Here is a 144,179-nt window from a genome sequence, read left to right as displayed (position 1 = left end):
GTTAAGCAATGACATACATTCTCATATCAACTGTTTGGTTCTGTACACACTGGTGGCAAGAATGGGGATCAGAGGCCTTTCATTACTAGAAGGCTAAACCCTGTAACCCTTAGTCATATAAGATAATTCCGTTGTCTGCAGTGTAAAAATTCATATGAGTAAGAATGATTTGAGTAAGTGTTTGCAAGATCAGGATCTTGGCCAGTAAACACAATCAATAAAAATGGCACATTTGTATTAGAATATCTATATGAGGTCTTGACCCATTACTTGTTCAGTCTAAGATTTTTGTCTCTGCAGACAGAATGGAAAGCACTAACCAGAGTTAGTGACAAAGCAGTGTCGGATGTTACTGTACAGCAGGACTTGGTTTGCAAAATAAAGACATGAAAATCAATTAACTTCTAGATCTTAGTTCAGTGTTTACACGGAGAGGATGTTGTCTCCCACTATCCTTCCTCATCTAGTGAAACTCCATTCTCCCATCACATCTACAAGCTGTGTCAGAAAATTCCTCAGTTCCTGAGCAGAAGCACCAGGCAGTTACAGGGCTATACAATTATAGAACTGAAAGAACAGATCATGCTTTCTAGACCTTTATTAAATTTGGCTGCGCTACTTTGGACTTTTTCCAATTTGTTCACATCTTTCTTCAAGTACACACTTTAGGATCCAGCCAGGGATCTGGGGCTGCTGCATAATAAAATATGCTAGATATTCAAGAAGCTGGGGTTAGCCACCAGACCTGCTCTGTCCCAAACTCCCCTCAGCCAGGCAGTGAGCATCTGGACCCATTCCAACAGGCCAGGCTGGGTCACCAGACCTGCAGCAGCTATGGCAGCCACAGCAGCCGGCCCTGGTCAGGCAGCCACCCTGCACCAACTGGCTCCAGCCAGGTAATTGGCCCTGTGGAAGTCATGGCAACCAGATCCGGCCAAGTAACCGATATCTCGGCAACTGTGGCAGCCAGCCCCTGCTGGGCAACCAGTCTGCAGTATGCAGGTTAACCAAATGTGTCAGTAATTCAGATGCCACCTAACAGAACCTTTACTGTACTCCACTTGAGGCCTAATCAATACAGAGTAAGGCAGAAGAATTATTTTTATGTCTCACTTGCAATACTCTTGCTAATCCATCCAAGAATGATGTTTGCATTTTTTTTGTAAAAGTGTTTAAGCAGTTGACTCATAATTAGCTTGTAATCCACTATAACCCCTAGATCTCTTTTTACAGTACTTCTTCTAGGCAGTTATTTCCCATTTTATAGCTGTGCAGCTGATTGGTCTGTCCTAAGTGGAGCACTTCAATTTGTCCACTTTGAATTTCATCCTATTTACTTCAGACCATTTCACCAGTTTGTCGAGATCATTTTGAATTATAATCCAATCCTTCAAAGCACTTGCAAGCCCTCTCAGCTGGGTAATACGCACAAATTTCATTAGTTTGTCCTCTATGCCATTATCTAAATTGTTGATGAAGGTATTGAACAGAACTTAACTTAGAATGGATCCCGACAGAACCCCACACATTATGCCTGTCCAGTTTGACTGTGATCCTCTGATAACTATTCTCTGGGAATGTTTTTTTAGCCAATTATACACTCATCTTATAGCAGCTCCATCCAAGTTGCATTTCCCTTGCTTATGAGTAAGACAATATCAAAAGCTTTGCTAAAGTCAAGGTAAACCATGTCTTTCAGCCCCCCTCCACTGCCATCAATAAGGCTTGTTTGGTCTGATGATTTGCTCTTGGCAAACCCATGATGACTGTTACTGATCACCTTATTTATCTTCTAGATGCTTAAAACTGATTGCTTAATTATTTGCTCCATGATTTTTCCAGGTACAGAAGTTAAGCTGATTGGCCTGTAATTCCCTGGGTTGTCCTTATTGCCCTTTTTTGTAGATGGGCACTATATTTGCCCTTTTCCAGTCTTCTGGAATCCCACCCTTATTCCATGACTTTTCAAAGATAAATCCTTGAGCTTGCATTTTGTCAGCCTTCTCTGACTTGAAGACATATAACTTGTCTAATTTTTAACTTGTTCTTTTCCTATTTTAGCCGTTGATGCTACCTCATCTTCCCTGGCATTCGCTGTGTTAGGCATTCAATCGCTACCAATCTTTTTGTTAAAAACTAATATAAGAAGTCATTAAGCACCACTGCCATTTCCACATTTCTGCTGTTATTCTTCCTCCTAACTGAGTAAAGGTCCCACCCTCTCCTTGGTCTTCCTCTTGCTTCTAATGTATGTATAGAATGGTTTCTTGTTACCATTTATGTCTTAGCTAGTCTGATATCATTTTGTATCCAATGTTCCTTCTATCATTTTCCATCCATGAACAGAATAAATTTTCTTATGTGCACCAAGGCATATGTGGATGTGAACCACCAGTAGAAACACATTCTGCTGGCTGTGGGTGCCCTGCTAATCGTTGGGTAGGCCCTGAATCTCTGGCCTCCAAGCGCACACCTTAGAAGGGCCACTGTTTGTTTCCCACCATAATTAAAGATTACCCTTATTAACCTGTTTAGTTTTACTGGCATACACCACAGATTGAAATCATTACACGGGTATGAATTCTCTGATAGTCTACCTCATCAAAATACACCCAGTCTTTTAATGAAGGGATGTATTGGTATTCACAAGGTCACCACAAGACAATTCATTTGATAATCATTCTTTTCAGTTTGCAGGAGGAGGCCTGGACTGTGCTTCAGTTAAAAAAAAAATTCAGAGACTGGGTTTATTAATGCAACACGTAGTGTGTTCAAGATGGAGCCACAGTTATAGATATCAGTTGTTCTGGGACAACAGCTACTCCAGGAGGAACTGATGAGCTATAAGCATTATTTTAGAGCCTCCCAGACTCTTGGTTTTATAATCACAAATGTCTGGAGAATGAGCCCTCCATTCACTATTTACTAAAACTTAAATTTTAGGGAGGTAGAACATAACTGAATCAGTGCTGATCCCAAATCCTCCAAAAAGTATCATGGGATTCACTATAAAACTCATGCTTATATTTCATTCAAAGCTCTTTCATTAAGACCATCTTTTTATTCTGTTTGCATATCAGCAATCATGATGGAGTCCTGCTCCATGAGTGGGATTTCTAGATGTCTGCATTACAAATTAAATATACTAATATTCACAGTAGCATAGGGCGGGACAAGGCAGGACAATTGTTCATTCTTGAGAAACTTGTCTTCTAGCAAATCACTAATTCAGCAACCTGTAAGTAAAATATTTTGAAATGCTCATATGGAAAGCTGATATTTAATAGCAATATAGCATGTCTCAAAGAGCAATAATTCTATAATACTGTGAAAATGGAGTTATCAAAGCAGGCTTAATGAAAGCCTGGGATGCTATATAATGTGATTGGTACCTAAATGGTGAGTCATACCTATAATTTCTCTCTTTCCCTTAAAGAATTTAATTACGGAACAAAGAGACTCACTTAAGAAGCCTTTTATTTCACTATTAATAACAGATATTTTGATAATCTACAAGAACAAAATTAGCTTTCACAGCTTGGGTGAAATCTCCTCTGTCAAATATTCCTGCTAGGCTATTTCTGTGAACATCTATATTGTGGTAATTCTTTATCCTCTCACTCTTACCTCTTTCCCACTTAATAAAAGAATATTCTGTTAACATTGCCACCACAAGTTCTTTACAGAAAGTGGGTGTTATAGAAATGCAGCAAACTCACCGTGAGATTTCTAGGGCTGATTGGCTGCAGCTTCCAGCAGGGTCCAGACTTGAAGAGAGATTTGCTTAAAATAAAGAATAATAAAAAAGCCTGGAAATTCTAGATGAGCATTTCATAAATATTGACTCGATATTAACAGTAGGGGAAATTACTGTATCTGGTTTATCCTAGGAGGAGTGAGAAATTTAGAGTAGCCTATGAAAAATATAACTGTGTGCTAGGCTTTCTGTGTTTGAAAAAAAAAGCACAAAGGCATCGTCTTGTTAAAAAACAACAACAAAAACTACAGGGAATCAATTGAACAGAATCAATGACAGCTAATCAGCTTGACAAGCATTTCTCTTTCATTATACAGCAACACTATGTAAAGTGTTCAGACTACAGTATATTAAATTGTTACTTAATTAAAGCCAAAAATAAATTTTCCTTTCCCAACTGATTCTTATTCAGCTTCTGCAGCTATAAAACACCTATTAAAGAAAGTTTAGCTACTGTACTGCTCTCTGAGGCATGAAGAACTGAGATATGAGTCTCCTCATCCCCAGGTCAGTGAAGCACAGACAGTGATATCCTGGGGTTCAGGGAAGAGAGGACCTAGTTTCCTACTCCACAAGTCTTTCCTGCTGACCCATCAACTGAAAGACATTTGTTTGGAGCTCCAGAAGACAGCTTGCTGGGCTTCCTCCTGTCTCTAAGATAAGCATTATACTATTTGTGGTCATCTACCAGGGAGGGAGGTGAAGACATGCAAGGGAAAGGAGGCGAGGACAAAATAAATAAATAAATAAAGTGTGTGTGGGGGGAGGGGTTAGGATATTTGCAGTATCCTCTTCCTAGGCAGAGGGTTTTTTTCAAACCAAGGTAAACCAATGGAAGTATGGTCCTGAGGCAAGAGTAAGGTTACCATATTTCACCTTTGAAAAAAGAGGACGCACCTGAGAGGGAGTGTATCTGAATCAGTATCTACCAACACACATTGTATTAATGCACTATAACACATTAATACAATGTGGTTGTTTCTACATGTGCCACTTCTTCCGGAAGCGGCACGGTAATGAGCCATCCGAAAGATGCTAATGAGGCAGGGATGTAAATTTCCCGCACCTCATTAGTATATGAGCATGTGGTTCAGAGTCCGGAAGAAGCTCTTCCAGACTCCAGAATACATGTGCAAACATGTGGCCTGTGGGGATCTTCTGGAAGGAAACCCTCCTTCTGGAAGCTCCCTCGTCCTCAAAATTTACACCTCTGCCTCATTAGCATCTTCCAGATGGCTCATTACCATGTTGCTTCTGGAAGAAGTGGCACATGTAGACACAGCCTGTGAGTGGTAGATACTGATACAGATACACTCCCTCTCAGGGGTGTCATCTTCTTACATGGCAATCCTAGGCAAAAGCTCCCTGAAATCTTGAACATCATTTTTGCCAATTTTTTCTAGTCTTCAAATGTTGGTTTTGAGACCTAAAGTTTCAATTGTCTGCTGTGTTGCCTGGCTCTTATTTCTGTAGGTCTGTAGGTCCTGCTTAAGACCTGTTGGCAGTAAAGGCAGGCTAGTGCAATTATTTCAATTTACCAAGTACACGATACCTAAATATTTCCTCTCCCTACTCTTTCCCCACTTCTTTCCTTCACTTAAGGGACCTAAGTCCATTAACGTAAGATTATAAATGCCAGCCATCGCTTGGCTATTTTCTTAAAAAAAAAAACTCAATAAATCAACAAACTGTTCCCAATATCTGTGAGTCATATTCTGCCAAAAGCCAGCTGCCTTTTCAGAGAGATATCCACTGACTTGGTTATGTTGGATGTTAACTATTGATGATTTATTGCCACTAAATTGTTTTCTGTCTGGCAGCGTCTGCAAAAGCAAGTTGTTTTGGCAAATCAGGCCCTTTTTTGAAAGAACATACGGAGCGTCCACACACAAAATGCACTCTTTTGATCTGAAATCAAAAGAATGTGGCTTTTCTTCTGAAAGCCCTCTACTGCTCCTGGATCAGGATGAGTGCCTCCTTTCAAAAGATGTTTTGAAGAAAAGCCTGCGTAGATGCTCTGTAGGCCCTTCTTTTCAAAAGAGTCATCCTCATGGTGCCAGATTTTTTTATCTCTGGCCCGTTTTGAAAGAGTGGGGCTCTTTCCCCCTTTTTTATGGGAAGAAGGGGTATTTTGAAGATGGGGTTTAGTTTCGAAAAAGCCATGTCCACACTGCTTTTCTTCTTTTGAAGGGGCTTCTTTTGAAAGAATATGCAAATTAGGTGACGATATGTAAATCTGTACCTCATTCGCATTTCATTTTCCTTCATTTGTGTGAAAGAGGAAGAGGAATGCAAGTGTAGACACAGCCAGATAGAATGAGGTTTTCCAATTCTGAAATAAGCCAACTGCTGTTTTGAAATTAATTTGAAATAGCCATTGTGTTATGTAGGTGCTAGGATAGTTCTTTTGAAATAACTGTTCAATAACACTGGAAGAAAGCTAATGTAATCACTCCAGATAATTATAGTTCTATCAGTCAATGTTAGTTCTGGACAAAATAAAGGAATAGCTCATGTGGGATTCAATCAATAAATGATTGAAGAAGAACAACATAATTATTGCCTGTAAATATAGGTTTATGGAAAACGGATCCAGACAAACTAATTTGAAAACCTTTTTGAGGGGATTACACCTTTAGTAGTGTTGAAGTCTATACTTAGACTTCTGTGAGGCATTTGACATTGCAATGTGCAACAGTAGTAGGCATCCTTCAGTCTGCGTAGACTATGGATCGCGCCCTTTAAAGTTTCAATTGAGGACTTCATTTACAGCGTCTATTGTGACTATGAAGACCCACATGAGAGTGACAGTCCTTGCTGCATCTCTTGCAGATGTAGTCTGGCAAGTCCTTATTGTGCTTTCTGTGCGCTTGCTTCTCCTCTGCTAGCTGTCTGATCTTCATCTCGCCCTTCTGAAGGCCCTTGTGTAACCCCTGCCTCCATCTGCTGCGGTCGTCTGCTAGTTCTTCCCAGTTGTCCAGCTCGATGTCTACCTCTCTGAGGTCTCTCTTGCAGACATATTTGTAGCGCAACTGGGGGTGTCCGGGAGGTCTTTTGCCAGAGGCTAGCTCACCATACAGGATGTCTTTTGGAATCCTTCCATCACTCATCCTGTGGACGTGGCCAAGCCAGCGGAGTTGACGCTGCCTGAGGAGGGTGTGCATGGTTGGGATTCCAGCTTGCTCGAGGACAGCGGTGGTGGTCACTCTGTCCTTCCATGATATTCCAAGGATGAGCCTGAGGCAGCGCCAGTGGAAGATGTTCAGCCTCTTTTCCTGGCGGGCATACAGGGTCCAAGTCTCGCTGCCATAAAGGAGGGTGCTGAGGATGCAGGCTCTGTAGACTTGCATTTTGGTGTGAGTGTACAGCTTGTTGTTATTCCACACTCTCTTGCTGAGTCTGGACAGAGTTGTGGCCGCTTTTCTGATCCTCCTGTTTAGCTCAGTGTCCAACGACAGGGTGTGCAACATTTGGATTAAAAACTAGAATGTCACAAAATTAACATGGCACATATTAAATTAAACCCAACTAAGGTGTTCATTCTCAGAATGCTGAGTAACCTGCTGGTTAACCTGCTGGGTAACTGGTCCACAGCATGCAGGTTAACCAAATGTGCCAGTAATTCAGATGCCACCTAACAGAACTTTTACTGTACGCTAGTTGAGACCTAACCAATACAGAGTAAGGCAGAAGACTTATTTTTATGTCTCACAACACTACTGTTAATCCATCCCAGAATGATGTTTGCATTTTGTTTTTGTAAGAGCATTTAAGCTGTTGACTCATAATTAGCTTGTAATCCACTATAACCCCAGATCCCTTTTTGTAGTACTTCTTCTAGGCAGTTATTTCCCATTTATAGCAGTGCAGCTGATTGGTCCATCTTAAGCGGAGTAATTTAATTTGTCCACATTGAATTTCATCCTATTTATTTCAGACCAGTTAAACCCCAACTAACGTAATCAGTCTCAGAATATAATTGCAAATTATACAGCAAATTTATTTCTAATGGGATCCCAAAAAAGATTTGTACTCGGTACTTCTGATTTAAGATTTTTGTCGGTCACCTCAAAGACAATATAAAATCATTACTAATGAAATCTACAGATGACACAAAGATGTGGGGACTGGGGTTGGTAAATAACAGAAACAATAGGTTACTGAAACAGAGGACTATAGAGCACTTTGTAAGCAGTGTGCAAGCAAATAATATGCATTTAAATATGGCCAAATGTAGATGTACACATCCAGAAACAAAGAATTTATGCCATACTTAGAAAATGGAGGACTTCATCATAGTTAGTGGACTCTGGAATCATGATGGATGATCATCTGAAGATGATTTCCTGGCATGATATTGTGGCCAAATTAGCAAATGTGATCCCCTCAGGTTCATGAACAGGCAAATATCGAATAGGTGTGTGGAGGTTATATTACCTCAATATATGCTACGCGTCTGACCTTCCTAGTATCCTGTTTTCAGTTCTAGTGTTCGTGATTGAAGAATGTTGATAAACTAGACAGGGTTCAGAGAAGAACTAAGAAAATGATTAAAGGCAAAGAAAAAAATCCATATATAAATAGACTCTGTGGTGACTTGATCAGAGCTGGCATATCTACCGGGGGATCAAAAATATGATGATGATCTCTTCAGTCTAGCAGAAAATGATATTATGAAAGAGCTCCAAGGGCTGGGAGTTGAAGCAAGAGAGGTTCAGTCTGAAAACAAGGTATAAATTTGTAACACAGAGGCTGTGACTACATGTGCCACTCCCTTTTGGGAGTGGCATGTTAATGAGGTACTTTGGAACAGGTTAATGAGGCGCTGACATGCATATTCAGCACCTCATTAGCATAATGGCAGCCAGTCATGCTCCAAAAGTGCTGCTTTCAAAATGCATACTGGCTGTATAGATGCAGGTGCTTCAAATTAAATCCTACACTTCGAAATTCTCTTATTCCCAAATACTTATCAGCGATGGCCTAAGAATATTTGGTCTTGCCTCCATGCCAGAAGTCGGACTACATGACCTTTTGAGATCCTTTTCAGCTCTATATTTTTTTATCACTCTGTGACATGAGCAACATGCAAAGAAAAAAACAAAAATCAAGGGCAACAAAAAGCCCAGAAGCAGCTGGCAGTTGCCTTGTGTGAATCTAAGGTCCCTCCAGTTCTATGAGATGTGTATCGCCATGTGTTATGAAGAGGGGGGAGGGATAGCTTAGTGGTTTGACCATTAGCCTGCTGAACCTGCAGTTGAGAGTTCAATCCTTATGGAAGCCATTTAGGGATGGGGGCAAATAGATGTCAGGGCTGGTGCTTGGCCCTGCCAAGAGGGCAGGCAACTGGACCAGGTGACCTCCTAAGGTCCCTTCCAGCTTTAGGAGATGTGTATCTCCAATTACCCTTATCTAAGGCATTAAATACTCTGCAGTGGAGCCACAGTAGAGCATAAGTGTGGGAAGTAGGGTACCAGGAGTGCTGCAGCTCCACTCACTTTTCTACCTAGAGTCCCCTGGCACAGGGTTTGGCCCCACTACCAGCTCCACCAGCCCTGTGTTCCAACCTCTGGGTGGTCCTGCTAGGATTCTGCCAGCCCTATGTCCCCCCAGGGTCCCATCACCTGTCATCCCCATGGCATCTGAAGCCCATCATCCACAGAATCCAGGCCACTGGCCCTGTAGGCTGTGCTACAGCTCTGGGTCTTGCCAATGGCCCAGGGCTCCATAGCTACCTTCATCTCTGGCTAGGTGGCAACTGTCCCAGACCCAACAGAGTGGACAACATTTGTGGCAATATCATCATATTTGGAAAAGTTGGCAACTCTATGTGGGACCCAGCCTAGATTTGTGAGGGGTGCAAAGGGATTTGGGGGTAGGGGCACAGCTCATCTGTCCCATCCTAATCATATTTCCAGTGCTAGTGCATGAAAGCTAACATCTTGACAGATACCATGCCATCATGCTGAACAGTCTATGGAAATTGGTGCTCCTCAGGACCCTTCAGAATGGCTCATAACCTGCCCATTAGACCATCTGGCACATATCAATACTGTGGACTGACATTATGGGAGAAAACAGTACCATGTACCTACACTATCTATGGAATTAAGAATGCCAATTTAAAAAATAGCAATACCCTATATGTTCTTGCATTAAGAATAGTAACAGAGAGAAAGCCATGCTAGTCTATATATTATCAAAACAAAAAAGCAGTCCAGTAGCATTTTAAAGACTAACAGAATAATTTATTAGGTGATGAACTTTCGTGGGACAGACCCACTTCATCAGATCATAGCCCTACCAGAACAGACTCAATATTTAAAGGCATAGAGAACCAAAACCAGTAATCAAGGTTGACAAATCAGAAAAATATTATCTAGGTGAGCAAATCAGAGAGTAGAGGGGTAGAATGGGGGCAGGGAGTCAAGAATTAGATTAAGCCAAATATGCAAAAAAGCCCCTAAAATGATCTAAAAAATTCCCATTCTGGTGCAAACCACATGTTAATGTGTCGAATTTGAATATAAAAGAGAGTTCAGCAGCCTCACTTTCCAAAGTAGTGTGAAAATTCCTCTTCAGTAAGATGCAAACTTTCAGGTCATTAACAGAATGGCCCACTCCATTAAAATGCTGGCTGACCGGTTTGTGAATCAGGAGTGTTTTTATGTCTGTTTTATGCCCATTAATTCTTGAGAGTTTGAAGTCTGTCCAATATACAAAGCATCTGGGCTTTGTTGGCACATGATGGCATATATGATGTTAGTTGAGGAACATGAGAATGTGCCTTGATTCTGTGAATAACCTGGTTAGGTCCAGTGATAGTATCTTCAGAATAGGTATGTAGACGAAGTTGGCAATGGGCTTTGTTGTCAAGGAAAAGTTCCAGGACTGGTGTTCCTGTGGTATAAACTGTGGTTGTGGGTGAGAATCGTCATAAGGTTGGGAGGTTGTCTGTAGGAGAGAACAGGCCTGTCACCTAGGGCCTTCTGGAGTATGGCATCCTGATTAAGAATAGGTTGTAGGTCTTTAATAATGTGTTGCAGTGGTTAGAGTTGGGGACCATAGGTAATGACAAGTGGTGTTCTGTTCTTGGCTTTTTTGGGCATATGTTGGAATAGCTGGTCTCTGCGTATTCATCTGGCCCTGTCAATTTTGTTTTTTTATTTCTCCTAGTGGGTAATGCAGGTTTATGAATATTTGGTAAAGATCTTTTAGTTTTCGGTCTCTGTCAGTAGGATCGGAGCAAATGCGATTGTACCTAAGGGCTTGACTGTAAGCAATGGATCTAGTTGTTTTGGAAGGTCTCACCTCCACAGGCAACATGCGATTCGAAAAACCACACTTTCAAATCTCTGTGGCTGCCATTATGCTAATGAGGCACTGCGTATTCATTGCAGCGCCGCATTAGCATCTTCCGAACCTGCTCATTAACATGCCCCTTTTAAAAGGAAGGGGCACATGTAGACCCAGCCATACTGAAATGACAGTTTAGTAAAGAAAAGAAAAGTTATCAGGAGAAAAAAAGGACAAATTTTTCCAATTTACATGGCTTTGCATCTGAAACAACTCTAGCTTCTCCGAACCTTCACCCAGATATGTTCTCATGTGCACATTACAGCCTATAGGTACATATGGATCAGAAGCACAAGACAATTGTTCTGAAGAAAAGAAAGAAAGAAAGAAAGAAAAAGAAAGAAGCTTGTAAAATGCATTAGTGATTTTTAGTAAGTCAGACAAATCTATGCAAATAAAAAACAATAGTTTTATGGCTTCAGTAAACGAATTTACTTCCTAAGTAACTATAATGCAGAGGCATGAACCCTTTTTTGTCAGTTATTCATTAACATATCTGCCATTAATCATACAGAACTTTCATTTCCATGACTCCCTAATTTATACACCACTATCTCGCAATCCATTTTTGGTCAAATGACTTTGCTGCCCCTATCTATCTTTTTTGCCACTTTCTGTTGCTAGATTTTTGTCAGATGCAGCTGGGGACTGAAGTTACTACTTGTGCAGCAGTTAAGAGTTATTGTTTAATCAGGATTTTTCAGGTGTAAAACAAATCTTGCATATGACAGTCAGAGAGAGGGGAGCTTGCGTTGCTAAAGAAAAAATGTCAGGGCAACCTACTGATTAGGCATCAGTAACACTAGGGAAGTTGAAGAAGACTGTAAGTCAGGGTTTTTGAACTCTTGAATGCAAGTTATCCAGGTGTGCTAATTTACAGATGTTTAACTTTACCATGTCTAACAATAAAAGCAGCCCTTTGAGAACATGACCTTTAATATTAGTTAAACTTACTTCTTGGTGTTTTCATATCCACTTCATCACCGATTAGTGGAATTAGTGTAGTTTACTTTTATTTATAACAAATAATGTCGTAATTGTTATCTTCTGACCATGTGAATAGAAAATCTGTGGTCCTATATCAGTCATGAAAGACAAAATTCTAAATAAATACTTAGTTTCTCTAGGAAAAAAATTATACAGATATAAAATATACAATATTTTCAGCTTCGTCAGAAAGGAAATTATTTCATCAGCATCAAATAGGACAGAATATACGTTATCACTATGAAGGAACTTATTTACTACACTGGTAGCAGCTAACCCCAAACAATTCAGTTTCAGTAAAAATGAAGCAAAGTAGCTTTACACTTTGCAAAGCATTTTTTATCATAGCCTATTCTCCCCTTTTTGGTCATGAAGACTATACAAAGTGAAAAGAGAGACCAAATACTTCATCATTTGTATTCATCTGGTGGACTGCATGTGCAATCATATGGGATTTGCAAACCATTCATGTAGAAAGAGAATAAAATGAAATCATGCCAGTTTGCCAGCAGGTGCAGCTGTCACTCTCTTATAACTTAATAAATAACGTACACAATAAACTTACTCCTAGGCTGAACTTACAAGGCAGAGGGAAGCCAAAATATAAAGTAGAGAACAAATGAATAATGTATATACTGCACACAGATTCATGTTTACACCAGTCAGAACTGACTCCTTGTTAGAAAAAAAAAAAACTGATTTATGGAAGAGAAACTAATACCCAGTGGACAGGTTTTAACGTAACTGCCAAGTAAGCACAGTTAATAAACGTCTGCATTTCCTATAAACTAAGAAATATGTTGTACCATGCCTCTTAATGTGGCCAAATTGTCTGAAATAGGACTCTTAAGCTTGTAATCAATCAGTTTAGATGCAATGAAAACAAATTCATAGAGAAAATAATATGTGTTTGGAACAATCACCAAAAAGAATTCAAAGATTGTCTGTCAACCCAAACTGTTGTGTGTAATTGCATTTAAGATGTGAGCAAGCAAAGAAAAGCTTTGAACGAAAATGGCCGTGTCTACACTAGCCCCAAACTTCGAAATGGCCACGCAAATGGCCATTTCGAAGTTTACTAATGAAGCGCTCAAATGCATATTCAGAGCTTCATTAGCATGCGGGTGGCTGCGGCACTTCGAAATTGATGCGCCTCGCCGCCACGCAGCTCCTCCCGCCCGCGTCTACACGTGCACGCTACTTCGAAGTAGCGGCACCAACTTTGAAATAGTGCCCGTCACGGCTACACGTGTTGGGCGCTATTTCGAAGTTGAAATCGACGTTAGGTTGCGAGACGTCGAAGTCGCTAACCCCATGAGGGGATGGGAATAGAGCCCTACTTCGAAGTTGAACGTCGAAGTAGGGCACGTGTAGACGATCTGCATCCCGCAACATCGAAATAGTGGGGTCCGCCATGGCAGCCATCAGCTGAGAGGTTGAAAGACGCTGTCTCTCCAGCCCCTGCGGGGGCTCTATGGTCATCGTGTGCAGCAGCCCTTAGCCCAGGGCTTCTGGCTGCTGCTGCGGCAGCTGGGGATCCATGCTGTATGCACAGGTCTGCAACCAGTTGTCGGCTCTGTGGATCTTGTGTTGTTTAGTGCAACTGTGTCTGGGAGGGGCCCTTTAAGGGAGCGGCTTGCTGTTGAGTCCGCCCTGTGACCCTGTCGGCAGCTGTTCCTGGCACCCTTATTTCGATGTGTGCTACTTTGGCGTGTAGACATTCCCTCGCAGCGCCTATTTCGATGTGGTGCTGCCCAACGTCGAAGATGAACGTCAACGTTGCCAGCCCTGGAGGATGTGTAGACATTATTCATCAAAATAGACTATTTCGATGTAGCGTGCACGTGTAGACGTAGCCCCCGACGGGGCTCCTTTTTGAAAGGACCCTGCCTACTTCGAAGTCCCCTTATTCCCATGAGCTCATGGGAATAAGGGGACTTCGAAGTAGGCGGGGTCCTTTCGAAAAGGAGCGCTGCCGGGACGAGCCGTGTGGTGGCGAGGCACGTCAATTTCGAAGTGCCGCGGCCGCCCGCATGCTAATGAAGCGCTGAATATGCATTTCAGCGCTTCATTAGTAAACTTTGAAACGGCCATTTGCATGGCCATTTCGAAGTTTGGGGCTAGTGTAGATGTAGCCAATGAGGTATATAGGTTAAATATTCTGTTCCAAAAGGAGTATGGAAAAATTACTTTGTATAGTAAGTTTAGAATTAGTATTTAGTTTTCTACAGAAATTAATGAAGACAAAAGCATAAATGTGACTGTCTTAGGGTAGGTTTACACAGCAAAGTTATTTCAAAATAGCAACTGTTATTCTAGCTCTACATAATGCGACCGGTATTTTGAAATAATTTTAAAATAGCGGTTGGTTTATTTCAAAATTGGCAAATCTAATTCTAAAGCTGTGGATACACTACTCCTCCCTTTGGGAAGGGACATGTAAATTATAGCTATTTGAAAATACAAATAAGAAGCTGATAGGAATATTCAATACCTCATTTGCATAATGGCAGCCACCCAACCCACCAAAATTGCTGATTTTGAGCTAAAAATAGCCATGTAGCCGGGGTTACTTTGAAAGGGTGCCTTGATTTTGAAGAACCCTTCTTCCTAGTGTTTGGGAGATGTTCAGTGGATATTTGGATACTATAGAAAGTAAATATCCAGGAGCAATGAGGCCCTAATTTAAAAAAAACAACAAGAATAATACAGAGTGGCTAGAGACCCATGTGCATTTTCACAAGACCACCACAGCTTCTTGTGCAGAAATGCTACAGGTATGTATATTAAGTGTGTGTATGTAACTGCCAACAGACAAGAGTCAAAGCTGGGATGTCTGGAGCTTAGTGCAGGCATTGCTACAGCTTGAGCTAAAAGCCAGCTGCCTTTTAGCTCAGGCTGTAGAGGATGCTTATAATTGCTCTGTGATGTGGTCTAGGTACCACTACATGGGACAGTTAACCACATATAGTTGTGCGGGTTACACATACATGGGTCTCAAATAGTCTCAGATCTGTAGTTTTCTCCATTTTTGTCCTCAGTGCTACTTAATGGGATCCCAGTTTAGCAAAGCACACAGCATGTACAGTCCTAGACTGGATTTAAGTACCCGCATGGTAAGACTGTGGTTCCCAATGTTAGGTCACAGACCATTGAGGGGTTTGTGAGGGCATTGTAGGGGGTCCGTGAAAAATATAAAGGATAAATAAAAATGATCATAGAAAATAAGTTTTAAATAAATTGCCGTTACAATTATTATTTTTAAGTTAAATATCTTCCAATAATGTTACCAATTGCTGTCCAAAAATCTATGTTGTGGTTTCCTTTTTCATTTAATGAAGTGTATGTAGCAGCTAGAATTGACTTTGATGGGGGTCCACGAATGGTTAGGGGGGTAATTCGGGGTCAGCAAATGGTTTGGGGGTGACGGGGGGTACACAAATGGATTAGGGCAGTGATTGGTGATTCACACTAGTGAAAAGGTTGGGAATCACTGCGCTAGGAGTTAGACCAAATTCTGCAAACTCATTTGACAAAGGGACCATCATCACATGTGAGTGATTTGTGGTGCTTATTGTCTTAATGTGGATTCTGAATCACAGGCAAAACCAGGAATTGCATATCCCACTGTGACTCCTCAGAAGGACAGCAGTTTCCCATCAGGTCTTTATCAGGGGCTTGGAATCATGAGCCATGGTAAGAAAAGCAACAGGTTGTACTTAGGGGAAGTACTGAAGTGGCCATGGATCCAGAAATAATGTCTTCCCTCAGTGCTGATGGTGCTCAATAAAGATTTAGCATCTGCTGCTGGTTTTCATTAACAAATAAATGAACAACAAAAGCACGCGTGGTAGACAGCATGCTTAGGGATGGCTTAAACAGGATTGATCTGCTTTAGATTTCAGCTAATATTTTTTCAGGACAACAGTGTGGAGCACTTTCTTGTTTATAGGATAAACATAAGGGATGATGAAGGCAATCTGTGTCGCACACAGGAGTGGCTGCCAACCCATAACATTGTGCAGAATGCCAAAACTCCATGGCCCTTCCAAACTCTTCATTGAAATCTTCCTGCATATTGGCTTCAGTGTAAATAATAGTTAACTCTTGAGAGCACACAAGCTTGCAGTAAAATGCTGAACAGAGTATTCATTAATTTTCCTGCTTTCGCAACAAATACTACGCTAACCAGAGGGCCAGTTTCAATGCCATTTCAGCATTGGAAGTGAATTATACATGATAAAGAACTGAAAATGTATTGGCTGTTATGGAAAGGCACTGGCCCCTGCATGGTTAAGGTTGAAACTGCTTCTGACGAGCCTGATTCTTCAGCTGCACAAAACTCAGTCTGTCCTGAATTGTCATGTGCCAGACCTCAACCCAGGTTAGATTCTTCTTTTCTGGGTGAGTCTGGATAAAAGCCTTACAATGAGTTTTAAAGATATGAGATTAGATACTTGAGGTGGATTGCTGCTGCTCCACTGAAGTCCATTGGGCTGCACCAATTGACAGTAGCTGAGAATATGGCTGATTTTAACATTCATCCTTTTACATATTCTCTGACTCTTTCAAGGCATCCTTGTATCACAATTCTGTTCTTTAAAACGGATGCGGGAGGGTGTTTTTATGTTTTAAATATTACAGACAAACAATGTTCCCTCTAATATACACGCGTGGGCAGCCACCCAGAAGAGATTCAGGTGCTGCCCAGCTGATTAGCAAAGCAGTGGGCAACATGTGTTTCTATGGTGGTGCACATTCACACATGCCTTGGTGAACATAACAAAATTTATTCTGCCCCGGATGGAAAAAATAAGAAGGAACACTGCAAACAAGCATGTGTCAGTAAAAAGGAAGCTCTAAACAGACGTACATGTAAATATCTCTAGAGTCCTCAACACTGAAAAAAATCCAGGGGTGAGCATTGCAACATATCCACCATTAAGATGATATCGCTCTGTTACTATAAATAAGAATGCTAATTCATTGCAATGCTAATAAAAGAAAGGCCCAAGCCTTGAGTATCATAGAGCAAGGGAGGTACTGAAACAGTAATAACCAGACAGAGAATCCATGAATTGTCCTAGAGTCACAGAGTGGCATGGCTTTGGAGAATTGAGCAAGTTTGTTTAGCATAACTCCTGACTGCTGCTCTTAAGGAGCAGTATGCCCCTTCTCCTCCTGCCTGATAGTGATGGGAGCATATACCTTAGGCAATGCACCTTTGGGTATCCCATTAGTTTCACAGGCACTGATCTCACTTTTGCTACCAACAGGCTAGAACATAAGACCAATAAGCAAGTGCCAAGGATTATGTGCTGAAGAGCAGATTACCCTGTATGCTCGTAACAGCACCACGTGTTCAGGTTTTGCTTTTCTGCCAGGGTATCTCTGCTCCCTCTTCTCCCTGTATGAGGCAGTGGAGCTCATGTGCATGTGTACAGAACACTGTGCTGAGTGGGGCACTGAGCAGGTGTAACAAAGGCCGTGCAGTTCAGCTAAAAGGAAACTGAAAAAAAAATAATAAAGGGAGAGTTCAAATCCCTACTTGTTTGGTTTCCAGGGTGGTGATGATTAATTACAATTGGTGTTAGATAACAGCATATAGGACAAGATCTACAGCCTTTTATTACCTAGTGTGCAGGATCCACCTCTGGTTTAAGCTGGCTTCTGGCAGTATGAGCCAGGGAACAGGGCCTGTAGCAGTGGAGCGAACACAAGACAAAAAGTACTGGTGCTGGTCACAGTGCTACTGTGTTTTACAGGGTTGCCATACTGATTCATGTCAGTCTTCACAGGCTGGGCCTTTGTGCAGCTGTAACCCACATGCCTACTGTGTGTGTGCTTCACTGTCCCATGTAGTTGCACTTTAGACTGCTCACACAGAGAAAGAATGAGGTGCCTCTACAGCCTTAAGAGACCAGTAGCTGGCTTTTAGTTGAAAGTGTAGAGACTGATGCACTAAGCTCCAAAGGTTTCAGGTTCAATTTGCCTGGTGGGTTTAAGCGGTCATCAGAAATGCCAGGTGAATGGGTCAGTGAAAACACTCCATGCCCTCCTCCAGGTATGAAATATGCCCCATGAAGTGAGGGGCCTTGGTTTAAGAAGATACAATTTGCCATTGCATATGCCAGGCAATGTGTCTAGCCCTGAAGGAGCATTCTGCACATGCCCTTGTGTTCAGACCCTGCATATTAGGTGCAGAGATCAAACCCTGGACCACCTGTTTCAGGTACCAAGGAGATGCAGTGTGTCAGTCAGTATATGTCATCCAACTTAAAACCACAATTAGATCAAAGAGTGAAGGTAAGTTTTTGGTGCTTTCATATTTGTATCTCTATTTACAAAGCCACCAAGCACTTGGTACAGCTGGCAGCCCTTTAAAAGCTGTTGTGTTCCAGCTCATAAATTGGGGTGAGATGGTAGCACTGGGTGATGAGGCTTGCACCATGCCTGCCTGGACTACGCCTAGCTCAAGACATTCATCCTTCACTTTTCTGAACTCTAAATTCATCAAGCTGCTCCTTTCCTGGTCTTTATTATGCAAAGGAAACCAGTGATTTCATGCTGCAGAGTCATAAATGCATAACCAGATAATCCCTGTTCCTGAAGCTGTATTACTCTGAATCAAAATCCTCTCTGAGCTGAGGGTCACATTTCCCCATTTACAAGATTCCTCACACCATTGAGAACCAAATGAGCTTCTGACCTACGCATTCCTGCTGTATCTCACTCTGCCTACCGTTCACGTAAATTATTAACATCAGCCATGATAGAATCTTCGCTCATGTTAAATAAGAGAATGTCCACATCATTTCAATGCATCTGTATAATTTTGTCCTGTGACCCACAACAGCTACCCAAGCCCCTCTGAGACTCCTCCCAGGGCTGGCCTATACTGGACTAGAATGGTGCCACCTCCTGGTGAGCAGAGAGGACACAGGCTCTCCAGCACCTTGGCTCTATTCAGGATCTCTCTCTACTCCAGGCAGGAGAACAGTGGACCAAACTACAGCACAGAAGTTTTAGATTAAAATCTCAGGAAAAAACAAACAAACAAACCTTCCTTCCTGTATGACCAATAGGACAATCTAACAGACTTCCTGCGGGGTAGGGGCTGCAGAGGCGCCTTCGCTGGATGTTTTCAAAAAGAGATTGGATTGCAATCTGTCTTGGACAGCAGGGCCAACAGCCACCATGGACCCTGGGGCAAGATGGGAGTGGGGCCCAGCTCCCTGCCCCCAGAAGGGGGGGGGCCTAAGGGCAGAAGGGGCGGGACCTAGGGTAGTTAGCACTAAGCTCTGTTCAGCTGTGACACTGCCCCTGCCCCCGGTCATAGCCATGCACAGCAGAGGAGCAGCACTGCTGGGGAGTTTAAAAAGGGCCCCTGTGAAACTGTCCCTTTTGCCCCCAATGGCAGCAGGCCCAGTCTTGGATGATTTGGACACACAAATACTGCCCCTCAACAGAGGGTTAGCCTAGATGGTCCTTGAGTCTACAATGGAGGCAACCTTGTCTGGAGCCTCTGACCATGGGTCAATTTTACCTTAAAAGAACATTAAGGCCGAGGGAGAAGCCAGCAGGAATCTAGAAGCTGATAAGCTGACACCCACTCCACCCTGCCAGGTTGGGCCTCATTTGGGCACATTAAGGAATTAGTCAAGAATTGACTAAATGTGAATTTCTTTGTGATGCTTGGGTTGCTCACTGACTTAACGTTCTTCAGTTAATTTTGGGGCTGGTGATGCTCCTTTGCTGTTCCTCAAAGTAATAGACAATCTAATGTTTAAAACATGCTAACAATCTGAACTTTGTAGTTATATAGCTCACTGTGCGCCTTCTTCACTCTGAGCTGGGAGTGAAAACAAGGGGCCTAATTCCCTGGCAAGCTGTACTCCCATGTCAGGTAGTCCAAAGTGGTCAGTTACTCTGCATCTGGAGACAAGCCACACCATGGATGAGGCCTCAGCAAACACAAAGCTAATACAGCTCACCCTCCTGAAGAACTCAACGTAGCAGCAGAGAAGGGTCTGGAGCTCAGTGTGCTACAGTTATCATCGGGGCTATCGGCAGGGAGTAGGGGGAGGGCCATTTGGCCTTGGCCTCTAGCTTACTGGGGGCCTCAAATTTAGACACTTATTCATTTTTTGGCATTTGATCAGATAAAAAGCTTACAAAGAAGCTTTTGTTAAATTAAAAATACTGAATTCTCTCTCCCCCTTTTTTGCTGCTTTATCTTGTTTTCATGGTCATCATTTTTTTTATTTTTATTATGGCCAGGAGCCTCAAAAGCTGGAAATGTCCCAGGCCCCCTGGAGCCCTGAGAAGGCCTAGCTTATTACCCTTTACTGGATATGCCATTAAGTTCTGTCCACCAGCTTGCAAATGTCCGAGAAGCCTTCAGTCTGCTTAAACCTCTACTAGGGCTAGCACCGAGACAGATATTCAGGGAATTATAACCAGTTACTTGACAGTCTCTGCTTAAACTGTGCTCAACAGAAACTTTGCGCCACATTGAATCTGTCCCAAAGCAGGACTGAAGTGTCCCAGTCAGACAAAACTGGACCCCGGATTAGTAGGGTTTTCAGCAAGCAAACCATTGAAATGACCCAGTATTGGCTAATTTTGTGTGGTATGTTTCGCTGGTGTAACGTTATTGCATATGTTTGTTAATATGTCACCATGGGTGTTTTCAGTTTGTGTAAGTGACCAACACAAACCATCTAGAATATGGAACTCTCCAAGAATAAAGTATAATGAAACCTCACAAACAACTTCTCTAACTGCACTATCTCAGCCATTTCACAGTTTGGTGTTTATTTCTAACCTTTCAAACATGATGACCATTTATTCTGGAACATCGGGCCTGTCAGGTTAAGGAGATTTTCTCCTCCTCCTCCTCTTGTTCCTATTGAAATTGAAACGGAGATATATTTAGGGGACCAAGAATCCTTTGAGGTGAACATACTTCAGCTTGCTCTGTAAGAAGAGCCTGTAGGAGCATGCTGTAACTCAGATCTGAGCTAGACTTCCCAGAGGAGACAAGCTTCTAGATGTCAGTGACTGGCTTTAGACTGCAACGGTACAAGCTATATATTACAACAAGGACCAGCAGAGCTGAAATCACTGGAGTTAAAAACGACCCATTGTGTCTGCTGTCTTTAATCTCACAGGAAGTAAACAGAGGATGGAAGCCAGCAGGGCAAAAGAACAATGTGTGCCATTTACAGTGTTCCCTCTATTTTTTTTCCATCCATGGGCAGAATAAATTTTGTTATGTGCACCAAGGCATGTGTGCATTTGTACTACTAATAAAACACAGGCTGCACCCTGTCCTAACCAGCTGGGCGGAACCCACATCTCTACTGGGTGGCTGCCCAAGCACTGGGCTTACAGGCAACACAGATCAGCTGGTAAATCTACCTATCTCACGTACTGCCATGAACCTAACCCTCCTTTTATTCTTTTGCAACCTTGTTTAAGTTTCTTTGGCATCACATCTGAAGATTAAACTACCTCATAAGAGAGATCCTTTGACAGCAGCAAAGGCTGGTCTGGATCATTGTGTTACATGTGGAAATATTGGAGCGCAATCCCAAACAAACTAAATAAAAAGGGATTTATTGTAACCAGATCAACAAAAAAGGAAGCCGCCACAACAGACGTTATGAAAGGCAAAAGGTGTTTGCAGCCCAGCTGAACAGGGCTTATCCTATTCAAGAAAAATCCCTGTGAGCAATTTAAACTTTTACTTATTTGTTTTTGTGTTAATTGGCGTGCTCCCAGGAACGAATGTGATCAAAACCCCAGTTTTGTATTCTGTGCCTTGAGGAACTCTCTCCACAGTGAATTTTAATCAGCATTGTTATCCTAATGCACCAAGCTAGTGGGTCACATACTGAATCAGTCCTATTGTTTCAGGGTGCACAGCAATTTTGGCAGCATTAGTTGTTAAACCACAGTGAGTCTGACAAGACTGCAATAAAAAACCCACAGAACCTCTGTCTACTGAACACGTCCACACCTAACATAGGCGCCCTCTGTCAACTTCCTCTGTCGATAGAGAGCAGCCAGACTGCCCAGCTCTCCCTAGACAGAACAACCAACTGGAAGCTCTGCAAACAGGGCAGCCTGGTGAACTGGAAACCCTCTCTGTTGACAGAGGGCCCCCCAGAGTATCTACACTAGTTTTTTGTCTACAGAATTTGTCAACAGAGGCGCTGTGCCTCATGCTGTCAAGACAACTCTGTGGGGAAAACTGCTGCGTTCTGTCAACAGATTTCCGACAGAATGCATTTGTAGTGTGGACGCTCACTAGCTTTGTTGAGAGGAGGCCTCTTCTGTCAACAGAGCTCTGTAGTGTAGACTCACCTTTAAAATGTAGACATTCATGCTTGAACTGGAGCTCTGAGCTCTGGGAACCTGAACAAATGCAGTATAATTTTATAGCTTTACAGACCTAGCCCTGTGACCACAAGTCAGCTGACATCTGTCACTCATGGGTATCTTTACTGCAGTGTGGATGTGCGCAGTTTGATTGGGTGTTGTTCCTTGCACACATGCAGAAGGTTGAATTAATTGCCAGATTTGGATCAAGAAATAATTTCAAGCCATGGTATGTTGGCAGTGACTGTTGGTGTTTTTCTCCTTCCTGTGGATAATGAGCATATCACACATAGTTCTCTACTCCAGAATAAAATACAGGTCCATAGGGCTTAGTATGACACACATCAGCATCCATTGGTCCTGGATCTGAATTTCTAAAGATTACTTTCACTAGCCCTCTTTGGATGGGGGCAGTACCAACCCCAAGGTAGTGTCTTTCCAACTGCATAGAAGAGGAACACAGTAACACAGAAGAAATTTGACTCATCAGTGCAAATTCTTGCAACTCTGATGTTGTCTCCTATTCAAATATTTGCACAACCTGACCCTAACGAACTAGGATGGCAGCCCAAGACAGAAAGCTGTACAAGTTCTGATAGAACGAATATGGTTGCAGATTTATACCAAATAAATCAAAAGGGCTTATGGAAGGAAATGTTTATCAGATATACAGGTATAGTTATGCAGGCATAACCCTCTAGCTGGATAGAGGAAATTAGTCATGGTATTATTGACTGACTCAAATGAGGGGTGAGTGCATCTACATTGCAAAGCAATAGGGCTTGGATCCTGCAGCCTGGTTTGATTCAGGCTTAAACCCTCCACCCCGTCGGGTTGTAGAACTTTGATTTTGCGACATTTCTGTGCTGGTTTGGGCTAAAGCCTGAGTCTTAGTTTGGGCTTACACCGCAGTAGAGACATATCCTCTTTGTCTCCTGAGCCTGAATGTTGGATCTTATGTCAGGGAAGGGTTATGTATATCTTGGCCAAGTTGCCTCTTGCACCTGTTCCAAGCAGACTGTTGGTGTATTATGTGTTAGAGGGTTTGCCCTATCGATTTCTAGTTTGGCCAGTGCCATCCACCTCCACAAACACAGCACATTAGAAAAGACATCAAGATAAAGGTACTTTTATTTGAAAAGAATATTGACACCCGTAACTGGTGTTTACATCACAACACAGCAGGCTTGTAAGAGATGTAGAGGGCCAGCAGGCTGAAGCTTGGGTTGATAAACTGGTCTGTGTGGAAGGAAAGGTTGCTGTTATTGATGTTACAGCTGGAACTTTCCTTTCCAAATCCCAATCTACAAATCTAACATTTCTCTTTTGGTGGAGCTGTTTCTTGTGTCTCAGTCACTCTAGCAAAATGCCATTACTAAACTGCTTCTGTCTTTCAGCCTCTGTCCTATGCAGGCTTGAACTTGCAATGTTCATAAAGAGACCTTTCCTGTGTCCTTAATCTTATTGGGAAATTTGCTATTTACTTAAGTAAAAACAGGATTAGGACCAAAGTAGGAGACTCTAGGAGGAATTATCATGTGTTGTAAGTAGCACATGGAAAGAAATAGAGCAGGAAACAAACAGTTTTTTAACTGCGCAGTGAGTACGCTCTACCCCCGTACATGAATTGGTAGAAGTTGGATTTTCAGACTATTTATAGTTTTTCTACCTAGAACAATAAGAACATAATGTCAGACACTGCATTCACATCTGTGAAAAAATAACATAACATTGACATAAGAATAAGCATACTGGGTCGGACAAAAGACCTATCTAGCCTCGCATTCTGTCTCTGACAGAAGGGCTAATTTAGACTCTGTCATTTCCCAGGTATAGTAGAGGTTTTGTTTTCCGATATACATTATTTTGCTTTTATCAACAATGAATTTCATCTGCTTTGGACTTAACTATCTTGAATGGTTTTGTATTATCTGCAGACTTTGCCATCCCAGTTTTACCCCCTTTTCCAAATAATTTACGAATATGTTGAACATCATTGGTCCCAAAACAGCTCCTTGGGGGACACTGCTATTTTCCTCTCTCCACCATGAAAATTGACCTAATAATCTTACCCTTTTATCTCTATCTTTTAAGCAGTTACTGATCTATGAGAGGTCCTTCCCCTCTTATCACATGACCACCGACTTTATTTAAGAATCTTTTGTGAGTGATCATGGCAAATGGTCCCTGAAAGTCAAGCTACACTGTATCCAGCGATCCTGCTTATCTGTGTATTTATTGGTCTCCTCAAAGAACTCTAATGGATTGGTGAGGGATGAGTTCCCTTTACAAAAGCCTTGGTGACGGTTCACCAACATGTGGTGTCATCTAAGAGTCTCCACTGAGGCCTTTTCTTCCTTTATTGCTCCCCCAGCTGCTCAGCCATCCACAGGCTCCACTAATTGGCAGGCTTCCTGCTTCTGATTTACTTTTAAAAAATTGCTCTTAGTTTTGGTGTCTTTTGCTAGCTGCCTTTAATGATCTTTCTTGGCCTCCTTAATTATACTTTCACTCATGACTTACCAGAGTGTGTTCCGTTCTGCTTTTCTCAGTAGCATTTGGCTTCCGACTTTTAAAAATACATCATTTTTGTCTGACTGCCCTGTTTAGCCATGGTAGTCCTCTTATTTTTTATATGTAGAATATTTTATTTTTTAGAATTTTTATCCATAGCAATTCTGTGGTTCTATTTGATTCATTTAATGCTTATGGTATTTGACTGTATGCTTTCTTTCACATATCGTGAAATTCCCCAGCCAGAATAACCTACTCTGTCATTCCTTTTTGTACACTGGTGTACTGTGTCCCATTGCTTATCATCCTTTCACCTAGGCATTGTGAGGTCTATTACATCAATATCCTCATTTAGTAGTAGGCACTCTAGTTCACCCAATTCAGTATTTAGGCTTGTAGCATTTGTATACAAGGATTTATAAACTTTTTCAATATTTAGTTTCTTGCAATCATGGGTGCGTCTACACTAGCCGGCTACTTCGAAGTAGCCAGCACAATGTCGAAATAGCACCCGTCACGTCTAAGCGTGCCATGTGCTATTTTGACATGGAAATCCACATTAGGCGGTGAGACATTGAAGTCGCTATTCCCGTCCAAAGATGGGAATAGCGCCCTACTTCGACGTTGAACGTCGAAGTAGGGTGTGTGTAGACGATCCGCGTCCCGCTACTTCGAAATAGCGGGGTCCTCCATGGTGGCCATCAGCTGAGGGGTTGAAATGCTCTGTCCAGCCCCTGCGGGGCTCCATGGTCCCCGCGCGCAGCAGCCTTTAAAGCACCACGGACCTGGATTTCCTGTGGAAGGAAGCTGATAGCATGCAGGCAGCAGCACACGCACGTGCTAGCCCTGCACACCCTCTCCAGACCCCGACCCGAGCACCCAGCACCATGGCATCCAGCCAGCCCCCAGAGCGCCCCCAGGGCTCCCCTCCTCAGGGGACCCAGGCACCACCAGCAGCCAAGCGGGGGGCCAAAAAGAGGCGGGGCCCCTCCTGGTCGGAGGCTGAGCTTCAAGACTTGCTGGGGCTCCTGGGTGAAGAGGAGGTGCTCCACGTGATGGGGAACAAGCGGTGGAACACAGAAGTGTTTGCTCGACTGGCTGAGGGCCTGGCCACCAGGGGTCACCCTGCCCGTGCTCCGGATCATGTCCGGAGTAAGGTGAAGGAGTTGTAGCAGGGGTACGCCCGGGCCCGGGACTTGGCCAGCCAGTCTGGGGCAGCCCCCGCTGCTTGCCCCTATTACAGGGAGCTCAGGGCCATCCTGGGCCCCCGGGACACCTCCTACCCCCCGGCCACCCTTGTCACCACAGCCGATGAGCCCCAGCAGGCCTCGGAGCCGGAATGCGGCCCAGAGGCCAGCCCTGCACCCTGGGGCCCACCCGAGGAGCGCCCCCCTTGGGACAGCGGAGGAGGGATCCAGCAGCGAGGAGGGGGTGCTCCTCATCAATCTCCCCTCCCAGCGCACCAACCGGGCGTCCGCCCACCGGGCTTCCCCTGACCTCAGAAATGGACAGCCAGGTACGTACCCCACAGGGCACACACCCATGGGCCACAGGGCGGGGGCACCAGCCACGACCAGGAGCCTCACACACCCCCAGCAGACCCCAACCCACAAACGCCCAGCCACAGTATGGTCCCAGGATGGCGGCACGGCCATCAGTGTCTGTCAGCACCCACACCCACGGACAGCACTCAGCCTTAACCCGGGGGCCGGGGGACAATGCCATGCCGACAGCCAACAGGGACATCAAACCCACCAATGGAGACGGAGACCCAGCACCCAAGAGGAGAGTGGGGGAATGGGCCACGGGCCAGGACACGGTACTAACAGCCTTCCCCTTCCTCTCTCCCTCTCTCCAGCTGCAGCATCCGACGCCTCAGGCAGCCAGGCACCATCCATCGTCCCCGCCAGCCCGCCAGAGGTCAGCCACCGCCAGTGGCCAGAGACACCCACAAGGGCAGCGGGACGGTCCTGCCACCACCGGACTCTGGGGATGGCCCCTGTGGACCCACAGCTCCTGGCAGCTCTCCGGCGGCAGACGGAGGTGGCGGAGGAAAGACTGCGGTTTAAGTGGGAGGAGTCCACCTGGCGGTGGGCGGCATGGGACGACTTTATGGGGTCTTTTGGGACATAGCCAGGTTGATCCAGGAGGCTGTTGCCTGGCTCCCACCCCCCGCTACCCCCCAGGCCGCCCTCCCCGCTGCTCCACCCGAGGCCCCCCGCTGCACCACCTGCCGCCCCACCCACCTCACTGCCTGCCGCCCCACCTGCCGCCCCACTCACCTCACCGCCTGCCGCCCCACCTGCCACCCCACCCGCCTTGCCACCTGCTGCCCCGCCTGCCACCCCACCCACCTCGCCACCTGCAAGCTCCACAGAGCCCACTGGGGCTGAAGACCGGCCAGTAGAGGCATCCTGGCCATACTTGCTGGTCCTCCCAGCCCCCAGCTGGGCACGCTGGGGACCGCAGACATGGTGGGGGTTGTGAGCCGTACCCGGCGGGGGTCGCGCCCCTCTACCCCCACCCCAGACTGATGGGCCAATGGCCAAGCCATCCACCGGGCCCCCACGTACTTAGTTGTCCCCCACGTATGTAGTTGTCCCCCTTTTTGTATATTCATTGCAGTTTCTGTTTTGAACAAAACAAGTTTTGAGGTTTCAGAAAAAAAAAAGGTTTTATTTTTCAAAAAGCTGGAGGCGTGTGCTTGTTGGGGCGGGTGGCGTGCGAGTGTTGGGTGGACTGTGTGTGTGTGGGGGGTCTTCTGGGGAAGGCCAGGGAGGTGCTCAAGGGTCTCCCTGATCGAAGTGGGCACGCAGGGCCTTGCGGACCCGTACCCCCTCATGGTGGGCCTGGCGGCTGGGTGCGGCGGCCGGCTGGGTGAAGCCCGTGCCAGCATCCACCGCCCACCCCTGGACGAAAGCCTCCCCCTTGCTCTCAACGATGTTGTGGAGCGTGCAGCACGCGCCCACAACCTGGGGGATGTTTTGGAGGCTGACGTCCAGTCGGGCAAGGAGGCACCGCCAGGGCCCTTCAGACGGGCGAATGTCCTCTCCACCACCTGGTGGGCGTGGTTCAGGCAGGCATTGAACCACTCCTGGCTGGTGTTGAGGTGGCCAGTGTACGGGCGCATGAGCCAGGGCTGGAGGGGGTAGGCTGCATCCGCCACGAGGCAGAGATCCCTCTGGGGGATGTAGGTCCCCACATCCAGCCGGTGGCACAGGCCCGAGTTCCTAAAAACATGGGCATCGTGTGTGCAGCCGGGCCAGCCCACGTACACGTCCTGGAAGTGGCCCCGACTGTCCACCATGGCCTGCAGGACCACGGAGTGGTAGCCCCTGCGGTTTATGTATCTTCCTCCGCTGTGGTCCGGGGTGCAGATGGGGATGTGGGTCCCATCCAGGGCCCTGAAGCAGTTCGGGAACCCCATGGAGGCGAATCTTGCGACAGCTGCATCCAGGTCCCCAAGTTGGACAACCCTCTGGAGCAACATGGCGTTAAGCGCACAGACCACCTGTCGGGAGGGAACACAGGTGTCCAGGAGGCTGTACAGGGTGCCCAGGGCCCTTTCCCCAGGCCCCCCTCCCAGGCACCTCCCCGGGTACCCCACCCACCTAGCCCCTCGCTCCCAGTGCCTCTACCTCCCCAGCCCCACACCCGGCCCCTCCCTCTCTCCCACCCCAACCCCACACCCAGCTCCCCCCAGCCCCCAGTGGGTGTGGGCCTGGGCCTCCTTACTTCCATGACCACAGCCCCGACTGTGGCCTTTCCCACTCCAAACTAGTGTCCCATGGAGCGATAGATGTCTGGAGTGGCCAGCTTCCAGGCGGCTATTGCGATCCTCCTCTCGACGGGAAGGGCGCGCCGCATCTGGGTGTCGTGGTGCCTCAGTGCTGGGGTGAGCCACTGGCAGAGCTTGAGAAAGGTCTGCTGGTGCATGCAGAAGTTCCGGTGCCACATATCGTCATCCCACTCCCGCATGACGAGCTGCTCCCACCACTCAGAGCTGGTGCGGTAGCTCCAGAGGCAGGGGAGCAGCTGGTGAGGGAGGAAGATGGTAGCCCGGTGGTCAGGGGCATCCCCGTCTGCCTCCGGGGAGGGCTCCTCTGGCAGGAAAGACTGGGTGGCCTCCCGGGCAGCACCTAGCAGGGCTCTTGCCCCCTGAATGACTACCTGGAGCGCCTCCTCTTCCTGCTGCTGCTGCTGCTGCTGCTGCTGCTGCTGCTGCTGCTGGGTGTCCATATCTGCTGTGACTTGGTCTGCGAGAGAGTGGCTACTGCTCTGCAGACCTCGTGCTGGGCAGGCTGAGTGTGTCTGGGAGGGGCACTTTAAAGGAGCAGCTTGCTGTTGACCAGGAAGTGCTAGTCCAGCCTGTGACCCGGTCCGCGGGCTTTCCTGGCCCCTTATTTCAAAAGAGGGTTCTTGTGCGTGTGGACGCTCTGCATTTCCTTCCGGGGCGGCTCCTTTCAATGTTCCCCATCGCTACTTCGACAGTGAACATCGACGGCACCAGCCCTGGAGGACGTGTAGACAATACGCGTCGAGGTAGCCTATTTTGATGTTCTTACTTCGAAATAGGCTACTTTGACGTAGTTTGCTAGTGTAGATGTAGCCCATGTGAAGTAATTGACTGAGACTTCTTTTGCTTAACATCTGTCTGTACATTGTAATCTCCTGTTCTCCCCTCTTTACTTGAATGTACCCTGTACTAAACAATTCGCTAAGCTACATGTCTGTCCAAACCATGTGCTCCTTTGCCTGGGTGGCTGTCCCACAGCCCTTAGCTTAAAAACTCCTGTATGACTTTTAAGTTTTCATGCCCAGAAGTTATGTTCCATTTGCTTTAGATGGAGCCCATCTATCCTGAATAGGTTCCTCCTTCCCAATTGATTCCCAAGTTCTTAATAAATGCACATCCCTCCTTTGAATACCATCATCTCACCCATCCATTGAGACTCTTTACTTCTGCCTATCTAACTGGCCCATCAAGCAAGAACACATGGAGGTTCTATTCTCTTACCTCGTAACTAAATTTGGCTTCTAAGACCTTTCACCTATCTTTTCCTTTGTCACTGTGACCCCTAGATGTACGACAATCAGTCACTCCTCCCCAGCGCTGCACATGATTCTGTGTGCATATATCTTAAGATCCTTCAACCTTTGCACCTGGCAGGTAATCCATTTGCAAGTATCCTAGACATCACAACCCCAACTATCTATATTTCTAAGTGAATCCCACATTACTTTTGCCTATTATTACTATTGCTAGTAACTGGAGTCCTCTGTCCCAGTGAGGTATACTGGATGGGAGGAGAAACCACAACCTCCTCTGGAAGGAAGGTCCTAAATATGGGATTGTTTCCCTCCACTCCAGCTTGATGTTCTCTTTCCCCAAAATTTTCATTCTCCTTAATGGCAGAGGTTGTCAGATTGGGACCACTGTCCTGTAGTGCACAAAGTCTTTGCTGTGTACCTCTCCATCTCCCTTACCTCCAGTTCAGCCATGCTGGTCTCAGATTACCATTCTGCTGTGTACCAGATGTGTGGAGGCACATTGCAACAAGACAGGTAAGCTCAGAAAACTCTGATAGATGGCCCCCAAATGTTTTTCTTCTACTTGTTTTATATCTCAGTCTCAATGGTACATTACCGCTAAGATCTGCTGTTAGAGTGAAGTTCCTTGCTAATTTTTGTCTAGGTTGTTTCCTAAAATACTGTGCTGCCCTCTAGAGTTTGAATAATATGGTATGTCTTTTACAGTAGCTCCCCTTAAAAGCATAGAGAGGAGGGGGTCACTGTTTGAGGAGATCTATATTGGAATTATGTGAGCAGCCTAAAGGTGAGATTTTTCAATTCTACCAATGGAATTTGGCTGCCAAAAGAAGGGGTATTATGGTTTTGTGCTTCCATCTAAAAGAAGCTTTATAATGGGAATGGGAGTGGAGTGTTATATATCTCTGCTATTGCATCTTGCCATGCCTAAGGCTGTGATAGGAATCAGAGATGCTGAGATGCATCCTCTGCTGCCCGGATGTTGCTAGCAAATAGTCTCTTCTAACCATGTTGTCTCCTGGGGCAGGAAGAATTGATTTACAGGGGAAAGTTAAAAGAATTAAACATGTCCAGTTAGGCTAAATGATGACTAAATAGGATAAAATAACTGTCTGCAAGTGTTTGAAGGGGATAAACACAGAGGAAAGAGAGAAATTGCTTTTGGTACTACTGGGAGTACCAGGGCAATATTAAAAGGAGGGATGATTGCCAGAATCCTAATATTTAACTCAGTTCAACAGTCTCTCTTGAATGAATTTTTTTTTATCCAAGATTGAACACACAATGGCGGTGATGCTGTAGGAAACAAGTCCTGAAGAGCACAGAGATAGACTAGGACATCAATAACCCTTTCCATCTGTAGCTTCTATTTGTCAATAACATAGTCTTGAAATTACAGCATGATCCATGGCGTTGGAACAATTGTTATAGTGACTGAGCTGAAGGTAGAAAATGTATTCAAGTTGTTATCAATTCTTCAAGCCAGGAGATGCAGCAGTAACCCCTACAACCTAGTTCCAAAATATGTTAGCATAATGCTGTTACATCTGCAAACATATCAATAAAAAGGACCTGCTTAGGTCCACGTTGGCAAAAATAGTTATCTTCTTTGGGTGTTATTCTCTTTGGGTGTCCTGCTAGATAAACCTGGGGCCTTTCTGTGCACAGGTTCTTAGGTGCTGAAGCTCCTGCCAATTTCATATTAAGTTGCGAGTGCATAACATTTGCAGAAAAACAGGCCCTAAAGCCCTGATTTTCTTCTGAGACCTGTATTTGTAGTAGCTTTATTATTTTCACTGGAGGTATTCTTGACTCTCACTAGTGCAATAAGAATCAGGCTCAAAGTGTCTCAGTCTCTATAGGTGATGGAGAAAGCTGCCAAGTACTTTTTTTTTTTTGCTCTCTTCTGCAGCAAATGCTCCCTAGCTGGTCCCTGAGTCACCATTAATGGACTCTTCATGGAAAGAAATGAAACCAAAAAATCCCACTGTCATTGTTGAAAGGCCAAGATTGAAAGCCAGGAATCAAAATCACATGCCAAAGGTGGATTGCAGGTCCAACCCCCTCTTTCAAAAATCTGTTCTGTTCTTTTGAAAGCGAGTGTCCACACGATTATGAGCACTCCTTCGAATGAACAGAGCCAGAGATGCCACGGATGGTGTTGCATGGCTGCCAAGCCCTTCTGGGCCCCACAGCCAGACGCTTCCTTAAAGCCTGCCCCCCCCACGAGACCCCCCTGCCCTGCACAAGCTGAGGTCTGCCGAGCTGCCAGCACCTACACAGACCCCAGTGCAGTAGCATGACAGACGAGACCCTGGCCCTGGCCCTGGACTCAGACATCATGGACACCATTGCACACCTCATCTTCATGGTCACTGTGGCCACCCTTCTCCTTGGGAGACAGAGCATTCCCCTGGGGATGTGGAACCCCTCACCAGCCTGCACCCCACCCCTTGGCACCCCAGCGCCCATGGAGCCACCACAGCAGTTCAGACTGGTGGAGCGGCTGGTGCTGGGGCAATGGGATGATGCCACATGGCTGCGGAACTTCAGCATGAGCTGGGACACCTTTCATGAGCTGTGCCACTGGCTGGCCCCTGCACTGAGGCACCAGGACACCACCACGCAGCCCACTCTCCCCCTTGAGAAGCATGCTGTGATAGCAATCTGGAAACTGTCCACTCTGGACTCCTACTGCTACATGGGCACTGGTTCAGGGTGGACAAGGCCACTGTTGGAGCAGTCCTCATGGAGGAAAGCCAGGCCTGGGGCACACCCTCACCATCAGGAGGGAGCCCCCTGGCCGGGGGACCCTCGGTGGCTGCTGGCTGGGAGAGGGCTTGCAGGGATGCTGTCCGGGAACACCCTGCTACACGCTCACAAGAGCACTTGTCCTCCCAGGCAGGTTGTCTATGCCATAAATGTGATGCTTCTGCATTGGGTCATCTGTATTGGGGACCGGGATGCTGTTGTTGGGGGTTTCGCATCACTGGAGTTCCCAAACTACTTCAGCACCCTGGATGGGATGCACATCCCCATCTGCGCCCTGCCACACAGTGCCAGCGACTATATTAACTGAAAAGGCTACCACTCAGTAGTCCTCTAGGCCTTGGTGACAAAGGCTGATTCATAGATAGATACGTGGGCTGGGTCGGCCAAATGCATGATGCCAGGGTCTTCCGCAATTCCAGCCTGTGCCAGCATATGGAGACTGGCACCTTCAGCCCCCAGCAGGAGCTGCCAGTTGGGGACCACCATCATGCCACTCTGCATGGTTGCAGATGCGGCATACCCCCTACTACCCTGTCTCATGCAACCCTATACTGGCCACCTCAACCCCAGCCAGGAGGCCTTCAGCACTCGTCTCAGTCAGACTTGGCAAGTGGTTGAGCGGATCATTGGGCGACTGAAGGGGTGGTGGCGGTGCCTCTCACACGCCTCGAGGCTGGGGTGCACAATGTCCTGCAGGTGGTGGGTGCTTGCTGTGCCCTCCACAACATTATCTCCAGAGTGGGCAGCTGAAGCCGCTGCAGGGTTTGATTAGCCAGCCACTACAACCACTCACCAGGCGAATCACAACAGGGTCTGGATCAGGGACGCTCTCCAGGCAAACCTTGACCCTTGGTCTCACTGACACTCCCTGACACCCACCCCTCACTGTCCACCCACGCATCCACCCCTCCCACCGCATGCATTGCTACAACCACCACCACTGCACCCACACCTCCCCTCTACGAAATCACAGGACACAAGCAATCGTGTTCAATCAACCATTTATAACCATCAACCACAACTCAGTGTCTGTGCAAACACACAATATTTACAATGAGGGGTGGGGGGACCAACTATGTACATTGTGGGGCAGGGAGGGACCTTAATTGGTAAAGGTGTGGGGAGGGACCTGAACTGGGAGGATCACTCGGGGACAGAGGTTGCAGGCCAAGAGCCCCATCAGCCCTGGGAGTCCTTCCCTCCCTGGGTGCAGGCTACATGGCGGGACTGGGATGGGGTGGGAAGCACTGGAAGGTGGGAGCACTGGGGGATGTCAGCAGGGGCCTCAGAGTGGGATGAAGCAGGGGCTTCTGTGGGGGTCTGGAGGGTGAGCAGAGCAGCAGGCTCTGCACAGAGGGCTAGGAGCCATGCTACACTGCCCACATGCTCTTGGAGGCTCCCATTGATGCCCTCCAGGCAGGACATCAGGCAGTCCCACACCTCCCTCTGCCGGGCCAGGTCAGCTTCCTCCAACCAGAGGCACCACTCTGTCAGCTCGGTCTGGCAGAGGCTGGCGGTGTCATCCCCTGTGTGCCACTGTGGTCTCCGGCTGCAGGTGTGGTGTGTCAGTGCCACTGGAGGGCCTGGCCCTAGTCCACCACCTGCAGGAGGCTCTCCAGGACTGACGTACTTTGAAGACCCTCAATTGCTGCAGCTGGAAAGGGAGAAGTACGGTGTGTCAGTCCCTGATCAGGACCCCATGCCCCCCGCTTCTCCGGGGCCCCATGCCCCTGCCCCTCTGGGACCCCATCCCCGCTGTCACCCCAGAGCCTAGGTGGGATGGGTGTGGTGTGTGCAGCCTGTGGTGTCTGATGCATAGGGGTTCCCCCCCTGGGTGGGACCATCCCTGGGTGCAACCTGGCCCCACCTACATCCCACCACACAGCTGGCATCCGGAGCTGTCCCTGGGCCAGGTGATGGCTGGTGTGGGTAGGCGCTGTGGGTTTGACATGGGCCATGGCCAGCCAGAGTGTCTGGCCCCAGACCTCCAGGCCTGTGAGTGGCCCACTGGCTGCTGTGTCACCCCTGCTTTGCCAGCAGGGGTGCATGCCCCACTGCGGACTTACGCATAGATAATAGCGTCCCGCTGCTGCAGGGCAGGGCATCTCTGTGCTCTAGCTGGGCACCACCATGGGGAACTCTTTCAAAAGAGTAGGTTGTGGAGCAGCAGTCCACGTAAAAACACTAGTGAAGTAAGTACAAACTAATATTTCATATAGACATTAACTCATTTACATTGTTCTATATACTATACATTGAAATATGTCTAATATTTATATTCCAATTGGTTTATTTGATCATGATATGGCAAACATGAGAAAAGAAGCCAATTTTCAGTATTAGTGTGCTGTTACACCTTTGTATTTTTGTGTCTGACTTTGTAAATTTTTAAGTGAGGCAAAACTTGGGAACGCACAAGACAAATTAAACTCTAGAAAGGGGTATAGTAATCTGGAAAGGTTGAGCACCACTGTGTTAAGGAACTAGCCTAGAACTTAAAAAAGCTGGGTTTAATTCTCTGCTCTGCTACAGATTTTCTTGATGACCTTGTGCAAGTTACTTAACTTCTCCCTGTTTCCGTTCCCCACCCATACCAACGTGGGTAAAGTGCTTATTTGCATCACAGGAATATGTGAGACTAAAGACTATGAAGTATACTGTGATCTATAGATAATAAGTGTTACATTATTTTTTCTAGGATAAATACAGATGATCCTTTATTTATTTTTATTTAGCCTACATTTGCAGATTTCCAGATATACAGAATTGTATTTCTTGACATGGATAGATTTTGTAACCAAGCTGTGTGTAGCGCATGGCAAAACAACAAAGCAGTGAGCAGAAATGGAATGAGAGTGAATTAAATGTTTATGTAGACATACATGAAAAAGAACTTTCAAGTACGCAGCTTGTCTAGTTGAAATCTGAACAATTACACTGAATACTTAAAACCTCAAATGACTAAATGGATATTTTCTGCTAAGGGTGTGCATGGGAGGGCCAGCAACCACAGGTGGAAACTAGAAGAGTTTTGAATACTTTTACTTCAAGTGGAGAACAATGGATTTGGAAATAATTTTAAGAGGCAAGACTGTTGATGCAGATACACAAGGCTGTTCATGGAAACTGGATCCTACTTGTACTCTCTCCTAAACAGAATTTGCATGGCAAGTAAATGTAATTGACTGAATGAAATTGCATCACTGTCCCTCATGTATGGTAACAGTCAAAGCGTCTTCCACCTCTGACAATGCAGCTGCAACTCCTTTTCTGATTTGATCCAACTTGCTTTCATGGCCATATCCTTTGTGTCCCTTAACTTTTTTCTTCTTCAAGGAGGCCTCAAATCTTATCCTAAGGTGCTAATGCACTAAAAATAGTGACCAGGACAACAAGATATGTGTTTAGCCTCTCCTGCATTGCCTTTTCCATAAGTGCCACTTCCACAGCAGGTTGATTCGTTCAACTTCAAGCTTTTCGGGATGAGATTTGACTTATTATCTGCTTCCAAGCCCTTTGGTGCCATATAAATAATTAACAAAAATCAACTGTGCTTGCTACTTTGTAGGTAAAAAACACACAAGCAAACATAGCTGATAGGCACAGAAGCCCCACAGTGCATCTCAGCAGGGATAGACTGCTTCCATCCACTGCAGGGAGTCAGTGATTGCGCAATCGGAGTGCAGTACATCAGAAACAGTGAGCTGTTAGATGTACAGAGCAGCTATTCTGTTACTGACGGAGAACCACTATTTCTGCCACACAACGTTTCTCCACAGCCATGCCGCCAGGTTGATCATTGCATCCAATAACTCCCTACAGCCAGCTGTAATTCTTCTTCTCTGATGTTTTCATAACTACAGTAAGCCACGGAACACTGCAAGGTATTGCTTTTATGGGGCCATTAATGTGTATATATACAGTAGAAGGATTGTGGCTCAGTTCCTCACAATGCATCCCAGGCACTTATTAACAATCTCCTTAAATGTGCCTCAATAAGCCATACTTCAGATTGTGAAGACTTACAAAAGCAGACTGGTGCCTCATATCTTCTATGTTATCACAACTTGTTATTATAGAACATCTGAGCACAGGGATAGGAATACATCACAGCATAAAAATTCAGTACACGTCAAGTGGCTAGAACACAGGACTGGACAGAGAGCTGGGTATTATAACCATCATTGCCACTGACGTATTGGGTGAGTTTGGTGAAGATCTGTGTCTCCACTTGCGCAATATAAAGTGCCATACAAGAGGTAGCTGGTATGTCACTCATCTCTGTGCAACGTTTGTGGTTCCAGCCTCTGGCACTGGTTTTAACTGATATCTGAATACAGCAGGATACTTCTGTGGGGATTTGTTTCAAAAATCTTCTTTAAACCTCATTTAAATAGATAACTATGTGCTGTGGAACAGCACACAACTGTACTGGCAGAGTGCTGAAGCCTTTCCACAGTGGATAAATAAGGAAAGAAATCCTGTGCCAGAGAGAGAGCAAGCAAGCATGAGAATGCAGTGACCTGCTAGACAATGAACTCATTCAGGAGACCAGTCCCCCATTACTCCAGGGATGTTTTAAATTATTCACAGTGGTACAGCTTTGACTGAGGGAGTGAGTAGGAGACTGAAGGCCCCACTTCAGGATAACCCATAGCCCCATCTGTAGGGTGTCTGACATATAGCAGACACCTGTGTAAATCCTTTCTCCCTCAGGTGGAGAGGGGAATAGAACCAGGCCTTTCCCACGTGCTTGGTGAATATCTTACCTAGGGGAGCTGAAAAGCATAAGGGAGCAGCTCCTGTTTGCCCCCCACCTTGCTGTTTTGTGCGAGCTTTCCTCCAGGAACCCAGTCCAGGAGGTGAGGTCTGAGCAAGTTCACTAGATCAGGCTCCGTAGATAAGGTGGGTAGAGGAGCTCCTAGCCTGGTTTATCCATCAGTGGCGGGGGGCCTTAGGTGGCCAGATGGCTGGCATGGAGCTTCACTGTGCATGCTCAGAGGCAAAAGCACAAATGCTTAAGATACCTTTATTGAAATAAAAATGCACCAAGCAAGTTTAGGCACCTGCAGAGACTGAGGGCAGCTGAGTGGGCCTTACGATTGCCGGGGGTCCTGATTCTGGGAATGAGGCTTTGAAAGTGGCAATTAAGCTTCTCAGCTATTTTGTGAACCCAGGTCCCTAAAGTGTGATCTTTTTTTCTTTTCTGTATCTATTAGTGTGTCAAGAGCATGCTGACCATCATTCTTACCAGCAATCTGATTGTTCTAAACATTCTGTTCTTCCTATAATTAATGCTACGCTTGTAGCAATCCGTGTTGTCCCTTCCTATACTTTTATCTTCCAATTCATGAATCTGCCCAGTGAAAAGCATCTGCACTGATGTGAATGGATTAAAAACATTTATGTGTGGAGAGAGTTAGAGTGCTTTAGTGGCTATTTCATAACCATTATATTACCTATGTCCTACACCAGCATGGCAATTTCTTGATTGAAAAAATACTATTTTATGTAAATAGTGTAAATTGCGTATCTTATTTCAAGTTAAGGCCACAGTGTAAACATAGTTCAACACAGTGCAACCTCCCCACTATAACTACACTCCCACTTCCAGCCTGCAGTTCACTCATGAAGAAATGAAAGAACTTCTTTGGGACTCCATTCCTTGGTATGGGTACCACATGGTGGCTAGGATGATGGGACAATCTGAGTATCTGTAATTGGGGGAAAAAAAAGAAACTTCTGCATAAGGAGACAGAGGAAGAGAGAGGGGTTGACAAGGACAGCTTGGGCCTAGCCTGCACAGTGGGACCTCGTCCAACTCTCACTTGCTCATGGACCCATGTCATGGCATGAAAGGTAGAGACATGGGGAAATCCTGCCCAGGCTGCAGACCCACAGCAGCATGCAGAAAGAAAGTACTCATTGAATACACCCTGGGCTTATACTACCCCAGCAGAAGTGATGTTGCTGTGCAATGGTTTAAGATTATATGTTCTTTATTTAATTTGTTATATATATTTTTTTTCAACTCTCAAATTCCAAGTTGTTTTTTCCTCCTTCCACCCACCCCATTTTGTAAAGAATGTAACATCTTACATGTGGCCATCTTGAGTCTGTTCTGGTATGGCTATGGTACAAAGAAGTGCGTCTGTTCCATGAAAGCTCACCTAATAAATTATTTTGTTAGTCTTTAAAGTGCTACTTTACAGCTTTTTTGTTTTGATAGTATGTACACTAACATGGCTTTCTCTCTGTTACTTGTATGTGGACTGTAAGTAATCCAACAAATCAAAACCCGGTCCTTCTGCTGATTATTACTAGATTCACAATTGCTTTTTGTCTGGGTTGCAGACTTGAAGGTAGTAACTTAACTGTAGTCCATATTCAGTTCAGAGATACTTTTCACAATAGATAAAACACTATTTTAATAGAAGTGTTTTTTTTTAAAATACAACTTCTGAAACTTTTTTCTAAATCTTTAATGTGTGTGTGTGTGGCCTGCCTCACTCTCCCCTCCTTGTGTCACTATATTATTTCCCTCTTGAAATCTGTGATCCCCTGAAATTTTGCTATTAACTTTACTGTATCAGGCACTAAGGATATAATATTGTCTCTTCATAAATGGAATAACTGAGTAGTTTATTAATTAGTTTAAATAGTCATTTGCAGCCATTTACAAGAAGTGATTAACCCTAAAATATAAACGCATTTTTTGTCCAATATATGGACCATATTTAAATACTTAAATAATGAGTAATGAAACCTTTTTCAATTTAAAGCTCTAAACTTTATTATAAACAAAAATTAGAGGAAGAAAAAGGCTTTAAAATTTAAAAATGCCTTTACGTGCTGGCAGGACTTTCTCTTTAAATGTTAAAATTCATTTTTATTTCCCCGATGAAGCATCATCTAATGGTGATCTTTTGAAGGTCACAGTGGGGTGGAAAAGGCTTTAAAGAGGTGTTTTGGTAACAGTTATATCGGTAATAACTGGAAAACAGAACAGACTGAACTTCTATACACATTACATCAGGCCTTTTGTAGAGATAACATGTTTGCTAAACTTTTCAGAATCAGCTGAGCCCATAAGTCATCTCCTTCTGATGAAATTGTTTCCTGCTAGGACTGGATAGTGGAGCAGTATGTTATGTTGCCCAAAATATTAAAACTATGAAGTGAGGCTCTCTTTATTTTGTGTAAATAAGCACATAAAAGTTCCCCACTTGAAGGGCAAAAAGGTTGATAGCTTATGCAGACAGTGGTACGTACCTTTTAAGTAGTCTTAGAGACATTGAAATAATTGCACTGGAAAATAAATGTCTTGTGTTTTTCTTTTATTTCTTTTTGTTTTCTTTGAAGCTATGCACACGTGAGCCGTGTCTACACGTGCACGCTACTTCGAAGTAGCGGCACTAACTTCGAAATAGCGCCCGTCACGGCTACACGTGCCGGGCGCTATTTCGAAGTTAACTTCGACGTTAGGCGGCGAGACGTCGAAGTCGCTAACCCCATGAGGGGATAGGAATAGCGCCCTACTTCGACATTCAACGTCGAAGTAGGGACTGTGTAGTCGTTGCGCGTCCCGCAACTTCGAAATAGCGGGGTCCGCCATGGCGACCATCAGCTGAGGGGTTGAGAGACGCTCTCTCTCCAGCCCCTGCGGGGCTCTATGGTCACCGTGGGCAGCAGCCCTTAGCTCAGGGCTTCTGGCTGCTGCTGCAGCAGCTGGGGATCCATGCTGCAGGCACAGGGTCTGCAACCAGTTGTCAGCTCTGTGTATTTTGTGTTGTTTAGTGCAAGTGTGTCTGGGAGGGGCCCTTTAAGGGAGCGGCTTGCTGTTGAGTCTGCCCTGTGACCCTGTCTGCAGCTGTGCCTGGCACCCTTATTTCGATGTGTGCTACTTTGGCATGCAGACGTTCCCTCGCAGCACCTATTTCGATGTGGTGCCGCGCAACGTCAAAGTTGAACATCGACGTTGCCAGCCCTGGAGGACGTGTAGACGTTATTCATCGAAATAGCCTATTTCGATGTCGCTACATTGAAATAAGCTACTTCGATGTAGGGTTCACGTGTAGACGTAGCCGTGGTGTGTTGTTAAGTGTAAAAATTAAACCTTCCAATGCCTTCACCCAGCATGCTGTTTTTATACAGAATACAGTACAGTTGGGCTTTTATATTTAAATAAGCTGCTTCTCTAACTGTAAAGAAAACACAAAGTTTCCAACTCTAAAACAGTGAATTTCACAAATTCTCCAAACATAAAAGTCAGCGTTAGCCTGGAACCTAGTGCTGTTCAGTCCCAATAAAACTTGGGCTTCATAAGTGGGGGGGAGTGTTTCCACATAATAATCATTTTACTTAATTCTTCAACATCATCTCTTGCGACAAAGCCTGGGAGCAGATTTGGAGAAAATGACAGAACGTTAGAACACCTAACAATAACGGGACATGGAGCAATTTAAATGAATTAATAAACAATGAGTTTGTTTGGGCCTTAGCTAGTAAGAAAGCTAGATCAGTGACAACTTATGCAATATTTAAAAATATTAAAAACAATGTTTTAATCCTCCAAAAATTTTATGTAAAAATCAGTAAATCAGTTATAAATAAATTATAAAGGCTAGAGGAATTAGAATGATCACCTAGTCTGATCTCATATGAACCATCACAGGCACTTTGAATTTAATAATAATAGTCAAAGTTGTTAACAGTTTTACACCACTCCAGAACCAAAACACATCTAAACAATGCCAAAGGGCAAAGAAATTAACATACACAATGGAACACACTAAAAGAAGACTATTCTCTGCTTAATAAGCATGTATGGCACCCTTTGCTATAACATACGTAACAGAGGCACCCTCTTGAAAGAGTAGCACGTGTTTGTGGATACTTTTGGAAGTCATCTGGCATACTTACTGCATAGATAAAATTTCCTTTTCTTCTATTGGTTTTCTGACACAATTTAAAATCCATCTTGGAAAAGCAAGATATACTTTTTTTTTGTTAAATATGTCAAGGTGGACAAGATTACATTTTGCTGATATAACCTAGCCTGTGGTTGTTGAAATCAGTGGCTGTTCTCTGTGTGAGGATAGCAGGCCTGGAACTTTATACAATGGAGCAGCTTAGTAATGAGCCCATGGACTGAAATATGAGTGGTTTGTGGATCACTGAATTTGAGAGCTGCAAATGTTCTCAGTCATGTGAGCAGTCAACACATAATGTAAATCTGTTTAAAAATAATTCTTCATTTATTTTTCAATAGGCAAAAATGGGTTCAGGCCTGAATAAACTCATTGTCAGATTTTATAGACCTCATTGTCAGAGTAAATTATTTTGTCATTTTTTGAATTAAGGGCACAAGAGAGAACCAAAAGGTGTAACATCTCAGAACTGATAAGCTTCCACACCAGCCTCAGTAATTTACCTGTCAGGGTGAAACCCCACTTACCCTTTAAAAAATATTAACTCCATATTAGACTATCTCCTAGAAATACTGACACAGTCTTACTTGGACCATCAAAAATGGCAATGACATAGAAAGGCAGTCAAAATAATTTCAAAATGTTGATGAGGTAAAAATACATGCTACTTACCCATTTTGTTTAACTAGGCACACATTTCTCCTTGTAAGCGTTTTCCTTACTTCTTTGGTTTTTTTGTTGGTTTTTTTTTGGTGGGGGGGCATGTTAATTGTTAACAACTTTCACATTGTATTTGACATGGTACTTGATTAATTGTTTTAGCTCTTGCAATCTGTGATGATTAATATGAGGCAGACTATTCTTAGAAAATATTTTCTAAGAAGAGGTGAGCTTGTCACACTAAATTATATTGAAGAACAAGAAAAAGCAAATGATATATGTTTAATGAAGCTCTATATTTATCATTATATATTGCAAATGCTTTCCTCTATTTTATGGAAATAATTAAAATAATTCACAATAAATCAAAAATCAGCTCTCTATACCAATGTCAATTTGGCAAATAAACTGACAGACTGGCCTAAAATGTAAAAGATCATTGGTAAAGAATATTCCAAATGATATTATGAGTCACCTCCAAGTAAAAATCTGTTTTCCTTAGGATCTGAAATAAACAAATTGGTTTTGGCTAATGTAGTTGTTTACTTGAGGGAACTAAGGAAGAAATACATGCAAGAAATAAGTCTGGATCAGAAAGTTAAATGCACACAGCCAAGTATGTACTTGAACATAAGTATGTGGGGCTCTCACTGATATAAGTGAGATGTGTACTTTTATGTGGCGTAGGTTTCAGACCAACATATGCTAGTTATTTTCTGTTTCTGTGAGTGTCTTACTGTGATGAAGTTATGCTGAGAAATACAGAAGGAAAGTATGTTCTGTGGAAGGATAAACCCATCAGACTAAATTCAGTGATCTGTTACATCTGTTCAGCATCACTGAACAGGACAGAAGGGGAGGGATAGCTCTGTGGTGTGAGCATTGTACTTCTAAACCTAGGGTTGTGAGCTCAATCCTTGCAGAGGCTATTTAGAACCTGCAGCAAACAGATGCTAGGAGTGATGCTTGGCCCACCCAAGCGGGCTGGGGACTGGATTAGATGACTTCCTGAGGTCCTTTCCAGCTCACAAAGATGTAATTATGTCTTTACAGAGATAACAGGAAGTATATAGCTGACTCACATTACAATCCAAAGCAATGGCCACAGAAATTAATAGAAGTCTCTCCACTAAAGATAGTCCAATTTCTTAAAACTGACACCAGGAAGTGAAACTGATTGCCTTCTTTTTTGAAGCTATTGAGCTTCTGAAACCTTTGGGACAACTGTATTCTTTCAGAGAGCTTTTGAGAGATTGCACTCTTTTCATATGCTAAAGAGCTTCTATGTTCTTCTGAAGCAACCATAAATTACTGTCACATCCTTCTACAAACAGAGGGAACAGAATGATAAATTATTAAACCTCTCACTCTGTTCTTTTATTTTAGTTCCTTCAATATGTATTTTCCTCCTAAACAAACAAGGTCAGAGCCAACTCCTTGGCTTTGGTTACACTAGCGATTTTTGATGAAAAATCCCCAGTTTTGTCAACAAAACTGGTGGAATGTCCACACACAAAATGTGTTTTGTCGACAGTTTGTCAAAAAACTCAGTTTTTTCACTGGCAGCATTCTGCCTCTGAGCCACAAGGCATAATGCTGCTATCAACTGGTTCTGCCCACAAAAAGAGCTATGTGGACGCTCTGGAGGGGGCATCTCTTAACAGAATGTGCAGAATGCGCAGCCCTATCTGCTGTGCTTCCAGGTGCTTGTCTTGTTGAGAGAGCAGCCAAGCAGTCCGACAGGTCTGTCGACAGAGTGGAGCACGCTTTTGTGTGTGGCTGCATTCCATCAACAGAAGTTTTGTCAGGAAATCTCTTCCTACAGTGACTTCTGTCCACCGATCACTGTAGTGTAACTGTAGCCCTTGTGTTATCAATGGCTACTAGCTGTAACTCTTACTCTTTTTTATTGTGATACTAATGAAAAGGAGGAGAAGGTTTGTTTTAAATTATATTATTTTCCAATAGACAGAGATGTTTTAAAAATTAAGAAAAATATTTATTTGACTATATTGATTTGTAACAATTATACAGCCTAATTACATTATCAAAATTGTAACAAAACAAAATGTACTAAGCATAACTTCTTAGATAAACAGCATTTTTCTATCTTCAGTGTGAAAATCACTAATATATGGAAGTCTGTTAACACTTGCCTTTTCTGTCACTAACTAATTATTTAAATCTCTTTCCAGCTACAAAATAGGGATTCACTCTTTCCCATAAGGAGTTTTATTTTTGGACAAAAATGTTTGCACTTCATAGTGCAAATGCTTCTTTCTATTCAAGATTGATTATTAAATAGATACCTAAGTGTGCTGTCCAGGATCTGGGGCAGAATTCTCTTTCATGTTATCAGGAGTTGCACAGGAAAAAACAAAGAAATATATGGCCATAAACCTTTGAAGTCACCTGAAAACTGTGCTACGTATACAAGAAAATGTAACTAAAGGTAAACGTTATCTTGATGCACAGATGTACCTTAATATGCTCTTCAAGTTTGGACTTTCAAAGTATTTTTCAAACATTAGTGTACTAAGCAATTCAATACCCCTGTTAGTGGATAGGTATCACCATAATTTGTTGCACAGAGAAATTATGTGTGAATCACCAAACATCTCATAGGAAGCCACTGCTGAAGCTAACAACAGAATGTTAATCTCCTGACTCCCACTATTGTTCCTCTACTGCAAGGTATTTCTTCCACAAATACCACTAATTAATATAGATAGAACTTGTACATGCATCCAGAGAAGGTCAAACCCTCTCTTTATCAAACTAAAGCCTGTGCAGGCTCTGTATGCATTCCATAACAACATGCTTTACACACATAGCTAAATATTCAACCCAGGATTCATGCCCACAATTATCCAATTTTTATAAATATATCTGATTTATGTAATTAAGTTTTCCAAAACATTTTAGAATATTAATTTTGGACATGAAATATCATATTAAAAAGATAAGCAAACATTTGTGTTATAAATGTTCCTTAATGAACTTTTCCTCTATCGAATATGCATTTAAGTATTTATTTTTCAAACATGATTGCTCCCTGTAACTCAGTTGGTTAATATAGACACACACAGTATTCCACACAGTAAAATGTGGTACAAGGAAAGAACTTACTTTTTCCTGTTTTGCTTCCTCCATTATGACCTTACAACTTCCAAAAAATATCCTAAAACAGGCATTCAAATTCACAAAGAAAGCCTCCAGCAACTAAATATTCTATTCTATTCTATTCTATTCTATTTAAGATTGTATGAACTGGTCATTTTTGTTACTCAGATCTATGAAATATTTTTTCCATGGTAGTGAAAAGACACCATTTATATTTTTTAAATCCATTAAAAATTCAATGATTAAATGGGCACACAAAAATAAAGTGGTGCCAGTGGTTTCAATATTCTTAAATGGGAGGAGACCTTTACAAAAGCAACATTAAATAACTTTAAGTTATTGGTCAAGCTGTATTAACTGGGATCAGTATTTCCATAAATATAGAATTAACAATGCATCATTTCTTCATAAAAATTCAAATTGCTAGCTAAGCTGTCCTCTGTATAAATAAAATTTACAACAATTAATTGAGATAGATCCCATTCATTACAACACTTGCCTTCATTGTTCAGGAAACACTTGCATTATCTCACATAACCATAAAGACAAATAACAAAGAGATTTTTTAAAGTTAGCAACAGGGTATTTTTTCTTTTCAGATTTGCAGCTATTGCGCATGTCATAATAGTGAGCAAGAAAGAAAGAAAGAAAGTATAGCTAATAGATTAAAAGCACTAACGCTACTAAAATATGTATACATCGTTCTCCAATATGAATATTTAGTCTAGAAAATTATGTATATGAAATAACTCAACAATAAATCAGTTTTAAAAATCTTCTTGATTGGTACTGCATATCCACAATATTTGTTCAAAATAGCATCTTTGTATATTTTCACCCGTTAATCCATCAGTTCAATGTAGTACAAACAGCAGTGACAGTGTCCACTGGCTTCCTAAAAAATTTGTCTCTTTTTCAAAGTGAAACTTAGGGAGTCCCTGCTCTGGGATTTATATAAAGCCGTAAAATCAGCAAAACACTGAGATGCAAATATATTTTAAAATATAATATTAGCATTGTCAACACCAAAGATTTTATTTACTTCACAGAAAAGAAAATATTCAGAATAGTGTCATTTGTTTCAGGGAATTCATAAAAAAGTTTCAACAACTAACACACAGTGTTTCTTTGCAAAATAGCCCTTTGCATGATGTAGAAGCTAAAATTGTTTGTCCCATTCATACTTGTATTCTTGCAAACAAACCAGTACAGTACTAGGAGAGGTCATTAGCTACAATTGTGCCTGCTTTTTTTGCACTACCTATATTTATCTTTATACAAACCAAACTGAAAAAAAAGGATAGGCCTGTTAAATTAGGCTAGAGGTGACCTGATATTGATCTTCACATTTTACAGAATGATTCTGAAATGACTGTTACTGAGTTTCTCTTTGTCTTATATTCTCTCTCTGTCAAATCGTAAAAATGTTTATTATTTGTTTGGAATCAATGTTATGTTTGACATTTTGTAATGTACAAAAGTAAAGAATGATTTAGGGTTGCCGCATGTCCTCCACAACAATATAGGACATCTACGTTTCCAGTATTCTTTGATTATTTTAACTTGACAGAGAGTCCAAATACTGGACTATCCAGTTCAGTACTGGATACCTGGCAACCCTACTGAGCTTGACTTATTGTTTTGTAATTCACTTATTCTTTTGGCCTTTACACTACCCCTACCAACAACTTCCACTGGTTAACAGTACGTTGTGTTAACCAGCTGCCTAATTATTTCATCAGGTGCCCCTGATTCTTATGTGAATGGATAAATAAACACTTCCTGAATCACTTTCTCCAGATAATTCATGATTTTACAGACTTCTGTATAGACCTCAATTAGTGATCTCTGTTCTAAGATGCACAGCCCCAATCTTGTTATCATCTCCTCATGTAGAAGTTGTTCCACATCATGAATATCTTTTCCCCTTCTATGTACGTTTTCCATTTATTTAAAATGGGAGATGAACACTGCATGCAGTATTTCAGCCATGGCTGTACCACATATTTATATAGCAGAATTGTATTTGCTATCTTATTACCTATCCCTTTTCATGATAGTTTTTGACTACCACTGCAGATTGAGCGGATGTTTTTAGAGAACTAGTTCTGATGACTCCCAGATACTTTTCTCCAATGGTAACAGCCAATTTTGACCACAGCTGTAATTCTGGATGTGGAGCTGGAATTACATATTCCAATGTGCGTTGCTTTACATTTCTCAGCACTGAATGTCATCAGCCATTTTGTTGCTCAGGAAAACCACTTTTGTGAGATCTCTCGGTAATGCTTTGCAGCCAGCGTGGGCTTCAGGCTCTTGAGCAATTTTGCATCATCTGAAAACTTTGCCATCACTCTCTCTGCCCCCTTTCCCAGCGCGTGTGTGAACATGCTGAAGAGCCCTGGTGCTAGCTGCAGATCCTAGGGAAAATGCTGCTATTTACCTCTCTCCACTCTGAAAACTGACCCTGTCTTTCTAGCCCTCCTTTGTTGGGCACCCTGCTTAGGGTGGCTGTACCCCACTATCTTCCTCCAGGGCAGAACTATTCAGTGTGCCACAGCCTCCCACACAGTGCTCTGCTCACAACCACATCCCAGGACACAACCCCTCAACAGCCTGTTGCACGCGCAAGCTGCTGCCTCTGGCTGCCCTCAGCCAACTGTAGGACACCCTGATGCAGGGGACCACCTTGGCTGCACAGCGTCCTATGTACAGGGTGCAGCGTCTTCAACTCCTGCACATCCCGGGCACAGAGTAGGGCGCAGTGCATGAGGGGCGGTATCACTGCAACACCGTACATGGGGTGCCCATCCCCAGCAACCCACATGTCTGGGGATGGCTTGTTCCCAGAATGCCCCACACCCACGGGCTGCAGCTGGTGTGGGCGGCCCCTGCTTGGTGTTCTCCTGCCTGCCCCGCTCAGGCACAGTTCGCACACTCCCATTGGCTGGCCACCCCGTGCTGCACGTGGTCGCTCTCCCAGATTTCCACTGACCTATACCCTGAATGCCCCCTCCACTTCTCCCACTCGCATGCTTACTCTTAGCCCCACCCCCTTCCCTGCTGTGCGTAGGTGCATGGGCCAAGTGGGGAGGGTGGGGGATGTGGTGTCACATGGGTGCCAGAGCTGGTTCAGGAGGGAACCAATGGGAAGTATCTGAAGGGCTGAGGCTGGAATGGGTCTGAGGTAGGGTTGCCAGATGTCCTCCACAAAAGTACTGGACATTTATTTGTCTGGTATTCTTTGATTTTTTTTTTAAACTGGATAGAAAGCCCAAATACTGGACTGTCCGGTTCAATACCAGACATCTGGCAACCCTGTTGAAACGCTTACAGTCTAAAAAGTATCTGCACAGGAAACAGGATTCAGTGAAAGATCTTAAACTGCAGACAACTTAGGGGGCATGGGCCCCATGGAACTGAGCACATTGCAACTGGAAATTATTGCTATACAACAAAAATGGAGCCCTGCACTGCCATATATCGTAGGTTTTTTTGGAACAGAAGCACAATCTGCAGTCTGGATAGCCAGTCTGTGTGGAGGCTGTCAGCAAACTTAATGTTCTCAAGCAGGCAACTCTGATAGTTTCTGTGCATATGCAATCACCAGTGCTTATATAAACAAACACTCAACAAATTAATGTTCACTTTCCCTAGTTTGTTCATCCTGTTGAAAACCCTGGAATAACACAGTAATTTTGATGCACCATAGCCTCATAGCCAGTATCTGTTAACATTGTCATAAATAACCCTGCAGCAGAGAAATAAGCCATCTAGCAGCCCCTAGTAGAAATAACTTTATGGGATTGACATAAATTTAAAAGCAGGGAGCATTCCCAGAACCATATATTATGAATGCTCCCTTTTCTGAGCTAAAACAAAGCCCAGGATTTGAAGGTCCTGAAATATGAGCTGGTTTGGCAGCTAATTTGGGGTCCTTTGTGACACTGGATATGAAATAAAAGGAGGGAGCATTTAACCATATGTCACTAGGCCACAGACAGATATGAAGACTTCTAATTCACCATCACATCTGTCGCCGCCCAGGCATACGCACTTGGCTCTTCCAGATTACAGAGCTCAATGCCCCCCCAACCCCTTCGCAGACCCCAGCTCTCTCTTCCTATTCCAGCCAGGCCATCGATTCCTCACTCACGCTTTAGGCCTAACCACACCATCATTTCTTTCTCCACAATGCCAGCAGATTGCCCTGATGGGCTGCGTGCGGCTCGCAGGTTGCCTACTGCTGTCTTCCATTTACTTTCATTTGGAAAAGAATCAATATAGATTCAAGCTCAATAGTTATGGATCTTATTTAACCAAACATCGTAGCAAATCGAAGTGTTTATATTTTATTCAAAATGAGCTGTTTATTAAACAACTTATGAAGAATGGGTTTTACTTTCTCTATTTTTGCAGTTGGAGGCATCAGTTGAAAATTCATCCCCTGAATGACTCAAAGGGTCTTTGCTTCTTAACCTTCAAATAGCCTAGGTCCATAAAGGAATCCTTTCACTGACAGAGCACTAGTCCGGATTATTCCAGCCAAATCTTTTACTGTGGGACTGTCGAGTGTAAATCCAAAACAGTAGTTTAGTGCTCAGCCCTGCCCCACAAAACAACAAACTGGCTGAATGCCCCCTAGACCAGTTTCTGTTCAACACACAACTAACGTGTCGAAATTTCTTTGCACCTGAGACCTATGATTTGAAGTAAATCCAGCCTCCTAATCCCTCACATTCATGCCCCCTGCCCCAATTTTATTTCCATGCATGAAAAATACAGAAGGCAGAAAAAGAGAGAATCTGATGCAATTGCCTACCCTAATAAGGGGAGAAAGGGGCAACTCCATTTCCTGATGTATTCATGTTTCTGAATTTCTTTTTTAAACAGAGAAATTATCTAATGTTGAGTGTTCCTTTCAGTGAGGGCATTAAGTAAAAGAGAAGCTCAGGGAACAGCAAGAAGTCCTGTGGCACTTTATAGACTAAGGGATATTTTGCAGCATAAGATTTTGTGCATGCATCTGATGAAGTGGGTCTTTGCCCATGAAAGTTTATGCTCCAAAATATCTGTTAGTCTGTAAGGTGCCACAGAACTTCTTGTTGTTCTCGAAAATACAGACTAACACAGCTACCTCTCTGATACAAGCTCAGGGAAGTTCAGCAAAACATCTCCACCTGCTGGCAGCATGGCACCATTGTTACTTATTATCTAAATTAATTTTTGAGCGTTCTGTGAGGATACTTCGGCAACTTCTTCTCAAATGCTCCTGAAAGCACACTGAATATCAATGACATTATCTGGAATCTAGATGAGGCAGAATCTTGCCCAAGCCCTGTAGCATGTCATTTAATAACATTACTCTTTTTCTCTCAAGCAGACTGATTCTTGGATCCTGTTGATAATTTATCATTAAAAATCAAAGCAACAAATAACATGAGTGCTTCTTTACTCTCTCTGAAATTTCAGTGCAGCTTGCTTTACACAGTACCTGGTATTCCAGCTCCCATGACATATTATTTTATGATTTTATTTTTGTAATCATCAGCAAAATTAATAAATCTGTGAGCTGGTTTATGTATCTGCCACTGGATAATTTAGTTTGGGTCATTCACATTAGTGTACAAAAGACATCTGGATAAAATGCTCATCTATGATAGGTTTTTATGAGGTTTGTTACAGGAGGGAGTTTAGGAACTCAGGGGGTAGAACTAGGCACACTCTGCCTAGAGAACTGACCCTGGATCAGGAAAGGGACTACATTTCCAGCATGCCCTTGATCGTTAGCAGCAGGAAAGTAACTATGAACATGTCTTACTCTCTGCTGAGGACTTACTGTCATGTAGAATAGTGGGGTTTTGCAATGAACCCTGCCTTACTGCTCCTTACTGCAACTCTTCTGGATCACAGACTCTTGGCTCCCAAACTTGCATGGTTCCTGACCCTGATCTTGGCTCCCTTTTTTTTTGTTTAAGACCACTGCTAACATTACAGCAAGATCCTGGCCTGGCCTGGCCTGATTCTGATTCTGGCCTTTCATGTTACTAACAGACGCTAACTGGGTCTCAGCTTTGACCCCTTCCTCTGCCCAGGGTGGTGGGCCTTGGGAAGGCTCATGCTTCAGTCCTCTGACATCTCACCCCCCTGCTCCCCCAGAGGTCATGTACTATTTTTTTTCCAGAAGCGGGGTCACAGTGCAGTGAAGTTTGGGAAGCCCTGGAATAGATCATCATAATCATAAAGATGATTTCTGGCCTAAAATCTATGGTTGGAACTCTGTGTGGCACCAAGAGGTACACCAAGAACTCAGTCCACAGAGATGATACTAAGATGGCTTTAAGTTTTAGAGAGGCCAGGGCAGAACTCAGCCTGCTATGAGGCGTTGCCTAAATTATAGCAACTGGGGCTGCCCTATGGTCTCCTGCACAGCTCAGATTTTCCAGAGCTACATGCTTCAGTCCCATCCCTAGCACAGCCTTTCTGACCCTGACCTACCTCTAGCAAATCCCCCACATTAGAACACACAAGGAAGTCCTCTGAAGACTTACAGATGTCTCTGCGGTGCCTTGTGCCTTCTCCCTAATCTAGGTATATTCGTTTTTGAATCTTCCCCTTCTACACCACTCCGATCTCCTGGAGTCTCCTGTAAGTGGGCCCAATCTCCTGGAAGCTACTGAAGCCAATCTGGAAGGTTGTAACCCACTAAAAGTCTGCTGGTACAGTGGGTCTAAGGCAGGCTCCCTGCCTGCCCTGGCCTCATGGCACATTCCTGTGCCACCTAGTGGGGAGAGAGGATCTCCTATAGGCACTCCCCTTGCCAATCCCATTGGCCAGGAATTGCAGCCAGTGGGAGCTGTGGGGGTGATGACTGAGCAGGAGCACAGTAAAGAGCACCGTGGCCCACCCCAGGAGCTGCAGGGGCAATCTGGCCTCTTACAGAAGCTGCATGGAATGCAGAGCAGGCAGAGAGCCTGTCTTAGCCCCGCTGTGCTGCTGACTGAAGAAAGTGCCACCCGACCGAAGCCTGCACCTCAATCCCCTGCTTCCCCTCTTGTGCCCCCTCCTGCACCCAAATGCACTCCCAGAGCCCACACTTTGCACCAACTGTGGCACTTCACATCCCAGACCAGGCTTATCCCAGAGCCCTCCTTAGTTTTGGCATTGAGTCTTGCCAGGGTGTAGAGAGAGCCATCTAATCTTGTGTAGAGAAATACATCGATGTGTGAGTTTTGAAATGCGCAATTTAGTAGAACTGAGAAAAATATGCCAGAGAGGGTGGGGGAAGAACAAGCACACCCTTGTTTGCGGTTCATTGTAAATGGTTCCGATGTAGATCCATCATATTGCACTGTTGCTTTCATGTTTTCATGAAAGGGTGTTATGAGCTTAAGTAGGGTTGGTGGGCAGCCAGTCTTGGTTAATATTCTGTGTAATCCTGATCTACTAACTGTCAAATGCTTTTATTAAATCCACAAATGCTATGAATAATGGTTTTCCTTGTTCTCTGCATTTTTTCCTGTAGTTGTTGAAATGAGAAAATCATGTTCATTGTTGACCTGCCAGCCCTGAAGACACATTGTGTTTCTGGATAGACTCGATCTGTGAGTTTTTGCAGGTGTTTGAGAATGACACAGGCAAATGCTTTACCTGTGATGCTCAGTAACGAGATGCCTTTGTAGTTGTTGCAGTCACACTTGTAGCCTTTTTTTTATAGAGAGTGATGATGTTTGCATCCTTCATGTCATGTGGGACATCTCTTGCTCTCCAAAATTTTAGGAGTAAATCATAGAGGAAGGGGAAGAGCACTGCCTTGTTTGCCTTCAGGACTTCAGATGGGATTCTGTCGCTTCCTGGCGCTTTTCCGTTGGAGAGAGCATCAAGAGCTTGAGAAAGTTCCTCCTCTGTAGACTCTATATCTAGGTCAGACATTTCTGGAAGAGTTGGGATGCGGTTGTCAAGTTCAGTTGTATTGTATGCTTCTGGGAATAAAGATTTGAATAGTATTCCAACCATCTGGACATTTGCAGCTTTTTGGCTATGATCACTTGTCCATTTAAATGCTTCAGTGTGGCAATTCTAGTAATATTTGGTCTGAGTGGTTTCTTCAGTCCATCTTACATGGTTTTCAAGTGGCCCAAATCAGATGCCTTTTGAATATTAGAACAGAGATAGGCCCAATACTTGTTCATACACTATCTGCATTATCTCTGAAGAACAGATCTAGCAAGTTGAAGTTGATCTCTTGTGCTTTGAGATGGGTTCTTTATGTTATTCAGATGTGCCTTGTGTTTTTCTTCAAGAAGAGTCCTAAGAATGTCAGCATTTTCATTGATCCAGTCTTTGTTAGAAAATTTACGTACTCTAAAGGCAGATTTGGTACATTCGTATATTGCATCTCCCAGCATGGACCATGTTTCATCAAGGGTTTGTTGGTCAGGTTTGTGTTCCAGTTTGTGAGTGAGATCATCTGCAAAGACAGAGCATGTCAGGGCATCTCTGGTATTCAGGCTATTGATTTTTGGCTTCTTGCATTCCTTTGTCATATAGAGCACAATAATTACATATGCTGTTTTTTAAATCAGTTCCCTAGAGCACATATCTACCATATGCATTTCCATTCAGGACTCCTGAAGTGGAGTGCCTTAAAACCCAAATCCTGAACAAGCGCATTTTTATCTTCCTTCCTATTCTCTGACATCATAAATCAATGCCAATAATTATTGTTTTGCATTGTGCCACCAATAGGAAGTGAGTCTGCCATTCTTCTCACATTCTACTCTTATGGTTGAGATTAGCTGGCATGTGTGAATTAGGCACTCCAGATTGCACGAGATAGGTGGCTTTTCATTCAGAGTCTTGGATTACGGAGCTCACAGTCCCCCCCAACACCTCATTCCAACACAGTTGAAGTTTGTTGCTCTTAAGTGATAAAACACCCTATTTATTTGGGTACAAACTTCTTTTTTCTTGTGGTGCATGTTTAAATCCTTTAAGCGATATCAAATCACCTGATTAATTACTAATGTTGTTTAATTAGCATGTGTCTTTTATTATTGTGTATATGCCAAATGATGTAATCTTCAAAAAACAACTTAAAACAAATCTCTGACTAACTAAATTAAGAAATTGTTCATTTAATGCAAACCTAAGTAAGAAACTGAACACTGGAAAAGAAACAAAGCACACTCTCTTTGGTATCACCGCAGTAACTTGATAGGCCACGTGTTCCCAAGGTAGTAACAGAGAGGAAGCTGTGCTAGTCGATACACTATCAAAATAAAAAACAGTCAAGTAGCACTTTAAAGACTAGCAAAATAGTTTATTAGGTGAGCTTTCGTGGGACAGACCCACTTCTTCAGACCATAGCCAGACCAGAACAGACTCAATATTTAAGGCACAGAGAACCAAAAACAGTAAGCAAGGAGGACAAATCACAAAAAGATAATCAAGGTGAGCAAATCAGAGAGTGGAGGGGCAGGGGTGGGGGAGGTCAAGAATTAGATTAAGCCAAGTATGCAGACGAGCCCCTATAGGAAAGTTCCTGTCCCGGTTTAAACCATGTGTTAATGTGCCGAATTTGAATATAAAAACCAGCTCGGCTGCTTCCCTTTGAAGAATGGTGCAAAAGTTCTTTTCTTTTTCGGTAACACACAGACCTTTAGGTCATTATTAGAATGCCACATTCCATTAAAATGTTGACTAACTGGTTTGTGGATCTGGAGTGTTTTGATGTCTGTTTTGTGCCCATTAACCCTTTGTCTAAGGGAGTTAGAAGTCTGTCCAATATACAAAGCATCTGGGCATTGTTCCCAAGGTAGTGGAGCATATTACTTGACTATGTCTATTTCTTTATTTACGGGAAAATTCTGTTACCTCAGATAATGCAGGGTGGCATTAAGAGTCTAGGATGATGCAATGGTAGTGGCTACTTTAAAGTATGGTGATGTGCTCAAAATAAAGGGTTTGATGATATTCTATAATCCTTTCTCTTAGGACAGATCTATACTGTGGGCAATGTTGGCCTAAGGTACGCAGCTCCAATTTCATGACTAGTGTAGCTAGAGCTGATAAATGTTAGGTTAAGTTACTGCAGGGTCTCCACTGAAGGGGATTGAGGGAAGAAACTCTCCCAGCAACGTCCCTAGCACTTCTTGTTCTGGTGGAGTACAGGAGACAATGAGAGAGTGATTGGTAGTTGGTTTAGCAGGTTTTTATCAGACCCACTAAATCAACCCCCGAGGGTATCAACTGCTGCAGTGCAGATCTCTAGGTATATGTAGCCCTGCCCTTACTGATGCGTACTGAGGCAAGACAGATAAAGCCGAGTGTGAAAGGGAGTATCCCACACTGATATTTTCCCACTCTAAGTATTGGACTAGTGTGTTACAACCTCTCTTCACAATTTTTAGTTCATTTCTTTCAAAATGCAGTTTTCTTCCCTAAAGTGACTCTAAAATGTGGAGTTCCATATTTATCATCTCTCAGGCACTCCCCAGATCAAACATGTTCACCAGGTTGCAAGTAAAAGGATTGTTTTTGGCTCACCAGCACAGGGAGTTCATTTTAGCTATTACCTTACCAACAATAAAAAAACCATCTACCACTGGATTTTAATTAATAATTCTGTTGGTTATGCACAAGCAAAAATAAAATACAGCTCATGTACTGGTCATGCAGAGAAAAAACATAATAAAATGTATTCTAATGATTAAAACGAGCAGATATGATGCTGAGTAACTACAGGTAACATATTTATTGAATAATAAGGTACAATCTTTGCAGAACAGAACCACAGTTTAAAGGAGTTTTTGTTTGTGCACAGTCATCTTGGATGCTTGGCTGTACCAAGATTTTTGAAAGCGTAATTAACTTCTCATGGTGCCACGAAACATAATGCAGATTCTTTTCATCCTGTCTTGTTCTCTCCCTTTAAGAGACAGATTGAGTGATCGCTATTATGCATGCTCTTGTAAATATAAGCATGCTAAAATAACTATGTGGTCTGTTATCATAACCTTCTCTTTCACAAGTACAAAATTAATAGTCTCCCAGACTGGTTTAAGTCCACAACTCAAACCGCTACCTTATCACAGACTTCACGAAGGGTCATAATTTGCTCAACCTATTCATTTTCATTATTTCCTGGGTTCTGTGCAATCTATTTTCTTACCAGAATATTGGCACTTGCATAAATATGCACACACATGCTATGGAGACTAGCTCCAGCAGCAGTCACGTAAGTTCTTGAGCTCTTCAGTAAGTGCATCTATTTGGTCAAATTTGAGCCGCAAAACAAAAAACAGCAGGTTTTAAAATATATTATAAGGTTGTTTATGCATTAAAGAATGTGCATTATTGAGTAATGCACACCAAGTTGATTTATCTGCATATATATTTCAGTCACTGTTATGTTCGTTCAAGAATGCCTCTTAAATGTTTTATTTACTATTTACAGCCTATTTATACCTGCCTCTGCAAATTTCCACTACCTGCGTCTGACAAAGTGGGTCTTTGCCCACAAAAGCGTATGCTCATACAGTTCTGTTAGTCTATAAAGGTGCCACAGGACCCCTCGTTACCTCTGAAACGGTAAGAGATATGACCACAACATTTGATATTCAGCTTCCTCTTACCATAACTTAAACCATGCTCTGGGTTTGGTTGTGCCTGCAAAGTGGGAAGTGTGTGAAGTCCCAGGATTTCACAGAACATGAAAAGGGAGGTGACAGAAGGAGGTTGGAGGTGAAAGGGAGGAACAGACAGGAGGTAAGTGGTACTGAGAGTGGCCACTGGGGGGCAGCTGTACACCAAGAGAGAGGCCACCAGGGCTGGGGCTCTGCCATCTTGCCTGCCGCAAAGACTGGGTTAGTAGTTCCTCTGCCTCAAACCCAGAGCCTCCTGCCACCCCAATGGGGAGCATACAGGTTGCAGAGGGGGGATGCTAGAGGGAGGGGAAGCCCCCTGACAACTTGCAGTCTACAGGAGGGAATGCTGGAGGCCATGGCAGCCCCCAGAACCTCACCTCCCCCACCCCTGAGATAGCCTGCAGGATGGCTGCTGGAGCAGGGGACAGCTGACGAGTGGGGCAGCCCCCTGGGGCCTGGTTCCCCGGACAGCATGCAGGCTGCCAAGGAGGGGGAGCTCTCTGGAGGCTAGAGGTAGCTCAAAGAGCCTCCCCCACACATAGCCTGCCGACCAAATGGGGGCCAGCAGAGGCTGGGAGCAGTCCCCAGACCCTCAACCCTGTGGATGGGGGTGGGAGTCTTCAGGAGGGAGGGGCAGGCCCCGGAGCCTGGTCCCACAGCAGGATGTAGCCTTCAGAGGGCACTGGAGGCAGCCCCCCGAGTCTGGCCAGCTTCTGGATCACTCCTGGGAAGAGCTGCCACTGTAGTGGAGTCACCATCACCACAACAGGTGTCCCTAGCAAACCCTCTTCCACCTCCCAGCTCCCTGTCCGGAGAGCCCTGCCCTAATTTCTGCACCTCCCCACCTACCTTGACTTCTGCACCCCCATCCCTTGTCGGAACCCCCACAAAACTCTATCCTAAGCCACCAACTCCCCTACTTCTGTTCACCCTGAACCTTCACTCTAGCGTTCCTTTTTCCTCATTTTTGAAAAACACTATCAATGGAAAAAGCATGTACATTTTTCATTTATTTTTAAAAAAAAAACTACTTCGGTTAAAGAGCCGAGCAACACCGGGTACCTCTGCTAGTTATATGTAAAAAACCTCATACTGAGATTTTGTATGAATTCCACGTTTGGGCTTGTACTGGATCAGGCCAGCCTCTCGATCCCAGCCAGGGAGAGAAGGAAGCAACCCTGCCTCACTATGAGCAAGCAGAGCAGGTTAAAAGTCTGGGCCAGGGCCTGCTTCTGGGCAGAGCAACAGCCTGTCCAGGGTCTCAGGCCTGTGCTCAGGCCTAACAAGCAGGAAACAGGTCAAGGCCAAAGTTCAGGGAAGGGCAGCAGCAGTCCAGGCGCTCAGGCCTCTGCACAGGCCACATAAACAGGCTATACACCTACGCCCTTGTGCAGGCAGGGCAGCAAGCAGTTTAGGTACTCAGGCCTGATGGGGACACAGGCTCACCCATTCCATTGCATCCCAGCCCAGGGCCCTAAAAGTGGCAGCCTAGTGGCCACTAGGTCAGCAGGGAGCCTGACTGCAAAACACAGACTTAGCTCACTTCCATTTCCTCAACCAAATCAGGGGCTGCTGTTCCTGGGCTATTTCCCCCATGGGCATACCTGGTTTGGGACCAGCTCCTCGGGGCCTTCAAGGAGCAATGTCAGCATCTAATGGGGAGCTATCAACACCCAAAGCAGAGAAACTGTCTTTGTAAGCTGCAAGCCACTCCCAGTTTCTGCTTAATCCATGGTTAATGGAGTCTAATTTGCAAATAAATTGCAGCTCAGAGATTTCTCTCTCCATTTGATCTCTGAAATTTTTTTGTTTAAGAACTGTCACCCTTAAATCTGCCACTGAGTGTCCAGGGAGATTGAAATGTTCTCCCACAGGCTTCTGTATATTACTGTTCCTGTTGTATGATTTATGTCCATTTATTCTTTTATGGAGACACTGTCCAGTTTGGCCCATGTAAATTGCAGTGGGGCATTGCTGGCACATGATGGCATATATTATATTAGTAGATGTGAAGGTAAAGGAGCCCTTGATGGTATAGTTGATGTTAGGTCCTGTGATGATGTCACTGGTGTAGATATATGAGCAGAGTTGGCAGTGAGGACGGTTACAGGGGCTGGTTCCAGGCCTAGAGTCACTGGTTTGTGATTTGTAGTGGCTGATGAGGATTTGTTTAAGGTTGGCAGGCTGTCTGTAAGCGAGAACAGGCCTGCCTCCCAAGATCTGTGAGAGTGAAGGATTGTTGTTCAGGATGGGCTGCAGATCACTGATGATGTGCTGGAGAGGCCTTAGGTGGGGGCTGTATGTGATGGTCAGTGGTGTTCTCGTTTTCCTTGCAAGGCCTGTCTTGTAGCAGGTGGCTTCTGGGTACCCGTCTGGCTCTATCAATCTGTTTCCTCACTTCCTTAGGTGGGTATTGTAGTTTGAGGAGAGCTTGGTAAAGGTTTTGTAATTGTTTGTCTCTGTCTGATGGATCAGAGCAAATACGGTTGTACCTTAGTGCTTGGCTGTAAACAATGGATCGTGTTCTATGCCCTGGATGGAAGCTGGAGGCGTGTAGATAAGCGCTATTGAAAGGAGTGCCATGTTCTTTTGATTTACTTTTGAAAGAAGGCTTTTTATGTGTAGATACTCTGCAAGATCTTTTGAAAGAGCCCCCTTCTTTCAAAAAATCTTTTGAAAAAACTTGCTAGTCTAGACGTAGCCGTCCTGATTTTTCTCAGGAAGAAGGGTGCTTTCGAAATGAGGATTTCCTTTTGAAGGATTTCTGTCCATATGGCTGCTTTGGCTTCTGGAAATGTCTCTTTGGGAAGCCAGATCACATGGGAATATGCAAATGAGGCATGACATATTTAAATCTATGCCTCATGTGCATTTCTGATCTGACATATTTGCATGTCCCTTCCTAAGGGGTGGGGGGTGGTGTGCAGATGCAGCTAATTAATTAGGGGGGACAATGAAGTGGTTATTGCTGCTGCCTCCATTCTACAGGGTCTATGGCTAAATAAGACTTAAATTTTCAGTCCTAATCAAAACCTTCAAAAACCCACAGCAGAACTGTATGTTATAGAAGCAGCAGTTGCCAGTGGATCTCAGCAATGTGTGAAAAAGTCCCAGATGAACAAAGCTGATTTTCTGAGCTATTCTGAACAGTGACTAAGGTCATGTGATAAAGGTATGCATTAGGGAAGCTGCTGTGCAGCAAATTGTAAGTCATTCTTATGTAAAGTCCTTTTTATGAATTGGGTGTTCATCTTTTTGGAATAAACAGATGATTTGGGTTTTTTATTACATTTATAGCACTGTTAGTCAATCCTCTGAGGAATAGTAACGGTGTGTGCATAATAGTTAAGAGACTACTAGTTATAGTGCAGCCTATTGACCTCACTGGGAGGTGAGGATGGTATGCACAGACACTGACAGGATATGCTTCTGTACTGAATGCCAGGCAGTCCTGCAACTAAGGAATTTCTAGTACTCCATAATTACTGATGAGACTTTGGAACTACTGAAGAATTATTGAGGAATTACATTTCAGATGTGTAATGAGATTAGGGAAATAGTAGAATCCCATTAGGGACTTGCAGCCAGAAGTATAAGCAAAGAATACATAAAAGTTGAGAATGGAGTGCTTTGTTTAGTATAAATATAATGACATGCTGATCGTTTAGGAAAAGGAGGGATGTTGGTCATAATAAAGGCTACATTGCAAAAGGGGGCGTTTTCTGATTTTTATTTTTATATGTTAAAGCATTGACTCTGAAAATAGTCCTGTCAGGAAATACCTTTAACGTTAGTTCTCTCAGAAAATATGTTTCAGACATCAAATCCTGACTCCCTTAGAAATTAGCTACAAAAGGTAGCCATTGAAGCAAGGGAAAGGGATTGAAAAGATCTGTAGACTAAATGATTTTCACAGGTTAGGCAATACAGAGGCCTTAAAAGGTTAAATATAAGATTTTTTTCTTCAGCAAGTGCTCTCAACCCTCTTCAAATTAGAAGCCTCACTCCCTCCATTTGCTAGAGTGCATCGAGTGGATTAAAAGCAAAGGCGGGAAAATGATAAGCAGAGAGCTGAGGTATTTCAATTGCCAAAATTCAGTTATGAGCTCTTAATACTGAATGGGGCTAGAGGACTGGGAAGAATGAGATAATATGGGATCCCTTTTCTCAGCCTTTTCAGCAAAGAGTCCTAATATTGTTCTTACACTGTGTGGCTTGAGAAAGTAATTGCTGTTCAGTTGTTTGAAGGACTTAACCCTCCAGTCATAAAGGAAGCCAGCCCGTTGGGGTGTTCGAATCCACAGAGACAGACACAAAATGAAAAGATTGTTCTCTGATACTGGGCTCTGCTTAGGTTCTCCCACCCGTGTACACAGTGATAACTGTAAGGTCATTTGTCAGGAATCGGGGCCTGCAGCAGAGCTAATCTCTAGGCAGTATTGCTGCCTGGCTGATGATGCCACCTGACGGGTAAGAGGGGCCTAAATGGCAGTCTCTTAGGCCTGCTGCAGCAGCTTGTTTGCTGGCTTCTCGGTGTTCATTTCCACCTCTGTGGCTGAGCCTGCTTTGCCCCCAGCCTTGCCTCTGTGCTGCCCTGCCTTGGACCCCTACTTGCCTGCCACCCTGCTCACTATTCCCTCTCTTCCAGTATGCCCTTTCTCTCCAGCTTCTGACTACGGACTCCTGCCCTGAGCCTTGTCCTTGCATCCATTAGGCCACACAAATCTCCTTGGAGCCCTTCCCCAGTTCTCACAGCCATCTGCACTCTGAATTCTTCATGGCTTTTTATGAGCACATGCTTGTCCTAAGGCTATTACCTCATTTGGTCACCCTTAGTATCACCTCCACCTGGAAAGTAACAGAGAGGAAGCCGTGCTAGTCTATACACCATCAAAACAAAAAGCAGTCAAGTGGCACTTTAAAGACTAGCAAAATAGTTTATTAGGTGAGCTTTCGTGGGACAGACCCACTTCTTCAGACCACAACTGTTCTGGTCTGGCTGTGGTCTGAAGAAGTGGGTCTGTCCCACGAAAGCTCACCTAATAAACTATTTTGCTAGTCTTTAAAGTGCTACTTGACTGCTCCACCTGGAAGTGTGTGTATGGGAGCAGAGGGTGTATCTGTTATAGCTTCACCTGGGCCTGGGCTTTTCTTAAGAGATCACTTCTTCCTGTGACAGTATGTGAGAGTGGTTGCATTTGATAGGCCTGGTGACATTGCATTGGTCCTTTTATCACCCTATTTAGCCAGGGGATGGGCAATTGCTGTCAGCTGGTATTAAGTCGAGGGATTGCTTTATGTCTGCAGCTGCTTGTTAAGAGGAAGGAACACAAAAAGATACAGGATATAAAATGAGAAGATCTTGCTTTCTGGAAATCGTATTTAGTCAGAATATAGATTCTGTTTGTGATTTCATGTGAGAAGGAGTCCAGCTTTAATTGTGTCCTTAAAGAAAAGGGAAATAAAGAAAATCTCTCATGACCCATTATTTAGAATTAGGGGCAAGGAGGGAGTGGACAGTACTTTTATGGATGCTGTTGCTGTCTTACAAAGTTTAAACCTTGTAATTCTTTTTTTCTTTTACCATCAGTTGTTCCTTCTTGAACACCTTCTTAATTGTTTAGGGGATTGTGTCTCATTCTGCATTAGCATATTACAAATATTATGTGAAATGTTGCTAATAAGTACTTTAATTATTGTCTAGACATCTTAGGTTGTGAAGAGACCTCAAGGGGAGCTTAATTGTGACACGTTCAAGCACACATTATATGCTTTTCTCTACAGTGGGTCTCATCAGTAAACTTTAGGACATTGGGAAAATGTTATTAATATGATGAAGTTAGTTTGCATATCAGTTTTATATCTGAGTAGTTAATGAGCTTGGTCTGTCCTTCTTTGCAAAGGAATTACGTTTTTATTAGACATTTCGGCATTTGAAAGGTCTCTTGTGTGCATTACTATGATGAGCTTTCCATTCTCATGTTGAAATCCTCACATAATTAAACAATTTAGCAGACTGAATTCCTCAATATACAACATTCAGACAAAAGAAAGTTCTGACATGTGACTGAGGTACGTCTGTATAGCTCATACTATATCCCCTTTTCACTATTTGTTACCTCACTTTATTTATCACTGAATGAAGGTGTGTTTCTGACAAAGACTGATTGTCTTGTTTCTCCTAATGTTATAAGTTCTGTTTTTGTGTACTGTATCGGGTACATGTTAACAAGTGAAACATTTATATTTTCCATTGCAGTATATAATAATAATAATAATAATAATAATAAATGGAGATACACATCTCATAGAACCAGAAGGGACCTCAGGAGGTTATTGAGTCCAGTCTGCCGTCCTCTTAGCAGGACCAAGCACCATCCCCTTTTTTTATTTTAAATATATATATATTTGCCCCAAATCACCCCCTCAAAGATTGAGCTTGTAACCCTAGGTTTAGCAGGCCAATGCTCAAACCACTGAGCTATACCTCCTCCTTGATAGTATGCTTGTTCTTCTTGAGTTGACTTGACTACAGCATTGCTGAAACTGATGAATTCAGAATATAAAAAGGATCTATTGAAATAAGCCTATAAATTCCTAGTCTTTGGATTTGAGCAAATGCAAACAAAATCATCACATATGTATACTTAATGACTTATTCCAGATTAAATCAATATGTGTGTATGTTCATAAGCAAACATACACGTAAATAAAATTTTAAATTCAGCCATGGACCAATGGCCTCAGATGTTCTCTGCCACTATGGCTACGTCTACGCTGCAGCAATCTGTCAACGGATCTATCGACAAATCATGTTCACACCAAAAGGGATCACTCTGTCAATCTGCTCTGTCAGCAGAGTGTGGCCAGACTGCCGGGCTGGTCTCTCAACAGAACGGCCAACAGGGAACGCAGCAGACAGGGCTGCCGGGTGTCCCAGAAGCCCTGTCTGTTGATAGAGGGACCTGTGGAGCATCCACACTGGCCTTCTGCCAACAGATTCTGTTGATAAAGGCGTTTTGCCTCCTGGCAGAATGGCAGAATGCTACTGACAGAAGTGCTGCATTCAATCGATTTACTGTTAATAGAACTCATTTGTAATGTGGATGCTCTGTGAGTTTGGTCAACAAAACTGTCTAGTGTAGCTGTAGCCTATAAGATAAGGCTCAAGATTTGTCCCAGGTTTCATACAAGTGAAGCGCAGGCTGGGATGCCAAAGGACTTGGCAGCTAGATAGGTCAACCCAGTGGCCCGCTAATGAGATAATTTCACACAATGTACTGGATAAAGAACCCAACATTTTGGTGATAAAAGATGTGATAGGTGTCTGGCATGAAGAGAAAATGCAGCCACAGATTCTGATGCCATGTGAGGATGATGCTGCCTTTCTCCAAAGAGAAGGTTTCTTCACAGACACGGACACAGACAGAACTGAACGGGGGAGTGGTTACCGAACACAATGATTTTTACCAGACAGACTGAAGGGGAGATTTGTACTTCAGTAATTGATGGTTTGGGAGTGTCCTGAAAGTCCACCTCTAGAAATTCTGATTACCAAACTTTGTGTAGTTTTCTTGGTTGAATAAAAGGAAAAGCCATTGGACTCTGATCTTCAGTATTTAAAGAAAAGGAGATTATAAGAGGTGGGCAGAGATTTCCCTTCAAACAAGATAAAAAAATATAATGTCATAAAAGAATAAGAAGCAGATAACAGGTTCCCAGTAAGATACTGGCACTACTTAAATTTGATATTTATTACATGTATAATTTCTCATTTGGAGTAATTGCCTGCACTTTTTGTCCAAGTACATTTCTGCTGTTCATCTTGCACTCCACTCTGTACATTGTAGTTATGAGATGAAGATCCTTTAGTGGCTTTTCTTTTGTTTTTCAGCAGTTTTACCTTTCATGTTTTCAGAGATCACATTACTTGCCCAGAGTGCATTCCTGTACTTGGAATTTATGACACTGTTGTATCTGCACAGCCAGGTTGAGTGTACTTGCAATGAATAAATTTTAGTTATATTTTAAATTTAATTATTACTTTCAGTCTATGACAAATCCTAATTATAAGGAAATGCCACAAATTAATTGATGAGGAAGAATTGTTTCAGCATCTCCTATTATGCCTCCTGAAGGCTATTTTATCATTTTACAAAACCCAATTATTCTGGCCCTATGGCACAAACAATTACACCTGTAATTTAAAAAATCATAACAGCACCTTCCTGAACAATCACAGAGAGCTAGCTGTGTTAGTCTGTATCTTCACAAAATAAAAACAGCATTCATGTAGTACTTTAAAGATTAACAAAATAATTTATTAGATGATGAGCTTTCATGGGACAGATGAAATCTGAAAGCTGGAATTTCCAGAACTGAAGAAGTGGGTCTGTCCCACAATAGCTCATCACCTGATAAATTATTTTGTTAGTCTTTAAAGTGCTACAGGACTGCTCTTTTGTTTTCCCAAACAGAACATTAAAATATTGTAAATTTAAGGTAGACTACTAAATGTTCTTCTTAATGATTCAAAGGTATGATATATGTACTGAAGAATGTAAGGCAGTAAGGGTGCGTCTACAGTAGCCGGCTACTTCGAAGTAGCTGGCACAACATCGAAATAGTACGCGTTGCATCTACACGTGCCATGAGCTATTTCGATGTTGAAATCGACGTTAGGCGGTGAGATGTCGAAATCGCTATTCCTATCTGAAGATGGGAATAGCGCCCTACTTCAACGTCGAAGTAGGGCGTGTGTAGACGATCTGCTTCCCACTACGTCAAAATAGCAAGGTCCTCCATGGCGGCCATCAGCTGAGGGGTTGAGAGATGCTCTATTCAGCCCCTGTGGGGCTCTATGGTCACCGCCTGCAGCAGCCCTTAGCTGAGGGTTTCTGGCTGCTGCTGCTGCAGCTGGGGGTCCATGCTGCGTGCATGGTGTCTGCAACCAGTTGTCGGCTCTGTGGATCTCGTGCTGTGCAGGGTAAGTGTTTCTGGGAGGGGCCCTTTAACGAAGAGGCTTGGGGCTTTGCTGGCTCCTTATTTCCACAGGGAGTGCTTGCGTGTGTGGACGCTCCATGTTTCCTTCCAGGACGGCTCCTTTCAATGTTCCCCGTTGCTACTTCAATGTTGAACGTCAACAGCACCAGCCCTGGAGGACATGTAGACGATACGCGTCGAAGTAGCCTATTTCGATGTCCTTACTTTGAAATAGGCTACTTCAACGTAGTGTGTTAGTGTAGACATAGCCTAAATGAAAAAGTCATGTAACAGCTGTAAGTTTCTGTTCTTTACAACCGGCAATCTATCTAGCCTGTCTCTAGGCATTACGTCTATGGCATAAAATGGATTTTAGCAAATAAGAAAACACTTGCAGTCAGATCATATCTCATTGCATTGACCCTAGCAAGCTTCCCTACTTTCCGCAGTTGATCAATGAATGTGCTGATATTGCTATGGATACAATATCTTTTTAATGAGAATGTTGTAATAATTACATATGGGACAAATCCTGAAATGAACTCAACTCTCTTTGAGGTCCACTAAACTGAGGGTATTTCATGTCTGCCCACTACCAGGTAAGATCCAGTTGTAATTATGGACAGCTAGAAATATCAGTGAAGGCTAACCATGCAGATGAAGGGTATTAAGTAAGATTTCAATGTGATATAAGATAAGATCATGGCTCAAAAGAGAATGAGAATCTGTGCGTTTAGTTGAACCCTGTGACAATGTTTATTGCTTTCTAGAAAGCTGAGCTGCAAAACCCCAGAGGACCTGCCAAATCTCTTCCAATAAACTTTCTTTATTAAAAGTGTGCAAAACAATAATAAAATGGCTCAACATTTCGCCATTTTTGCTATGAAGCCTGAGAAATCACGGGGAGAAGATTAACTCCAAAGTAGGCTGTCCACCGTTTAGTCCCAGCACTGTGACTCCCATATGTACCTGAACGTAACTCAAAGAACATGAAGTTGGCATTGTGCCTCCAGAGTCAATGGTCAGGAGTTGTGCACTGGCAGTGCACTCTCTGTTTTCCCAGTTAACACAGCCTGCTACAGGAAAAAGGAACATGGCTTGGATGCGATCTGGCAATGCGTTACTTTAAGTATGCCCCTTTTTCCCTGAACTTTGTTAATATAATATTGTCTCAGTAATCCAAACCTGCTGACAGGGTAGGACGAAAGGACCAGTTGCACCAGGGTCCAGCACTTCAAAGGGGCCCAGAACTCAGGATGCACTGCTGCTACTTTGCTCCATACAGCTGGAAGGCGGAGGCGGGAAGAAGAAGTGCCATCATCTGAATAGCACTAAGAGCTGACGGACCTTGACCCTGCCCCTTCCAGGGGCACAGTGCTGCCCATGCCCCCCTCCAGCTTGCCTTAGTACCTATGGTGGTTGTCGGTCCCACTGCAGTAATCAGAGAAACTACAGATCCATCGTCAAAAAAAGCATCCTGTGGTACCTTATAGACTACCGGATATTTTGGAGCACAAGCTGTTGTGGGCGAAGACCCGCTTCATCAGATGCATGAGTCAAAGCGGGTCTTCGCCCACAAAAGCTTGTGCTCCAAAACATCAGTTAATCTATAAGGTGCCAAAAGACTCTTGTTGTTTGTTGTTTTTGAAGATACAGACTAACTCAGTTACCTCTCTGATACTTGTCACCATACAGATCCACGCTGAATTTTCATTCTGACTTCACAGTCAAAGGGTTACATAGCACATGTGTATTTGGAAAAAAAACCTGGATATTAGTGGAAATGTTTGCAAATTCTGAAAGTTTGCAGAAGTATGAGTAAGTCACCCTCCGAGCGATGTAAGTTACACCAACCTAAGCAATAGTGTGGCCAGAACTATGCTGGTGGGAAGGCTTCTCCCACTGTTATAGTTACACCCACTTGTTAGAGGTGGATTAATGCAGGTGATGGAGAGGTCTCTCTTATCAATTTATAGCAATTACACTAGGATACTTATTGAGGTGCAGCTGTGTCAGTGCTGCTCCTCTGTACACTCTGTAGTGTAGACACAGGCTAAGTAGCCAAAAACTCATTCCAGAAGTACCCTTCCATTTAAAAAAGTCTGTTGTCTGACCACAGAGCAGACACAATACTATGTGACTTTGCTAAGTGACTAAACAATATAAATCGTAAATACCAAGTATCTGAAGTAAACAGCCCTTAGTCTGAAAATTGTTCGTGTAAAATATTCAAATTAATTCTAAAAATGACCATTAAAAAAGAGAGAAACTTATATTGATTAGTGCTAATGACAAATAGCTTTGCCAGTTTCTATTTTTAGCACTAACATAGCTCTGTCTATTATTATTCTTATAGCAGGGCCTAAGGACCAAACAAGAATGGTGCCCCACAGTGCTAGGAACTATGCAAACAAATAGTAATGGACAGTCCCTTCCCCTATGGAAGTTACAGACTGCATAAACCAGACACACACAGAATGGAGAAGAGGTAGAACTCAGCATCAAAGTGAAAGATTGGAAGGCAGCAAATGATAGTTCAGGGATTTCTTGGTGGACTGGATTTAGTTAGCAGGGAATAAACTACATGGAAAGAAGAAGGAAGGGTGAGAAAATATTGAAGGGAAGATGAAAGGGTGAGAGGTGAAGAAATGGCAGGGAACAGTTGACCAAAAGGCCAATCAACACAGGACAGAGGAAGTTCAGTCAAACTACACATTCAAATGCCTTTGCCAGTGTAAAGCTTACACTTGTTTAAGAGAAAAATTGTTAAAGTTAATGAGAACCTAAATAATGATTTAACTATGTCAGTTGGTTCAGTGGAAAAATAATGTATAATCTTCCTTGGTATGGGTGTCCTTGAAGAGGATTAGAAGAGATCAGAGTAGTGAAATCCAAAAATGATTTCATTCATAAATATTCTTTAAGTAGCTTTTAATGGTCAAAAAAAGGATGGTATAAGAATTGTGCCTCTATTGGTGGCTTAATCATAAATTAGTATATGACGGTTTCTGAAAGCTAGTTTATCAGTTCAATATCTTTCACACGTTAGAAATCATTAATCTTCCTCAAAATCAAATAAAGGCTGTGTTACGGAACATACAGTTTCTTTATTAGTTTTTTGCTGAGGTGTTTCTCTGGTCCTGCATAAGCAGAAGGGATATGATTGGCAGAGAGCTACTAACATAACACAAGATATAAGTATCGTTCAAGGTGGAGTGAATTTCAGAGGAGTGAGGTGCTCCTTTTGTTAATGAAACAACACTTACAATGGTTTAATACTAAGAGGGTTTCCTCTGCAGAATAGAATGTCTTTCCTAATCATGGTGAGCCATAGCTGGTTGCCTGAATTAGCCCAAGGTAAAAATGAAGATTTGGCTAGCAGTGCTGCTGCAAAGTGCAATTATTTCTGTTCTACATAGTTTTGTGCAGTAAGCAGTGAAAATATGATTAGCCAATTTCAACGTAAAATACACTTATCATTAAATATTACATCTTTCTGTCTTAAGGTGCATTAAATATATAAACGTCTACACTAGCCCCCTCCTTTGAAGGGGACATGTAAATGAGCCCAAACTGCGCATAGTAATGAGGTGCTGTGCTGAGTATGTACCACCTCATTAGCCTAATTCTCACCACACAAACTATGAAGTTGCTAACTTTGAGGCACCAGCAAACTGTGTAGCCACAGGCACTTAGAAGTACCCATGCAACTTTGAAGTGCCCTTACTTCCAAAACATTTTGGGAGTAAGGGCACTTTGAATTTGCACTGGTAGTTCCAAGTGCTCATGGCTAGACAGCTTGCTGGCTCTTCAAAGTTAGCAACTTCAAAGTTTGCACAGTGAGAATTAGTCCAGTGAAGTGGTATGTATGCAGCACAGCACCTCACTGTTATTTACCGCTCAGGCTTGTTTACATGCCCCCTTCAAAGGGCATGTAAACAAGCCCATAGTGTCAGACATTTTTGAACCTATTTTAAAATATAACTAAACTGAAAAGTATCATTTAAATATACAAGGAACTCCATAACAACTTTATCTGTAACTGTTTTTAAAAATATGTTCATATGAATCAAACAGTCAAATATCATGCAGATACAGGATATTTCTAATGTAACCTCTTTCAGTGGAGGCTCAGAAGTAAATGAAATTACAAGTGAGGTCATAAAGCCTAATGTTCTGTGGGTTTAGAAATCACAGTATTAGCCAAATACATTGCTTAGAAGTGGGAAAGGTCACAGGCCACAGGATATTTTACTAGTGGTTTGACTGGTGTTGTCTTCCAGATATCAAAATATCTACTTCATATTTTTCATTATCTACTTCTTGGAATATATTTCTCAGGGTGTTCTCACAAGGAGTTAATGTTCAAACTGGCTGGCAGTTCTCAATCTGAGGTTGGGAATTAGACCTTTTAACTGCCAATTAGCAGTCTAAATATAAGGATAAGCTCCTGGTGTGGCTTTCATAATATGGATAGGCACTTCCCTCCCATTGGTTTCAAAGGGAGTGAGGCACATAAGTAACTTTGTGAATCCTGGCCTTCATTAACATGGAGAAAATACAGCATGACTTAAACTATTTATTTTCTAAAAGGAATCACTTCATGTCAGGAAGTCATAATAGCATCATGGGCACTAATGTACCATGATGTTTAATTATGTTGTAGCATTAAACCTCTGTGTTATGCACTTTACTCTGGAAGTGGAGTGTTTTGAGGTATTAAATGATTTCTGAATTGATGATTATTAGAAGGAACATTTTCAGCTTTGTGCTTTATGTCTTGTTAAAGAAAATATCTGTGTAAACCATTAAAGGAAATCTCTGAATCCCACATCATAAATTTATATTGTAGTTGTGGTTTTGCTCAGTGAGATCCTCACAACTGAGCAAAAAATCACTTCCACTCTATCCCTCTGTCTCTTTTTTTTGTTTTGTTTTGCTTTATTTTTCTTACTCTTTGGCCATGTCTAGATTACAGTGATTTGTCAACAGAAGTGTTTTGTCAGAAGATAGCTTCCGACAAAACTTCTGGATACAGATTGCAGCCAGTGGTCATGGAAGCACAGAAGACAGGGCTGTCCAGTGTCCCGGAAGCCCTGTCTGTTGATAGAGGGACCCCTGCTTTCTACCCACAGATCTCTGTGGACAGATGCGTTATGCCTTCCGGGGAATGGGATAAGATTGTTGACAAAAGTGCTGCATTGTGTCAATTTACTGCCAACAGAATGCCTTGGGAACCTGGATGCTCCATGTAAACAAAGCCAGTTTTGTTTACAAACCGTCTAGTGTAGACATAGACTTTGTGTCTATACTTGCACTTCATTAACAAACTTCTGGTCTTTTGAAGCTACTTAAGCATGCTAACTCTCCATGAATGAAAAAGTTCTTATGCCACAAATGCAAACGCAATCAGTGCTTTGTTGGCAGACATAGTCGCTTGCTGAATTTTTTTTTTTTGGACAAAACTGGAGTTTGCTGACAAAACTCGCTGTACATCTACACACAAAATGCATTTTGTCGATAGTCTCAACAAAACTCGGCACTTCTGCCAACAACCTTCTGCCTCTCCCACTTCTGGAAAAGTGCCTTTGTTGACAGATTCTGTCAACAAAAAAGCTGTGTGGACACTCTAGGGGAGGCTTCCTAGATGGACAGGGCCTCCAGGACATTGGGCAGCCCTGTCTGCTGTGCTTCTGGTTGGCTGTTTTGTTGAGAGAGTGTCTGGGCAGTGTGGCCATTCTGTTGACAGAGCAGATTGCTCTTTCAATCCACTTTAGCATATGGCTGCACTCTGACAACAGACATTTTGTTGGAGAATCTCTTTCAACAGAAACACCTGTCAACAGATGCTTCTGGTGTAGCCATAATCATAGCCTTTGTGTTATTTACTTGGATTGTGACTTGTTTACATTGGCAATTAAACCACAAAACTTCTGTTGTTCAGAGTTGCTAACTTCACCATCCCAAATAACAGAAGTTCTGCTGAACCTAGTGCCAGTGGAGAGCATTGTTGACAGGAGAACAGTGGAAATATTTTGTTTATAAACGAGCTGAAAAACAGCAGCTACTCTGCCTGACTTGGTAATGACACATCTTTGTTCACATGGCCATATTGCTAAAAGCCATGTAATATGGACAAATGTTTTCAGAGTAGGGAATGACTTTTGTTATGTGTTTGAAAACGGTTTAGTACAATGGAGCTACAATCTTCATTTCAGACTCTAGATACTATTATTACATACAAATCCTTTCACTATTCGGAAGCACGCTAGACATTGGAACCACATACCAGGAGACATTATGGTACGATCACAGCTTCAGATTGTGTGGGGATTTTTTTGTTAATGTCAGGATAACTGATCAGAAGTTTCTTATATCCAATCAATGATGGAATGTTGCTATCTTTTCAATGGAATACATCGTTATTTGAGGACACAAACAGAGTAGCCTACCCTATACTATGAATTGTTTGGAGTCAAAACTAAATCAATAGATAAGGTAACCCTTTGAAAATATTGAGTCTCAATGACGAATAGCCATGCTAGAAATTACACAGCAGTTTTCATGTAAGGGGCAAACCTTATTACAGACTGGGACATTGCCTCAAACTCCCTTCTGTTTTCAGATGAAAATTTAATAAGGCAAACTGACCCTTCAAAAGCCTTCATTGATATATTAGCAAATGACATGTTTACAATAAACATTGGATAAAACAGAATATATACTGTTCCTAAGCTTTTCAAATTCTGTATTAAAGAAAATACTTATAATCTTAAAAGATGATCATTCAAACATACAGACCAGCTTTATTTGCAAACTTAAATACTTTGTCACAGAATGAACTTTGTAGCCCCATATAAATGGATGCTAGAAAACACAACATATACAATGTCCAAATATCTTTCTTCCTAGTTCTAATTTTTATACAATATTTACACAGACTCTTGCCATTAGAAACAAACTGAATTTACATTTTCTGATACATTACTTCCAAAGATTAATTTGTAAAACACTATTAATGAAATGATCTCTGAAATGCAGAGTTTTAGAATTTTCTATTAATATCAGTCTTTAATTATGAAAGGTGAGACGTGTCTTCCAATTTAGCAAGATATTCTCTCTTTGTTTTAGTTCAGAGAAAGTTAGCAGCAGTCTACATGAAAGTCTCTTTACAACTCCTTATTTAAGAAATGCTCATGATATATGTTGTATATCTCATTTCATCCTCCATTTGTAGAACTACCCATGTTAAATAATCTATATTGTTATTTTAAATGCATGATCTTTGTACAGGATCTCATTTCTTCCTGATCCTCCTAAAGGAGTTGTTCTGCCACTGTGTCTTTCTTCAGCAGAAATTCAGAAGGATGGTGGAGTCTGAATAGTTCTTCTTTCACCATTTTGTTGGAGGAAAGATTCTAGGCAGACGCTAACGCTTAATTGCTTAAATTCTCCTGCATACTCAGATTGTTTGAACTCTGAGGTGAGGTACAGTAAATTGAATTCACAACTATGCATAACCATGACCCTGAAGCACTGTTTAAATTTGAAATATGGCTCATAATTTTTGTGTGCACTTATCATGCCTTTTGCACTATGTGAGCAATCTTTCAAAAGGGTAACAGTCACGTAAAGATTTAGTATAAACATAGGTCCCTTCTGAAATACTATCTAATAAAGTAAAACAAAAATATTTCTGTCTTATTTTAATAGATAATATTTCAGTTAAGTACAGGTGAACTATAAACTGATTTATTCCCTGGGTTTAGTGTTGAGGGGGCAGCTACTTTTGTAAGAATATGACTCGTACTAATCATACCCAGTAATGGTAATTAGCTTGCTACCAATCATCAGACATTATTTAAGGATTATTTTTACAAAGTACTTTAATGTTTGTGCTTTATTCTACTTGCACATGGGGAAAATGATCTATGGAGTTGTTGAATTTTTAATTCAGATTTTATGCAGGATCATGCCTCCGAAACTTAATTCTAGTTTTGTGTTTTAGGGGGATTGTCTGTGTATTTTATTAAACTATTTAGCCTGTAGGTTTAAATACTTTGGCAGTGTGATAGCCCATATTGGTTGTAGGCAGAGAAAGGCAGAAAATGCCTTCACTGTGTTTTTCTCTGTCGACCCATAGAAAGGGCAAGACTAATTTGCTTGCACTTGTGTTTCTGTGAACCTTTGTAAACTGCCAGACTAATACCGGAACTGGTACTCATGTGAAGTGTTTCCTGTTTTGCATTTCTCCGCTTCAAAGAAACCTCAGGCTAAGCAACTTATGGTGTTGTCTCTCACATTTACGGTAACAGTTAACTTGCTCCTCAGCAACACAGTGAAGGGGCGTGATAATGTACTGTATTTTAGTTATCACTGCTGTCATGAAGTGCTCAACTTACATCACACACTTCCATTAGAATTTAACATTTTGTAATGACGTACAGCAGAAAGAGGAAGAGAGAGAATATAAGAGTAGATAAACCACAAATGCCTTTTTCTCACACCGTAAGTCTAATTACACACAAGAAATTCCACAGGCTCATTCTCCTATGAGGTACCTAAAATCCCTTTTCCCAGTAGTGCTTAAGCGGGCAGCCAGCAGTGGAGATGAACACTGAGCAGCAATGATGACTGAAGTATGTTGTGCAATACTGCTGGCAGCCATTCCTCTTCAAAGATATTGTGCAGTGTCACTGGCCACAAATACCACACAGGGCACAAGCTGTGTTTTATCCCTCCCTCAGAGAACAGCAGCCATGAAAGGATGAAAGCCTCATCTTGAATGCTTGAATGCCAGTTGCAATAATGATTGATCCCTCTTAGCTATGTACTTTCTGCCCTTATATGTCTGTGCTACCAATTCTTGTCCTTTTCAGTGGAAGCCAGGTATCTGCTATAACCAGTGTTCTACCCTTAGCCAGGTCTTGACAAAGCGTTGAAATCAGAATAAATGAAATATACACACGTCTGTGAGTGTGCAGAGAGGAGAATATTAATTATTGCTAAGGAGTCAATTGCTGTACCATGCAACACCTTCCAGACCTCCAGAGGCTAGTGTGGTTCCGGGCATAAATAATGTCTGAGTACAATGAGATGAAACCTTTTCTGTAGATATCTGTTCTTTAGTTATCACCTCTACCCCACCTAGCTGTCCTCTCCCTCTTTAGTTCTTCTGCAATACTGGTGATAATTCCCCTCCTCTGCCCCCTCCTCCCAGTAAAGCCACATCTCTTGGTGTCATCTGATTTAAGTGAAAATTTCAGGTTTTTATTTAATTTAAAATAAATCTGAGGTCACCAAAGCTACTGAAGCAGCTCCCTGGGACCATCAGCTGAACTACAGTTCCCATCATGCCTTGCTTTGGGCCCTCAGGAAAACTTGATACATCCTGCTTCTGGGGCCAGCAGGTATATCTCATGTTGTGGGGCAGGGCAAGTCTCTGCCTGGGTGTGTGTGGAGTTTCAGGTCTGCTGGGGAGCTACAGGGCTTCAGTTCATGGACAGAGTGGGGCAAGTCCAAGGGTACAGCATTACAGCCCAGTGCTGTTGCTGACATTTACTTTGTCCAAGCCAAGCTTTCCTCAGGAGCAGGACATTCAGCCCCGAGTGCTCCTGGTTTGGGGAGCTGACCTGCAGAGTGTTGTGCTTCACCTCAGTTTGGGTATGTTTGGATATGGGGCTTTGTTCAAGTTCCCTGCATCTGCACCTCTCTGATTTCATTTCATGGAGTCTTTTCATAGGACACCCTCCTAGACAACCTCCCCAGGCATCCTTCAGGTGCCTGGTGTGGAGCACTCAAAACTCACACTCATAAAGGGTGTTTCTTGCAAACACAAGTAGTGGGGCTCTGTCACCCATACACAGGGACTTCCTTCAGGCAAACACTGGCATTCGTCTTTCCAGGCTGGGATTGAGCCTTTGTATAAATAACCCCACAGGGCTCTAAATCACATGAGTGCCTGTTTCTTGTGACCATCAAAACAGGGCTATATACATTTTGGCTATTCTGCGGAGATCAAATCCGGGTCTTTTCATGATGTTTAGCCTCTGTCAAACATAAAGGCATCTTGTGAACATCAAAACAGACCTGTTTTGCTTCCAGAAGTTCATGGAATTCTCTTTATCCAATGATGATACGCGACAAAAACTTGAAAACTTATAAAGTGAGGGACTGTTGTTTAGTTAGTTGTTGTTTAGGTGTTAGAACAGGAGGGTAGAGAAGATCTGGTTGTTATCCTCAACTCCTCCACTGGCTTGCTCTGTGACAACAGGTAAATTACTTAATCTCAGGGAGGACAATTAACATTCCCCAGCCCCATATCCCCATCCTCCAGTCCTATGTATTTGATTTGTCGTTTTTATTGCAGTTTTTTGTGGTCCTCCGTACTTATAAATGTCAGTCTGTATTGGAAATGAGATTGATCTGATGAAGTGGGTCTGTCCCGCGAAAGCTCATAACCAAATAAATCATTTTGTTAGTCTTTAAAGTCCTACATTTCTGCTGTTTTGTTTTCTCTGTGCCTTAGTTTTCCCATCTATAAACTGAGGATAATTATCCATTTTGGTAAAATGTTTTTAGATAAAAGGTGTCAGAATGTTCATAATTTTGATCTTGACATCATGGCTGGGACTATTGCAAACTTACCTTTTCCGTAGTTTAAGGCTCAGTCTTTAACTGCTAACAGTTTAAAGAAAGCTAATCCACTTACTTTAAATTATACTAATGAAAATAAAAATGCCATCAATGTTACCCTGTCCTACATTTTAATTTGTTTCTGCAATGTGATGAAGAATGTATGTGACATACTGTCCCCTTCCTCTCTTTAGGATCTCTGTTGTCGCTGGTTAATGACATTTACATGATAGCAAAACCCAGTCTGCAGGGATAAGAGATTGGACAAAACATCTCTATTAAAGTTAGGTTTGTTTTTATTGTTTATTGTTTTATTGTTATGATTAGAGGAATAAATATGTTGTTCATTTAGGAAACATCCCAGAATTTTTCCAAAACATCATTACACTAAGTTTTACTTCCAAGAAAACAGTCATGTAGCACTTTAAAGACTAACAAAATAATTTATTAGGTGATGAGCTTTTGTGGGACAGACTGAAGAAGTGGGTCTGTCCCACAAAAGCTCATCACCTAATAAATTATTTAGTTAGTCTTTAAAGTGCTGCATGACAGCTTTTTTGTTTTGATAGAATACAGAATAACATGGCTATCTCTCTGTCGCTATGTTACTTCCAAGGTGATTCTCACATGCTATAAATACTCTTAGAATGACAAAAAAAATGAAAAAATGAAAAAGTAAAAGATGCATCTGAAATTTCTTTTTACATTTGTTTTTCTTGAAGTAGCTCAGTTTAAAAAGCAGTTAAAATTAAAAATTCCTAAAATTTGCTTGTTGCTGTCTAATGATTTATTGTTCTTAGTTTTCAGAAAATGGCTTTTTTTCACATAGAATCTAAAATAAGAAACAAGAAAAGTTTGGTCAGGAGATAAAAGCGGAGTGTTGGATTTTAACTATAAAAAACGTCAAGCTATAAAAATTGTAACTAACAAGCATCTGTGCAGATGGTGCAACTCTTTATTGATATTTTAATTTCTCTTGCCAATATTAACTTTGTAATGGCTCCATCTTGTGGCTAATAGGTACAATTTCATTACTAGCTCTTTTGGCACCATATTTTCTCATTTTTTCTCCTCGTCTTAAAATGGCTATTTCTACATTAACATTCCTCTTTTGAAAGAAGCATGCGAATGAAGGAAATCAAAAATGCAAATAAGGCACAGATATACATATCAGGCACCTCATTTGCATATTCTTCTTTTAAAAGAGCTTCTTTCAAAAGAAGAAGAATAGCAGTGTAGATGGGGCTCATTTGAAAGTAATCCCCATCTTCAAAAGAACGCTTCTTCTTAAAAAAAAAATTAGGAAGAAGTGTTTTTTTAAGAAGAAAGTTTCTTTTGAAGAGGGGGTTTACTTTAGAAAGAGCTACGTCTACTCTGCTTTTCTTCTCTCGAAAGAAGAATATGCAAATGAGGTACCAGAGATGTAAATCTGTGCCTCATTTTCATTTTCAATTTCCTTCATTTGCATTCCTCTTTTGAAAGAGGAATGCTAGTGGAGATGTAGCATTGTAGTGTAGCCAATGAGGTATATTTTCTAAAAAGTTAAAGCCATTCAATTGTTCCTAAGTTATTCAGATATTTGTTTTTCACATATTGAAACATTCTTTGGATACTACTTTGCATACTCTGATAATGCAAAATGTCATATTGTAAAAAGTTTAAATGTGCCAGGGACTCACTTCTCAATGTGTAGGCATATTTTAAGTATCTTTGAAGAAAGTTAGTTTAGAAATAGAAAAGTTACTAATTAGACACAGTCAAACAAGGGAAAAATATTTTTAAAAATTCCAGTTGTTTCTTAGGGTTGAAAGAACATTTTTCAATGTATTTTGTAAAAAATTAATAAATATTTACATTTTATTTTTTGAGAACTTATTTTTTCCTTCCCCACATTTGCTATCCATCTTTCCTGTTTTTTTTCTGAATCTAGTATGACACCTAGGATATTCTTTCCCCTACTTTTTTTCAATTTTCTTTACTTTGCTTTTTCTTCACCATTCCATAACTTCTCAAAAGTTAAAGAAAAGTTATTGGCATAAAGAAATGTGAAGAATTTGAAGAGTGGAGAAATAGGAAGGAAGGAGATAGAACCAGGGGTTATTTTCATTCTACTGCATGCAGTTGAAAAAAATAAAATAAAAATAAGTGGTAATCCCTGAGTGGAGATAAAAATAAAATGTACATTTTTGTTTTTGATAAAAACTAGAACATTTTAAAAAGATTTTTGCATGTCTTTGTTTTTCATAAAAAGCTCTTTTTCAAAATAGTTAAGTGAAAAATTCAAAACTACTAATGATGAAAGATTGCATGTATATAATACCAATTCTGATGTTATTTGTGTTCCCTATAGATGTCTAAGAGTGATGTTGCTGACCAGCAGTTTAGCCTTGAAACTGCAATTAAAAACATTGATAAAATGTCCAGTGAGTTGAAGAAGTTACATGGTAATTTTAAGCCTATCTGTCATTAAACGAAAAGGGAAATGACTGATTAGGTAAATGCAGTTTTATTGTAACCATGTCAGTCCCAGCATATTAAAGAGACAAGGTGGGTGAGGTAATATGTTTTGTGGAACCAAACGCTGGTGGTGAGACAGACCAGCCTTCAAGTTTATGCAGACTTTGCAGGTCTGGGAAAGGTACTGAGAGTGTCATCGCTAAATAGAATTGTTTAGTACTAGTAGTTAACATGGACTCCTGACAGAACAAAGAACAATGGTCTCAAATTGCCATGGGGGAGGTGTAAGCTGAATATTAGGAAAAACTATTTCACTAGGAGGGTGGTGAATCACTGGAATGGGTTATCTAGGGAGCTAGTGGACTCTCCATCCTTTGATGTTTTATAAGGCGTAGCTTGACAAAGCCCTGGCTGGGATGATTTAGTTGGGGTTGGTGCTGCTTGGAGCAAGACATGACCTCCTGAGGTCTCTTCTGACCATAATATTCTGTGATTTTATGAACATATAATTCAAGTGCCCATTCAAGGAGAAGTAGGCCATTAACCCCTCCTATCCTGGAGGAAAAGGAATAAGGGCTGAGGGTGAAGTGGGGCAGTTGAAGCAGGTGGGTTATATCCAGTGTCTCTATTCAGTCTTTCTGTTTTTGCCACAAACTAAAATTCATGAACTGAATAGAGATGCTGGAGTTATGGTTTATTTAACAATCTGTTATCCATACCCACTAACAACCCTCCCCAGCTGCCTCACCCTCTTTTCTTCCGTCATGACTGGAGAGCTGTTAATGGACTACTTCAACTTAAAATATATCTTAACAAGTTATGCTAAGCAATCTGTTCTACCTTGTATTTAATTCTGAGTACATTTCCCACCTGTTAATAAATTCATGCCGGTTTTGTAACTATGTTGTTCCTTCTATGTAACAAAACAAGAATTTGTCCCCAGAGGTGGAAAATTAATAAATCACTTTTACCGTAGAAAAAGAGGATCATATTGGTGGTACTGCTAGATGACATTAATTTTTCACCAAGTGCATATCTTAGCTTCCTAATAAAAGATATATTGTAAGTACAGTAATAGCAAATTGTATTTAACTGTCTTAGAGAAATGGTATTATCACCATTTAGTTTACAGAGAGTTGAATAATGAATACTTTAAAAAAGCTCTACTGTAAATTGGAATCCACCTGTATAATATCTATTATACCATAAATGTCATGATGGTAGAATGTACTTTTTCTTATAGAACAAAGCCAACTGCTGCTCTGTGACCTTACTTTGAGCTTCAGTCATCCTGAGAAGACTCCTGCTTCAAGGAAGGTAGAAGAACAGAAAGCAGACTTTGCGGAATTGAATAATTCCATCCAGTTCAATGCTGATGCTTCTGTTCATAACGCTTCACTCTGAGCTATTGAAATTTCAGCAGGGTTTTCTGTTCTTGGTTTGTAATGAATGATGAAAGTTCTTAGAGAAACATCACATTAAAACAGACAAGCAAAAGAGAAAACCTCATAAATATCTTGCTGCTTTGTAGGTGTTTTTCTTGAATTAAAATAATAAAAAGGCAAACAATTGGTCCATAGCCTATATATTTACCAAAATTGCTTCTTTGTTAAATAGCTGGGGTTGTTGAGAACAGTAGCATGAGAAACTAGATGGTCAGAACATTGTTTATCAGACACAAAATCTTTCTTGTCGGTTTAACTGATTTGAATTGAGGCCAGACTGGTAACAGTTAGAAGCAATTGCTACAAGAAAGTTCATTGTTTCACATCCCAGAAAGCTGGGGCAACGAGGGAGTGGGGGAATACAGAACTAAGCCCCAGTGGACTCAGGGTCAAGAAAACTTCACTGGGAAAGTGGAGGAAATGGCATGACCCTTCATTTCCACCACTGTCTCCCTCACTGAAAATCTACAGCGATGAGTAAAATAGCAGGTGACTTCTTGAAAGCCACTCTTCTGTCTGTAGTGACCTCCTACTGCAGACAGCTACAAGATACTAAGAGAAGGGTAAGGCTGATAAACATAGATGCAAGACACAATCTATGAGTGTATCAGAAAATGGAAGTAAATATAAGATCTTAGGCAAACAATGGGATCAACCCTACTATTTATTAAGTCAGTGGGAAAAACTCTGGGGCCTCATATTTATAACTGATTCTCAATTGTGGTCTATATTATAAAACAGACAATGCCAGCATTTCATAAAGAATGTGAAATAGGCCCCTATGCCAGGCCTACTTGTCAGCCACACCTGTGCTTAGTTATCCCCTTCCTGGGTAATGAGTTTGTGCGTGGACCTGGGAATGGAATTCCTACACTAAAGTTAAAGGCCTAGAGGGAGTTGCCTGTGCTGAAGGACAGGAGCAAAATTCCTGAAGATGGAATTAGGAGGTTTTCATCACCATCATCATCAACAACCATGGGCTCAGTGCCTGTTGGGCTGTGTCTACATGGGCACAAATCTTCGAAATAGCCATGCTAATGGCCCTGTCGAAGATTACTGATGAGGCACTGAATTGAATATTCAGTGCTTCATTAGTAGTAGGATGCTTCTGGCCATGGCGCTTCGAAAGCACTGATTTCAAAAGTGTGCGGCTCAGCGTGGCTTCATGGGGGGTCCTTTTCGAAAGGACCCACACCTTTCAAAATCTCCTTATCCGGCTCGCTGATTGGAATAAGGGGATTTTTCCAAAGGTGCAGGTCCTTTCGAAAGGGACCCCGTGTAGTCACACCGAGCCGCACTCTTTCGAAAGTGGCGCTTTTGAAGCACCGCGGCCGGAAGTGGCCTAATGCTAATGAGGCACTGAATATTCAATTCAGCGCCTCATTAGCAATCTTTGAAATATGGCTATTTCGAAGACTTGTACCTGTGTAGACACAGCCTTTGTGTCCGATGCCTCCCTCACTATTTCCTTCTGTCTCTCCCTGTCCAGTGCAGAGTGGCTTAATTTCTGTAGATTAACGCCATACCAATCTACTAGATAATCTACCCATTCTCCGTGGGGTCTGCCTCTCCTATTTGAACTGTCCATTATGCCAAATACCAGGGTCTAGATTTTTTTGTTCATTGTTCATTCTGCAGGTATGTCTGAATAGCTGTAGCTTCCATTGTATAACCCTCTGCAGTAGGTTCTCTTTCAGCTGTATCTTCCTGTGTAATTCCCTGTTGGTGACTTTCTGCATCCATCCTATTCTCAGGATTTTTCTAAAACAACTCTTCTTGAATGCCAGTATCCTTCTCTTCAAATCTTTCGTCTTGCATCTGTACAACATGCTGCTGAATAAACACATTTTCAAGATGCTCATTTTTCTTTGTAAGCTAATTGCTTTGCTTTTCCAGATCATATCCATCCCCCTTCAAACTTGCTCTTGCTTTCAGTATTCTAGTTGCTGTGAGCAAGGGTAATTCTGGAACAAAGTACTATGGAGAGCCAGTGTGGGTAAGTATTTGAAGGGAGATGCTTTGTTTAGGGCTCCAGCATATGGCTTCTGCTGAGAGACAGAAAAAATCCCTTTTCTCTTTACCTATACCAAGAGAATACAATTCATGGCTGAGCTATGTGATGTCATTCCCAAATCAAACAGGGTGAGACCTGATGCTAAGCTGTTGGCTGCCTGTCTTTGTGGAGCTATTTTAATACATTGCAATCTTGGGTGGGATGGTTTTTGATCTGATCTGCACAAAAGTCAGGAACAGTTTTTGAGAACCCTGAGAGTAGTGAAACTGAGATAGACAAAGAGTTTGTTATGAGATGATGTGAGACCCAGTTGCATTGCCATTCTCAGAGTCTGCTCATTGCAGAAAGGAGTGGGTGCAAGGTTAGGACCCGCTAATGAAACTGATTCTTATTGTTCTAATTTAAATTTAATGTGCAACTTTCAAGGTAACATCAATAGAGATCCGTCAAGAGGTCCAGTGGGTGACAAATGCATACTTGCAGGGACCAATTTGGGAATGGAAGTTTTGTCTAGATCATGTAGAAGAGGGAACATAGCTCATATAGGCCAGCAGTGGGCAGTTTAGGCTAGGGAGTAGACAACATGACTGACCCTGCTTCATCTCAATGAGCCCAAATATTGTCGTAACCAAGATGGTCTCCCAGGATACGGTAGTTTTGTTAATTGTGAGTGCGTACCCAGAACGTGTGAGGTGTGCAGATTGAACTGCAGTGGCACTTTGGCTGAAGAGAGTGCCTGGCTCTCACAGACAGTGTTTTGTACCATCAGCACGCACCTCACTTCATATTTCCTTGTATGTCACTTCAGTAGTTACAGTAGGAAAAAAATGCCTGAATGGAAACCAGCAGAACCTGGTAACTCTGCTGTATGAGAAGTGGTAACAAAAAAAGTTTCATGGGCTACACATTGAAAGCCCAGTGAGCCCCATGTGGCCCCCAGGCTGCAGGTTGCCCAGCACTGATGTAGACTATTAAATTAAAAACTGAAAACTCACATAGTTCCTACCATTATGATAAATGTAGCCATGAAGTGCAAGTCTCAGTTGAAAAGTGGACTGTGAAATATTGCATTTTTATTGATTCAATTTACACAAGAGTTTTCTAATTTTAAATCAACTTACAGAAAATATGTCAAAGTAAACAATACAATCTTTCAACAATCACTAGCAGTTACTCTGTACTGTACAAGCATTATGCGCCCATTAATTGACTTCAGTTTGCTGCTTACTGTAATTAGTACCATCAGCTCAGCATGAACAGTAGTTTGCATAATTTTGCTTTGTGAGAAAGCAACGCAAAAGTGTGCTGTTTCAACCACATGTGATCCTGCACTTATGGTGGGGAGAGCACTTCACCTGTTAAATGGATGTTGGAGAATGGTATCACTCATACAAAAAGTTTTCATGCAGTGTATAAACAATGAAGAGTAATAAATACATTGTAGGAAGTATTTTGCAAATCTGTGTTTAAACACATTTTGAAAGGAGAGAACTCTAGGTTTTTTTTCATTAAATCCAAAAGAAATTTTAATTCATAATTTCAGTTCATTGAACACAAATGGAAATATTATGCAGTTTGCATGATCTGATAAACTGCTGATTCCAAAAATTAAGCCTTCTTCTAAATATGTCCTGCTGAGTAGGTTAACTTGCACTGGTTTCTTAAACCTCGGTCTTTTCCATCAATCAACAGAAGAGGTGTTCTTTGAAAGTAATCAATAATATCTTCCACTGAAGAAAAATCCTATGAATTAAAAATAAAGGCAGTGGGGAGAGTGTTGTCAGAATTCTCACTACTTCTCAGACCAAAGTGATAGCATTTATTTAGACCAGGACTAAGTTTTAAATTAATTTCTGTACCATTAGGTTATCTATCCCTGCACTACTATTTGCTCCCAGTCCCATTCTTCCCATCTTATATGTTTCTATGAAATTTGAACACTCATCCAAAATCCCACCCATCCAATGAAGTTGTGAGGTATTACAAGGCAACCATTTTTTCTTGAATGTGAGTCAGTGGGCCTGGTTCTGCTCTTAGCTACACCAGTGTGTATCGGAAATACCTTCAGTGAAGTGACATTCTTCCTGTAAAACTGCTGGAGACTAATAAAGGGAGAGGGGGTGATCCAAAGAAAGAAACATACTGTACCTCTTTTCCTTTCAGGCCAGTTCCTAACAAGTAAACTCTGTTTTGCTCCTGGTAACGAATCTGAATATTGTATACTTTATCATTGTATAACACCATCAGTACATATGGATGTGTATTAGTTTTCCTTGAGCTGTCTCTCACCAAGAATGTCCCATCCTACAAGAACACACATGAAAATCAAATGTATTTTTGACCAACATAGCAATTACATAAGTACAATGCTGAGTTTATTTTTTTTATGTACATTGAGTCTGGATTCTAGTTGTTCAGAAAGACAACAATTGCAGCCATAGCTTTGAAATGGTTGTTAGACCATTTCTTAGAGGAAGAAGAAAAACACAAACAGAGCTTTGCATTCTGCCATCTAAAATGTCTCATTTCAAAGGCTCATTTAGAGGCAGCGATACTCATTTTAGAAAAAGTACTCTAATTTTGAGATACTTGGAGAAATCCTGTGGATAAAATTCTGGCCTTAGAGAATTCAACAGTGAAACTTCGACTGACTTCAGAGACACAAAGAGTGAAATTCTTTGGTGTTTTGGGGACTTTTGTACACAGCTAAGCAGGATGATGTCTGCTACACTGACAATCTTGGCATATTCTAAACTGCTGCATAAGTTGACTTGGGGCCTACTCCATTAGAATGAATGAGAGGGAAATGAAATAGGCCCCTCCAGTGAGTGCTGGTCTTAAGTAATATTAGGATAAACAGATTATCTATTGGGAGGCCTCTTTCTTCCACAGATGATCTTGCCTTCCAGTGTCAAGTTTCTGCTGAGCTCCCTATCCTATGAAACTCTCCACACTCATTCCTCCATTTTACATTTACAAATGGTTTTACCACAACTCCTGGCTTTAAAACTTTATGCACTAGAGGGGATTAGTCCTGTGATTGGCTGCTCTTTTTTGTATAACTCTGGAACCAGTTGGGGCCTAATCATTTGATCACCTTTGCAACACTAGGCAGATATGGCTGCAGACATTACTGCACAGCAAACATTTCAGTTCCCCTTCTGCTGCAGGAGTATTAAGAAAGATGGGGGCAGCTATTACTAAGATGGGATGAAATCTTTTGTCCTGGTGGGGTGGGTAATTGCCTCTCTCTCCCTAAGAATCATGGGGAGTGGAGAGTTGTTACAGAGCTGACAGCCCATGTATCTCATTATGGTTATGTTTCTATTAGGTTACCTGACTCAATTGAAAGAGAACTTGCAGACTGTTCCTGTGTTGAAGACAGGGAAATGCACTTATGGCATTGTTCCCAGCACAGGGTAGAGATGAGTCAAAGAACGTATCCTCAAACCAGGTGGAGGGGTTACACATCTGTTCCTGGGTTTTGTTTCCCCCATTACTAGCATGAGTGCCCACAGATGCAGAGTTCAAGGGTCCAGGAGCATGCAGTGCACAGACACCTATAACCTTTGAATACCATGCAGGGGGGCGGTGGGCAGGGAGCCTGCCTGAGGGACTCGCTGATCCATGGGGATGTTGGCGGGCAAGATCTGGTGGCTTGATGGGCTGGATCTGACCTGTGGGTCATATTTTGCCCACCCCTCACCCAGAGAATGAGTTTAATGGTCCTTATGGAACAGCTGAGCCTGGGCCTGAGGAGATGATCATCCTTTTTGTTGTCTTATGTGTAATAAACCCCTTCTCCAGGAAGGGGATGAGTTCAGACTTCATGGTATGTATGGACTGTTTCGTTAGAAGTTTGAAAAAGGTGCCTATTTAGGTTTATTCCTTTCCACATGGATCCAAGTTTTTAGTAGATCAGGCACTGCCAATCTGAATACTGTATGCTTGATCAGGCTATGTACCTTTTTTAGTTGTGTAAGTAGAAAAGCATGCATGTTTGTGTACATGTGTGTGTGTGAACGCATGGGCATGTGTGCTGAGGCAGGGAGCTTGTGGTGATATACAGAAACAGGATATTCCACCCCATTTTGCAGGTACATTGATAATGGCTGGAATGAAAAATTTGTGGTCATTCACTTTTTCAGTAAGATTGTAAAGGCACATACCAGGACACAAACCATTTAAACACTGTGTCAAGTGTTTCCATATCCCTGAAAGGGTAACTGCGAACACTGTACCTGATTGATCTTCCTAAGAGCAGCTTCTGCTTCCTGCCGGCTGATGTCTGCAACATACCACTCCGTGTTCAGTGAGTCCTGAAACTATATATTTTTTAATTTTTGGAGAGGAAAAGAGAAGAAAGCTGGCTGTCAGTGAATTAATTTATGTCACGTTATAAATGCATGTGCACAGCAATGGAGAACACTTTAAATGTGGAGAGGGGAAGTGGTGCATTTTCAAAGGCAGGGATGAAAGCTGGCAGCATTGTTAGTCCTGACCTTGTCAAGTTCCATCACTCTCTGAAGGGGTTTGCCTTTGCTGCCACCTGGCTACCATGGAAACTAGAAAAATGAGGACTCGAGGGTTTTTGTAAACATTATACTTCCTTTGACATTTCTGTTGTCTGTCCATATGAGTTGCAGATATGGTAGGTCTCCTATTTTTATCATCAACTGCATGTACAGCTCTGGCTTGCTCCCCTGCACTAAACATATGCACACTCAAACTTGCCTTACATGACCACTCAATACAGAAGCAAAACTCATTTGCTAAGGGGAGGTGATCTTCAAAGCACTATGGAGTAGAACTGTACTTTTCTTCTCTCACCCATTTTAAGTCAATTTATTTGAGAGGAGAATTGAGGCCAAAGCACCTGCATCAGTACTTCAGGGAGGCTTTGCAAGACAGGAAATGGTCTATTAAACTTACTGTAGTTACTGATTGTTTCACTGCATGCTTTGCTGTATTTTCACTCCGTTTTTGCTTGGTGGAAACCAAGTCAGGAACAGTTTGGATATCCCAAGTCAAACTGACAACAAAAGCCGCAGTGTATACTAGGGGTGGGAAATCTTTTTTCTGTCATAGGAGATTGACCCACAGAAAAAAAAATAATTTGTGGGCCACTCACCCACCCATGGTTTGCGGAGACTCAGGGCTTCTCCCTACAGCAGAGGAATGCGGGGTGGAGCTCACCAGGGGCTAGATGAATTAAGTAAAGGGGAGGATCTGTCCTGAGGTTTGTAGGTTCCCCAGCACTGGTGTATGCCAAAGAATAACTGCTGACTTGAAAATCAATTATGGAAAAAATCAGTCTCACATTTAGTTGATTTTCTGTGCAAAGTGATTAGGATGAATATCTATCACATAGATGACAGGCATCTCCCAATAGTGGGTGCCACAATCTAAAAGGGAGAATATGTCACAGCCCCACACATCTCCTGGGCTGCTATGCTCTCCTTACAGGGAGTTACCTGCACAGGCAAGCAGGGGGCAACCATTCTTGTCCCACTGCCCCTTTGCCCTGGTGTGGTCAGTCACTGTCCCTGGCAGCCAAGCCCAGGGAAGGAGCAAGATATCATGTGGCTGGAGCTGGCCACTCCTAGCTTCAGGTAGAGGCAGTGGTGGGCCACCCACTACCCAGGCGCAGCACTGGGGGACAGGAGCCAACTGAGCTGGAAAAGTGCCATGGGGAGGGGGCAAGTGAAATTTGGTGTGAGGAGGGTTTTAACCCTGTATACACCCCCCATGCATCCTCTGTATTATACCTCATCTTCCCCCATGCTCGGTGGCTGCACAATCTGTCTGTTTGGAATTGGTAGTGGAGGTCTGCCATCTGCTGGGCCTCTTGAATGATCTCTATTGATGTTACCTTTAAAGTTGCAGAATAAATTTAAATTAAAAACAGAACAATAAGTCTTAGTTTATGGAGCAGAAACAAGAATGTAGTTTAGTCTTTGATTCTCCCAGTTATACCCAGGCCTATTTTTACCACTTGAGCAGCATAAAGGAACTAAAAGTGTGTGAAAACTATACTCACACATAGGCTGTGGCCACACCACCCCTCCCTTTTGGAGGGAGCATGTTAATAAGGCAGTTTGGAATATGCTAATCAGGCACTGACATGAATATGAAGCACCTTATTAGCAAAATGAGGGCCACACACAATTCGAAAGAGCAGCTTTAGAAACACACACTGCCTGTGTAGAGGGGGGCCTTTTGAAAGTACCTCCTGACTTTGAAAGCCCCTTCTTCCTATTTGGTTTTAGGAAGAAGGGACTTTCAAAATCAGGGGGTCCTTTCAAAAGGTTCCCGTCCACATGGGCGGCATGCATTTATAAAGTGGCACTTTTGAATTACGCACGGCAGCCTTTATGCTAATGAGGCACTGTATATTCATATCAGCACCCCATTAGCATCTTCCAAACTGCTCCTTTCAAAATGGAAGGGTCGTGTGGCCACAGCCTAAATGTAATTGAGAATCTGACCTATATCTATGTAATGGGACACAGGGGATACATGAGGGTCATTCCCATGGTTTTTCATAGACATGCAGGAGTGATGGATGTTTCAAAGACAATGTATTTGAAATAAGAACTATAGGTGATGTATTGTATCTCAATTATTTAATTAGGACTGTATCTTCAATTATCCCAGCTACAGCTAACCTGAACTTGTACAGTTACAAACCATGAGGTCACCCTGCTATATGTTCATAAAATCACACTGGAGAGATAAAGAAAATTGCTGTTTGTTTTGGGGTTTTTTTACTGTTTGTGGAAATCTTGTGCCGCTTCCCTGCTAATTGAACACTGTTGACATTTATGCCAAGAGATTGATTTCCAGTATTTCTTATTTTTAACTACAGTATTTTTTTTACCAATTAAATATGTAGCTGAGACCAACTTATTTTCACCTGGGAAATATCTTTCTCATCACATATGAAGCGAACATTCCTTTTTTCTTACGATCACACAAATCAGTATTGGAATGATATAATCACGAGACCTTCAGAATGAATGTTGTCAGTATTCCAACACTCGTGCTTATAAAATGCAGCTCTTGTGAGGCAAAGGTTCATATTAAATTTTGCCAGTGCCTTAACTGAAATGAAAGTATTGCCAAAATTTAACAAGGAAACATGCCCACCTTGAATACAGACTAAATGAACTAAAGCTGAAAGTGGTCTGAATAAAGATAAGTATCTGTCATAATCTGGAAGCAGCAGTTCTGATAAAACAGTGCCTAAAGCGTACACCTCAGAAAGCCTCATGGTGCTGCTACTGAAGGAAAAAAGGGAAAGACCAAGGCATCTAATATCAAAATAAAATACATTTTAGCCTTGGTGGGATGGCACTACACCTCCCTCTGTACCCACACACATACTTTAAACCCAGTATCTGACAGACAGTTCTTTATTGCTACTAAATTCAGAAGCTGATCATCCATGACAGAGATCATGCACTGCAACCATAAGACTTCATTACATTTGGAGAGAGAATCCAGGAGCCTAAAATACAAACCTGGCTGAAGGCGTGGAGGTAGTGATCCACTGGATGAAATGCTGTTACTACTGCTAAAGAAATAAATGAAACTGAAGTTTAGCACAGGTAGGATATGTAGCAATAAGTATATTATTGAATGTTTTATACTCTGACAGCTCCCAGAGGCACAGATCCACACCTAGGGCCCTTTGTGCTACATGTGGTGCAAACATGAAAGCAAACATAGACTCTGTCCCTAAAAGGCTCCAGTCTTCTTTCTTTTTAGCACCTGTGACTGATAAAGGCATCGTGATCTGTCCCCTATGACATTTACATGGCAATTAAGGCCAGGATTACCTCAACCTGCACCTGGGAATAAAGTGCAGAGGGGTAGGTAGCCTATGGCATTACTCCTCCTGTAGGGACTCTTTCTGGATCAGTACAGTTGGAACCTTATTTCCCTCTAGAATCTATTTCTCTCTTGGGTTTTCAGTTTATGCTCCTCTCCCCAAGCCCTTTCCTCATAAGTTGGCTATAGGAAGCAAAACTACCAATATATTACTCCTTTTGGAATTCCCCCCTAACTTCCCTCCTTCTGCAGCTTTGTCCTTGGCTGAAGAACTTCCCTCACTTGAACGTTTGAGTTCCAGGAGGTGCAAAAACTTGACAAGAGCTGTGCCAGTGACTGAGTTCACACTTCCCACCCCATTTACAAAATGGCTTTCCAGGTAACTATGCTTAGACTATATCTGCATGCAATTAATCAACACAACTTTGTCATGCATGGATGCTTAACCCCCAAAAGCGCCAATAAACAGCATTCACGCACGCTGACTTTTAGTGATAGGGTAGTGTCAACATAGCTGTGGCCCTAAAAGCAGTGTAATATAGACATACCCTTACTTTGTTTTTTCTGCTTTTGCAGAATGATTCAACCTTTCTTTTTATAAAGTCTACAAAGGCTTTTTCAGCTTTCTGTTAGAAATTTGTGTAATTGAAACCAAGGTTCTCAACAGCTCTGGAGTCGCAAAATGACAGTAACCAATGACAACAATGAGCTTAGCAGAGCTTATCTCCTTTTCCTGGAAAAGTTTTACCTAACCAAGAATCCACTACCAAGAGTTTCCTTCCTCCCATGCCCAAACGATCCTCTCTTTAGCTGTATACCACAAAAAAGCCTCTAACACTAACGGGTGTATTATCATATCCTCTAAGGCTCTTCTTTTAAGAAGTGACATTTACTTTTGAATATCCAATTTTAGACATCTGTAGCCTAACTCTTTTTTTTAAACAGGAACTGCGTATCCATAAGTCCAGTTGAAGTTAGTGAGAAAAATATATGAAACAGTAGTGTCTAGAATACACGTTCTGAGATCAGGACCCCACTGAGTTAGGCACTGTATAGGTGTATAACAAGACCATTTTTGCCACCAACAGAGTTTAGAATCTCAATAGACAAGTGAGAACAAGGATGGGAGAAACAGATAAATGCCTTTAGCTGGGCACCCAAACTGAAGGACCCCAAATTACAGGTTGAACCTCTCTAGCCCAGCACTCTCTTTTCCAGCAACATCTGTAATCTGGCATGATTTTAATTAGCCAGACAATGATTTACCTTGGATGTGGCCAAGTTTCCCATGGTCCCATAAAGTTTGTTTCCAGCCACTAGTCCAGGCTCTCAGTGTTCTGTGCTGTTATTTAGTTGTCATTTACCCCTCAATGTCTTCTAAGGGCCCAGTAAGCAGTGTTGGTAATGTTGCTAGACGGTATTGACCTGCTGGGGTCTGGCAAATTCTCTCATTCAGCACCAGTCAGGTCCCAATACTGCCAAACTAGAGATTCAACCTGTAATGTGTAATTATAGCTCATACCAAAGAGGTCCTAACATAGCCCTTTCTTAACATAGAACTAAGAAAGGAGCCTTTATCTTGGTTTTCTAGTGTATCTGATACACATTGTCCCTATCTTTGGGTTACATAGAGACATGAAGTCTCAGGTGTGATTGCTTTGCATTATTGGGGGGGTGGAGGGGGGGTCCCTTAAGATGGTGGAAACAGCTCAAAGCAAGCAGAGGGGAGCCAGGGATCTGGACTTTCAATAATAAAATTATTGGTGAGTTATCATGTGTTGAGTCTTGTACACCACCCTGTATGCTGTCATTCCTTAACAAGTAATAACACAAAATGTATGCAATAGCTAGTGCAACAAACCTTTCTGAATATGCTCCAGGCATACTTTTGGATCCTAAAGAAGTGTGTTTAGGTGGCGGCTTGACAGACCTTGAAGGAAATGTGTTGGAACTGAAGGAGGACAAAGACGGCTGTGGCACTGGCCTTTGGGACATTGCTGTGAAGAGGAAATGTAGAGTGAGCTAAAAATATCAACATGAGGTCACAGGTACTCATAACAACATCTTATGAAAAGGGGTGAAGTGAATTAATACTACTGCAAAGAGCTATCTAATCAGACACAAGCCATGGTGCAATCTGTCATTAAATGCCCCTCAGAACAATATAGGGAGTCTTGGAATATTGTTGATGGTGGAAGGTTTATTCTTTTGTATTCATATTAGAAGTGGAAAAGTCAGTAAAAATGTTGTCTTTTTCTCCTGTTCACTTCTGAAATGTTAAATAAGCTATAGTCCCTCATTAGAAACCCCTATTATATTAAAAATAAAGTCCCTCAGTCAGCTTTCTCTGCCATGGTTTTGCTGACCATTGGATTTGAGACTTCTCTACTGAGCATCCTCCTCCTCTTCCTCCTCTGCCAGGATTGGTCTTCTGACATCATGTCCATTGTTTTGGTCATTAAACAATTGAGCTACCATGCCAAATGTCCACAGCATGAGAAACACGCTCTCCTTTGGCACTACTCTCAGCCCAAGTTGGACTGGTAATAGAGGTGGATACCCATAATGTGAATTATGTAAATTGCCTCAATTTTTAATGGGCTAAACCAAAACTTGGATATAGTCAACCTTAGACTTTGGCCAGTTGGAAAGGAAAATATGAATTATGCAGGTTTGTCCCATATGTATTATATTTATTTTAAAGCATTAAAGTATTTAAAGCATTTAGAGCATCTTGAGGACATCGTGAGTTATACATAAATACTTGGATTACTATATGAGCCAAATACTAATCTCTTTGCTCACAGGAGTCACCAGGACTATCTTCACATGAAGTTGATAGCACTTTATATTTGAAGAATGCAGGCAAGGTTTGGCTCATTATAGCAGATCAAGAGGTCACTAGGTTTTAATTCCTGCTTATTAGGTGCTCTGTGAAAATATCTGTACAGATATATACTAATTTTATGGTTATAAAATTGTAATACATGTGGATGAGTGCAGGAAATACTGGTGTCTTAAATGGGCTGATTGTAAGAAATTGTTGATATGTTCCAACTTCCTCTGATTTTTGACTTCATTATTTAAACCTGTGAGATTTTTGAAGATTTTAATAGTCTCTCAAGTTATGCAGTCTTACCTTCATTTGTTTTACAACAGTAACTGTACATAGATCAGTTCAGTGTTTCCTTTGAGGTTTTTAACTTAGAAAAAGAGAATGTAAATGAAGTTTTGAAATCACTTACGCTCATCTTCTTCCTGGGGGGAGAGGCAAAAAAAACAAAATGGCAAATGAACTCTTGGGCTATGTCTGCACTACAGTGATCTGTTGACAGAAGCTGCTGTTGGAAGAAATCTTCCAACAAAACTTCTGTTGACAGATTGCAGCCACACACAAAAGCAGATCACTCTGTTGATCCACTCTGTTGACAGAGAGTGGCCAAACTGCCTGGCTGCTGTCTTGACAAAATGGCCAAGTGGAAGCACAGCAGACCGGGCTGACCAGTGTCCCAGAAACACTCTCTGGCGACAGAGGGCCCCCTGGAGCATCCACAAGGATTTTTTGTTGACAGTTTCTGTCGAGAAAGATGTTCCGCCTCATGGGGGAGAGGTAGAAGTCTGTCAACAAAAGTGCTGAGTTCTGTTGATGGTATGTTGACAGAAAGCATTTTAGTATGGAAACTCCACAGGTTTTGTCGACAAAATACCTGCTTTGTTGACAAAAACCCTTTAGTGTAGATGTAGCCTAAGAGGTTTATAACATCAAAACTCTTAAAAAATATTCTCTTTACAAAACGAGGCAAGTCAGTGAATGCAGCTACTACAGGTAGGGTTGCCTACATTTACATAAGGGACATTGAAATATCTGTCTTTGTGAAACACCATATATATAAATGTGGTATTGGGGCAAAGAAATTACACATCTAGATTTCCAAAAGTGAGTAGCAGTATGTATGCATCAATTTTTGGGTACCTAACTTGAAACTTAAATATGTCAGGAGGCAGAAATTCATCTGAAGTGAATTGTCAGTTTTCAGAGCAGGTGTTGGCACTCTTTGATCATCAGGTTCCTTTAAGACATCTCAAGTTAGGGAGCCCAAAACCAGGTATACAAAATCACAAGAAACGTAACAAATAAAAATCTGGGCCTCATCTCTCTGCCTTTTCTTTATAATGTCTCTAATATCTAAAATAAGGATATGTCTTCATAGCAGCTTTATTTGGAAATAAGCTATTCAGGAAGAGCTGTTCCAAAATAACTTATTTTGAAATAAAGCTGCTTGACACAAACTGCATTTCAAAATAGCCTTTAGCTATTTTGAAATACTGTATCTACACACATAGAGCCTATTTCAAAATAGAGACATTGGATGCATCATGTCTTATTTCCAAATAGGCTCTATTCCCTGTCCTATCAGCACCTATTTTGAAATAGCTATTTTAAATACGTGCTGTTGCTTGTAGAATGAGGTTTACCAATTTTGCAATAAATCAGCTGGCATTCTGAAATTATTTCAAAATACCTGTTGCATTGTATAGACGCTAGAATAGTTATTTCAAAATAATAGCTGTTATTTTGAAATAATTATAATTTTGCTGTGTAGACCTACTCAAACATATCCATATACTATCCTGGAGGAAATTCATGTATATGGCGGGTCGGGGGGAAGGGAGACTAAAAGTGAAGCTCTGTGCTAAGAAAGAGCTATGGTAGAAGTGCAGTTATAAACATCTTGAGAATGGAGGTTGTTTATAACTCTGAAAATTTAGTAACTGTGAACAAAATGTTGTGGTTCTTTTTTCAAAAGTAAACGATAGACCATTGACTTAATGCAGCTTCAAACTTTACTATGCAGAAGAAAAATGCTGCGTTTAGCCATGTTAATTAAATGAAACAAGCACAGGAAAAATTTCCTTACCTTGTCAAATCTTTTCAAAGCTTTCCCTTTATTTTTGGTAGTTTACATTGGACACAGTAGTGTGCTGTAAAATATTGGCTTTTTTTGGTCTCTGCTGCCTGATTGCATACTTCTGATTACAAGTGAGATATGTGTGGTTGATCAATCAGTTTGTAAAGCCTAACTTCGTAACCTTGAGGTTGGACTGCATAAGTGTTTAAAGGAACCAGAATATCTTAATCTGCTCTATGAGTTTGTGCAAGCATTTTAGTTGTATTGTAACACATGCTTTAAAATAAGTCTACCTATAAAATGGTGTTTACTCTGCAACATACTTACATCATGTCTTCTTTCTGGTACCCAGCCTTGCCTAAAATGAAGCAGGTGAAGAAATCAAATATTAATTTTAGGTGAAGAAAGGGGGAATGAATAATGCTTAATGAATGATCATTATTTCAAATTAAATATTGAATCTGTCATCTTCCTCATACAGAAATTGAGTTAGAGTATCTTGCTTTCACTTCAACTTAATGATGAAAATATTCATTGTTTCCAGGGAGCCATTAGCCACACTGCTGTAGATGAGGATTTACTTGTATGAAGATATCTGGCCTCTTCTTAGTATTCTCATTGCTGCTTAGTTAGCAGCCTTCATATTACGTTTCTTTTACGTGAATAGTGCCTTATCCAGGAGCTGTCTAGGAAGGGCCAGCTGTTGTTAAAGAGAGGTTTTTTTACCATGAAGTCAGGGATTTGCAGGGTGACAGAGCTGTCCCAGTTGTGGGGACATGAAAACTTTCTCCCTCCACCATATTCTGACAGGGATGTGGCAGTGGGGGGTTCAGTTTGGCAGTAAGGATAATGGGAAAAAGCTTTCTGGGAAGACAGCTAGAGCTGATGGGACACTCACGGAAAACATTCCTCTTCCCTTGTGGAGCTTGGCTGAAGTGAGCTGTACTTTGGGCCTGAACTTTGGCCTTTTGGATGATGCAAGGCCTGTTTGTTGCATTTGGCCCTTAAAAAGGCATGGCTTTTTCACATTCCACTAATGTTGGCATCCCTGCAACACTCTTAGGCAGGGATGTCTCTTCCAGCACTGACATATTATGTTTTTCAGATTGTTATTGAAAATTGTTCAATATAACAGTGAAAAAATGTTTACTTTACGGGCGGTGGCTTCTTTCCAAGGACTGGATTGCCTCTTTCATATTTATCAGCTGTCGGGATGGGAGGTTTTTGTATCTTTGCTAACTGTTCTCCCAGAGACCTACAATACAAGAGAGAGATGGTGTAAGAAAGGTCAAATGCTTTTTAGTGCAATTTGGTAACTCTAATGGTGTATGTCACCCAGAGGCTAATGTCTTACCTTAGCTGTGGTGTCAACGGCTGGAAAACAGCAAGAAAGAGTTATAAGAATATATAAATAAGTTTTAAAATAGACCGAGGTAGAAGAAGAACCAACTAAATGTCCTCTTACCTTGTCAGGAAACACTCCCCTCTTTCCTGAAAAGAATAAATGAGCAACATTTGAAAAATAAAAAAAAAATAAAAACCCTGAGGTAAATCATTATCACTTCTGTGAATACCGGAGACTCACTTGGCCTGGCTTTGATAAATTTTCTGGCACAAAAAGAACTTAGTATAAACAAACACTGACCTCCTGCTTGGCTGTCAAATGGTGGTCCAGGACGATGATCCAGTGGGGGTTTTGTGCGTCTGTCTATAGAAGGAGCTAGGGCTAAACATAAAGACTGTGTAAAATATAGTGTTAGTACAACGTAACACAGATTTATTTTCTATCCTATTTGGCATGAACTGCTGTCCCTTCTTAGAGTTGTAAGCAATACAATGAAGGCTCATAAATAGTTCAGCATGGCTGAATTTGGTGTTGCTTTTTTATAATGTTGATGGAAAATATCAATGCTTTTTAAAGCATTTTAAGATATTTATTTAAATTTTCAGTTGCACAAAATTATGTGAGGAGATTGTCAGGCAACCTAAAGGGGTCAGGCTAATTATTTAATTATGGCTGATTTGGAGAGTCAAAAAGTTAAACCTTTGTAATCATTAAAGCACAATTTGTTAAAATATACAAAATAACTATCCTTAAATCAAATTAACTTCTTAGACAAAATAAAAATAATACTGCTTATATGTAAATTTTTGATTATCAATGGAACTATTCGTTCATTGTTTTGGGGGAGTCAGCAAAGTGTGTATGAAGGGGTTTCCACTCCAAACAAGGACTGAAGAGGTTAAGTGACCAGGTAAGCCAATTAACCATATCTGGAGGAGGAACCAAGGAGCAAGGATTAATCAGAGACAAGGCTTAGCTGAGCAGGTGAAGGAAGCACCTGTATGAAGCCTAGAAGCTAGGGAGGGTTTCCAGGGAAGTTGTCTGCAATGACTTCCTGAAAGGAGAGTGGTTGGTCCAGCAAATCTTGAGTAGAGTCAGGAAGGTGAAAGAGGCTTAAGGGGAGAACAGCAATGTGTGGAATAGGGCAGCCCTTGGCTACTGACAAGAGTGCCCCTGTGTTAGATGCTGGAGTAGAAGTTGGGATTGGGTTCCTCTATGAGATACTGGAGAAGTGACAGTGAAGAGCAGTCTGCAGTGACCATTTTAAGTCAAAAGATTTTGATACCCCTGAAGAGAAAAGCTGTGGTGTGACCTGGACAAAGGGCCAAGTCATGAAGAAGAAGCTGGAGCTCCTGGAACCACAGAGGGACTGGAGCCTGAGACAGAGAGGAACTGTAGGGAATGTCACCAGCCTGGCAGTGCCGTCTAGCACTGAGTAGTTCACCCCATCATAGCGGATAGAGACACCAACACAGCTCTAGCTGGGAGACCATGAAAATGAGCATAAGACCTCAGCCCAAAACAACCCAGACAAATATTTTCACTTACGTTTTAAAGGTTTGGCACTTCTATCTCTATTCACGTCATTATTGCTGGGTGGAGGAGGGTAAGGTGACATCTAAAAACAAAGGGTTTTACAAATGTTTAAAGTATCTGCAAGTCGGGAGATGAAGTATTTTCATCTTATCCTTTGTGGTCGTCAAACACATCACTAAAACATCAGTTGTCAACCTGTGCATCCAGTAAGAGTGCAAAAGGCCATCAGGGTCCCCACCCAACTATTGGCTGAATACTGTCAAGGTAAAGGACCTTTTCTTGCACCGGCAACATTACCTAGGTCATCTCTCTAACCTGTTGCAGGAAGCACCTAGGGGAGGGTTCATCCCAGGGCTGGGGTAGGAGAGCGGAGTATCTGGAACATGGCAGGACAGTGGGGAGAAAGGAGCAGTATCTTGAATGGTCTTGTTTAACTCTTAAGGCAGAGGTTTGTGCACGTAAATTCAAGGTCAAAAGTAATGAGCAGACCAGGAAGAGCATCTGTCTTACGTGAAGGAGACCTGATGTGCCAGAGCCTGTCGAATTCCTAGTGGCAGGGCTGAGACCAAGGAGAAGAATGTTTTGCTGAATATCTCATGAGAACAATGAAGGTCACTGAACCTAAGACTGTGTTTCCTCAGATATGCCTGTTCATGCCTGAGTTTCTTTCTGTGGCCTTTCAAGTAAAGGAGGAGACAGATGCAGCAGACTTCATACCGCTGATTAACTTGACTTGTATCCACATATAGCTTTCTTGTTCATTTGTGTTGGAATACAAGAATTTTGCATGGCATACTCAAGGGCTTGCAAACTCAAATTCGTAATCTGCCAAATCCAGGAAAAGGTAGGACTGTTAACTATATAAATCCTGGATCGTAATTGTCTACTCCAATCTGACCTGAAAATTTGAAGAAGTGGGTCTTACCCACAAAGGATCATTACCTAATAAATAAATTTTTTAGTCTTTACAGTGCTACAGGACTGCTTTTTTGTGAAAAAAATCAAGTATTCTTTAAGATAAAAAACATACAGGAGCGCCTCTACCCGCGTATGGTGCTTGTGCGGGGGATGGGCCAGGTCGCTGTGGTGGAATAGGAGGCTGGGGAGATGATCTAGCAGTTGTGGGTCTGTCTAAACAAAAAAAAAAGGAAAAATAAAAATCACAAAATGAACATTTACACACACATAAAAGGTTATTTTTTCATTAGATCTCCATTTTTAGTTTAAAATTACGTACTTTTACATTATGTAAAGAATCAAATTTTTCTTTGTTACATCTCTGAAGCTCTGTACTGACTCTGTCAATGGTTGTTTTAATTTCTGTGTCCTTTTTATGCCTCTTGACTTGAATCAAACTCTGGTATCGTGCACGAATGCACGAACACATGCACACACACACACACAAGCAGGCTCCATTTTCTGTTGATCTGGTCTTCATACATTCATTCACATGATTACACAGTGCGTCTAAAATAGTCCAGTCCAGGTGGTAATGTTTTGCACAGAAGTAAATGATGACACAGGCATAGGCCAATGGAAAATCAGATCTAGAAAATGACAAACTTAAGCACAATACGCTCTGGGACTAAGTCAACTCCACACACAAGCAGTATCTAGCTACAGTGAAAATAGGTATAAGTATTGCATCTTGTACTATTTTCATAGTGTAAAACTAAGCTCAGTGGGAGAAAATGTGTGTTCGTTTTCATGCAAATCCCAAACTAAAGTCCCAGTCTTGATCCTACTGATAACAAGGGCAAAATTTAATAACATTAAAAAAACCCACAAACCTTCTAGCATTTTTCTCTCAGTGACTCATTTTTAGCATGTGCTTAACTTAACATATATATTCAGTAAGACTGCTCATGGGCTCAACTGACTTGCCTACAACTAATAAGGACTCTCTCCAGCAAATTCTTAAGATGTCCCTTCAATACACTTGAACTGAAAATGTAATGCTTTTTCTGTCTCTTTAGTTGGTAGTACTGGAAGACATCCCAGAGTTTCCACAAATGTTTCTTTTTTTAGTGAAAAAAAACATTTATTTAGATACTTCCCAAATATGCCTAGTGAAAAGCTCTATCTTGTATTATCAGTTCCCTAAAACAGCCTGATCGTTCCAAAAGTATATTTTGCAATAGTTACCTATGTAATCCGTGTTGCTTGGAATTGACTTGGCAGGAAATATGACATTATGGGGGGCTGCATCATTATTGGATGGAGGAGGTTCATAATCATCACTCTCATGTTCTGGTTCATCAGTTGGTGATTCATAGTCGGCTTCATTTTCCTGTTCATCATCTGGGCTTTCGTAATCATCTTCTTCCTTCCATATTCAAGTGAAAAACAGTGATTAGATACTACACTACTTAACACAATGAATTTGTGTTTTTTGTATAGTAGCATCTTTCATCTTTTAATTTTGAGTGTGTCAACATAAAAACAGCATAACCCTGCGTAGCAATTTAGGAAAGAAAATAAATATCTTTTACACTAAGAACTTCGGAGGAGGCTTAACAAGAGAGAGAAAGTTAGTCATTTGATTTTTTTTTCTCCTCTTCCTCTAGGCTGTCATAGCAGATCTGTTACTCTGGAGCCACTAAAGATTACAGAAACTGGCAAATGATGTACAGGACCTCAGTTTTGTATCTCATCCAATAGATGGCAGCAGGAGCCTCCATGCATCAAGCTGGGGCAATCTTTCAGTGGTACAATCTTCCTTAATGATGCCTACAACAAAAGCAAGTCTTTCTTAGGGCATTTGTAGCCCTTAATACAAGCAATTATGTGTTTTGGACCCAGGTCATGTAGTTATAGCTTGCGAGATTCGATAGGATTACAGTACAAATTATATGACTTCAGCACATCACTTTTACTGCAACTTGTCACTGATTGGTAAGTGATGTAGTATTGACTGCAGTTTCTCACCAACCCAGAGGGTGGAAGTTTCAAAAATGCTGAGAATTGTGCTAACTCTGCTCCCACTGAGGTCCATGATAAAACTCCCGTTGACTTCAATTGAGTAGAACCAGCCCAGCACTGAGTGCTTCTGAAACTCCCAGAACATCCTCTACTGTCCCCTTCTGCTGGGAGTGGATAGCACAGGAACTGAAGGAGCTTAAGGAAACAGAGAAGCTGCTCTGAGTACGAAGTGATGTAAAATTTGATTCTTACAAATGAAGACCAGCCTTCTTCCTCTTCTTGACAGCATCCTGTGTAAGGAAATAAAACCAGGGACTTGTTACCGTATGTTGGCTTCAGAGCACTAAAACCTCATCAGGTAAAAGGACACCAAGCTTCGCAAACAGTAACCATTAGGGCATTACAATAACAGGCCACATTTAGTTCTAGGGAAATTTTCCAATTGTTGCATTTGGGGCCGTAGGAAAATTGCAGAATTCCCCCAGGCCTGCAGCTTGTCAGAGGAAAGGAATATGTCCAACTCCCATGGCAGCCAACAGGAATTATGTGCACATATTTACATAGACCTTCTGATTGAATGGTATCAACTGAACATCCCTTGTGTATCATGAGTTGTCCTGTGACTGGGGCTAGTCTACATTAACAAGGCTGTTGTTGTTTTTGCCAAAGTTATACTGCTTTTATTAAACTGCTGTTGCATGTCCACACTGTACTTCTTGTGTCAGTGGAATGCATCCACACTAACAGCTTGTGCAATGACAACAACAGCAGTGTGCTGTGGTAGCTATCCCACTGCACAAATGGCTGCAGGGAGCTTTGGGAAGGTTTGCAGTGCCTCCTTTACTCATAGGCAACTGTGTAGGGCACCCAAAAATTTGGAGCACCACTGGGTCTTAATATCTACCCGTCTGCCTCTTCCTATCCCTATTCTGTGGTGCTGCTTCCTCAGAGAGGATCTAGTTAACTTAGAAGTGAGAAGTGACATTAGCAGAATTCTCACCCTAGGGAAGAACCATTCACACGGTAATGGAGCCATTTAACAGCATTTGCAAATTTCAGGTACATACTGTCAGTTTCCGAATTTACTGTCTTAATCTACAGGACCTTAGTTTAAAACTGCCTTTAAAAACATTTCATTAGTGTGTTGAAGAAGGCTGTAAAATCCTATCTCTAAATCAATCATCCCCACCAGGCTGTCGGTGTCTGGGGTGGTGGGGGAGGAGGACAGTTTAATAGTACTGCGTAGGGCCTCATAATCCTAAGGATGTCCCTACTCATAGGTCAGTTAGAGCATCCCATGATCAGTCCCATTGTTCCATGGGCATCCTACTAGTTTGCCACCTGCTTTGCAAATGAAGTTTGTGCTGAGGAGAGCGTGCGATAGGAGCTGTATCTGTATGGGGAGCAAGGGGGAGATACTGTGTGTTAGGAGAGAGTGAGTGTCTCCCCATGCTGTCTCCTCAGTTCAGACAGCTCTGAAAAACAGCCTGTACTGAAGCACGAGGAGAGGCAGATGTGACTGGTTGGGGGGAACCTGGGAGTCCAGCCTGTTGAAGTGCCAGGACAAGCCCCCTCCGCCCAGGCCCCACCTCTCCCTGCCTCCTGCTCTGCCTCTCCCCATCCTTGTTCACCCCTGCTCCACTCCCTCTCTGACTCTTCCCACAGCCAAGGCAGCCTGGGGTCTAGCGGGGCCAGTGCTGACAGCAGGGGTCCAACCCCCCCGCAGTCACCGGCAGCAGCGGGGAAGTAGAGTAAGGTGGCCCCGCTGCTTTGCTCCCCTGGCCAGGGATCACTCTGCTTCTTGCCAGGGAGTGCGAGTGTGGTCCCGTCCCCTCCCCCAGAACACTGCGGCTGTGAGAGCAAAGCCACTGGGGCCACCTTCCTCCACTTTCCCCCTCTGCTGCTGATAAGTGAGGGGGGAATGGTGGACCCCAGCTGACAGTACTAAGCCCCCTCTTTCTGTCAACTCCTGGCTGGCCCTTTCCACCCACACAAATGCATGTGACCCGTGTCGTCCTCCCATGCTTCGTCCCTGGGGAAGGGAAACCCCACCATCAGCCCCTGCCCAAGTCCCTGTCTCTGCAGAGTCTGACTCTCTCTGATACACATGCGCATACACCCTGGTCTGCTTGTCTCTGTGTTCTTAGGGTATGTCTATACTACAAAAACCTCCCACCCCCACAAGGCAAGCTTGCTTTGTCTCTCCTGTGGACAAAGCACTGTTTATGCTAGTACTTCCCACTGCAAAGCTGTTGTTGTTGGGGTGGTGACGGCTGTTTTGTTGCTCAGTTGCCAGTGTGGAAGACAGCGGGAGCATCCCACTTTAATGATCTGCTCTTTGTAATCCACAGCAGAGCAGAGCAGCACAGCAGGTGGCTGTGGAAAGCCATCTTTGAAAAGGCAGGGGCACACGCCTGCAGGGCTGCTGAGGTCAAACCAATGAGCAGAGTAGTCACAGAAGGCATTGTGGGCCACCTTGGAGGCCAGTTATAGCAATTAAAGAAAGCAAAGTGTTTCCACTGGCACTTGGGCAATAAAACCTTTGCACAAAATCCGTATCACTCTCTTCCAGGTGGCTATAGTACAGCGCTGCAACTGAGGAGTTTGGTTGCAACAAAGGCTTTGCAGCACCTACACTTTTTCTCAGGGTCACAGATGTGGGGGAGGGGTAGGAGGAAGAAGGCAGCTCCCCTGGGGCCTGGTGATTTAAAAGGGACCAGTCACCACAGATACCTCAGCTGCAGCAGCAGCGAAGCCTTTTAACATGCTGTGCCTTGCATCCCCACTGGTGCTAAAGGGCTGGCTGGAGGCTAGCTCCAGCTCTGTCTCTTCTACCAGAGACCTCCCTGCTTCTGGGGGCCCCAGAGACAGCTCCCCAGCTTTCCTAGTGCTCGACCAAGACTCTCATCAGCCTTGTTTCTGCTGCTCCAGCTACAAAAGCAGTGAAATCAGGCCAGAAATGAATCCTTTCCTTTATGATTTAAACGCTAGTGGAAGCCTAAAGCATTCAGAATTGACTCAGCTGTTAACCTCTGACCTCATGCTTTACCTTGCTGCTAATATGGAAAGTTTGTGTGCAGAGCTTGGCAATTTTTTGAAAGAATAGTTCTTTTTCAACTGAAAAGCTTCTTGGGGTTCTCCGTAAATATCTGTGTATTTAGGTCCAATTTGACAAATAGCTTTGGCTGAAAACCATGAACACCGGCATTTTATTTCAACCCTCACTAAGTTGCAATTAACCCTGGAAGTTGTGGACAGACATTATCCAAGCTGAATTACTTCTATTCATTGGAAAGCTAAACTCAAGGCAAAAGAAAAAAGTTTGATCTATGAGTCAATATTTACAATGACTTTTGAGTGAAGACAACTGGATGGTGACAAATGTAAATACATTATACCTGCAAATAATCACAATTTCAATTTTTTTAAAAGTATGTGTTTCTAGACAGACAGCAAGGACATATTTACCTGCATTTTCAGCAAACTTCTGCGTCTGGGTCCTGTAATGATATTATAATTTTTTATCAAATTTTAATTATTATGAACTAAATACATTTACGTTTACTAAAAGCTATGGTACAATCAGAATTAAAGCTAGACTTCCATTACACAAGTGAACTTGATTCTGACTCTCTTCCCTAGTAAATTTACCAAAAAGTGAAAAACAAACTGTCTGGAGTTTCATAAGCATGATCCTACTCCAGGCTAGAATATTTTGAAGAAACATGAGGCAAACTAAACAAAGTGTGTGTGCGGGGGGGGGGGAGGAGAGAGAGATGTTTCAGAAGTTTGGACATCTCATTTTCTGACCCCTGTTCTATGAGGTGTCAGTCCTGCAAACATTTGTGCAAACTTTTAACTAATTAAAGTCAGTGTAACTAAGTCAGTAATTCTATTATAGTCAGTCAAGTAACTAAGTGCTTGCAGGACTGGGGCCTATTCTGTTTGAACTTAATTTTGATCCAGTTTGACCTAAAAACTCCACAGCCTTGTAGAGGTGGTTAATTACACATGGGCAAAGTGGGTGTTAAGTCATGCTACTCAAATGACGATAGTGATGTTTTACAGTCATTTTGTACAAGTGGAAATTTCTAAAAAAAGGTGTAAGGGAATGGGAAGCCAGGGACCCAAATGAATGATAATCTGTAGATTTTGGCAAGGACCAGTTCTTTTCATGATTTTCTATCAAGGTTTATAGGATAAATCATTTGGTCAAGTAATAGTGGTTTATGTTTACGTTACGGTGCCTACTACATTTATAAAATCTGCACTGGTGAAGTGGGCTCAGTGTTGGGCTGCTCTCTTCAGTTAGAGAATGTGAGAGAGACACCTACATGTAAGGGTTTAGGTTTGGGTTTGAGTTTAGGTCTAGGTTTGGGTTCTTCGTGAGGTTACCCCGGACTAACATGATCAACAGTAAAAAGAAGAAATTGAAACACTTTTTTATCATGCTTTCTGAGACTGGTTTTACTCTTAAATAACCCTGGAGATCTTCTGTTAGCTGAAATGGAAAATTATCCTGAAACGTTTTGTCTTATTAGTTTACAAAAGAAAAAAGAGAACTGAAAAGTTTACCTACCGTTTCGGGAAGAAACTTATTCTACCTTCATTCCTGTTGATTTCTTGACTTAACTTGCTGACAATTCTGTTTAAAATAAACAGAAAAACACCTTGCATTAAAATGAATTACTTAATACCTATCTCCCCTCAGCCATTCCAGTGACCCACCAGCAAGGGTTGGGGCTGAGAGATGATGCTGGACATGGACAGGTCATGGCACAACGTGTATGAATATTGGCAAATAATTAATTAAGATCCTCCAAGACAAACATATAGAAAGGCTCAGAGGGTTAGCCATTTTAGTCTGTAGCTTCTCAAATAACAAGCAGTACTGTAGAGCCTTCAAGACTAACAAATTTATTAGGTTGTGAGCTTTCATGGAATAATCTGAAGAAGTGGGTCTTATTCACATAAGTTCATGACCTAATTAATACATTTGTTAGTCTTTACAGTGCTACAGGGCTGCTTGTTATTTATATAGAAATATAAGAACAGCATTTTTGTGTATATACCTGTTTCTACAATGCTTCCAATTCCACTCCAGACTACATTTGTTCTTAATGTAATAAATATGTTTGATTTTTTTTTTTGCTCTTTCAGACTAACACTGTTAAGGTATTTAGACATGTGTCTGCCACTTCTTCAAGGCATATTACCTCATAAGTACCACATGCAAGAGTATATAACTGGGTTTCCAGTTCCTGGGGAGAAAGGGTTAAAACCTTTTAACTTGAAATCTAAAGGAAACAAGAAATGAATAATGGATGGGGGCAGCAAAGATACCTGAGAGAGCAGAGTTTCTCAGCTTTTGCTTTCTGAAAACCCTTCTTCCCCAGCCTCCAGCATACTCTTAAGAACTCCCTAGCTCACCTGTGCCACCACAACAGCTTTTCCTCCTTATAAAAGCTAGGGCCAATTTGGGGGTAGCAAGCAGGCAGTTACTGAGAGTCCATAAAGACAAACTGCTCAAGCTTCACCTTACACCCTGGGTGATGGAGCTAAGGGTCCCAGGTTTCAGCCTTGTGTGGCAGGGCTTCAGCTTTCCATCCAGGACCCCAGTAAGTCTAATGCTTGGTGGACCCCCTGAAACCTGATTGTGCCTTCCCCCCCACACCACCATGAGGGCTCCTGACCCCTGGCTGAGAACTGCTGGCCAAGAATTCATGGAGATTCTTTGAGTTCCATGGAGGAACAAAGCCTGAGCCCAAGCTCATGTTGTGTGTCAGGGCTCATATTATTGCCAGTTCTCCAGAACTGGCATGTAGTATCTAGGAATTAAAGCTTAATCATTAAAGTTTATGTCTGTTATGGCTCCTTCCCCACTCTAGCAAGATAAATGCAGAAGTCGGGGCCAGCAAAAGTACCTCCAAAACCATATCTACCAGGTTTTGGTATAAACTTCCCCTTAAAAATCCTAAAAACCTTAGATTGTGGGGATAAAATTTGCTGCCACCACCCAAGTAATAGTAAGAAACAGGGAGAGACTACTTGGGAAAACTTAGCCCAAAAGTAAAAACCAGGACATTAACCAATACCAGGTTAATAAAAAGAAAAAGAGAGAACTTTTATTATTACAACAATATTTGTGTTGCAAGCCTCATGACTAGATGGAAGAGTCACAAAGTAAAACACATGGGGAGTCTCCACCATGGGCCTAGAACTTAGTTACAAGGAGATTAAAAGAAGATTTTGAAAAAGTGCACAGACATCAGATCCCACTTCCCAGACCATAAAACAATATAGCCTAATGGATCTATTTAAACTGTACCCTACTTACAGAAGATTGGAGGGCCTGTTCTTGGAGAGAGATATTTTGTGTCTCTCTCCCTCATGGCTGGGAAAAGAAGAAGGAACAGAGAACAGAAGAAGGAGGAGCCAAAATTTAATTCTTACCTACATTCCTGTAGGCCAACCCACCTGGCTAAGGAGGTTAAACCTTTTACTCCCAGGCTGCTGGCTAACCCTCATGATCATGACAGTGTCATATGATGAAATCTCCTGAATACATTTAACCAAAATTGGCAACCCTAGGTTAGGCTTTGATATCGCCTTAGCCCCTGGCTTTTGTCTTCATCCTTGGGCCACAGCAAATGTACCATTACCCCTGGAGACCCCACCTGGATTCCTGACCCACAGTTTGAGAACTGATGAGATAGGTGCCAAGTGAGTATGTGGCAGCTTTCACTCAGGGGAGAAGGTCATCACAATATGAGTAAGTATTCCAGACTCTTTTTATCCTCTCCCATATCAATCCCCTGATTGACCTAATATGGGTCCTTTCCACTAGCAGATATGGAAGGATAATTTGGCCTATGTCACCTCCAGCATTTGCAGGCAGTGCCAAAATATTCATATGTATTCAATATTTTGTGGGTTGAGATGCTATGCCTTATGTAATTTTTCAATGGTGCCCATGTGCCGCATTACAGATGGGTCACATAAGTGACATTGTACCTGGGAGCAGATATACAACTATTGTTTGTAATATAAACAAAAACTGTGGGATCCCTGGTAGCCAAGAATGAGAGATTTGTATTCTCTGCCTTTTGAGAGGCACCCTGAAACATGAAACCAAATTCACCACACCAATATAAATTGATGCAACTCTCTAGATGTCAGCAGAGCTGGGCTAGCTTACAGCCGTGCCGAACCTGTCCCTGAATATTTTATTTTGTTTTAAAGACAGTGTTACAGTTATGATGAGTCATGGTCTTATTTTTAATTTCTCTTGTGCCTTGGGTCAGGAAATAACCTTAGGAAAGCCCCACAAATGCTGAAAATATTTTTCAGACTTGCATTTAGACCTAGTTAAAACCTCCAGCCTACTTCTATCTGTTTTTTTCATGTGGGTGTGTCAGATGTAACAGTTATGGAAATAAAATATTTTGCTGTAAAAAGTCAAGAAAGTAGAGCAGCAGTCTTTATGACTTCTTTAATGACATCCCGCTGACATCTTGCTGTACAATTAAACCATAGACCTTAACCAGATCAATCAGCCTTTGGCATCTGGTCAAATGCCAAACTAACTGATTACGGCAATGGTGTAAAATCAGTTTGACTATATTTATTTTCCTCTTCTCTGATTTTCCTCAAAGCAGGACTCACTAATTCCATGTGAAATAAGCAATAATATTAAATAGCTGAGCCCTTTGGAACAGGAAGTACTTCCCTCTATATGGCTCTGATTCAGTAATGACTTCTGGACAGGCCATATTTTTTGCACAGGAAGTAGTTGCACTGAAGTCAAGCACAGGTTTGTTGGATTAGGGTTTAACTGAAATAAATTCAAGCTATTAAGCACCATCATATTTTAAAAAAAATAGAAACTAATATATTGTATCCAGTACTACACAACCAACCTTAAAATCCTAGTCTCAGCATTTCTGTCTCTGACTTCTTCCCTATCTACCACCCCATTTTGTCACAACAAAGCACCTTGCAGCATTGGTCCTTCAAATTTGCCCATCCATGTATGGGATACATTTTGTTATGGACATGGAGACATGTGCAGATGTGCATCGCCAGTAGAAACACTTGTGGACGGCTGTGGGTTTTGTGAACACTTTGCTAACTAGCTGGGTGGCATTTGAATCTCTCCACGGCGGCCACACAAGGGCTCATCTTAGAAGGAACACTACCTCATGGAACTCTGTGAAACTGGAAATAATTCAGGGAAAAGGAATGTGTCATCACTCACTATGCAAAGTGCCATGGAGTTAGGGTGACCATAGCTGGGACAGGGAGATATGGGGGTGGGGGGGCAGAGCAGCTTGTCCCGGCTCCACCAAGCCCTAGAAGCTGACACTCCCCCTGCCTGGGGAAGTGGCAGCTGTGAGTGCTCCTCCACCTGGAGCCCTGGGGAAGTGGTAGGCATGGGTGCTCCTGGCCTGGAGCCCCAGGAGAGTGGCAGCCTTGGGCACTCCTGGCCCCGAGAAAGCAGCAGCCACAGGCACCTCCACCCCAACCCCAACCCCAACCCCAACCCCAAAGGGCTGAAACACAGGACAATTAGTCCCTTTTCTAAAATAAGTAGGGACACCTTTTTGGTGTCCCAAATATAGGACCGTCCTGCCCAATATGGGATGAATGGTCACCTTATATGGAATCCTAGGGTTGGAAGAGAGATCAAGAGATCAGCAAATCCAGCTCCCCTGCTGAAAGCAGGACCAATCCCAACTGAATCATCCCAGACAGGGCTCTTTCAAGCCAGAGTTTAAAGACCTTAAGAGAAGGAGATTCTACCACCTCCCTAGGTAATCAGTTCCAGCACTTCACCACTCTCCCAGTGAATTAAGCCATGGTGACCTATCATTTATAGGCAAGTATCAAATGGTAGCACAAAGTAATATTTATTATCCTTACTGGAAACATTAGAAAATGGAGTCAATTGAAGTCATGAGCTCTGAGCCAACCACCCTGCTATAATGTGCATGAGGGAAAGGTCAAAGATGCAGGAATCATTAATATTTCCAACCTTCCTTTTTTCTGCAAGCACCAGTAGGGAGTTCTCTGACTTTTGTGCAGATTTGACACTTGCCCTTTAAAGAAATTCACAGACAATGTTCTTGTTTAAAGGCGATTCAGGTTAGATATGTCTGACATCTCCCTGACACAAACTCTAAAAAGCAAGGAAATGCCAAGTTACAGGACACCTCTTAACTGTGCCAAACAGACGGTCCCTTACAGAGTGACAGACTCTGCATTTTCACGAGCTACTTCCTTCTGCTGCAAGCGATAAGGAAATTGCTTGTCCCCAGCCTTCTCTTCCTTATAGTGTGATACAGAACTTTACCTCCAACCTCTGCAAGCATTTTCAGACAACTTATGTGGACATGGTAGGTATGTTGTGTCTGTGCAGGAAACAGAGTATGGCATGGCAAACTCTTTTTTTTGTCTATGGGTGCGTCTACACTACCGACGACTTTAATGTAGTCAGGGCAACACTGAGGTAGTGCGCGTTGTGTCTACACATGCCGCGTGCTACTTCAACATTAAAATCAACATGAGGTGGTGAGACGTCGAAGTGGCTATTCCTATTAGAATATGGGAATAGTGCCCTACTTCGACGTTCAACTTCGAAGTAGGGTGTATGTAGACAATCTGTGTCCTGCAACTTCGAAGTAGCAGGGTCCTGCATGGCGGCAATCAGCTGGGAGGTGGAGATGGGCTGGCGAGCTCCTGAGAGGCTCTATGATTGCAGTGTGCAGCAGCCCTTAAAGCTCCACAGACCTGGATATCCTGTGGCAGAAAGCACTGGCAGCAACATGTGGTCACCCTGCACACACTCAGACAGCCCCCGACATCCATTGCCCCTTCGATAGTATCCAGCCAGCCCCCTGAGTGCCCCCAGGGCTTCCCCCACCAGGGGACCCAGGGCTTCCAGGCATCCAGCCAGTGGGGCAAGAAAAGGCAGGGCCCCTTCTGGACCGACGCCGAGCTCCGAGACCTGCTGGGCCTCTGGCGGGAGGAGGAGGTGCTCCATATAATGGGGAGCAAGCAGCAGAATGTGGATGTGTTTGCCTGGCTGGCCACATGGGGTCACGCTGCCTGCACTCTTGCCTATAGGCAGAGTAAAGTGAAAGAGCTGTGGCGGGGTTACAGCTGGCCCAGGACTCAGCTGGCTGGTCTGGGGTCAGCCCCACCACTTGCCCCTATTACAGCGAGCTCAGGAGCATCCTGGACCCTCAGGACACCTCCTCCCCCACAGCCACCCTTGAAACCTTGGCCAACGAACCCCAGCAGATCTTTAAGCTGGAGTCCAGCCTGGAGGCCAGCCCCACACCCCAGTGGACCATCAGGTAGGTAACCCACAAGGCGCCCACCCCTGGATCTGGGTGAGGGCACCAGATATGACTGGGGAGCTCCCACGCCCCCCAACAGACTCTGGGCCATCACAGTCCAGCCACAGCATGGCGCTGGGGTAGTGGCATGGTCACCCATGCCCATCAGCACTCAGCACCATGGACAGTGCTATGGGCTGTCCTTGTGGGGGGAAGGCAGGGCTGAACACTGGAGGAGGGCCACCCACAGAGACACCACTCCCAAGGCTTGGGGACAGGGACCCCGTGCCCACGGGAGGAGCGGGGGTGGGCTGTGGGATGGGACCCAGTACTGACGGCTGTCCTCTCACTTCACCCTGTTCACAGCCACACCATCTGAGGGCCACGACAGCGCCATGGTCTCTATGGTCCCAGAGATCCCACTGGGACCCTCCTGCTGAGGCAGCCAGCTGGGACAGAGAGCACCACCAGCACCGAGCCGCCACTGCCAGAGCCAACCACAATCTGCTGCCAACCCCCAGGTCCTTGAGACCCTACGGCACCAGGTCGGGGTGGCAAAGTGCTGCCTCGATTTCAAGGTCTGTGCTTTGGCCTGGTGCCAGGAGTCCTGGGGGTCCTTCATGGAGCCCTTCCAGCAGATTGTGGACACACTGGACCAGATCACAGACCAGCTGCCCTCCCCACCACTGGGCCACATGCCATTTCTCCCGCTGGCCCATCTGTTCCAAAGCCCAGAGAGAAGGACTGTGGGACAGCAGGCCCAGTCCAGCCGTATTTGCCCATCCTCCTGGCACCCAACCAGCCATGATGGGGACCCCCGACAACGGGAGGGGTTGGTGACCTGGACCCAGTGGGGGTTGTGCCCCTCCATACCAGATGTGCCAGACTGAGGGGCCAAGGACAGGGCCACCCAGGCTCCCCCACCCCTGTACATAGTTCCCTCCTCCCACCTCTCCTGTAAATAGTTATTTCCTCGCCTTTAGTGTAGTGTTCCTCCCCTCTGTAAATAGTTTCAAAGAGAGTTGTATGTAAAGATTTATAACAGAATTTCTGATTCTTAAAGAATATATGTAAAACCCACTTCAGTTTTCACAAACCCTGTGTGGTGTGTGCTCTCAGGGGGGGCTGTGTGCAGGTGGTGGGGGCAGAGTGCAGGTGGCCTGCCAGGGAAGGCCAGGGTAGGGCTCACTCTGCCCCCAATCAAAGAAGGCCCACAGGGTCTTCCTGACCCGTACCCCTTCATCGTGGGCCTAGTGGCTCAGGGCAGCGGCTGTCTGGGGGGAGGCCATTTCAGCCTTCGGCACTCACCGCTGCACGAAGGCCTCCCCCTTGCTCTCCACCAGGTTGTGGAGCATGCAGCACACATTCAAAACCTGGGGGAGGTTGGGGAGGCCCATATTCAGGTGGCCTTTTGAGGTGGCCAAATGCCCTCTCTACCACCTGTTGGGCATGGTTCAGACAGCCATTTTACCTCTCCTTGCTGGCACTGAGGTGGCCGGTATAGGGGTACATAAGTCAGGGCTAGAAGGGGTAGGCTGCATCAGCCACAAGGCAGGGGGGCACCGTGGTGCCTTGCACTAGAGGGATGTCTCTCTGCAGGATGTAGGTCTCTGCCTCCAGATGTCAGCACAGGCCTGATTTGCAAAAGATGTGGGCGTCATGGGTGCAGCTCGGCCAGCCCACGTAGATGTCCTGAAGGTGTCCTCGGCTGTCCACCATGGCCTGCAGGACCACCGAATGGTAGCCCTTCCTGTTTATATATCATCTCCTGCTGTGGTCCGGGGTGCAGATGGGGATCCATCCAGACCCCAGAGCAGTTGGGAACCCCCATAGCTGCAAACCCCACAATGGCTATGTCCAGGTCCCCAGTCCTCATGAGCTGGTGCAAGAGCAGTGTGTTCAGTGCCCGGACCACCTGCTGAGAGGGGACATAGGCACCTGTGAGGTTGTGCTGGGTATGCCCAGACCCCATTCCAAGGCACCCTTTCCCCATGCATCCCCCCTCCCTGAGCACCCCACTTCCCAGGCAATCCCCCTCCCTGGGCATTCCTTCCCCAGGCACCCCTTCCCCGGCCTCTCACCCCCCAGTGGGTCCCCACCAGGGCCTCCTTACCTCCATCAGCACAGTCCCAAATGTGGCTTTGCCCATGCCAAACTGATGGCCCACTGACTGGTAGCTGTCTGGAGTGGCCAGCTTCCAAAGAGCAATGGCCACCCTTTTCTCCACGGTCAGGGCTTTCTGCATCCGTGTGTCGTCATGCCTCAGGGCGGGGGTGAGCCCCTGGCAGAGCTCCATGAAGGTCTGCCAGCACATGCAGAAATTCGGCACCTACTGGTCTTCGTCCCACACCCCATGACCAGCTGATCCCACCACTCCGACCTGGTGGGGTAACTCCACGTGCGGCGGAGCACCCAGAGGGTTGGAGGGGACAGCAGGGCCCCTGAGACTTCCTCCTCATGCCCTGGAGAGGCCTCCCATTGCAGGAGGTGCTGGGAAGCCTCCTGCACTGCGCCAAGCAGGGACGCTGCTGCCTCGGTGACAGCATTGAGGGCCTCCAGCTGCTGCTGCTTCTGCTGCTGCTGCGAGTCCATGGCTGCTGGGACTCGGTCTGCGAGAGTGTGGATGGCACTCTGCAGACCTTGTGCTGTGCAGGCCATGTGTGTTTGGGAGGCGCCCTTTAAAGGAGTGGCTCGCTGTTGCCCCGGAAGGGCTAGGCTGCCCTGTGACCCCATCCACATCATGGCCCCTTATTTTGAAAACAGCCTCTTTTGAGTATGGACGCTCTCTCTGGGGGGCCCTTTTTGATGTTACTCATCTTAACATCAATGTTAAACATCAACGGCACCAGCCCTGAAGTATGAATAGGTGCTACACATCTAAGTAGCTTATTTTGATGTTTCTACATCGAAATAAGCTACTTTGACATAGCATTTTAACATAGATGTAGCCTATGAGCAGTTTGTGTGTGTAGATGCTCCCTGAGTTATGTCAACAGAAGGCTCCTTCAGTCAACAAAACTCTTTAGTGCAGACACAGCCTTTGAGTTTATTCAGCAAAACAAAGCCTCTAGTCTTGCTCCAATAATCTTCATCCAGTCAGAACACCATAGACACTGGAAATTCTTAACCTTAAAGCTTGCAACACTGACCCCAATGCTGGCTGCAGAGGAAATTTTTACAGAGCAAAAATTGCAGGTTGCTCATCCCATCACACTGGAATAAGTTTATTACTTGCTGCTTCAAACACTTCCTGATGTACCTGCTTTTGGGACTGGAGCTTTACCATGTGAACATATGTCCTTATTTATCATTCTTTTAAAATGGAAGAATGTATACCCTGGCCAATGATGTCCACAAATGATACTTGCTTCTTTCCTTGTGTCTTTGTAGTCCTCCATCCATATGCATCTGCTGTTATTTGTCTTAGATTACATACTTTTTGAGCAGGGACGGTCTTAGCTCTGCATTTTGTATGCTGCCAAGCCGAATGGACTGTCGTGTCTATAACTAGAACTCCTAAGGCATCACAGTACTACAAATAATTCATATTTTACAATGCTTAGCAATGACCTGAGCAAAGCATTGTATGCTTGCTTTTCTGAGAATTATGTGCCCTTAGCAAGAAAGGCTTTTTATAGAACATTCAGGCACAGCGACAGCTGGGTCTGCAGCTAGGTAAGGAAGGAAGTACCAAAACCACGCTGCTTTTTGATATGGGAGTAGTTGGGTGATAGGACAGGATAAGACCACACAGCAACACTTGCGAAAATGTTACTCTTGTACCATGCTCTCTCCCTTCTCTACCAGCCGCTCATCTTAGAATCAGAAGGAAGTTGAAACTAAACCCTCTAAAACTGGCTTTTTTTGCCTAATTAACTTCGAAGGTTGTGGGTACGGGTATAATCTGTCCCAAGGATGTTGGTGATAGAGGGCGGAAGACACGGGTAGAGGCAAAGTCCTGTATTTTGGAAAATCCATAGTGGAGAGAGAATTTGAGCCTGTGCTCACCTGTGCTCAGCCCCTAGAGAACATGTTCTGCTGGGCGGACACAATAACATCATGTTAGGTTCAGAGTTCATTGAAACATCCTGTCTAAACCTCTTCAATTTCCCCTGCTTCTAGTGAGAATGCGTGCATATACATCCATGGAACATTCAACTTTAAGAGATTGGTCCTTTTAGATCCCTCGATTGTTGGCACTCAAATTGAGAACCCTTGCAGTGGTCTGCTTGTAGAGGGTGGACACAGCACTTTCTGAAAATTAGGCTATGCTAAACCTTCTCAGGTTGAGCATCCAACAATGGAGTCATCCACAATTACTACAGGCTGAACCTCTCTAATCTGGAACTCTCTCATCCAGCAATATCCATAATCCATCATAGTTTTAGTTAGCTGGGAGATCACTTATAATGGATGTGGCCAAGCTTCCAATGGTCCTATAAAGTTTGTTTCCATCCTCTAGTCCTGGCTCTCAGTGTTCAGTGCTATTATTTAGCTGTAATTTACTCCTACTTCTATTCTAAGAGCTCAGTAAGCAGCGGCAATGTTAGTAATACTGATGGACAATATTGACCTCCTGTGGTCTGGCAAATTCTCTCTTCCAGCACCAGTCAAGCTCCAAGGAAGCTGGATTAGAAAGGTTCAACCTGTAGTCAAGTTCAACACATAAAGTATATTGATATAAATATAAAGTCACATCTGTGATGATCTTCTCAGGAACTCTGTCAGTGCAATTGGATTTTGTATGCATTCAGTGGAAAGAGCCAAAGCTGCAGACTTTAAACCTGTGATTTGAGTCAGCCTAATGTGGAGGCAGAGTGACCAGCTGCCCCCCTCCCCACCTCCAAAAATGTGGCTGTATTTGAACTTCCTCAAACTTTCAGAGAGTTCAGCTCTGTGGTGATGGTTTATCCCATTATACTGAAGAAGGCCAAGCACAAAGCTTGCTTCTCAGTTCATATTTTGACCATATGGCAATATTTAGGGTTGTTCAGATCCCCACTTCTTATTCTGACCACATTCTATTAATCAAGAGATGCTTCCTGAAAGTTTGTCCCAACATATTATACAGCATTTACTCACACTTGCTGTAGAAGCAAGAGCCTTGATTATCATTTATAAGAGCAAACAGATACTGAATAGCAAAAATAAAGCAAGCGATAGTGCTGCTTTTGGGACTGAAGCTTTGTGACGTGATCACCTTGTCCTTATGTTTCTTGGAATTTGCGCTGCAGGAGTCAGTCAGCAGCATGCCTTCCTCCAACTTACAACACCTACCTAGAATTACCTTAAGAAAACATATCAAATTTTCACATAATTAAAATTCATTGAGGTATTTATGCATAGGCTGTATCTTTAGAAATTACATTACGACTGAGTTAAGTTATTGAAGATTTGTTTTTGTTAATTGTTAGGATTTCACAAGCTACAGACAGAAAGGGTCAACATCCTGGAAAACACTTCAGTGGGACTATTGTGTCATCACTCATAACTGTTTGGGCTATTTCTCTTCCTTCATCACTGATCTGCATGCAACAGTTCTGTTCCTTGTAATGAGTCAGAGGCAAGAGCAGACAGGATATGTAGCAAGAGTTCTCACAAGCACATGGCTTGTTTCTTTCCCTTAAAGGTTCTGTGGCTGTATTCTTGTTCAGGGAATCTCCTAGTGGCATTGCTCTCTCACTTTCACTGCACATTGAGGCAAGGGAAACCGAGGCAGGAAAATAATGGAAATTCCTAATGTGCTGAGATGCTGTAAACCAGGGACTAGGCTCCTCCTTCATCTCATTTAACTTAACTGAAGCCTTTACAACATAGCTTTTTATAATAAAGCAATTTTTGAATTATAAATTGAGGACTAGATTCACCAGTGTACAATAGTCTTCCACTGGTCTGAGCTACCAGAGAATCTGCCCTTAGAAATTAACATTTTGAAAAGTGATTTCAAGTTAATACTCCATAAATTCAAATCATTTAAATCTCACATGCAACATTTCCTTGGGTTTTTTGTTTATGTTTCAGATGATATTTTTAAATGATAAAATCACCAAGGAAATTCTTAGCAAATTATATTTCATTTATGTTACCAGAATATAGTTATATATTAACATAATTATAATTGGATGTTTATACAATAATGTCCTCAAACTAAGCACTGTAAAATGGAAATGGAGAGTTAAGGTTACATAGAAAAGGCATCCAAAATCTTGTACAGTATAGAATCACAGACTTGTAGAACACTAGAACTGGAAGGGACCTTGAGAGGGCATCGAGTCCAGTCCCCTGCCCTCCCGGTAGGACCAAGCACCATCTAGAGCCTCTAGACCATCCCTGACAGAAATGTGTAATGAAAAGCCTTAATCATAATCACATAGTTATTGTATGACATCACTTTAGGGCAGAGTTAAGGTTATTTGGATGCCTGAGCTGTCCATTTTTTATCTTAAACTACACTGGTTTTCTTTTATGTGTAATCTGAACTCTCAATTTACTGTTTGTCTTATTTAGGAATGATTACAACTTCCCTGTGATTTTTAACTGTACGTTACTGACATGCAGTCTCAATTGTAATGTTATCTTTGCATAGATTGTATGATAATTTAATTTGTGTGCGAGTATAATTACAAATTTAAAAGGAGTCCTCCATATGACCTCAGTAAAGTTAAGCATTCATTTAAGCACTTTGCTGAATCACGGCTTCAGTCAAAAATTCTCAGCAGAAATTTTTCACCTTTTGAAGAGAGATTCGGCTCTGCTAGAGAACCAACAAAGGCATCTTAGCCTTCTCCCACTGTCCGGCAAGAGAAGGGCAAGTTGACAGAAAGAGATGTGGTTGATGTGAACACAGCTAGACCCCATCCTCTGATGGCATGAGGAACCTTACACTAGCAGCCCAAATTAATGTTGACTCGAGGAGGATCTCAGACTGACCAAAGAACTAAGACCAGGAGAAAAAGGGCTTTTGAAAAAACTAGGATTTCTAAAACTTCTCTCTAAGTCTTGTTTTACTGTAACAAACGCGGAAGGGTCATGATTCTGCAATGTCCTAATGATTTTACATTGAATATTACAACGTTAGACATGGAACTACTTTGAAAGGGAGCATAAATTGGTATAAAATATGAAAAAGACATAAAGTTTGAAGTAGTTGCGGTGCCTTATCAGCCCAGCAATTCTTCCAATGGATCATTCAGTACTGCCTTCATAGTGTGTAATTTGATTTATCTAGTGCCTTCTTATACTTGTGGTGCCGCATATCATTTTACAAAAAAGGGGGAAAGATACTGGCAGTCCAGCAGCCGTAGGTATGACAATGTTTTACAGTTAACCTTGGATATTGGAAATTGCTTTGCAAAGACCTGTTGTGTATCCCTTGCATACATAAATACCTGGAGCACCTTTAATTTTTCCCTGATCAGAGACCAGGAACAAGCAAAAGGATTTTTCCTACAACAGTTCACCTCTATCACTGCATCCTCAAACTACAATGGTATCGAAATCAGGAGTTTAAGGTGCTTGAAAGAACCAAGATAAAGCCGGAAATAATACATATTAATTACCATTTAAAAAGCCTGAAGGGCTTTCAGAGAAACAATGCTCTTGGGTTTTGCTTTACTGTTTTATTATGCCCAGAAAAGAAAAGCTTTTTGGAAGAAGAACAGAATTTCTTACACAGCCTCACACACAATACACACAATCAGCCAAAATTATCTTTGCTTCTTCCATGAACTAAGGGTGGAAGGAAAGCTAAACTGCTCAAGTGCTCCAGCTCACTTGCTCTACACAATGTGGGATCACTCACCAAGGATGCTGCTTGGTGATTCTTACACCTACCAGCGAAAGAAACTTTGCCTGGCCATTGCTGTCAGAACGTGGCAGGCACACAAGAGGGATGCATGGTGAACTGGGGAAAACCCCTTGGGAGAGGTGTACAAGGCAGACCACTTAGTACTCAACAAGTAAGTGCTAGCAGTCCACTGCAGGGGGCATGGGCATAAAGCCTGCCTGCACCTTCTTCTCCATAATGTTCCAGACAGAACTAGTCACACAGTGACTAGTTGGTACTCATCACTCAGACTGGTTGTGTCAGGACAATGGGATGTGCCTGGAATGTGACAGTTTCTCATCAAATGGAAAGGGAGGGCTCTGATAGCAGGGAGAGTTATATTCCAGAATGACCACAGAGAGCAGCAAACAAGCTGGAGAGCAGCATAGCAGCTGCCTGCTAGACAGTGCACCTCCACTGTCCCAGGGAGAGGTCCCCGCCACTTTGGCCTGCCCAGTGGAGTGATTCCTACTGTCCTGGAGAACCGCATAACAGTTGCTGGCTGGGCAGCTCCCCAGCTCCCCTGGCTTGCCTGGCTGGAAGCCTCTGCCAGTTCATTCAGCTCCAGGGAGCAGCTGGCGGCACTGAATTGCAGCACGTGCCACCCAGGCCTGCCCCTAGAGAGCAGCCACTGCACTGAGACATCCCTGAAGATCTGCTGGCGAGCAGGCAATACAACTCTCGATCCATCCCACAGCTCCCAAACCCCTGCCCTGTCTCCTGTGCCCCTGATGCTCCTGTCCTGACTCCTTCCTCCCTATATACATACCATATCTATCTATGTATACACGCTACATAGTTGGTTTCATAAAATTATTCTAACAAGGTTTATCTTATGTTTGAAGGTGGGTTACCAGAAGACATATGAGCAAATGCCTGAATGACACAGAAGGTAGATTTTTTTTTCCCCTGATAAGAGATTGCTTTGTAACCATTTTCAGAGTATTGCCTGTAATACTCAGTAAGGAGAGTGGTAACCTGATTAACCACTGCAAAAGTTACAGAAATATCTCAAAGTAATTACCTGTTACTTTTCAAACTTTGAGCATAAATGAACATATTTAGAAACACCACATGCTCAGCCTGTTGGGTTTCTACAACTGTGGCCTGTGGGTGACAAATGTAGGACAGTTACAAATGTTTTACCATTTTCGCAGCAGGTGTAAATTGGTGTAGTTCTTTGACGTTAATGGAACTACTCCAATTTTCACCAGCTAAGGATCTGGCCTAGTACCTGTAACATTTACAAGGCAGGAAGACTTGATGAAATGCATGCTTCATTTAGTGATGGGGTAGATCATATATATATATATATATATATATTAGTACATGAACCTGCATATCTGCTTACAGAAAAAGGAACTCAAAGTTTAAAAATAAGAACTACCCCTCCTCCAATCTTCATTCTTGTCTTTAAAATGGTAAATATCTTTGCTTCCTGTACTAAACACCAATGTCCAGTAGTAAATTGTTGGCCTCAACTATTCTGGATGAGAATTCAAAATTATTGTGATGAATTGGTCTGAAATCAACAAGATGAAACTAAATAAAAATAAGTGAAAAAAAGTATTGTACTTTAAAAGGGCAAAATCAAAGGCACAAATGCCAAATGTGAAATAAGTGCAGTACTGCAGAAATAAGCAGCTATCCCTCAGAAAAGGACGTGAGGGTTATAGTGGATCTCTAATTTCATGTTACTCAGGTGTGAAGCAGTTGCAAATAAAGCTACTATAATGTAGTGATGTAGTGCCAGGAGTATTTGTTGTAGGAAATGAGAACTAAGTCTCCCATTGTACTCAGTGTTGGTGAAACCTCAGCTGAAGACGGTGTCCAGTTTTGGTACCACACTTTAGGAAAGATGCAAACAGATTTGAGAGTCCAGAGGAAAGTAATAACAATAATAAAGGGTTTAGAAAATGGGAAGGGTGAACAAATTGGGCATGTTTTGTCTTGAGAAAAGAAGGCTGATGTGGGACATGAGGAGAATCTTCAAATTTGTGTAAAAAGGATGAGGAGGATCTATTTTTTACCACGTTTGAGCTGATTACTCCCTGTCCCACCCTCAATCTGCATCAACAAAGATTTAGGTTAAATGTTATGAAAGCCTTTTTTATTTTAAGGATAGGTGAGTACTGGAATATTTTGCTATGGGAAGTTGCAGTGTCCCTGTAACTGGAGGTGTTTAAGAGCAAGATGTAAAAGTACCTGCCTAGGTGAACCTAGTCTTATCATGATGCAGAGGGGTGGATTAGATGACCTCTTGAGATTCCATCTAGCCCTAAGTTTCTCTGATTCTATGAAGATTCCTATATAGCTCATCACAAACCTATGGTCATGTAGATACATCATGCACTACTTCCTTTGTAGAGAACTATTGAGAAAGTGTAGGTCAGGTACAACAGGGGGATCTATGAGTAGGATCAGAAGTGACTCTGAATAACTGAGAGAAGACTTTGGCCCATTCTGCCCTACAATCTGTTAAATTGGTTTCTCAAGGTAAAACAGCTGCATTACAAACTGCAGCACATTAAACATGCTGTCAAAATGTCCAGTATCAGGCTCTGAATACATGCCAGATTTCTTAGGTCACCTGTGCATGTTCTGTATTTGGGGCAGAATTTCTCGTCTGATAATTGTGTTTCATTGTGGTCTTGCTAAGGGGCTGACAGAAGCCAGAAATTGGAAATGCTAACTCATATCTTCCTCAAGAGCAGGGGAATGACCGCCACATTTCATAGCGTCAAAACATCCTTAGACTGGAATGAATTTCTATGTGTCTCGCCTTGGCTGTATTTGCTTGTAAATAGGCAGCCAGAGTGGGGCAAGGTTGCTCTGCTGTTTATGAAACCGGCCTGGAACTAAAGGAGACCCATGTTGATTTCCCTGCTCTGTTCCATACTTCCTGTGTGATCTCGGGCAAGTGCCTTTGACTTTCTGTGCCTCATTTCCCTGTCTGTAAAATGGGACAGGACCACTGCCCTACATCACAGCTATGTTGTAAGAATACAAAGATGAAGAATCAAGATTATGAAATAATTGCATATCCAATAATGGTGGACTTACAAGTAACCATGACAGAAACGCATGGACCAGAAGTAATTGCTTTTGATTTCTTTTATTTTAAAAGCCAGAAAAGTTTTTGCACCATTTGAGACACCACAAAGTCCAGTCTATGGGACTGGCAATCAGAGTTGCTTATAATCTGCAAGAGATGATTTGGCATAAAAATGACTAGAGTTTATTGTGTGTTGGCAAGAAGGCAATTTAATGTGTATGTGTAGAAGGGTGGAGGGTGAGGGTGGAAGGTGGAGAAGAGGAACTGTGGAATTATTTTATTTTATTCTTTCCATAGGCTTCTAGGCATTTTTACACACAGGTAAGCAGGCAAGGACATAAAAGACTTGTAATCCAAACAGACAACAAACCAATGAAATACAGCAATGGAAAGCATCGTGGCTGAATTACAGAAATGTAGGTGCAGAAGGAACTTGGAGAGGTCCTCCAGGCCAGCCTCCCATTCGGAGACAGGACCAAATATGTCTAGACTATCCCTAACAGTGTTCGTCTAGCTCAAGGATCAGCAACCCCCAGCATGTGTTCCCAGAGTGGCACAAGTCAATTTTCATCAGCATGCGAAGTGGGACCTCAGCCCTGCCTCTCGTCCCCCATGCAGACAGGAGCTTGCTCAAAGCCTTGCCACCTGTGGATTAACAAAAGACCAACTAATGCTACCAACCACCACCTAAACAGCCAAGGTGAGACAGATAGAAAAAAGCTAAGTCTTAATTTATTCATTAATGGAGCCATTATAAGTAGGACTATTAGTGACTTTAAAAAGTATCACTGGCACTGGGACCACACATAGAGGTCAAAAGGTCAAATTTCGACACTCCGCCTCAGAAGGGTTGGTGATCCCTGGTCTAGCTTGTTCTTAAAAACCTCCAGTGACAGGGATTCCATAGCTTTCCTATTCTGGTATTTATCTATCCTACCCTTAGAAAGCTTTCCCTAATATTTAACTTAAATTATTTTTTGCTGAAGATTGAGCCAATTGTTTCTTGTCCTACTTTCAGGGATTTCAAGAACAATTGATCATCGTCCTCTTAATATTAGCCCTTCATAGATTTGAAGATTATTCTCAGGTAACCTCCATCTTCTTCTCAAGGCTAAACATACCCAGTTATTTAGACATTCATCAGAGATGAGGTTTTCCAATTTTTTCATCATTTTTATTGCTCTTTGCTAGACTGTCCCCAATTTGTCCAAATCTTTCCAAAACTGAATACAGTATCCAAATGAAGACTCACCAGTGATAGCCAGATTGTGACTTGTACCTCCATGTTTTACATTCAATGATCCTGTTAATGCATCCCAAATGTTACTTACTTTTTTATTGCAACTGTATCACATTATTGGCACATACTCCATTTCAATCCACTATCTTCCTCCTGATCCTTCTGCGTAGCAAGTGTTATTTTTTATTTTTGCATCTTTTTTCCTTTCTAAATGTAATACTTTGTGCTTGTCTTCACTATATTTCATCTAGTTGATTGTTACAAATTCTCCAGTCTACCCTTTGATTTTGACTCCTGCTCTCCAGTATTGTTGCAATCTTTGCCAGCCTGGAGTCATCCACAAAATTTGTAAGTATACCCTTCTCTCCATTACCCAATTCTCAATGACAATACTGAAGAGTACTGGGCACAAGACTGATCCCTATGTATACTTGACAGACAGGACCTCCTAGTCTGATGATGAATAATATTTTTTTTGGCTAGTTGTGCACCCATTTTACAGTAGTTTCATCTAAACCACGTTTCCCAGTTTGACGGTGTTATGTGGAGCTGCGTCAAAAACCTTACTAAAATGAAGATGCATAAAATCAGCTGCTTCCCACTATCCACCAGGCCAGTAATCCCATCAAAGAATGAGATTTAGGCTGGTTTGACTTGATTTGTTCTTCAGAAATATGTATGAGGTGTTACTTCACACCTCATATTTCTTGAAATGGTTACAAATTGATTATTTCATAATTTGTCACAGTATCTTTCCAGGTATCAAAGTTATGTTGACTGGTTCATAATTCCTTGGGTCCCCTTGTTGCCTTTTCAAAAGAAAGGTGAAATGTTGGCCAATCTCCAGTTATCTGGATATCTGTTCTCTTGGGTTTCTCCAGATTCCAAAACTGCTTTAGTTAGCTCCTTAAGTGTCCTAAGGTGCTTTTCATCAGTCCACCAATTTGAAACATCTGACTGATCTAAATATCCTTTAATTTGCTTTCTGTCTATTTATTAATATTAATTGTGTTATGCTTATGGTTACAATTAAAATTTTAGTGAAGACTGAAGCAAAATAGGCATTAAGCACCTGGCTTTCTTGGTATGGTCTATTATTAGCTCTTTTTCCTCCACTAACTAGACTCACAGTTTCCTTTATTGTTCTCTTGCTTCTGATGTATTGAACAAATCTCTGTGCATTGCACTTATGTCTCTTGCCAGGTATAATTTATTTTGTGGCTTAGCCTCAGTTGTGTCTACGTGCTTTGTGTTATTCTTTTGTACTCATCCTTATTTGCTCATATTTCCACCTTTTGTAGAATTCATTTTTTTTTTAATTTTTGGATCATTAAAGATCTCTTGAAGCATCCCTACTAGACTTTTACTGTTATTCTTGTTTTCCTTTTGCATCAGGATGCTGTACTGCTGTATTTTGTATAGCATTTCTTTGAGAAATTGCTAGCTTTCCTAGCCTCCTTTCACCCCAAGATTTTCTTTCACTGGGACCTCACTTTCTGTGTCCCAGATTAGGTGTGGAGGAACAGACATTACAAACAATGAAGGTCCATAGCTTTCACGTTCACTCACATAGCCATCCAAAGATCTGAGCAATGCAAAAATGATACCAGGTTATTCAACATATCCAGATTCACTTTTCTTAATTTACTGTCCCACAGAAAAGCCCCACAGAATGTAGTAGGGCTCAGGACATTTGGATTATAGCATGTAAGTTACAATCTGATTTTTTTAAAAAAACTTGTTTTTATTCTGTCGCTTTCACACCTTAGAATCATAAAACACTAGAACTGAAAGTGTTATCGAGGTTATCGAGTCCAGCTCCCTGCTCTCTCAGAAGGACCAAGCGCCATCCAGACCACCCCCCGATAGGTATCTATCTAACCTGCTCTTAAAAATTTCCAGTGATGGAGATTCCACAACCTCCCTAAGTAATTTATGCCAGTATTTAATCACCCTGACAGTCAGGAAGTTTTCCCTAATGTCTAATCTAAACCTCCCTTCCTGCACTTTAAGCCCATTACTCTTTGTCCTATTTTCAGAGACCAAGGAGAGCAATTTTTCTCCCTCCTCCTTGTAACCCTCTTTAAGATACTTGAAAACCACCAACATGTCCCCTCTAAGTCTTCTCTTTTCTGAACTAAAGAAGCCCAGTTCCTCCAGTCTTCCCTTATAGCTCATGTTCTCAAGACCTTTCATCATTCTTGTTGCTCTTCTCTTGACCTTCTTCAATTTCTCCACATCTTTCTGAAATGTGGTGCCCAGAAATGGACACACTACTCCAATTGAGGCCTAATAAGCGCAGAGTAGAGTGGATGAATGACCTTTCATGTTTTGCTCACAACACTCTTGTTAATGCATCACAGAATCTTGTTTGCTTTTTTTGCAACATCACACTGTTGAGCCATATCTAGCTTGTGGTCCACTACGACCTCTAAATCACTCTCTGCAGGACTCCTTCCTAGACAGTTTTTTCCCATTCTATATGTATGAGGCTGATTGTTCCTTCCTAAGTGGAATACTTTGCGTATGTCCCTATTAAACTTCATCATGTTTATCTCAGACCATTTCTCCAGTTTGTCCAGATCATTTTGAATTATGACCCTCGCCTTCAAAGCAGTTGCAACCCCTTCCACTTTGGTATCATTTGCAAACTTAATAAGCATACTTTCTATGCCAATTTCTAAATAGTTGATGAACATATTGAATAGAACCCGTCCCACAACAATCCATTCAGAAAACCATGTGTTATGCCCTTCCAGCATGACTTCAGACTATGAATAACTACTCTTTGAGAACAGCTATCCAGCCAGTTATGCACCTACCTTACAGTGGCCCAATCTAAGTTGTATTTGCTTAGTTTATTGATAAGAAGATCATGCAAGACTATGCCAAATGCCTTACTATAGTCTAGTCACTTCTCCCTTATCCGCAAGACTTGTTATCCTGTCAAAAAAGCTATCAGATTGGTCTGGCATGATTTGTTCTTTACAAGTCCATGCTGGCTGTTACCTATCACCTTATTTTCTTCCAGATGTTTGCCCTTTTCCAGTCTTCTGGAATCTCTCCTGACTTCCAGGACTTCCAGGACTTCTGTAAGAATCTTACGCATTCTACAGTTTTGTTGTATTTTTATATTTTCAAACATTTCTATCATCTGCTTTACTCACTTTTCTGAGCTGAGCATTGGTGCTCACAGGCCTTTTTCCACTGTTGCTAGATTCAGACCCTTAAAGAGAGGTGCAAGCAGCCATTCTAGACAGTTTGCTCCTATTCTACATAATATTACAGGTAAAGTGGACAAAGAGAATACAATGGGCATAATTTATCTTTTCCAAAGCACTAAGCATGGGGGGCAGGGGCTGGCAATAGCTCCTATATTTAGGATGACTATGTGCATTACTCACTTCCTACGCTAATATATCTGCTCTATATCTCTGTCATTTTTTTCATGTCACTCGTAGGCTGTTCTAAATAACTTTGGCAGCATCTAAATGATGCATATGCTATTTTTGAAATAAAATCAAAATAGTGGGTATGTTATTCCGATTCCGGTAAACCTCATTTTATGAAGAATTACACCTATTTCAAAATACCGATTTTGAAATAGGTGCTATTAAGGTACAGAGGCTATGTCTACGCTAGCCCCAGAACTTCAAACAGAGCATGATAATGAACCTAATTGAAAGGCGTTAATGAGGTGCTGTCATGACTATGCAGCTCCTCATTAGCATCATGGCAGCCGCGGCACTTTGAAACTGCCACTTTCGATCGCATGCAGCTCATCTACATGGGGTCCTTTTTGAAAGGACCTCACATACTTCAAAATCCCCTTATTCTGATTTGGTTATAGGAATCAGTGCTATTCTGGCTATGTCTACACTAGCCCCAGAACTTTGAAAGGGACATGATAATGAACCTAATCAAAAGATGCTAATGAGGTGCTTCCCTGAATATGCAGTAACTCATTAGCATAATGGTGGCTGCGGCACTTCGAAACTGCCACTTTTGAGCATACGTGGCTTGTCTACACAAGATCCTTTTCGAAAGGACCCTGCACGCTTTGAAATCCATTTCTTTCTATTTGGTTTTGAAGTGCTGCGGCTGCCATTATGCTAATGAAATGCTGCATATTCATGGAAGTGCCTCATTAGCATCTTCCGATTAGGGTCATTATCAAGCCCCTTTTGAAGTGCTGGGGCTAGTGTAGACATAGACAGAATAGTGCTATTTCAAGATAAACCATAATGGGTGCTAATGTCACTATTTTGAAATAGCACTATGTGTCCGGAAATCTATTTCAAAATAGCTGGGTGCTATTTAGAAATGCATGCTACATGGGGTTGTGTTATTTTGAAACAGCTGTTTTGAAATATCTTGTTTTGAAATTAGGTTGTCATGTAGACATAGCCTTAGTGGCCAACATTATAATAGTGGAATTGGAAGAGATAATCCCAAAGCCCTAAAATATAGACAAATATATATTTAAAAACCAAGAAGAAGGCAAGCCTAGAGGATCAGCAGTGTACAAGAAAGGGAGTGATCATCAAATAACTGCAAACTATTTCACAAGACCAAAATAAGGAGTATCACGCAGAACAGGCACTTCCATGTTGAGGTTTTGCACAGCTCACTGCTACTCAGAGTTAATTTAAAGCACATACAATTTTAATCGATAACTTGTTATGATGGATGGAAAATATATACATTGGCTCAAATGTCTTCCAATCATTCATCCCCTGCTACACAGGAAGAGTAGTTCAGTCTTAATTCACATACTCCAATCTGATTTAATAGACATCTAAACATGATGGGGCATAATGAAAAACACTCAGAAAGGAGCTACATTACATTAGGGTTCAATTGTTTTCCTTCGGAAAGAAAGTCCTATATCCAACTGAGCAAGGAAATCATACTCAGCAGGTAGGACTTTCAAAAGCACAGGACAAATTGTTTCCATTGAAGTCAACTGGAGTTCTATCATTAACTTGAATGCAAACTAAGGTGAGACTGATGATCAAGAGTTATGAATGTTTCTACAGCAGAGTTTTTTGTCTCTGTTTGTTTATTTTCCATGCAATAGTGATAAACGCCATATTTTCCCTCACTTTTTTTTTACCCCTAGGAATCTGTCCTTTCCTGAGACAATGCAAACAGCCTTTGTTGAGAGCCAGCAGTCCTTGAGTTCATGCATTGAACACAGGGCCTTAACACTTAAGGTCCCAGATTCATTCCCTCCTGCCAATGACATGGCGCTGTTTGTCTTACAAACCAAACCCATTTAAGGTATCATCCATATGTGATTTGATTTGGGTTTACTTACGGCATGCTCAGTTTGGGAAATTTCTGAATGTCATTTTCAGACATGTTCTGAAATAGAAACACACATAGTACATGTTACAAAATTGTCCAGGTAACCACGTGGGACATAAACTTTAATATTCTTTCATGTGTCAAAAAGCTATAATATAAATAGAAAACTGATGAAGAACAGGTATGTACCTGGTCAGCATGTAGGAGCCAATTCATCAAAATATTATGCATGTGTCTAATGTTAAGCATTAATGTGAACTCTATGCTCAAACTTAGGTGTTTGCTTAGGTCCTTGCCATATTGTGTCCTAAACTGGCCCTTTCTGTGGGTGCTCTACTGCTGGGTTGAGCCTTAGTGTTACTGTGGGTGGAGATTTACAAGGCTGAAGCAGAAGTTGCCATGGGGCCCAGTGATTGAAAAGGGCCGGGGGTTCTAGGCCACTATAGCAGCAGTAGTGGCCAGAGCTCTGGACCCTTTAAATTGCCACCAGAGTGCCACTCAGTGCAGTCTGGGGAGCAGTGAGGGCTGGCAAGGGGAAGCTAGCCTGGAGCTCGCCCCTTCTGTCCAAAGCCCCTCCCCTTCTGGGGCCCACAGCCAAGCTCCCCCCACCCACCACATTGCAGACAACACACAAATTCTGCTTCTCCCAGAGAGCCCTACAGAATGCATTGGGGGTGGGGGCTTACCCAACAATTAAAAAAGAAAGAAAACAGTTGTCATTTCAAAAACAGTGTTTGTATTTAAATGAAAAGAGCTCCTCCTGCTTGTGGAAAGCAGAGGTGGGCAAGGCTCTGTGGGTTTGGTTCTCAAGAGTTCTTTGATTCACATTTCATTCACTCCTTTTTGTTCTGCGATGCGCCTGGGGCAGAACCAGCTCAAGGACTCTAAACTGCACTCCTTTAAAATCACCCAGTTCCTCACGCCTCCACAGCAAAATCACATGATAATACAAACTCAACACAATGTCAGTATGAAATTGTGAAATGGGGACCAGGTGGTCTTGACCAGGTCAGGAGTCTAATGCTGAGAACAGAAGTCAGGCAAGCTTTGCACTTTAGCTTTTCAGTAGTTTTACACAGCTATATTTGTTACTTGCCGTGAGAAAAAGCATAGCACAGTCCTAAGGCCACCACTGGAGATGATGTAATAATGACAAACAGCACCGCTGAGAGCCACACCAGGCCCCAGGGCAAGGTGGGAAGAGTCCTGACTCTGCACCCCAGAAGGGGCAGGGCCAAGGCAGAAGGGGTGGGCCCTAGGGAATTCAGCCCTCGGTGCTGCTGGGACCATGGTGATACCTCCCCACCACTGTTTCCCAGCTGCACACAGCTCAAGCAGCACAGCCACGGCGATTCAAAGGGGCCACAAGCTCCAGCCACTGCTGCTGCTACTTTGGTAGCATCAGTGGCTGGAGCTCCAAGCCCCCTTGAAAGGCTGGGTCTCTGGGCAACTGCCCCCTTTCCACCGCTTATTCAGCAGGCCTGATGACAAGAGACAGTGTAGTGTAGATTACACAATGAAACTTTAACATATGCAGGTGTTTAAGATAAAAGCTCATAATGGTTTGCATGAAACTAACTGATTTTTCAATTCTCTTTCTTTTTATGGAAATAGGCAACAGGGTTTTATTTATTTATTTATTTACTTATTTTCATAAACTAAGGGCACGGCTACACTCTCCAGCTGTTAGCAACATGGCTGCATTGACAGAGGTGTGTCGCTAAAAGTCAGGTATTGTAAACACTGTTTGTTAGAGTTTTGCCAGCAAAAAAACTTCCACCCCAGAGGAGCTGAATTTGGTTCTCACCCTCATTGACAAAGCAGTGTTTACATTAGCACTCGCTGCTGCCACTTTGTATTTTTCAGGGCATAGGGTTAAGCCCCTGTGAATGGCAAAAGCTTTGTCGCATCAGTTGCCAGGGTAGACAAAGCCTTACAAATAAAGGGCTAGCTTGTTCCTGGACTAGATGAAATATGGTGGATTGGGGGAACACAAGCAGCCTGGTCTTTGTTCCTTTGCACATCCTATGCAAAGGCCAATGACTGTTATAGAAACAGCTCCCTCCATGATCTTCTAGTGCTCTAAATGGTACTGAAGGAAAGAGGTAGAGAAGAAGTGGAGTGATGACCTCTTCTCCCTGCAAGGATCTATCTTACAGTACCAGGAGAAGCAGTTCCTTCTTCCCAAAGTGCACATCCCTTCCATCAGGTGCAAGTCCACATTACCTCCCACAGTGTCCAGTATCTCAGTGGCATAATTTGGCTCCATGGGAGGGAAGTGAAAGATCAGCATGTTACATGTGCTTTTCAAAGGATGTGGTAAATGATTGTAAAATGGTCTTTGGGGATTCCATATATGGATGTCAGCATCAGACCACATCTTACCCATTTTGAAAGTAAAAACATATCTGATTTTTCTAACTGCCCCATTTCCACACTCCTCTGCATATCTATAAGTCGGCCCTGTCATCTTTCTGGCTCAGGTATCACGAGCAATAAGTGGTGTCTAAATTTAGTGAACAACTATATGGAAGAGTTAATCCACCTCTCCCAAGAGGCAGGAGCTACCGCAACAGCAGAGTTCTCCTACTGACCTAGCCATGTCTATACCCAGAGACAGGTCAACCTAACTGCGTCTGACAGTGCAAAATGTTTTCCCAGCTCCGTATGCTGCAGCTAGGTTGATTTGAGATCAGGCCTTGAAGAGTCACATTGGGGCTGTTTGGGTATGAAATGGATTTCAATTAACCCAGTGCAAATCATGTGTTTAGACAGGCCATAATCCAGAGTAGTCCCAATGCTGGGGGAGTTGAACATTCAGATGAAGTCCATTGGACTTCTTTGGATTATACCAGGAAGCTGGGATCAGACTGGGACTAGGTTCCATATGCCTGCAGAATTTGTTCAGCATTGAACAAAATCTAGTTGCTGTCCCCAGAGCTGGCACTACCCCTGCAGAACTAATGTTAGTGGGATGTGGTAAAACATGTATTTCTCACAGGAAAAAATCCTATAGAATCATACATTTTAATAGTACATTTAAACGAACCTTTAGAAGTCTATTACAAAAGTGTGACTATCTATTAAATTCAACAGCTTAGCTTAAAAATTCTGTAGGAAAGACACGTCTCTCTATCAAATTCCATAGAGTTTTAATTTCTAGAGAATCATATTGACCTAATCCTTAATATATTTTGTGGGATTTTTCTATGAAGGCAGTCAGCAGAGTAAAAATTATTACTCTGATGAGGGAGTGGATTTGTTGAGTGGGATGGTGCCACTTTTTCCATTGTCAGGTTGCTTGTATGGTTTTACAAGTGAACATGAAACCCATAAACATTAATTTGTAACAGTATCTGTGGTATCCAAATGTAATTTGGCAGTTTCTAATGACTTTTGTAAGATGTAGAAAGACAGTTACTAAAGAGGAGCAATTGATTTTTTACACACTGCCCTGTTGTCTGGACCTTTTCTTGTCATTTCTTTCACTTGTTAATGCTTTTGCTTTCCATTTGTACTAAACAGAATGTTTTCTAATATAGCAGGTAAAAAGTTAAAAGTAGGTAAAAAGTTATATGGGTTGGGGAAACTGAGAAAGCAGCAGCTTCTTGCCTGCCTCGTAGAGCTCAACCAGTGAATCTGCTGGGTCATTTCTACAGAAATGCATGGGCTGATGCCGTACTCTAAACTGACTATTTATCCAAAGCACTCAGGAGAGAATGCAGAAGTCAAAGATTCATGACCCTGTAGGAACTTCACAGGTGTTACTGTGAAGCATATCATGATTACTCAGGACTTCAGAGCTAGAACTTTGATCCTCTTTTCTTAAACATGGGTGTCTAATATAGCTGACTGGGAGTTTTTCAAGGAAAAGGTTTAGTCATTCATCACAAGTCTTCTCACGACCAGAGGAATGGCTAGTTCTGATTCAGAGCAGAAGCTTGAATGTGTCTGAAAAATCTCAGTTGAGTGCCTTACCTGCCAGATTCTTTTTAAAGAGCTGTCTTTCCATACCTTGCCAGTCACCAAAAGCTGCCAAATTAGATGTGGAGGAACAGACACTACTATCATTGAATGTCTATAGGTTTCACGTTCACTCCCATGGATATACAAAGGTCCCAGCAATGCAAAGATGATATCATGTTACTCAACAGATGCAGATTCGTGTTCCTTAATTTACTGACTTATCCTTCTTTGTGGGAAAGGTCCTACAGAATCCAGTATGGCTCAAGAAATTTAGATTCAATGGAAACACTCTGAAATCTTGAATATTTTCACAGTGTGAGAAAGATGTTTCCTCTCCAATACTAGTCCTAATAACTGAGCTAACGATGAATATTACTCGTTAGCAGTACAAGGCCTATAATGTACAGTAGATCAGATTTCATTCTATCCAGCAGACCACAGTATCCAGTTGAGTTCTGTTTCATTTTTATCCAAAATGGTTTGACATATTTTGAATTGCAAACATTTGATGGATTTTCAAAACTTGACATTTCAAAAGGAAAAACAAAACCAAACAAATGAAAAGTTGGAAAGAACTGTAATGAAATTTCTGTGAAATTTTCCCCATCTAAATGAATTATGGAGCTGGTCCTTAATGTTCAAGATCAAAAATTGTGACATTACTTCCTTTCTTCAACTAGCTCTAGCTGTTGTCAGCTTTATGTACATGTTACTTCCGCACACTGATTTGCACTACTCTGGAATTTCAGTTAATAACAGTGAGTAATTGAATCTTTGAGTGATAAAATGTATAAGGCACTGAGCAGACTTGACCATTGACTTATTTGCACAGGCATGATGACCTGCCCTTTCCTGGTTACTCTTTGTGGCCAGTCTGCAGTCATGTCCAGTAAAAGAAAACAATTATAATTAAAAATATAATAATAACCAAAATTGCTAAGTATCTATCTATCTATCTATCTATATGATAACTGAAAATGTGGGCAGGGATACATAGAAACTGAGAACCAATAATCCATGCTTAAAAAAGAAAAAAAATCTAAAATATGGTGAAAACTGTATAGTATAAATACAATTGCAAACTCAAAATGGAGCACCGGAATCTCAATTTGTCACCAAACAAAGCCATCATGTCAATAGTGGCATACAACACAAGTCTACATCCATTTTCCTTACAATTCTTTCAATTCTCAGTTACAAGCAGTCTTAATAATTCATCATTACTTTGGTTCCATTTTCCTCAAGTCCCAGTGATGAGACCAAAAAAGTGAGCATATCTACTCCCAGTTAGTTCTTTATTATCCTCCTCTTAATTAGAGAAATAGGTGGCACGCTCCGTGCCTCAGTTTCCTTTCCCATCCTTTGTTTATCTTGTCTGCTTAGACTGTAAACTCCTTGTGGTGTTGTTGTCACTAGGTCTTCATGTAATGATTAACATGTTGGGGCCTCTAATATAAAGTACATTTCCCTAGAATGCCAATCTTGTAGTAATGTTCCACACCCTATCTACATACAGTGTAAACTTTCTCTGCAACAAGGTTTTTTATGACAGCCACACTCTACCACCAGATCTGGACAGCCTATCTCTGACATTTGAAACAACAGCCCCACCCTGGTGGAGGATTGACCTACTAGGAGTCTGCCATTTCTATAATGGGCAGATCTCCTCACGCACATTATCAGAGGATCAGATCTTCAAAACTGAAGAGGCTGATATAGATTATGTTGTTTGAGGAAAAGGTGTAACTCTCTAGAGCCACTCTCTTTTACCAGAGGGAAGTCGCAGTACACAGATAAAACTCTTTTTATGTTGGGTAAAAACTGGGACCTGAATCCTGACTAGTGGAAAGATCTGCACATGCAAATATGCAAACATTCCAGGGAGAGAGTTAGGCTCTGCTTCAAAGCTCACGTGCAAGGACCAACAATAATTGTGAGACTTGTGCTCTTTTTCTTCAAAGACAAGGGCAGATTAAGCATCAGGCTCATCTCCGAGCTACATTTTAAAGATCATTATGAAGTTTTTACCAAAACAAAAATGTCAAGTTACATGTGGTCAATAATTAAGACCAGACAACGACAGCTGTATGAATACGAAATACGGTTTGTTGTGCCAGATGAAGTGGAGGAGTAAACTGATTGGATCCATTAATTCCAGGGCAGCCACAGCAAATTGCATCCCTGAAGAATGTGGCCTGTTGTGATGATTTAAAATACTATTGATTACATATAGTTTAAGAAAACAATAATGCTTTTAACGATAGGGGCTTAAAATGTCAGCCCTTGGCTCACGTGTCTCCGGCAGAGGCTTAGTTTTACAGGAAAGTTGGTTGCACTGCTCTGCAAAGGTAGGCAGTGAAAACTGACAAGCTGTAGGTTATTGCTAATGCATGAAAAACAAACATTTTCTATAAATGACCAGGAAAATGTAAGCAAAGAGTGCTGCTGTGAACCCCCCTTTTCTGTTTAAAAACCGAAGAAAAATGTATGTGCCAACTAAATGCACGCATTGAGGTCCTGGTGTTTAATGTCCATATTTAAAAACAAAGATAATTGGTGTAAAACAAGGATGTAAATCTTAAGGACAGATCCTTAAGTGTATGCAGACATCTTAACTCTTACTGAAAACAATGGGAGTAAGTTCCCAAATGCCTTTTTTCAATATCTGGGCTGTAATATGTTAGCAGTTGTGTAGCTGCACAAAACACATCAGGAACACCCTTAACTACAAACCCAAGAGAAAGCCAACTGACAATTGTATTAGGAACATAGAATTGTATTGTTGTGCTTACCAAAAACCTTTGTCCACTTATGCTGTGTTTTCTGATGACTTTTTCACAGTCTTTATACTTTAACTGTGAACAGAGGGGAAAAGATTGTTGTTACATACTTGGTTAAATAAAAGAGTGGTTTAAGGCTTCAGTTCAGCAAAGCACTTATGTACAAGCTTAGCTTTAAGCACATCCTTCAGTCCCTTCCTACCCAGCTAAGCAACTTAGCACATGTTAAATTCTTCACAGCTTTGTCTAGTGTCTTAGAATGCATTAGCTGTGTCTGGGTCTTAATCGAGACAAATCCAGCATGTCCAGACAGCACTGCAGTTCATGTCCTCTACTGCTCCCACTCACATGATGCAGAGCTACATTGCCTCTTACTGTGGACAGCAGCTCACCTAGCCCCTTATTTATTTGTCCATTAATTGTTTCTTGAGAAATTTATGAAAAAGCTCCATCAGTTGCTGCACACATTTAGAAAGTGCACCATTCCTTCCATACTCTGTCCAGAGGCCTCACAAAGTACCTACAATCACCTCATCTAACAAAAGCTTTGGAAAATAGATGAACTTGACCTTGCACTTTCAAGCTGTAGATATATTGGACTCAGGTGGGGCAACATGTTCAAAGCCATGGTGGGCAAAACAAGGTTGTCCTGCTCCCAGCCACCAGACAGTTAGCATTATTATTGGTCATATGTCCCCTCTAGGATTATGTAGCACATCTGTAACTTTGTACATTATCTGCTCACTCTTTTCTCTTTATTATGAACATTATTGGGGCCCACCTGGAATGTGCCCTATTGTGTCAGTTGCTGTCCATGCACACCACAAAAGCACATCCCTTGTCTCAAAGTGTTTATAAATTTAATACAAAACATGAGAAACCAAGTTAACCCAACAAACAAGAGTGGAGCATGAAGTCACAGAGGATTATGATCAGAACCAGCTATGTTTGCAGCTGTGTAGCTATCGCTGAGTGTTTTGTAGGCAACAATGGCAGAGAAACATTTGATTATTTGTGCGAGGAGAATATAATGGCTTTGAGGATGTTTACAGAGCACTCCTTAAACTTTGAACATTTCTGAAATAACATGAGAGAGCAGTGTTGGATTTTACCTACTAATGCTCAGTTGTCGTTAGGAGGGTTTCCACTGACTTCAGTGGACTCTGGATCAGGCCCAGAGCTGGTAAAGCTCAAGTTGAAAAAGCTTTTTTTGTTTGTTGGTTTGTTTTTTGCATTTGTTTTTCTGTGTTTGCACACTCCAAATAATGTCTGGTAGGGGCTTTTCTGGATTTTAGCAACACTCCTGAAGTTGTCTGCTTTTCATAGCCACCAGTACTGCCCCAAGCAGGGGAGCATTGTATCTCTTTGATATTGCTCCAGAACAGGGAAAGTGACTGAAGCTTTTAATTGAGTATCATTTCAAGGATTGATCCTGGAAACACTTGTGGGAAACTTTACTTGCAGGAGCACAGTCCTAGTACTCATGTATTTAGAGGAAAGGGCCCTAACTCTGGAAGCATTTGGGGATGCAGGATGTATTTTAGACTTTGTAAAGGTGAAGGACCCAATTCTACAAATAATTCCTCACTGGCATAGTACTAACTACCGTGGCAATGGTTGCAAGGGGACCGCTCACAACAGTTCTACATGTGAAAGGAAGTGCTTTGGATGACCAAACCTCGATGGTTTTCTTAATTATGTCAATGGCTAAAAATCAAATTTTTTAGCTTTATGTGAATTCAGAAATTTACAATTGTGAACTTTCTTCCTTTTTTTCAAAGAAGCCTGAGAGATGAAATGTTAATGGTGATCCTTTATTGCTTCCGTCTGAACACAGGATATATTGAAGAAATCTTTTTACTTTAAGAGACCTATTGATCAAAAGATTTACATGTGTTGGAAGGCTACAGAGTCAGGGGACCTGAATCTCTGTTCACTTACATGGTGTGTGGTGGAAATGATTCTAACTTAGAGTGTTTGAAAATGCTCCCCCTCATATCTCAGTTTTGGGATGGACAATTTAATGACTGCTTTTGTAAATATTGATCACAAACTTTGGAACTCACTGCTGCAGGATATTTTGAAGTAAATATATTATTAAGACTCAAAAGAAGATTGACATATTTTCAGCTATAACAAACAGCATATTCAGTTATACTCTCTAGGATACAAATTTTAGGACTAATGAAAGAGAGGTGCCAGCACCAATAAGGGTGCAGAGTTTGAGACCCTTGTCCGTGTCCATGCTCTGCCACAGATTTTCTTGGGACAGATTCTCTGTCTCAGTTCCCACTCTGTAGAAGGGAATGTCATAACTCCATACCTTCCATGAATGTTGAGGATTAATATGCTAAAGAGTGTGGAGTTCTTCAATATTACAGTAGCAGGGGGCATATAAGCACACATATCCAAAGTCTGTGATCACAGTATACATCACATAATTGATCAGTAACTCATACCAAGAAGCCATTTCACCCTACATAGTAGTTTCCAGCCAATGGTGAGGTGATATAAAACCCTGTGAACCACTCAAGAACAGTGTTTTCCTTATTAATCTGCTGACCTTGGATTTAAATTTAGTTCTCAATAAGGATAAGATCTGTCTAATTTAGGATCTCTCAAGATCTTGGCTTCATTCTAGTCAACAGCTAAGCAGGAGCAAAACAGCTGGAACTAGAGAACTGCAAAGTTGGTGGTTTCACTTCTCAGGCACTCCAGTGAACGTTTGCTTCGGTTTTGATCTGTGCTTCTTTGTTACCCATGAACTTCACTTTGCATTTTGGTTTTGAACTTGTCCCAACTCCCCCAAACGAAACCCAGTGAAAGCTGTAGAAACCATGCATTTTGCATGATTACAATACCAAATGATAAACTGCCCCAGGTTTCGTTGCCATTGATCCTGTATCCATTTGAAACTGTTTTGCTGAAATGGTTTGGGTTTAAATTTCTGGAATATAATTTGGGTTTGGAATTTGTCGTAAACATGCAGAGAGTGGTAATTAAGTACAAAACATTGAAAACTGGGGGAAATTATGGAAAATATATAAAGTGATTTGAGATTCAGTGAAAATGGACCAAACTCAGCATTGACGTACAACCTGTGCAGTTTCCCTAGCATCAGTGAGATGGCAAGGGGCAAATCAGCAGAGTTTTGCCTGTTCTTTTAATACCCTCCCCCATCCCAGTGTGCAAAATCCTCTACTCTGCAAAGGGAACGTTAAAAGAGCTCATCAGGGTGAAGAGGAATCTAAGCCCTGGTCTACGCTAGAGAGGTTATTTTGAAATAACCCCAGGTGTTTTGGAAATAATGGATTGTCCATGCACATTAGACAACCCATTATTTCAAAATAACTAGGATTTGTTTGGAAATAATGTAATCCTGGTTTTGAGAGGAGTAAGTGTCCATTGCAAAGTAGTTACTTCAATCACGTCATAATCACACCTTACTCTGAGGCTTCCCTGCAGTGTGGACGCATTATTCTGGAATATCTTATTTTGAAATAATAACTCCCGAATAAACTATTCCGGAATAACTCTGTGGCATCGACATGCCCTAAAGGTGTGAAAGCCCTAGCAATATCTAGGCTACTGCACTAGAGCAAAAGTTACAGCCAGTGAAGGGGGGGATGTGTAGGAAGCCTGATTTGCTAAGAAGGAGAGATTAGATGAGGAAATGAGACATAGGCTTTTCCTGAGATGGGAAGGATGGTGAAGAAGGTCATCTGATATCCTGAGAAAGTGGAAGGTAGTGGGTAGCAAGATCTCTTTATATTTTAATCTGCCCCTCCAAAGAATTCTTATTTTCGTTATTGATTTTATTATTGGCAAATTTTAATTTCAAGGTATCAACACAGACATTCTACAAACGGGAACAGCTGCTTTGAGCTGGGGGAGGGATAATCTATTCTATTTATTTTGGTAGAACATCTATCACTTGTCTCTCTCCATCTAGACCTATGCTATAAAGGAGTAATTTTCCTTAGGCACACCTGCCGCCCTCCTTACCCATAATCAGGGTCACAAGAAAGTCTTCTGTGCTGTTTGTGTGAGCTCAGCCAGACCACCCCACCACTCAAAAAAAATCAGGGCTTGTTTTCAGGCTAGCGTGAGGGGTTCAAGTCATCACCTCACTTCAAAAGCCCTGAGGTGGAGTTACAAAGCTCAGATGTAAGCATAGAACTCTCATTGAATCTGGGCACCCAGCTCCCCTTTAAAACCCCAGCCTAGATGCTACGGAACACTATACTGAGTCAACCTAAGCAAGGCGTAATAGCTCTTCTATTCTGTCATCCTTGTTCAAAAGATTGGAATTTATGAAGTGACTGAGAATCTCCCCTCTACTAAAGACAAGGTACTGTGGTGCTGTACTACCAAGGCCTAGCACATAACAAGCCTTTGTAACCCTAATTAGGAATGCAATTCAGTGCAGATCAGAACTCATGTGTGCATCCTCATTAATGAGGATCTTTAACTATGAAAGTCACAGAAATTATCTCATTGGAGAGGCCTTACAAGACCTGCATATAACATGTTTCTATGTTAAAGATCAGGTCTACTATATTTAGCTGTCCTTAACTTTTACAGATCCAAACTGAATGTTACATCACCTAGATAGTGGTACCAAAGATTATATACTTTTACTAATAAGCTATCACTTTCTCTTGCTATTGATTGAGAATATGTTTTTTCAGGATTCTTTAAGGACTTCATACACCAGGGCAGGAATATTAAAAAAAAAAAGACTTGTTATTTATACAGCAAATTTGGCTCCTAGTATCAAAGTATATTGGTTTTGTTTTTTGTTTTTAATATATGATATGCACAGAAATGTTACAGTGCCTTGGTACTCCTCCATATTAGGACAAAACACAGCAAAACTTACTTTCTTGAAGTAGTCTGCCAGGTCATCTGGACTCCAAGTGACGACCACTGAGCGGTAGGGAATGTTTTGTAAATCCATTTCAGCAGTTCTTCTTTCCTAAGCAGTTACAGAATTTTCATACCAGTGGTGTTAAAGAAACATCCATGGATTTCCTACTTGTGGATACCTGAAGCAAATTAAACAATCCAGTTGCTTAACAAATGTCCAAGTCTTTTGTTATACTGTCTTGCTTTTTTTGCTTTTTATTTCTGAGTTGTGGTGTAAGAATATCCAAGACAGCAACTGCTTCCTCTAAGTACAAAATGGTCTCTTCTCAGAAAACTTGTCAGCTATTCAGCCTTACCACTTCCTTTATCTGAATCTAAATAAGTAAACAAGGAAGCACAGTAACACATTTCAAGCGTTCTCTCTGCTGCATATAACTGTGATCCTTACAAGACATTTTTACCAGTACTTAAACTGGGGAGACTGTTTATTTACATGATGTTTACACATCGACAAACTGGTACTTTGCCTGTATAGAATTAGGTTTGTGTGAACATGTGTGTCAATAGTCGTACCCCACAAAAGTTTGCAAGTTTTGAATTGCTTGATTACTTGCGAATCTAGTTTGTGCACTCCCCAAAAACCAAGAAAATGCATAATTAAGGGGATCTCAGGGCCTACTCTGGCACATTGATTCCTGACAGTTGAAACTACCCCTTACACTTCTCACATATCAAACTAAAACAATGCACACAACAGATTCCTCTGACCGATGTGCTTATGCAAACTTTTAGCCATGTGCTGTGCAGCTTTCCCAAATATTTATTCAAGTCTGCTGATGGGGGAGGAGGGGCAAAAGGAGCAATTTAAAAGTGCCCGGAGCTCCTGGCTGCCATGGCTGCTATGCTCTGAGACCTTTTAAATTGCTGCTGAAACCCCCACTGCACAAAACGGCCCTCTCAAGGCCATGTCCCTTCACGGAGGTCCCAGAGCTGCCCCCCTCCACATTTTCTAAAGACCTAGCATTTCTGTCCTCAGCTTTGTACTTATTGTACTTATATGGCATAAGGCAGGACCACTGACAGGATGTCAAGTGAGGCAAATGCATAGAGGCCTGGCACTTCAACAGGGCCTGGAACTGCTCGTTACTGCTGCTGCTACTGCAGTAGTGGTCAGAGCCCATTGAGATGCTGTGGAAGCATCACTCTGCTGCTTTTCACAACTCTGTGGGCTAGAGGGGAAAGCCTAGTGCCATCCTCCAGGTGGTGCTAAGATCTGACTGCCATAGGCCCACCCCTTGGGCCCAAAGCTCCATCCATTCTGTGGGCCCAGAGCAGAGGCTCCCACCCATCTTGCCCCCAGGCCTGTGGTGACTGCTGTCTGCATTTGCATAAGCAGAATGTATTACCTGCAAACAATATGAGGTTCATGCTAAGGTTTTGCATTATATTATATATGTATTATATATGCAAAATATTTGCATATGCATTATATATGCAAAATATTTGCATTTACATTATATGCACGAACTCAAATGGAGCTATAGAGCTGCAGCCGGCACCTCCACAACACCCTGTAAATGGGTAGTGGATTACAGTTACATGAAACTTATCATAGGTTTAGAAAAACTCTCACTTCCCTGACACCACCCCAAAACCCTGCTCTGGTTACATTCTCACTCTTCCCCCATCCCCATTTTTCACCCAGATTTAGCAATAATAAATATTAAACTGTGGAACTCTGAGATAAATGAGAAAGCCATGTAAAAAAACTCCACAGAGATCATAATGAAAAGTACATCTGTTGTGTACCTCTGGACAGTTAATCTACACATTGCTCTCTGCTGAGACTCCTTTCAAACTTCTAGTAGCTTCAAACAATTAATGTAAAAAAAAAAGACAAATATTCCCTTTATCTTCCTTCTCACCAAATGTATCATCTCATTTACCTCCAACCCCCAATGTTATACTGGAGTGAGGTGCCAGGTGGGCAATATTCAATTTTGGTTCAGAGACTAGGTTAGAAACAACACTTTCATCCTGTTGAAAAGGGGATTTTCTCTCAGTTTCCAATGGGACATCCAGCCCTGGTAGATTTTAGCCCAGTTTCAAAAGTCACTAACATATCTACTATACAGCACTGAACTGATCATTATTTGTTTGATGTGTTCTGGGATTGGGAGAAAATATGGACCATGGGACCATGATGACTTCCTACACTAGAATAAGCTGTTATTGTAACTCTGTAGTATTCAGAAAAAAGGTGGATGAGGTTGTATTTTTTTATTGGAACCAAATTCTGACAAGTGAGACAAGTTTTCATCTTACACAGACTCTTCTGTGCCATCTTCCATTGGAGTGAGTTGGAGTGTTTACAGCTAAACACAAGGGAGAACAGCATAAGTGGTTAATACATATTTCAAGCGACCACTCAAGGTGAAGGGGTCTGATAACAGCCCTCCACTCAGAGGAGGAAAGGAAGAGGGGAAGGCAGCTGGGAGTATGTGTGGTTACAACTTGCTGTAATAAGCCATAAATCCGGTGTCTTCTTTCAGTCCTTGATTTTTAGCATCTAGTGAAGCTGTGAATTTAAGCTGCTAGGGACGGGAGCACCCAAGGGGGGAAAAATGATGTTTGCTGATCCCCAGGCAGGCCCTGAGGGTCTGAGCCTTTCCCTCCTTCCATCCATGCACCTCCCGCACTCCATGATCACTGGCACAGCCTTTGAGTAAATTGGGTGGTGGGGGTGGGGGGGAGGAGTGAGGACATGGTTGGCTTGAAGGAGGGGCCAAACTGGGCAAGAAGAGGCACAGGGGTGGAGAGCTGGGGCAGGAAGAGGCAGAATAGGAATGAGGGTTGGAGGAAGAGGTGGGATGGAGCCAGGGGTTGAGCTGAGTTCCCCCCAGCACCTTGAAAAACTGGCAACTGTGACCCAAGTGCTGTGTAGGTTTTCTTTAATGAGGAGAACCACCCTCTGTGCTCAGCCCCTGTTGCCATGACTGGAAGGGAGTTATTTGGCCACTTCACTTCGATTAGTGCCTTGGAATATGTGTTAACTACTCAAACTCGCCAATCTGTTCCTGTACCTGCCCCCATTTCATTGTGAAACTCTGATGCTTTGTCTACACTGTCAATTGAGCAACAGTCACAGAGAGGTCACCGTGTTAGTCTGTATCTTCACAGAACAAACAAGCAGCCCTGTAGCACTTTAAAGACTAACAAAATAATTTATTAAGTGATGAGCTTTCCTGGGACAGATCTGAAGAAGTGGGTCTGTCCCAGGAAAGCTCATCACCTAAAAAACAATTGAGCAACAAAACTTCTGTCATTTGCAGGTGCTTAAAGCACCCCCTATCCTGCCCTCCCGCCCCCCAGACAAAAGCTTCGCTGCACCTAGTGGTAAAGTAAAGAGCACATTGTCTGCAGGAGTGCTTTCCTGTCAACAAAGACAGAGTCTGAAGAAGAGGTGGGACAACATGCCTCTCTCCCCAACAGAAGATGGCCCAATAAAAGACGTTAGCTTACCCTGCTTGTGT

The 144,179-nt window shown here is 42.5% G+C and overlaps 2 protein-coding genes across 2 annotated transcripts; one reads left to right on the top strand and one right to left on the bottom strand.

Moving 5' to 3' along the window:
- Positions 1 to 76,997: 76,997 nt before the first annotated feature.
- C15H5orf58 (chromosome 15 C5orf58 homolog) lies at positions 76,998 to 80,660 on the top strand. The gene is made up of 3 exons (XM_075009325.1): positions 76,998 to 77,082; positions 79,150 to 79,243; positions 80,500 to 80,660. Exons 2-3 carry the CDS (start codon positions 79,150 to 79,152, stop codon positions 80,658 to 80,660), a joined length of 255 nt encoding a protein of 84 aa, XP_074865426.1. The 5' UTR covers positions 76,998 to 77,082.
- Positions 80,661 to 83,772: 3,112 nt separating this feature from the next.
- LCP2 (lymphocyte cytosolic protein 2) lies at positions 83,773 to 140,896 on the bottom strand. Its single transcript, XM_075009729.1, has 21 exons — positions 140,660 to 140,896; positions 135,790 to 135,852; positions 129,042 to 129,088; positions 105,841 to 105,906; positions 104,730 to 104,761; positions 101,514 to 101,551; positions 100,485 to 100,665; positions 99,370 to 99,470; positions 98,352 to 98,421; positions 97,104 to 97,184; positions 96,924 to 96,949; positions 96,813 to 96,832; positions 96,609 to 96,713; positions 95,786 to 95,816; positions 93,794 to 93,806; positions 92,410 to 92,545; positions 90,239 to 90,288; positions 88,484 to 88,587; positions 86,957 to 87,040; positions 84,864 to 85,019; positions 83,773 to 84,458 (listed from the first exon to the last, which is right to left on the bottom strand). Exons 1-21 carry the CDS (start codon positions 140,735 to 140,737, stop codon positions 84,336 to 84,338), a joined length of 1,605 nt encoding a protein of 534 aa, XP_074865830.1. The 5' UTR covers positions 140,738 to 140,896; the 3' UTR covers positions 83,773 to 84,335.
- Between the last annotated feature and the right edge of the window lie 3,283 nt (positions 140,897 to 144,179).

Source organism: Carettochelys insculpta, chromosome 15, assembly GCF_033958435.1.
Source record: "Carettochelys insculpta isolate YL-2023 chromosome 15, ASM3395843v1, whole genome shotgun sequence".
Classification (NCBI taxonomy): Eukaryota; Metazoa; Chordata; order Testudines; family Carettochelyidae; genus Carettochelys; species Carettochelys insculpta.
This window is presented reverse-complemented; position numbering and strand designations above follow the sequence as displayed.

Excerpts from the sequence above, each read along its gene's own strand:
- C15H5orf58 (XM_075009325.1), top strand. The coding sequence starts at position 79,150 with ATGTCTAAGAGTGATGTTGCTGACCAGCAGTTTAGCCTTGAAACTGCA. Across the intron at positions 79,244-80,499 it reads TGAGTTGAAGAAGTTACATG|AACAAAGCCAACTGCTGCTC; the intron begins GTAATTTTAAGC and ends TTTTTCTTATAG.
- LCP2 (XM_075009729.1), bottom strand. The coding sequence starts at position 140,737 with ATGGATTTACAAAACATTCCCTACCGCTCAGTGGTCGTCACTTGGAGT. Across the intron at positions 90,289-92,409 it reads CCTGGAGCATATTCAGAAAG|TAGTAACAGCATTTCATCCA; the intron begins GTTTGTTGCACT and ends TTTCTTTAGCAG. Across the intron at positions 87,041-88,483 it reads CGAGCATGGGGGAAGATGAG|TTTCAGGACTCACTGAACAC; the intron begins GTATAATACAGA and ends AAAAATATATAG.